We start from the raw sequence: 133,236 nt of genomic DNA on the forward strand, positions 1-133,236 counted from the left end.
GCGAGGTAGATATATTATTTTTTTATCATTATTAAAGTTATTAATTTATGTAATTTGGAATCCGACATTTTAGTTTATTTTTTATTTCATGCTAAGCACAATGTATCTTAAGTTATACATAATCTTCATGAAATATATTTACATATCTTAGATAACAACCACATAAATGCAAAAAAAGAAATTAATCAAAATTTTAATATATAGAATAAAATATTACGGTTGAATTCTTATATGCAATATAATTTACCCAGATGATAACTAAATCGACTGAAAAACAACAAAACCGATTAGATATAACATATATAAAATCATATGTATAATTAAAGTAATATAATATTATTAATATAAATGATGCATATAAATTATAAATTAATTTAAAATTAAAAGTAAGTAGCAATCAATTTTTATAATATATTTACTTTATAAATATTTATACCCGTGCATGAGCACGGGAAAACCACCTAGTAGGGAGAAATAAGTGATGCATCTGTATTTAAATGACCAAATATACATAATAATAATAATATCACCGGTCCATTTGATAAAAAAAAATGTATATATATCACATGGGCTTTTTTAAAGGTTAAAATACGAAGTTAATTCTATTTTCCAAATTATAACCATATGGGCTTATTTTGTGAGATTCCTCAATTACTTTATTAGCTCTATATGGGCTAATGACATAGTCAACAAAGCCAATACATAAGATTAACAATGGGACCGTTGACCAAAACAACGATTAACAAGGCCCTTCCATATGGGGAATCTTTTCACTATTTTGGATTCATTCACCATTTGTGACAATACAAGCTTGACTCGTTTCTCTCGAATGTGACAATACAAGTTTGACCCGTTTCTCTCTAGAATCATTGGATTCTTCAAAACCCAACATCAAATATTTAACTTCTTGAATGTTGTAGACTTTCAGTCTTGTATAAGCAAGGAAGACACCTAGAAAAGAGAGAGTTAAAAGAAATGGCTAAGTTCTTCATAAATCAAGCCAAGCAATACGCTGCAGCCCGGCCTAATTACCCGATCCAACTCTTCGAGTTCATCGCATCAAAAACACCGTGCCACGACCTTGCATGGGACGTTGGTACAGGAAGCGGCCAGGCCTCACGATCGGTAACAATGTTTACTAATTTATATAGGCAATTTCCTGTTTTATTGTTATCCTTCAATTTTGATTTAAAACCAATAGCTGGATTTGTTAATATATATCTAATGATATTATATTTTATTTGTTGAAAACGTAACATCCTAATTAGTTTTGATTTTTGTAGCTAGCCGGAATCTACAAGAATGTGATTGCTACCGACACAAGCTCCAAGCAACTTGAGTTTGCTGCAAAGCTTTCCAACGTACGTTACGAGCTCACTCCACCGGTGATGTCTTTGTCGGAGATCGAACAGCTAGTAGCGCCTGAATCATCGGTGGACTTAGTAACCGTCGCTCAAGCCCTACACTGGTTTGACCTACCAACCTTTTACAGCAACGTGAAACACGTGCTCAAGAAACCAGACGGAGTATTCGCCGCCTGGTGTTACACCAACCCTGAGGTCAACGCCGCCGTGGACGAGGTTTTCCGGCAGTTTTACAAGGAAAAACTTGGCCCGTACTGGGATAAAGCTAGGCGGCTTGTGGAGGATGGGTACAAGGGAATAGAGTTTCCGTTTGAGAAGATCATGGATGAGTCAACGGAAAGTCAAACTTTTCCGGTTAGGTTTGTGACGGAGAGAGAGATGGGGATTGAAGAGTTTTTGACGTATCTGCGGTCCTCTTCGGCGTATCAGACGGCTAAAGATAAGGGGGTTGAGCTTTTGACGGCCGAAATGGAAGGAGAGTTTGTTGGTTCGTGGAAAGAAGATGGGGAAGAGAAGAAAGTTGTTAGGTTTCCTATCTATTTGTTGATTGGTAGGGTGGGAGGAGATCGTGTCTGAATATTTTGTCTTCTTGATTTGAATTGTCAAAAGAGTCCCAAATAATTGAAAAACTTGTGTGGTTACATCCAAAATACATTTATTTCGAAAAACAACACATGGGTTTGTAGATGAGATATGGGGGCCATGAGTGATAATGACAGAGTAACATAAGTCGAACATGTTGTGTAGTTCCAGCTTCCTCGGGGATCGAATCTTTCGCTAAGCAGCCACAAGCTATACTTGTCCTCTTTCTCTCTATAACACGTGCGACTACACGACACTTTGTGGTTACTACTAGTATCGACTCTTGCTAGTTTAGTCTTCTCAGGATTAAAAATTACTAGTTTAGTTCCCAACTTATAAAAACTACCAACAAAATGGTTTGGATTCCGTGGTTGCAGCTGAGCTGAGATAGAAGATTTACTCTGGTAACGTTGTGAGAGATGCATATTCCTTCTACGTGTCGAGACTAACTGCTCAAACTACTATCTGATCAACTAGCCGGTCTTCACTTAAGAAATAGTTAAATTTCCTTTTTTACTAGATAATTTTGAGAGTTCAAACTTAACTCATATTTTCAGGAACCGAGATGTATGTGCAGATTTACTAGCAAAAGATGCCAGAACCATATGCATAACTTTTCCCATCTAAAATTAGACATAACCGGATATAGTTGTTCACCAGATATAATTTTTCTACCAGCCAATTTATGATCCGTTGACAAAAAAGCCTACCAAAAAATTAGTAAATGGCCGAAGTTTTTTGGCTCATCAACTTTAGGGTCTAGTTGATTACACATTCATTGTGGTTTGTAGAATTACCACAACATCGTTTCGAACCCTAATTTTGACTAACAAACCAATAAATCACGCTATACTATATTCATCTTGGTTTGACTAAAACATTGATACGATGATTGTGTTAGGTTCGTATGATTTTGGCGTTTTAGTTAGGATTTCCAAATATGTTTTTTATTTGGATGTTAATCTTTAATGTCAGTGATGGACAACATGGATAATTTTGAGTTTAATTTTTAATGTTAGTTTGATGATAAAATTCGAGTTTAATTTTGAGTTTAATTTTTAATGCTGATAGAATTTTCGTTTTAATGTTAGTTTGATGATAAAATTCGAGTTTGATGATAAAATTCGAGTTTAATTTTTAATGTCAGTGATGGACAACATGGACAACATGGATAATTTTGAGTTTAATTTTTAATGCTGATAGAATTTTCGTTACTCTAATTTTTGTTGCTGTAACTTTTATCGTTCTTTGGATATTTCTTTGATACCAATAACAAACGTATCTATCAGCATCTTGATGGTGTTGGGATGGATGTCTTTTCTATCCAACTAAATGTTAAAAACATTTACAATTTGCAGAATTTTGGAGGATATTACTAGTGGACAGATATACAACTGTGTGTATTTAGGCGTGTGAGGACGAATAAACATCCTAAGAACTTTCAAACTTGTAGCCATATGCAAAGTCATACCCAATGTCGCCATATCGATATGTCCAAAACATCGTTGTGATTGAGTCATTGCAAGGTGCAAAATGTTAACTAAAATACGATCTCATCTTGTTTGAAACTTTTACAACTGATTTTTTGTTCTTTTGTGAAAATTAAAATTTAAAACATTTAAGTTGATTTTAGATACAAGATTAGGTATTGTAGTTTATATAAGACTCAAGGCCATATCAAACTTCAAAATTATTACCAAACTATCAGCACTTTAATATGTTTGTGCATTTCTCTGCGGTCTAGAGTACACTTCTCTCTATATTCTCAACAAAGTATGTCTGCGTCCTATTGTCCTAAAAAGACATTAAAATAACCTTGGAAATAATTTATTCTTCCGGTAGGGGGTTTTTATTCTTTAGGAGTTTCACAATCATTCTTCTACGCGTTACTTGTCATAAAATTAATGCATTTAATAAAATTCATTTCCTAACCACCTAATAAACAAATCTTGTGCTGGTCCGAATATTCCACGCCTCAGTGTGTGGTTAGGACTTGAGAAGCGGCGCAAATGCATTTATCTATCTCACGTAAATTCAACTGAAACTAGGCTTTTGTTGTGGACCTTATGGTGCATGTATCTTTCGTTTACTTCCAACTTAGAGTTCGGCGGAATCTATTAAAAATTTAGAGTAAAACTCGTATAAAGTAAAGAGATTCACATTGTATAGAAAAGGAAAAGAAGAAGAAACATTAGAGATTGGGAGGGTCCATGAACCATGATCCATATTCACAGGCCACGAGTCGAGTGGAGGACAGTTGGTCTGCACTCTTGCTTGGACAATGCTTGTGGACATAGTGCCTCCAATTTGATTCTTCTAAATCTGAACTTTACCAAAATATAATTGGGTGTGACTGAAAGTGTTGTAGAGTCTTTTACAACCATAACTTTTTTTACAATATTAAATATTGTCCAATCATATTTACACAACTTTTTAAAAAATTATAACTTGTATTTCCTTTTTATCATAAAAACAAAATACATAAAGAGTAATATTTTTTGTATTTTTAGAAGATTTATAAAGTAGTTATTAATAAAATCAAACTTATAGCCCAAAATTTGCAGTATTAAAATCTATAACTTCAATTAAAAACTTATAGCCTGAATTCTACGGTCAACATATACAATCACCATCTTAACAATCAGATCCAGATTAATCCAAAGATCGCTAGCACATGTAATTTTTGGATGGTTAAATACATGTAGTTAGATTAGTTGACAAAGGAGAAAAAATTATGTAACTCGAACATTGACCAACATGTACGACGCATGTATACTAGTCTAACAAACATATCTCATGGCATAAAAAGACTCCATTCAGATTAAAAGTCTTCATTACTTACACGGTTTAGAATTTGGCAAAAAGCAAGAAAAGATAACGCATGCTTAATACATGGAGATAAAAGAGGTAGTCGGCAGATTTTGAGTGGTAAGGAAATTTTCATGTGGGTTTAGCATGAACAAGTCTTCAGCGCTTTTTTCTAAACCACCGTAAATGCGTTAATTAAAACTGTTACAAAATCCACATAAAACATTAACACAAGTTTTGACTAGATGTACAAGATAAACTAGTGCTCTAGAATTGGTATAAATGGCGTCTGTCATACCGTTTTAAAAAAATCAGTTTATACGGAGCATAAACATCAGTCTAAATACTAATTTCTTATGTAACGTCTAGTTACTGTCTAGCGATTTTTAATTATTAAAATACACTCAAGTTAAAAACACGGTAACTCGAATCAAGTCATATTCGGATCATTAAGATGTCAAATGTTCTTTCGATTATAGCTACTAGGGGCGGTCCCGGGCTACGCCCGGGTTATGGTGTATGAAAATATTTGCAACACATTTTTTTTAAATAAACAGTGTATGTTATATTGTAGACAAAAATTAATTAACACATCAGTTTGTTTGAGTAATATAATGTTTTGAAAGTTGTGCAAAATGAAAAATAACCTTAATATCTTTATAATTTAATTCTGTTATAAATTTCGTGTAGAAGCAAAATTGTCCTTATCATTATAAAGAGCAGATTTTAATGTCTTAGAACATAGAAGAAAAAACATAAATAAGACGGTGGACTTTTGATGAAGGGGGTGGTGGTAGGGACGGAGTTTCCATGATGGGGAGCCTGAAATTTATTTTTAAATATATCAGTGCACATAGATTAGTATTAGTTATCAATTAATTAGAGAGTAGAGTAGGAAGACGTACTTGTAAGTAGTGAGGTAACCTTCATCACGAAAAGAGTTTTAGTTCTGATTCATTTTTGGTGGTACCTCGAGTGCTGCATAGTAGATAGATATGAATTATTAGATAAATAACCACTTCGATATCTTTCATTAGATTCTGAGTTTTGAGTTTGACTTACTCTCATGTGGGTGAAGGCGGTTGAAGATTTCTTTGTAGACTATGTTCTTCACTTTTTGTTTGTGTGAGTCTTCGCCTTTGATGATTTGTAGTCCTGCTTTGCTTGTTACACGTGATAGGGCCACGTACAGTTGACCATGTGAGAAGACAGGTCTAGGAAGGTATAGGATAACCTCTTTTAAGCTTTGGCCCTGGCTTTTGTTGATTGTCATTGCATAACACAATCTGATAGGGAACTGGCGTCGACGTAAAGTGAACGGTAGCTGTGTTTCCCCATGCAAGAGGACTACTCTTGGGATCAGAACTTCATTTCCAATGTGGGAACCAGTAATTATATCTGCCTTAAGCACCCTTTCGCCTATGTGGGTTAGGATCATACGGGTACCATTACATAATCCTTTTGTTTGGTTTATGTTTCGCAGAAGCATAATCGGGGCCCCAACTTTGAGAGTGAGTTTATGGGAAGGCAATCCTGGAAACTCCATCGAGTTGAGATACTCAATGGCGTATAGTGTATCATTTTGGTTAGATTGAGTTTCCGAAACCTCAAAGCTATCATAACTGTAGTAGTCTTTTGACTCTCCCTCGGTTTTCGAGATTGTATACGCATTGATCTCATCGACTGTATCATTTCGGGGTGTTAGGATAGCTTTGTCGGTGTAGGTACTTTGGGAGGCCTCTATTTGGTTGGTATCACCATACGCTGCATCGACAACCTGCTTTAGTGACTCATCTTTAGTCTCTTGGAGGAATGTTGGATCGATATTTACCATTTGGTCATGGTAGCCATCGTTCTCATCTTCTTGTTCTGATTGCAGACGACCCTCGCCTACTTTGAGAAGCCAATCAGAGAACTCTTTTTCGTCCTGGTTGACTCGCATATTTGTCTTCAAAGGGAACTTGTGGCAGACATTCCATAGATATGAATGACTTATCGAAGCTAAGACAGTATCAGCTCTACTCCCTTGTGGAACAACCGGAAGGGTTTGTCTAAAATCACCACCTAACAAAACTGTTTTTCCGCCAAAAGTTTGATCCTTTGCGTGTGGGTTTTTCATAGACATTATGTCCTTCAATGTTTTGTCAAGTGCTTCGAAGGCATGTTTGTGCGTCATAGGTGCCTCATCCCAGATGATAAGGTCCGTTTTCTCGATGAGTTCAGCGAGCATAGTACCTGGTTTGATGTTGCAGAGCTTATCTTCGTCGAGCTTCAAAGGAATATTAAAGCGTGAATGAGCTGTTCTTCCGTTTGGTAGTAGCAATGCGGCTATTCCTGAAGAAGCAACCGGGAGAACGATTTGTTTCCTCGAGCGAAGTCTGGATATGATGGTTTGATAGAGGAATGTTTTTCCTGTGCCTCCTGCGCCATGTACAAAGAATAGTTTTCCATCCTTTTTATCAACAGAGTCTAAGACTGATTCGTAAATCGCACGCTGCTCGGCGTTAAGCAAGTTGTACTGATTGTCATGCTTGAGCGTTTCTTCGGCAACATCGTAATCCATTTCTTGGTTCCACAAACTGTTCCCCAATTCTTTTAGCAAAACAGGTTTGATCTTAGGCATCTCTTTAATATCGTTTAAAGAACGATCTTGCATGCGCATCAACTTTTCCACTTCGATTAACGTGTACTGCTCAAGTGTCTCATCGTCCAGCTCCAGATTTGTGTGGCCTAAGATCCTTTGCCTCTTGTGAAGTATGTCCTCGCTCATTGATTTCCATGAGTGCTCCCATAGTCCTTTGGGGCTTGCAACGAAGCAAGTGGTTAGAAAGGTGACAAACATATCGCGGAGTTGGTATGGGGTGGCTGTTCTAGCACCTTCTGACATACTCTCGAGCCATTCAACATCATCGTCCAAATAGCCTCGTGCGTGGCAAACCGATTTGAAGTCAGGGTATTTCACGTCGTTGAAAGTTTTCAGCTCGTCATAACTTCTAGGACCTTTAATCTTATTGATGAGGATCCTCAGATAGTATCGATCACCTGCTGATGGATGGACAGCCACAATTCGCCCAATGGTTTTTCCTTTCTTACGCTCAGACCAGACTTTGGAAGTGTTGTTCCAGACGAAATATTCTGGAATTTGCACATAAGTTAATGTCCGTGCAAATGCTGACCTTCTGCATAATACCATCCATTCAGTAAACATTGTCTTCTCAATACCTGGTTTGCGGATTACGCGGCCGAGGTTATCAGTTTCTTTAATGGTGATGTTATGCTCGCCTTCTAAGTGAATGATAAGTTTCTCAACGGAAGGCTTTCTTTTATGTATGTGAAATGCGAAAGTTCGCCACATGGATTCACAAGCTGACAAATACCGGGCTTCGATGTATTCTTGGATCTCATTCCGCTGCTTAATCACTTTTTCCTTTGGTTCTGCAGAAGCAACTGTGTCAGATGTAGTTGCCGTATTTCCTTTTTCAATAACTGCGGATGCTCTGTCAACACCCTTGGTTATGTACTTGAATAAGTACTTCACTGCGCTTGTACGGTTACACCATTCCACATTGATATGAGCCTCGTACTTCTTTAAGAGATTAACGTTATGAGGTACAACAAACGTGTTGTTCAGGGTTGCCCCACTTTTAACCACAGACTCATTTTCATTTCGGCGGCGACGATATAACACGTACCCTGATTTGTCAATCGAAGTACTATCATTATAAGGCCGAGGATACTTCTTTGTGCACACATTGTTTTCCATACACGGTGACTTCGGATTAATGACACCACATGGACCATGGATCATGTGTTTTGTCACTAAATTATAAGCTTCGGGGTCTTCTTCTTTGTTTGGGAGCTCGGCTGAAATAATCTCATCTACCTCTTCCGAACTTGGTGTTCTGGATGAGTTTCCAAACCACAATAATATATGTGCATGAGGGAGGCCTCTTTTTTGAAACTCTATTCTGTGGAGAGCTGCAGTGTATGGCTTGAAGAAAGTTCCTTTTTTGAAATCCTTCAGCAGCTGATCTAACTTCATCTTAAAGACCCGACATTCAATGTCTGGTCTTCATTGGGGGAGTCTCCACCGTATATTTCAAGATGTTCTTTAATCTCTCTCCAGTTAGGATTGGCCGTCATTGTGATAAACAAATCCGGGTTCCCATATTCTCTGCAGATAGCCATCGCATCATGATATTTTTCAACTAAGTATCGAGGCCCGCCGGTGAAACTGGGCGGCAATATGAACCTTTGTCCAATAATTTTAGCATCAGTGTCACCCTTGCTAACAGCATCGAGTACATTACTGTAGAGCTCGGCTCGCAAAACATCTTGATTATTTCTGGCCCACCTTAGCCGATCTTCTTCGATTGCCATATAAACGTCCACAACATATTGATGGAGGAGACGACCCCCTTTAACCAATGTCATCCCCTGGTTAAGACGTGTCTGTATCTGAGCAGCGTAGTACTGGCGTATTGTCAAGAATTGCCTTGTTCTCGAGGTGCCTGTCTCAAGATGCAATGAGATTTCGGGGTGAAATCCATACTCACCATGTGGAAAGAGAAGAGGATATTGGAGGCTCATGTACAGAGGGTGGTCGTCACGTATCTGCTGCAAAGTGTCAGATTGGAATTGAACCACTATATCTCGTACTCCAATTGTTGATGACATATCCCCTACGATAAGGCCTGCGACCTCACTCGTACTCGGGAGATCGTATTCTTTACCTTTCCCTTTATCTGAGAGCAACCTTATATTAAACTCTTGCCCGCTGTCTTCGTAGTAGTCACGTGCCCGTCGGAAAAGCTTGGCTAAACAATTATTCTCATCAAGCATCTCGATGAGGCGCGCCAAGGTTGTCTCATCAAGATTACCTTCTGTTGAGGTTTGGCCCATCGCGTTTAGACGGTTTCTGACTTCGTTGCCCGTATCAAATATATAAAGCTGGAGATATTCGGGGGGGGCGGCCTTGTCTCGGTAGTAGCGAACCTATTCTATGGTGGGTTTGACCTTGGATCCGTATAGTGTAGGGTCCGGGAGCATTCACCACTGTATAATCCATCTTCATTCCAATCGAGGTGAAAGCCAGTACCGAATTATAGACTCGAATGGTATCTCGAAACCACCTTTGCTGAAGAAGTTCTTCTAACATGGGTGGGGGTTGATTGATCGGTGGAAGCTTTATTTGGCCATGGTTACAGCAAATAGTGAAGGTTAGTTCACCTGTTATGAAGTCTTTACCAGTGCTCTCTGAAGTCCACATTAATGCACCACATTTTGTGCATTCTACGATGGGGTTATCTTCGGCTTTAGATGTGGAGCCTTTATCTGTGGATAAAGGTGTTTTAAATTGTTAAAACATTGCGGTTAGTATTTTTATAGTTAAGAGCGTTTAATTTATTATAAAGAGATATAATATTTTATGTACCTAACATTTACCGATATTAGCTTTTAATTTATCGTGCTCATTCTCGACATTTATTTAAAATATGAGTTGAAAATATGCACCTTTTTCGCAGTTCTTGTTGGACGTAAGTCATGAGATCCTTGTGGAGCATGTAGACCTATACGTATAACATATGCAGATGAGACGTATAAGTTTCTGTTATAGTTTCTACATTGTTTTAAAGTTGACAGGGATTGTTACCTTGTGGCAGGGATGACGTTCGTTTGGATAGCAAGATGGCTTTTCTCATCCCTCGTGCGTTTTTCTGTCTCACTGGATAAATTAAAAGTGATCCATTTAAGACAATATAAGCATTAGATATTGTGGGATAATAATGTTTTTAGACTGGATTGGTTTTATACCATAAGTGTCACATTTATCACAGCCACCTGTACGATTAAATTAGATAAATAATTTAGTTTATCAATAGATACTGGTGTAAAATATATTATAGTTATCTATTTAAACTTACAATCATAGTATTTTGGTTTGAAAGTCGGTGGATTGCATATCTGATTGACTACAAAATACATTCATAATTTAAATTATTATTCTCGTAGAGTATAAAGTAATATATCTTCAGAGTAATGACACACCTTTGGGCTTGTTGCGTGATCCGGGTGGGCGTCCTCTTTTTCTTTTATGTGTGATCCCGGTTGAAGTTCCTGGATGGGAAAAAAATTAGAAAGATGTTTATAACATATCTATATACTATTTTTTAAAAAGTTATGGGAGAACACTTATCGTTCATACAAATAAGGAGAAGTCCATATTATGTTACAGTTAAAATACCTACAAAATTTCTGATTGTATCGATGTTCAAGTTTTTTAAGTATAAACTTTATAAAATTGGACCTTTTTAAACAGTTAGAAATTATACAATACGCAAAAGAAGTAGTGTATTAAATGTAGTTATTAAACTAAATTGAGTTTATTTTATTTGTATTTAAATATTATATAAATAGATAAACCCAAAAAGAGATGTTTAAATTAGATAAAGGGACTTTTAGGATAAATAATAGATAAGTCCACAGCGTTAGAAATTGGCTATATGAGCCCAAATAAGATACAACCTAATATTAATTCGAAGTTCTAACCAGGTTTATTCGCCAAGCGTAAGATTCTCTGTTCTATTGTAACTTTGTTTTAAATTGTGTATTTGACAGGATCTTTTTGAAAATAGTCATTAACCCCAAGCTTAAATAAACTTTTAACTTTTATTAGTCTTCATATTAAATAGATAGAAAATTTGAGACATAAAACTAAATTCATAACCGTGATAGAGTTATGTGCGTTCCCGACAGAAGATATCCGATGGCCAGTTATGTGCACTCGCCTGGCTGGGGAAATCGTGGTCACGTGAGGGTGAGTGAATTCTATTTGTGAACTAAGAAAAGTTTTTAGTATAATATCTTTACCAAATAATTATATAATGCTTTTGTAACTGCTTAATATGGGACGAAGGTGATTTTTGTAAAAAGTAGAGTCTGGAATCAAAAATAGTATAGTTATATTTTCTCTCTTTGAATCTTTCAATCCTCTTATAAATTTTTTAGAACATAAAGTTATCAAAAAAAATCTCTTCCAGTTGCATTATCCGAGTATAAGTTTAATCTAATATAGACTTTTAATCCAATATCCCAATTAAAATAAACACTGTTAAGTTTATAGTATTTACCTAATTTGATATTTTAATGGTAATATCATACACGTCTTTTTTTATTCATATTAATAAGGAAAGTAGAGATTGGAAACAAAAAATAATATAGTTATCTCTTCTCTCTTTAAAGCTTTCCTACCAGAAAAAAAAAAGCTTTCCCATATTCGTATATGTTATGAAATTCGATTTTTTTTAAATTTGTAATTAAAGTAGCTTCAATTTGTAAATATAATGAATTGTAGTAATTTTTTCAATTCATAAATCTATACAATTTTATCTCCAAACAACCATATATTTATAGTGGACTTCTTATCCACTCTGATCATGCCTTACTGCTCACTAATGTTTTTTCATATTTTAAAAATTAATTTTAATATTTTCTATCACGAATATAGAAACAATTTATTTTAATGATTTTCGAATTGACTATGTATGTGTATAATATTGTTTTGTAAAATGATAATGTCCATGAATGCTAGCAAAACAATACCATTCATTTAATAGTATATTTATTCAACTTTTCTAATATGAATTTTAATACAATGAATATACAGATAAACGTTACTACTTTTTTTTACCATTTTCTTATTAAAAGAGTTTTTCCCAAAAATATTAGCCTAACTTTAAAAATAGAAATTTAGATGTTTGCTCGGTAATAGAAATAGTTTGTCATATAACCGAGAATAAAGTTATAAATATTAGTATATTTAGCTTAGTATATTGATAGCCATGTGAGGTTCCTGCGATGTTACAGAGTTACTACCCTACCTTTTATAAATGAAGATTGAAATGTTTATTATATGATCGTGATGGTGAATTTAAATTATTGATTTTCTCGACTTCTTGTAATATTTTGTTAAATTATCTATAATAATTTATATTTACTGTGGATTTGTAAGAGAGTATATTATGTTCTTCATCTAAAACTATTTTTTGAAAATTTTGTTCAGGATTCTTATGTTTTTAGGTTCAGTCATCCTTAAACGAACTATTAGCTTGGATTTATGGCTTTGCTAAAATTTTGGAAAACATAATAATGAGATGTTATTCTTTTTTTATATACTATAATCAGGGTTAATGCACTGATCTCGCCAAAACAAAATAGTTACAGAACTAAAAATCATGAATCTTGGAAATACATGTGACTTCTCCTTGCCTAGTACTATGCTTTGTATAAGTTTAACTGTGTTTTGGCTTTATAGTAAAACATCGGATTCATCTTTATTATAAAACGTTGATTAATATATCTACCTTAGTATATTGGGAGACATACTAAACCAAGAGTTGTATTTTGTCTAATACGTGTTGTGTTCTAAAGCTATATGAACTATTCTCAATTCTGTTTGATAAAAACAATACTGTATGCAAAAGTATGTATTTTTGTACCTGCAGTTTCCAAAGGGGATGATCGAGGTGTGTCCTCCATTCCTGTGTAATTTTACCTAGAGAAGCAAACAGATTTTTGGCTATAGGGGTGGATGAATATTCATATATCGTTTGTTTGTTAAAAATTCGTTACACTTACAGTGTCGTTTGGCGACCTTTGTAGACAATTGTAAAAGGACCAAAGGAGGAACCAGGAAGGAGAATAAAAATGTTACAGAGTGTTTTGATAATCGAATATTGAGATGGGAGTAGAAAGCGTTTTGTTTAACTTTGTAGGAGTAAGTTTTAGGAAAGTATTAAACTGATTGAGATACGGGAATATTTTTTACGTTAGTGAAGGAAAACACATTTAATAAATGTGTTTGAAATTTACGTTTTTTTTTTATTTTAGTAAGTGAATCCTAATATATTTATGGACCAGTTGGTCTGTCATAAGCCTTATAAAATCGCAATATGGGAATATATTCATAATATTCGTTGACTTTTATGTTATCTACATGCAAATAAGTAGAAATTAACTTGTTGACCCAATTTAGTAAAATACTCTGATATTTGATAACAAATGATTCTTAAAAAAAACTCTGATAATTCAACATGAGAGAAAACCATAGTCAAGGTAAAAAACTCTCATAATTCAAAGACAAAATGAAAAAAACCATGCATGCAATTGTAAATAAGCAAACACGTAAACTGCAAACTTTGAGAAGTCAAAATGAAAAACCATGCATGCAACTGTAAATAAGACAAACACGTAAACTGCAAACTTTGAGAAGTGACATGAGAACTCTAGTTCCCACACTTAGGGCGTTTAGCTCTCTCCACCTCAGAACTGTAACAGGTTCTCTTACTCCCATCTGCTGAATCCACACGGTTTTCAGATGTCTCCTCAGAAGTCGCAGTAGTTTGGTTACCTTCCGAAGACACTGTGGCTGGTGGAGTGTCTAGAGGGAGGATCTTGGTCACGGTGAGAGATCGGGTCTTGCCTGAAAAGTTATGATCTGTTACTTTGACACAAAACTTATGCTTCTGACCGATAGTGCTGATTAGAGCTTCAGGAACAGGCGCCTCATGGCCAACTTCTTCGTTCCCATTAGCCTGTCATTCAATCAAAACTGGGTCAGGCTTATATGTTTCAGAGCTTAACCTCATGAAAACCAAACAGCATCTACTCAAAACGTTACAAAACTTATATACTTAATTAAATTTACCTCAAAATAGCTTCTGACTAACTCTGATGCTGGCTTCCCAGTCAGCTCACGACCGGCATCACCAAGTAACACAAAAACAGCTTGGTCACTGTTGTCATAAACAGATATCTTTGACAGGTACCTGTTATGAAAGAATGAGAACCTAATCACAATAAAAACGTAATTGAAGATCAGGTTAGAGTTCTTACTGTGGAACACCAGATACGTTAACCTTTCCACACTTCTTGTTTGAACAGAGCAACGAAGTTGGACCTTTGTTAACCTTACTATGGCACCCACTGCAGGCAATGTAGTACCACGAAGAACCATGCACGACGTCATCGATCGTGGCCGTGCACTCAAAGAAGGCGTCCTGCGAATTTGCATAAGATTATAAATTTCTCTTAGTGATTTAAGTTATATAGATTGACTTTACCTTTGGAAATTCCTGCCCGATGTATGAGAATATTTCCCCTATAGTCATTGCCTCACGCTTGGTTACAACCTCTGCATTAACCTGCTCAGCAATATCTGGATTAGAGCCCAACCTGAGACAGAGTAAAAATCATTGATTTAGTCAGTCAACACAGTGAGTTAACCGCAAGCACTTCATTGAGTAAAAGAGTAAAAACAAAACACATAAATGCTTACCAACTGAAGTAATCTATGGTAGGTTGGACATCGTAGTCCATAAACACACGCGAAGAGGACATTGAGGTCAAAGCAAGAGTACCTGTGGTCACATGGAAAACCTATTAAAGAACACGGAATGCTGATATATAAGTGTAAGATACCTATAGTATAGATAGAAATCAAAACCTCCGAGAGTCTTCGTGTTAACGGTCGTGACCAGTAACACAGTGGGTGTGCCCTCGCACGACTTGAACTTTCTGCAGAAATCTCTTGCAGCCTGATCCCAAAGATATAACTTCATGACCGGTCCACTGCAAAAAAACGATACTAAGAGATTAATAGGAGTAAAGAGAAGTAGTGTCTAAAAAATAGTGTAAACCTACTCATGTGATTGGACATGAATCAGAACACGCCTCGCCTTTGCTATCTCCACTTCGTCAAGAACTGGGCCCTCAACGATACTCTGACCATTAACCAACTTCATGTGGCCAACAACATCTAGTACATTGTTCATCAATTGTGTTAGCAATCAGTGTTGGTAATAATGCTCAAGTACTCAATAATTATTTTTAGTAACATTGTTCATCAATAATATCTAGTGAAAACCTCAAATCGCAAACAGACGCAGTTTTAACGTACACGATAATTAACTCAACCAATTCCAAATCTATGTTTCCAAGTTCAGGCAGAGAATATTGAACAAACCCAAAACATTAACTCAGCTAATTTCAATTCTATGTATCTAACCAATAAAGAATTGGAAAATCATACTTCTAATTATCAAGCAACTCAATTGAGAAATAAAATGGGGAATCACAGAGCTTACCGTAGAGGTCTCCTTTGAGGTCGCAGTTAGCTTGAAACTCTTCACATGAATGGAACCGAAAACGGTCCTCATCAAAATGAGTGGGACAGTCTAGAAGAACCGCTAACTCCGAGTTCCATGAGAACGACACTGTAACGGCATGATCAGCAACCCGAAACACAGATTTGTTCCTCGATCCGTAGAAGTTGTTGAGTTTGTAAACAGATCCTCGTTTCATATCAGGCAGATATTTTTGGATACGCCCCGGGGAAACGAATCCTTGAATAACAGTGCCCTGCGAATCACAACATAAAAGGAAAAAATAAATAAGTGAAGAACGATAACGATATTATGACAAACGATTGATTACTTAACCTTCTCGTCGATGAGTAGCATCTCCATGCCGATGAGCGTCTTCTTCAGTGGGTTCCAAGCCTCCCAGAAATGGATGAGCCGAAACCGCAACTGCGCTTCGTGGTGACCCAGGGAGAGATCTTTGAAGAACACAACTTTCTCATCGCAGTCGGAGACAATGGACTTCCCATGTGGTTTCATCGCCATCGATCGAGTTTCTAAAGTTTTGATCCGCAATCGGGAGAAAAACCATTATATAAAGAAAGAGGAGAGGGGGTAGATGGAACGAAACCATAAAGTTTGAATTGAAAGCGAAATTGATGGATGAAACGGATTGTGAAGAAAATACACAGTCGCTACAGATTCAGAAGAGAAGAGAAGAGGAAGAGAAATGGGGAAGAGAAGAGAGTATCGCGACTTGGCTTCGTAGAGCTAGGGTTAGGTAGATGATACGGCTTAAGGCGACTCGCGACGAAGCCACTCTCGAACTGAAACCCAATTTCAAGCCCGTAGCCAAAAACAGAATGAAGCCCATACGAAGCCCATTCACGAAATGAAATGTTTCTATTGGTCGAATATTTAATCTGACGTGGCAGCATAGATATTGAGGGAATGTCCCTTTTAGTATTGTGATTTTATCAGGATAAAGTAGCATACCGTTCAATTCTTTTGAGAATTTTAATTCAATACTATCTGAGGAGAAAATGTATATTTTGATGTAATTCCAACGTGAAAGTGAAACTAGAACACGTGAACACACTGGTATAGTGATTGATTGATTCTTGACGGTAAAAATTTGAAGTGCTTTGCCGTGACAAAATTATACCCAAATTACAGTAATAGTAAAAAATAATGTGTAAACAAAGGAGAGCATAACGATGTCATTATCATCAATCATACAAACATGACTCAATGATGATCACTCATCGCTGGAGCCTGAAGCTTCCATCATGCGGCAAAAGTCATCAAAGCAAACAAAACCGTCACCGTTCCCATCAACCGTCGCTATCATACGCACACACTCCTCTAACGTGCACCGCTCGTCTCCGATAACTCCAAAAACTCTATGCAGCTCCTCCGCCGATATCCTCCCGTCGTGATCCACGTCAAAAAACTCAAACACCTCTCTCATCTCGACCGAGCTTTCATCAGAGTCAGAGGAGGATCCCGCCACGCGGCTAGCAAGCTCCTCGAGGCTGATACAACCGTCTCCTCCTCCATCGACTTCTTGAAGCATCAGAGTAACCTCTTCTTGACTCGGCGGTTCAGGGCTCAGCCTGCTAAGGAGGGCAGCTAGTTCTTTTCTTGAAACCACGCCGTCGTCGTCGCGGTCTATGAGCTTAAAGGCCTGTATCAGCTCGGAGTAAAAATCTTGATCTCCTCCGGGGAGGACACTGACGGGAGTGGCGGCGGGACCTGGCTTGAGGTCGCTGTAGGAGCCGTCGGAAGAAGCACCGGAGCTGAAGGAAGAAGGTTCGGATCTGGAAACGGAGGAGGACTTGGACTTGGAGCGGAAGATACGTTTAGGGCTGAGGCGGAGGAACTTGGAGCTGAGGCTAGTGGCGAGCTTCATAGCGGAGAAGATAAGAGAAGAGAGAGGAGATGATGTGTATGTTAGTGTGTTGTTTGGTGTGAGGAGGAAAGAGCGAGGAAGGATGGTATTAAATGGGGGAGAGGAAGAGGGGAAGCCATGGCAGCTTCCGCGAAGCTTCGTGGAGAGAATGGTTCTTGCTTGATACTTACTATATACCTATACTTATCATATTCATTCATTCGTTCATCATTTTCTCTATCCTTTTTTTTTTCTATGATTAGTTAGTTTTACATTTATTACTATGACTATTCAATTTAAAATTTTATTTCTCTTTTTATGATTTACTTTTTAGGACATACTCTTACTTGCACATAAGACCACCTCCATCGGAGGCTTTAATGAAAGGTTCTAAAAAAAAAACCAAAAAAAATAAATGGAAAATGAGTTAAAATGACAGAACCGGTGCTAAATATAACACTTTTAGAACTGATAAGGACCCTATACGTGCTCATTTGTTATTGGCTAATGCCTTCTCTTTCTTCCTTTTCTTTTTGTCGATGTTTTTTTTTTTGTTTGAGAAAGAGATCTTCGTCGATTTTGATCCATGGTTTTGAGAAATCATCTCTTCACTTCACCATGGCTGCTTCAGATTCGTCTCTCCACCTTCAACCCCAAATCCCTTCCTTTCTCCTTCTCCAGACCCGCCTCAGCTTCCCTCTTACCTCCTTCCATCTCCTTCAAACTCCACTCTGAATCCCCTTCCCTCTCCATCTGCGCCGGAAACGTTGAGATGGTTGAGGTAAAAATGTCTCAGCTTTGTGAAAGGAAGAAGCAGAGGTTTTTTGTTTCTTAATTTTCTTGGATTTGGTGGTGGGAGTCTAAAAATGTCTCAGCTTTGTGAAAGTTAACACTTTTGAACTCCGTAGAAGGTATACGCTGATGATAGTTTGTACTGGAAATGATCATTCCATAGAATGGGAATGCCCCTTGTCAAATTCAGTTACTTAAGCCTTCTTTTGTTTCTTAATTTCCATACGTTTGGTGAAAGTTTAAACAATGTCTTACGTTTGGTAAAAGTTACCACCTTTGAACTCTGTAGATGGTATAGACTAATGATAGTTTGTTTGTAAATGGTCATTGCTTAGAATGGGAATGACCCTTGTTGAGTTCAGATGATCTTTACTGAATTACAGATCTTAATTCCATGTCTATTTTCCTTTGCTCTAAATATTTTTGTATTTGTCTCAGGCGATGTGCAGAGACAGCCGTCTCGTTCCTGGGGCTGCAGCTACTGAAATAGAACTGGTTCAGAGATTGAAGGAATATGTCAACGCAGAAACAGGGTACTCTCTTCTACTCAGCTTTTTCCGATGATATCATTTTGAGTCGTATGTGAAATATTCATCACTGTAAGGGTAAGGCTAGCTTATAATACAAAACTGCTTATGGTTTGGTGGCTAAACTTGTTTTATGCTTTGATCTTTTAGGTTGGACAAATATGCCATCTCCAAATACGCAGAGAGCTTCAAGTTTCTTATATCGATTAGTTTTAGGATTTTGGTGTGTAAATTGATTACGATCGGGAATGACTCGTATGTACAATTGGTTGTCTAAGCTTATGATTGTTGTGCCATTGAAAAGATCTTGAGATTGTTGTGATAAAAACTATTTTCATGTATGGTTCTTCTAGACGATGTATGCTTATCGTATATGGTTCTTTTTGAGAAGTTGGGTTTAGTTTGTTTGAGTATAATGCAATGTCTTCTGTGTAGTTGGAACAAATCAAGATTTCGAGTAATCGGTTTTTTCTCATTTACGATTTGTATTTGTATTTTTCATATGTTTTATGTAATTTTTATTAAAAATTTTATGTATGCTTTTATTTTAAATCATTCTAATTAAAAAAAATTTTAAAAAATATTTAAGAACCCCTATAGGGTTCTCCCATTGGAGGAACAAAAAGTTATTTTCATTAACCAAGGTTCTTAACTTCTCATATCACCTTTAAACCTATTAATTTAATTATTAGAGCCCATTAGGGGTTCTAATGGATGGAGTTGCTCTAAACAATACGAAGTAAACCATTAATTTAAGACCGCTAAAATTATGAAGTAATTTATTAAATTTCATTCATCATTTTCTCTGCCATTTTTTTATGATTAGTTAGTTTTACATTTATTGCTATGACTATTCAGTTTAAAATTTTATTTCTCCTTTTATGTTTTACTTTTTTACAACATACACTTATTTGCACATAGACAAATAAAGAGTAAACTATTAATTTAAGACCGCTAAAATTATGAAGGAATTTATTAAATTTCATTCATCATTTTCTCTATCATTTTATTTATTTTTATTTATTTCTATGATTAGTTAGTTTTACATGACTATTCAATTTTAAATTTTATTTCCTCTTTTATACTTTACTTTTTTCGACATACTCATACTTGCACATAGACAAATACGGTTAAGACCTCTAAAATTATGAAGTAATTTATTAAATATTGTTTTCCAGATTGTTTTGAAAAAGATTATTATAGTTTTTATTGAATTGTTTATAGATATTAAAATCTTAATATAGACCATGCTGAGTAAAAAAGCAAGCCAGCGTATCTACCGGCACTAATTACCAGGGGATAAAAAGTTGAGTAAAGAAACAAAAAATGTACTTGTCGCGAGTTATATTTGTGTTTTAGATTCGATTCCTAGTTATGGTCTGACATCGTCACAGGCACATGCAGGTGCAGCGTGGTGGTTGCCTAGTCATGAGTCATCTTACCTAATTTTGTTCTTAAAACAAAAATCTTACCTGATTTTCCTTTACTATTTATTGATTGGTTGGGAATAATTTTTTTTTCTTGACATCTGTGGGGAATTCCAAACGGTAAGTCCTAATCTCTACGAGACTTTCAATTCGGGCACACACGGTTATAGGCGGAAAGGTGGCCAAGACGACTCGAACCCAGAACAAACACTTTAGCTGGAGTTCCATTACCACTAAACTAAGAATTCTTGGTTTTGGTTGGGAATAATTGCGAGAATGTTTTCTTAGAGATCTATTATTTATTTTTGTTATTATTATGAGTTTTATTTAATTAGCGAGTTAATAACTTAAAGTTGATTCAGACTCGTGTGTTTTCCATGACACGAGAAAGAAGATCATCAGTAAGAAAATTAAAGGTTTTCTGAATTTTCTTTGTCGACTTTTTTACTTTACAAGTGTTTCTCTAAGAAATTTCTCAACATTTGCACGAGAGAGACTTCAAAACAATAACAAACTCATGGGATTGACTATAGGTAACTTTTTTTCTAGTGCTAAAGTTAACACTGGCGCGGCCAAACACGTTGTGCGTGTGTGTGTTTCTTTTGAACCAAATTGTTAAATAGCATTATCAAGATTCGGCTGCATAAAAACAATTGACAAATATCTACAGAAGGTAAGACGCACTACTTGGTACGGCCGACTTTGGTATTTAAAATATAATTTGCGGTAGAACTGATAACAAAGTTGATAAAACCTAATAATTTAACTTTATCTCTTGACATTCGAAGATGTTATCAAATTGCGGTGAACGTTCCTAGAATGATACAAAGCAATATCAATAGTGTTTGTTGTTGCCTTCTAAGTACCTGAAGAAGCTTTCACAAAGCTAAATGTAACTACTTGGAACTAAACATTTTTTCAGAAGATGAGTTCTTATTAAACAACCCTCTAGTTACTTGGAAATATAACAGATTGATTTTTTTGATCAAATATAACAGATTGATTCAATGAATGTTGCAGTTTTGAAATCATCTCCATCTGTGAGAATTTTCTCCAGAGTATGGGCTTTAAATGGACTTCCTTTAAACAATAATTACTTAATTAGCGTATAAAACATTTGTGTCATAGCCCAATGGGCGAGTACAAGTATCAGATCCATGACTGGAAACCAAGTCTAGTATAAGAGTTGACAAGGCGGCCCAGCCTTGTGTTCAGTGTGTGTGTCTGTCATGGATTTAAGAAAGAGAGAGCGATTATTTGTCAGAAAACAACAAAACGGCGTGGGTCGTCGCCTGATGCTTCCTACGTTTCTTGTGACTTCTTCCAATAGTTGTGATCCTGAGTGACTCCACCAGTTAAAGCCTTTTCTTTTTAGGTATGGCTGATTTGGATGTTGTGTTAGTTGGATTTCTTAGAATATCTATTTTGATTTTTAATTCATCGTGACGGAATGAAAAGCTGCATGATAACCATACTTCTAATGAAATCTATGACTGTTTTTTTTGTTCAAACGTGTTTTTGGCATTAATTTATGTTTTCAAGTTTATTACGTAATGTTTCATGCCTTTGCTAATTGCTACAAGTTAACCTCAACCGAGTATACCTTCTTTTACGTAAACACTTTTGTAAAATAAGTTAACAGTAAAACTATATATAATAACATCATCTAATTTGGTTGTTTCTGTGTACTGGTTGCACCTGAATCTCCCAGATTACGAAAATTACCTAACAACAACATTAATGAAAGAACCAACCCATGTGGCCATGTGGATTGGTTTGCAACATTGGAAAATGAATCTACTTTCCAGTTAAACTAATATCAACATGTGCAAACAAGCAGTTATAGTAAGCAGAATCATTCAGATATGAATTATGAATTTAGAAAGTAATAGACTGAGGCAAAGGAGTAACGTCTCCCCCACAAATTTACATTCCCATTCAAGTCTCAAATCCAAACCAAGCCAGAGAATAATAGTTTTTTATGAATCTAAGAACATATAACCGAAAGAGAATAGACAAGAGAATGTATCCAGCAATTCATCATAAATGCCCCATTACTTAATTAAGTTGCCAAAACACTCTCTTGCAATCAAATCAGCAGCTCTGAATCAGAAGCAAGCATCCAAGAGACAGCAACAGCAGAGAGCTGCAAGACTGCAAAAAAAAAAAAAAAATTCAGAAACATTAGTCCACTTTCTCCAATCAGTTCTCGTCTAATAATAATAGAGTAACTAAAACTTGTGCAAAAATAGCAAACTAGTAGTAGACCAGCTCAATGTTTGATGCAAATATGCAAAAAAGATGAATAATCACATTCTTGACTCTTAGAGTAAGGACAACAAATCATTCAGAATGTCAAAATCAATCTGACCATCAACAAACTAGCTGTAGCACAAGAATCTGTGGTTGAATATTCAAACACTGAAAAAGAGTCAAACACTTGAAAGACTAAACAGATCACAAGAACAAGAACCAATCACAATCAGTCGGATTATCAACAAAGTCAAGATCTAGTTGACTATTCAAAGACTGTATAATAGTCAAACACTTGAAAGACTAAACAGATCCATACAAAAAAAAATAATAATAAAAATCTATTTTTGTGACTTTACCATCCTTCTAGAAACCCAGGGCTGCCCTGTTGCTGCTGCTGATGCTGCGGCGGCGGAGGATACTGCGGCGCGTAAGGAGGAGGATAACCTTGCTGAGGATACCCCTGCGGAGGATAGCCCTGAGGAGGATAGCCCTGCGGTGGATACGCATCCTTCGGGTATCCCTCCGGTGGATAACCTGTTTAAACACGCAAAAGAAGTTCAGATCCATAACACGAGATGATGAAACAGATCTGAGAAATCGAGATACCTTGAGGAGGAGGAACGCCGACGGGAGGTTGATTGTACTGACTCATTGTTAGGAGACGTAGAGGAGAGTGCGAAGCTTAGATCGGGAGAGAAGCGATAGAGATGGGTTGAGAGATGATGTTAAAGGAGGGGAAGATAGTGTGTGTGTGTGTTTTTAAGTAAAACGCGTCTTTGCAGTTACTTTTTTTTCTTTCCTTTTTCTGGTTTTGTGATTATCGTAATCGTTAAATACGATGTAACAACCCAATTAAAAAAAGATACTTTTTATATTAAAAACAAGATTTACGCGGTTTCTTCCCTTTACACTTTTACAGATACATACGTACTTCTGTTTTATTATTTTAAAAATTTTAAAATCATATGGTTGTCAGATGCGTTACTTAATGAGAATTTAATTGATTTCTTCTTTTTTTTTTTTAAAGTTTTTATATATTACACTATATTATAGTGTTATTCCCATAAATATTTACATATACTCCGTTTTTTTAAAAGTAGTGTTATTCAGTTACGTTGTATGTGTGATTAAAGATATTTTAAACCGACAAAAAGACAGATTAATTTGATTTTTGAAGAAAAAATTATGTTGTTTAAGAATCGATTTGATTTTTTTTTTCAAATTTCAGTCATTCAATAATAACACCTTAATTTCTTTCAAAATTTATCTTCATGTTTTCTAGTAGTGTTCGAGGTGCTGTTTGGTACACCTTATTAACTTGTTGACACTAAAGAAAACACTATCAAAAGATGTTTTTGTGGCGTGCAAGTTTATTAAATGTAAAACATAAATAATATAATTTAATGCTCTAAATCATTACATAACGATGGTTGAAATGAAATACATTCCCTAGTTACAACATCACATCGAAGTTTTTTTTTATAAAAAAAAAAGAGAGAAGAAGACATCATGCCGTTTATTTTTCAATAAACGTTCTTGACATTCACATTTTCAACCAAATATATACTTTATCGTTTTAGTGTTCATATTATATTCCAAACTATATAATCAAGCAAAAAATGATGTCAAAAAAAAACTTAAGAAATGACCCTCATATTTAATCAAATATTCAAATCTAGCTAATAGAACCCCAGATCAAAAGCAAAACCAGAACATATTTAGTCTCCTTGCAGCTGAACTACGTTGTGAAATTAACTAGCATTGCCTTTGGAGTTCAGACTCCAGTATATATCGTCGCCTCCCTTCCCGTCAAGGCGTCAACTACTTATTCTTATTCTTGAGCTACTTCATATACTAGGCTTGCCACTAATAATTAAAAACTGACCATATATAAGCGGTTGATGAAGATAGTTCTTCGTTCGTGTTGATACAAAACAATGAAGAAGAAACCAACAACTTCAATTTAATTCTACTATACCAACAAAGACCTACGATCAATTTTGATATCATGGTTGTTCTAGCCTACTAGCAAATTGAGAACTGAGATGATAATGGGAATTAAGATGTATTTAGTAAGAAGATGGAAACATTGACAAATGACAATCAAACTGAATCCTACTATAATACTACACGGGGTAAAGTTTGCTGTCTTTGATTTATTTATGCAACTAGCAGGTGCTTGAAAACCCTCCAATGTAAGCTCAACCTTGAAACAATGATTAAAAGCGAAGAATATTCTCCAACTCATATCATAAAAAAAAAGTTCCCCTAAAATAAGATACAAGTTGAAAGATTAAAAAATACACATCTCCACTCACTAGACAGATAAAACTACAGCACTATAATATTATTGAATGTTACTGTTATCTTATCTAATCTCCTCTTTTACATATTTTCTTTTGGGATAAATCATCACAGCTCCACTCATAAACGCACACTTACAAAACATGGGAACCCTCCACTAATTAGATCAAACAACAGCACACGATAACATAATTCTTGAACGTTACTAGTGATCCTAAGACATCATATACTACTGTTCTCAATATCTAACCTCAGATTCTGTCTACAGACAAGTTACAAACAATGCATGCATGTTATCTATAAGACTATAACCAACAAAAACCATGGGTGGGCTAGGCCCATTGTATCCTTAACGTCAACGAGCCTATATTGGATTAGTTTCCTACCTTATCCTCTTCGACCGAATTTCAAAAGATATTTTTATAGTATTTTTCTAGAAAGAGAATAATAATTCACTTTGTACGAGTCGCCAACGGATTGGACACGAAACAAAGTCAAATAAAGCCAACAGTAACGCGTCAACACGTGGACGGCGGATTACTCAAAACCACGTCAGGTACGGGTCCAAACCTACCCACTTGTCCCTTCACAAAATAAACCAACGAACCTTAGCTTCGGCTCCGAGCCTCGCTTTATATAAATAAAACTCTCCTCCCCTCATCTTCGTCACATCGTGTTTTGATCCTTATCAACTTGAGCGAGTTGCAGATATTTTCACAGGCCAAGGTAAACGATCTCGTCCTCTTCTGCTCGATCAGTTTCTCAAAACCGATAATCTCATCTTCATTGATGATAATATGTGGTTTCCGGGAAAGTTTTTTGAAAAATTCGAAGAAATGAAGTGATCGATCGATCGATCTTCTAGCTTTCGATCTGTGTGGTGATCGTCGATCTAGCTAATAGCTGTTCGATTCTTCAAACAACCGTCACGTTTCTATATTTACGATCGATCGGAAGTTTATAGCTATGATCGGTTTGATTGATAGCTTCGCTTCCAGATCTGGAATCTCTCTACTTATGATTATGGAGTCAGATCTAACATCGGCGATTGATCGGAGTTTGTAGTTAACTGAATAGCTTTGATCGTAGTATTGATCTGTTTGATTGATTGATTCATTTCCAGATCCGATGATGAATAGATCTATTCGTTTTAGCTGTTTTTGAATCGTCGATAGTTAACTGAATAGCTATGATCGTAGTATTGATCTGTTTGATTGATTTGTTTTCAGATCTGATGATGCATAGATCTATTCGTTTTGTGAATCGTCGAATCATTGATATCGATTCTTTTGGCTGTTGTTTGTGTGTGTGCACAGATCTAAGATCCGAGTTACAAAGCAAAATGGCGATGGTTTCAGGAAGACGTTCTACGCTAAACCCCAACGCGCCTCTCTTTGTCCCAGCAGCCGTTAGACAAGTGGAAGATTTCTCTCCGGAGTGGTGGCAGTTGGTGACGACCTCGACTTGGTACCATGACTACTGGATCAGCCAGCACCAAGGAGCTGACGGATTCTACGACAACGGAGAGAGTCAAGAAGTCGATGTAGCTGATCTTCTTCCGGAGTCGTTTGATTTCGATGACATTGAAGATGTCTTCGAATCCGAGTTTGATCATCAAGGTTACGGTGGATATGTTGGACAACAGATGTATCATGCACCTTCTGACTTTGGTTAGTTACTTTAAATCAGCTCTCTATCCCGATGAACAGAGTTGGAGACTGATTGTTGTTGTGTGATCGTCAGGTTTAGGGAAGAATGGTGAGATGGTGAGGAAATCGAGTGGGAACAGGAGTCCTAGGTCGATTGTTGAACCGGCGAAGTATGCAGAGAAGCCAGCCAAATGGGGGAACCAGAAGGTTGCTCCACGAAACATTCACCAGCCTCGTTGAAGTGCAAAGTTAACTAGGCAGAGTATGTTGTATCTTTAGCCACTTGTACCTTTGTAATTTTTAGTATTTTCTGCTTTCCACAAGAGAGAGAACCTGTAACTTCTTTGTACCTTTATGATGTTCAGTCTCAAACTTGTTATCTCAAAAAAAAAATGTAAAAACATAAAAAAATTGTAAAATTTGAAGAGAAATGAGTACTAGAGTTTCACACATGACCTCTTTGTAGATTCATTTGACAAAATGAAGTAAAGTACATTTCTAGACAGGCTTGTTCAAGCTCATTGGAACGGTTTTGGTTTGGTTTATTATATGCAATAGGCGATAGCTACAAGCACTAGTAGCCAAACTCAAAGGTAGATGCTTATTAGTTTCCCAGATCAGAGCTTGATTCTCATGAGTCATCAACAACCATAAGAAGGTAAAACTATCTTATCGAGGTTAGGCACAGATGCAAAAGGTCAGGATCCAGGAGAGTCAAATGTGTCATCGTCATCACCCAATCCATACAGTCATATTACAACAAACTCATCTTACAGGTCGGTTATGAATTATGAGACGAACCAGACCCGGAGAACATAATGTTCTCCGCAATTAGTAAATTACCCAATAAAAACGGGCCTTGAAGCTTAGAGTTTTTACTCGAGTCTTGGAGGCCGTAATATTTAGGATTAATATAATTCCCAAACCCAAGTGTGTGTTATGCACTTGAGCTTCGAGTTTCTCAGTTTGTTACCTCACTTTTTTAACCTGTAGAATTTCACTTTCTTATTTTTTTTTGTCTTTGGGTTCTATGGAAAATGTAGACACATTGTCGAACCTGATATCATCAGTAGATTATTATGCTAAAAACAATAGAAAATTGAATAATTTTATATAGAAAAAGAAAAAATATTAATCTGCTTTTTAGAGGGTAATTTTTTCTTACAATTTTATGTATGTAAGCCACATGGCTTTCACTGATTAACCTAAGGATGATAAGTCTTAACATAAAACATTAGAAATTAGTTACCATATATAATTGGCGTTACCAAAGTTGACTGATTTTCTTCTTCAGTTTTGGACTCAACATAAATGTTATTTTTCTTATTACTCATTTCTTTTGCAAATGTATTTAGTATAAATTGTTATTCAAAGTCAAAGTTCAAAAATTAGTTTATTACCAAACTTTGCATTTAGTGGAGTATATATTATATATTTGCTCTTATTTTATTGATGTTCCTGAAGATTAAAAAAATTACAAGAAAGGCTAACTGACAAAACGGCTCCTTCTTTCAGTTTCAAGTATCATCTCTCTCTCACAACGTATACATTCATCCCTTGCGTTTCTTGCTGCATTCTCAGTTTCTCACATGGCGTCTGGTCTCTACTCCTCCTCAAAACCATCTCTGTCTTCTTCTTCATCATCTTTTTCGTGGCTGTTCTTGCTATTGACCCTTCTTCCTCTCTCCTTAGCCTGCTTTGCCTTCCTCCTCCAGTGGCCAGGAGGAATCAACGATTGGTTTACTGATAACTATCCATTCCCAGGAATGTCCCCAATCTCCAAGAAAAGTTCTGACTCAGGCTGCGTTTCTCTTCTTGGTCAGAGCCATGCTACATCGTTTCCTTATCTCAAAGACTTGAATCTTGACCACAAGATTGATCTGAAACCTAAGGTTAGATCTCTTAAAACCATTCTTGTATTTTACTTAAGATAAAATATGATAATCAAAGATGGTATGTTTTGTGTTGTGTTGTGTTGTGTTAGATATGTATAACTACCAGCACTTCAGCTGGATTAGAACAAACATTGCCATGGATATTCTATCACAAGGTCATTGGAGTTTCAACCTTTTATCTATTTGTTGAAGGCACTGCTGCTTCCCCAAATGTCTCTCGTGTTTTGGAGACTATTCCAGTGAGCTTTTCCAGAGTTCTTGATTAGTCATTATGTATCTTATGTTCCTTCTTTCTCACAATGAAATTTTTTTTTATTTTAAGGGTGTAAACGTTATATACAGGACAAGAGAACTCGAAGAAGAGCAGGCTAAAAGGTATTCTTGTGTCTTGTGTTTTTTCATTATGCTATTGATATATATCATGGGTTTTTTTTTTTTACTTTTGACTATGATATAAGTCCTGTCATTATGTTATGAAATTTATTGGTTATTGATTGGTGTAATCTTGTGTGTTTACATCTTTGAATCTTGATCCATCAAGACTGCTCACCTCTAAAATGGTTCTCTTGTAGAGATGTAATCATAGATCAAATAATCTGAGAGGCTTTTATTTGCGTAATCTTTGTACTGGTCTAAAATGGTTCTTGCAAAAGATCAAATAACTTGAGAGGCTTCATCATATGTCTTTTTTTACAGCCGGATTTGGAATGAGACTTGGTTACATAAATTTTTCTACAAACCATGTAACTACGAGTTATTCGTCAAACAAAACTTGAATATGGAAATGGCTATCACCATGGCTAGGGTACTATGTTATACTTCATAGTAGTTTTGGACACATACATTTATAGTCATAGTCAACAGTTTTATCAGATTCTCTACTTTTTATAGGATGATGGTATTGACTGGATACTGCATCTGGACACTGACGAGCTTGTGCATCCTTCTGGAGCCAGTGAATACTCGTTAAGAAGTCTCTTCAGAGAGGTTCCTGCAGATGTGGACGCGGTTATCTTTGTAAATTACGTGAGTTAGAAATATTTTTTTAAAAATTTCTCTAAAATAGAAGAACTCTATTATACATATGGTTTACTCCAATGAATTTATAATAGAGCTTTTTATATTTTTAGGAGAAATCTTTGAAAATTAAGTGAGTTAGTGGATACTTTGAGTTGGTTTTTAGTCTTTCTTCGGTTTGTTGATGTGAAGAAATTCACTTGTTTCAGGAGAGCAGTGTTGAGAGAGATGATATCAAGGAACCTTTCACTGAGGTACATAACATTGTATCATCATCTATAAGACTATAAACTAGCTGTCTTGAGTATTTTTTTTATAACTTTTAGGTGTCAATGTTCAAGAAGAACTATGAACATGTTCCAAGAGATGTCTACTTTGAAAACTTTAAAGAAGCAACTCATGGCAATAAAAACTATTTTCTCACATATGGAAATGGAAAATCTGCTGCTAGGATTCAAGATCATCTACGTCCTAATGGTGCTCATCGATGGTATAACTACAAGAAGATCCCCAAGTATGTTCTCTTTGTCCTCCTCATTGACTTGGCTTATACTCTTATGGTTTCGTAATATGACATTGATCTCTCTCTCTATTCTTTGTTGCGATTAGTTTCATTTACCTAGATGAAGCAGCAGTTCTGCACTACACTTACTCAAGATTTTCAGATCTTACTTCAAGACGCGACCGATGTGGATGCAAACCAACTAGAGAGGATGTCAAGAGATGTTTCATGCTAGAGTTTGACAGAGCAGTGAGTTTGGTTTTGATTTGTGTTTTTTTGTAATAGCTCTTGGTCATTAATTTTTTTTTGTTTCATGCAAGGCATTCATCATTGCTTCATCATCAACTTCAGAGGAAATGCTTCAATGGTACAGAGAACATGTTGTATGGACTGATGAAAAACTCAAACTCAAACTTCTCAAGGAGGGTATCCTGACTCGCATCTATGCACCAATGGTTATAATCCAAGAGCTAAGAGAAGCAGGTGTTTTCACCTCAGTGGTGACCTCAGCTCACATGTCTTTCTCAAACAAATCAAGCATTTCTAGAGAATCATCATCATCTCAAGCAACTGTTAGGAAAGTGTTGGAGTTTGATGACACTAATGATCTTGTTTGTGAATCTAAAGTAGATTCAGCCGTACCACCTCAATCTCCTCCAAGTGTTTAAACTGAGTCTGATGTAATTTTTTTTTTTTGCTTGGATTTTTATATACAAAGAGGAGGAATATTAGAGCAGGCTTTTGTGGATGGATCTCATTGGTCCATTCATATAAAAACTCTTATGTAGAATGCTTCTATTACAGGATCCAACAGTTTTATCATTCTTTATTTTTGGTCTTTGACATGAACATGTGTCTATAAACGGCGCGTGCGTGTACGCGCGTATTTGAGCGAGTGAAACTTCTACAAAGACACTCCTTTTTTGGCGGTTCTTTCTTACAGTGACCTTTTATCGATGAACAAGGTTCTTCAGTTAGGTCTCCAGAGCTCCGTCGTCCAAGCCGCCAAGTACGTGTTCTTCTTCTTCTTCCTCCTCCTGTTCAATGTTTAAGCCTTTTCTGTGTTGTTACCTTCTGATTCCTTTCTTACATTGGAACAAACCAAACCATTGATGTCGGATCTCTTCTGGGTTCTGTCTGAATTGCAAAAAGTTATAACCTTTTTCCAACTTTTGATGATTCTACTGAGTGAAAGTTTGTTACTTTTTCGATGATTATAGGTTTCTGGTGGTGGTGCCCTTTAGGAGCTTAAGATTTGGTTCATCAATCGTTAGTGTTAGAGTAGGAACAAGCAGTTTCAACAAGAGGCTTATGTCAAATGCTACATCAAAGTCTGTACCTTTATCCATCAACAACAGCAAGGGAAAGCCAATGAAGGTAGTGCTTCATCATTTCGCTTGTTCTGGTTACCTACTCATGTTTAATTGTTGGTTTTGATGTGTATAGCGAAGTGATAATGACATTGAGGCAATGACGGTTCAAGAACTTAGAGCCACATTGAGGCAAGCTTATGAGCCTTTCTTTATTTATTTTTGTTATTCTTTATGTGTACATTCAAATTCTTGTGACATTTGGAACGGTTGTGTATTCATTCATATTACAATGGGTTTTTTTATTGCATTATAGGAAACTTGGACTACCTGTGAAGGGACTCAAAAAGGAACTTATCTCAACTTTAAAACTTCATATGGACAACAGTTCACAAGGTATGTCCTTGCACACCAAGAACACACACTTTATCTCTATCTCATGTATGGAATGTAATAAGAAGGAATGTGGACTTGTTTGCATTTTAGTTTCAAAATTGCTATAGCTTCTGATGTCATGTGAAGGCAGAACATACTTTTTGGTTCTGAGCTTGTTTATGTGTTACAGATGAAAGTTCTGGTGCAGAGAAAATGGAGACCACTTCATCCACCCTTTCAGAGAGTGTCACTATCAAAAGAAAAACCAGAAACCAGGAAGAGGCTGATGATGATTATTATGGCAATGACAATGGAGAGAAGAAAGTTAAACAGTCCACTGAGAAAAACTTGAAAGTGAAAGTTTCTTCAAAAGAGGAAGAAGCATCACTGACCATTGTCGTCTCATCCTCCAATCAAAGTGAACCGTGGACGGTACTTGCTCATAAGAAGCCTGAGAAAGACTGGAAAGCTTATAACCCAAAGACAATGAGACCTCCTTCTCTACCAGAAGGCACCAAGTCTGTGAAGATTATGACTTGGAATGTTAATGGACTGAGAGCATTGTTGAAGTTAGAGAGCTTCTCTGCTCTTCAGCTTGCACAAAGAGAAGATTTCGATGTGTTGTGCTTGCAGGAGACTAAAATCCAGGTCGCTACATAACATCTTAAGTAGTTTCTTCTCTAGATTTAATAACATCTATTGCAATCATAGCAGGTGAAGGATGTTGAGGAGATCAAGAAAGCACTTATTGAAGGCTATGATCATAGTTACTGGTCCTGCAGCGTCTCAAAACTTGGTTACTCTGGAACTGCTATTATCTCACGGGTAACATATCCATTTTATCTTATATGCCAAAAAAATAAATGTAAATGTGTTCTCTAATCAAAGTTGGTCTATTGAAACAGATAAAACCACTCTCGGTTAGATATGGTACTGGTCTATCTGGATCAGACCATGACACGGAAGGACGCATTGTGACTGCAGAGTTTGAATCATTCTACTTGATAAACACTTATGTTCCTAACTCTGGAGATGGCTTGAAAAGACTGGTACTTCCTCAAATTTTAAGGCGTTTAAGTTTCTAACAGTTTTCTTTAATTTTAACAAAATGTTTTTGGGGTTTTGAAGTCATACAGGGTTGAAGAATGGGATCGAACCCTCAGCAATTACATCAAAGTATGAAACTTTTCTTCAGGTTTCTTCATTTATTGTATTCTATCCGTTTCAAAATGATCTATGTTTTAGAGTTTCACATATATTAAGAAAAATAGTAATTTTTGATTATAAATGTATTGTTTTTTGTGATCAACTATTTTCCCAATAGAAATTCATTAATCACAATTAATTTTATAATTTGCAAATATTTACTTAATCAAAAATGCATTGAAAATATTAAAAAATATATATCTTTTTAAAACAATTTTTTTCTCTAAAACATGATGTTTTTTTGGAACAGAAGAAGTATATTCTTGCTTACATAGACCTCAATGGCCTTTTTGCATGTGCAGGAGCTGGAGAAGACTAAACCTGTAGTCTTGACTGGTGATCTAAACTGTGCTCATGAAGAAATCGACATCTACAATCCTGCGGTAACTACAACTCAGATTCTTGTTTTTGGTGTCATTGAATAACATTTGAAAGTTATAATCACCTCTCTTTATGATTAGGGGAACAAAAGAAGTGCTGGTTTCACAATAGAAGAAAGACAATCATTTGGAGAAAACTTCTTGGAGAAGGGCTTTGTGGATACTTTTAGAAAGCAGCATCCTGGTGTTGTTGGTTATACTTATTGGGGTTATCGCAGTGGTGCACGCAAAACCAATAGAGGTAACTAAGTCTGCGTTAAAAAAAACTGTTGATAGTTATTTGGTTTAATATTTGGATTGTTGAAACTAGTGAATTGGTGTGTGGAAACAGGATGGAGACTGGACTACTTCTTGGTGTCTGAATCGATTGCAGGCAATGTCCATGATTCTTACATTCTCCCTGATATCAGTGGCAGTGATCATTGCCCCATTGGCATTATTCTCAAGCTCTGATCTATTTCAGAGCTTCACTCTTCCATGCTTTTTGTTTTGGTGTTTTGGATTTGTTCTAAATGGTTATCAGCGACAGAGTTTTTTTCCTTTTCTTTCAGTAAAGATATTACCTCAAACAGAACAATTAGTTCCTAGTATTGGCCAATATATGCTTATGATTTACTTTCATTGCGCTTCTTGTTTACTAGTTCATTGTAAATAAATGCCAAAAATAAATAGAAATCAATCTATCAAATTGAGTTGAGAATACAGAAACAACATGTAAGAAATCTTCTTTAATTAAAAAAAATAAGAACAAGAGTTGGGATATACTCCATTATTCCAAAATAAGATACATGCAAACTAGCTGCAACCTCTCTCAACATATCATCATACAATATCGAATGATGTGAGAGCCTCAAGATCTTGCTCCAGGGTTTGATCGGACCGTTGTCTTCATTTTCATGTTCTGCGCAGTGTGCGCATATCATTACAGTAAACTCCTTTCTCGCTCCCCATGCACATAGTCTTTCTCTTAATGTCTTTAAAACTCTGTACGCTACTTTTCCACGTTCTATACTTGAGCACCAACACTTGTGCTTTAGAGAAATTTGTGAAGGGTTTTACTTATGTCAGCAAAGGGAGAACTACAAGAAACTGAGTTACACAAAGCTGTCTATGCCATTAGTTAGATCCTATGCGCATGCATGCAGATGCATGCATTTGCCTGGCGAAAGGGCCTCAACAGTCAACATGACTTGGGGTTATACGGACGGCTAAAAATAGCTTATACGATCATTTCAACCATTATTTGTTGGTTTATCTGTACGTTTGTATAATGATTTTATTCTTAATAACAGACAATATATTTGTTAAATAGAAAAGAAAACGTTGCACTAACTTTATTATGCTTTTCTTCCCTATTTTTATTTATTTCATATAAAAAGGACTTGTCCACTTGCTATGCCTCAAACTTGCAAGAGATCAAATCAAGGCATTATATAACTTTTTTTTTGAAACACACATTTTCTCTTTTCACTTTAAGCCACAAAAGTAGCAAACCCACAGATAGTCAACCTTTTGTTCTTTATTTATTTATTAATCTTACATAGCAGCAACGGAGGCAATAATGGGTTGAGAAGACTTGTCACTGGCACTGGACTGAGAAGACTTGCCATTAGCAAGGCCGTTGCAGACGTCAAAGCCGTACCAAACACCGTTTGGCAAGAAGAGGTTAAAGTAGAAAGTGACTGATCTGATGGATGAGCCGTAGATCTTAACGTTCTCTGGTTTCCAGCCGTCGGATCCTTGCCTGAGTAGGTGGAGATAACATACGTCACGCATACACGGTCCCGTTATCTTGTATGTGTCCGAAGAACACCTTTCAAATGCCCTAGACTTTGGATCGTCTAGTCTCTTCACGAATACCTGATCACCCAAGAAATGATGTTTATTTACTTTTGAAAGGGTTAAAGATATATTCACTTCTTTCCCCTAATCTATCACACAAAAACAAAGACCATGTGACGAAATTTCTAGATTAACACCTTTTTAATGTTTTGAATATGCATTATCGTATATTTAGTTTTAAAAGTCATATATACTCTATTTTTAATATTTTAAGAAGCTAAGCCAAATACTCATAAATTCACATTCTAAAGCAAAAGTCCTTACCAATCAAATCATAATCAAAACTTTTGACAAAAAAAATCGAAATTTTAGATCTAAATTTTCTCAAATTTGATGAGAATCTTGAAGACCAATCATATACAGAGAATTATGTGATTAAAATTTTGATTGATTACAGATTTATTTTCCATAGAATTAAATCTGATTTATGGGTATATTGTAGATCCAAAACTCATAAAGTCAATGAACTAAAAGAACTCACCTCGTTGCCGTACACATCACCAAACGCGACACTGATCTTATCTCTGGTGTAAGAGACCGAGGAACAGCTTGTCTTAATGATTACTGTGTAAGAACACACTTTCGCACCCTGAAATTTAGATACAAAACAAATTAGTCAACCAATAAGTTGTTTCTTTAATTCATGGATCAATGGATCGAAATTGGTTACTACCTCTAGCTTTGGTTTAGGGAGAAATGAATCAACCGGTCCAGGTCTTGTGGTGACGAAAGATCTTGCAGATGTAACAGAGAACAATACAAAGAGGAACAAAGAAATCGCTAGTCGGATCATTTTTGTAATCGACCTCTACTTTGAGTTGAAATGGTTTGGAGATGAACAAAAAGGTCAATCTCTTTTGTTTGTTTGGACAAAGCAATGATTCTAGATAGAGATACCGACACGAGGATCACGTTCATTTTATACTCCAAACTATTTTATGTTCTGTTTGTTTGGAGGAATTTAATTGGTTGTGGATTTGCCAGCTAGAATTAAACTGTCTTTTTCAATGGTATATTATGCATAGTTATCCCCAACCACTATGGAAACAAATAAACAATCATTCATAAAAAAGGGGAGTTAGTAAAATTAGATTTGTACAGTATTTACCACTTATATATTACCTTGAATATCAGTAAGAATTTGGGAAGTACTCTTTTCTACATTTGCTCTTTCCTAATTTGGTAACCTTGTTTATGAAGTAAGAACTGGAAGCAAAGTTCATTTTGGATTCTGGTTTATTTATCCTGGTTTTCAAACTACGTTCTTATCTGAGTGTGTACTGGATTACTTAAACACTGGGCCTTGTGCTATAATCCTCAACTAAATTTCATTATGTATTATTTTACCAACTACTTTTTGTACTATATTATTTCTTGTTGAAAATTTAAAATTTAGTCTTTTTTTCTCTTAAATGGAAAACCTTTTATTAATACTTGACATAAGCTTACAGATTACTACTACATTAACAGTAGTCATTATTTTGAAGGAAGAATTAGATAAAATTAAAACTTATAAATACCATAGTCATCGTTTTATACATCATTTTGAATTGTCCATGATAAAACGTTAAATGCTAGAAAATTTAACACCAGTAATTTGTTTGCCATTCAATTTGATTGATATTTGTATGCTTTGTAGATAAATAATACAAGGATTAAAAGACAATTACAGAAAATACTCTATAACGACAAAGATTAACTAACCCACAATGTTTTTTTCAAACATGACAATGGTATTATTTATATATATTTTTCTTACGTTTAACTCAAACTAGTTCACTTGAGAACAAATTTTCCTAACCTCACCATCGACATCTGTTTTTACATCGATGGAACTCATCTTAATCATAGCTTTACCAAACTCATTATCAAACCTAAACCCTAACAAGCCTCTAATAGTACTCGCATACTTCTTCACCATGTCATTTGTCTCAGAGTCCGACCAAAGCCGTTGGTCCGACTCCAAAATACCGTTACCGTCTCGTAGGTTCTTGAAGAAGCTTACATCAAAATTTGATGGACTGCCAATGTCAAGAGCAACACGTTTCGAACCGTCTCCATTGGGAGGACAAAGAGTCTTCAGCTGCGTTAGAAACGATGGGCTTATGGTTGGGTCGGAGTTTCCAGTCACCGTAAAGTTGTACAAACGATAGCGGAAAAATTGACAGTCCGTTTGTCCTATTGTATGTGCACCTGCATGCATGAGGATAAAACGGGTTAATAATTTGGAGAAAAAAAAAACGGTAAATGTTCATTATATAACAGCTATGAACAAATCATGAAGCAGATTTTTCAAAGTAGTGGTTCAACTAATGAGTAATGAATAACCGCGTTATGCATCCGGATTAAAGTCCAATGATCCTCAACTAATGGATAAAATAAACAGACCGGTCCTAAAATTTTGAAGGCCATAAATTTTTTAGAATAAATTTTAGTAATAATCTGGTGACTCAAGACTCCATATATTAATTCTTTAAAATTTGGGGTTAAAATGATTGTGTCATTAGATTTTTATAAAACCAATTCTTATATTAAAAATGAAAAAATAAATAGACGCAGCAAAAAAATGTAACTAATAATTTTTATAAAAAAAAAGTAAACACTTATTTTCGTGCGGGTATTAACTAGCATATAATGAGTGAACAAATAAACATACCAAGTAGAGTGACGAGATCATGAGTATCCAATCCTTTAGCTTGAAACTTTTGCTTTTGAACAGCAACAGAGTCAAGTGGAGAAGGTAGATTCGATGCTTCCGATGCTAATGAGATTCTACCGTCTTTACGACCCGTTGGAACTGTCCAGCTTGGTCCAGAACTCTATTTCAACGCGTAATCAATTAAAATAACCAAAGAATTTAAGTAAAATCCTAATTAGGTTTAGTAAACTTGCGTACCAAGTCAACAGCGTCACGAGCAGCAAGTGCAAGTATATCTGCACATGACACAACTTCAGGACACACAGACTCAAGCCGAGCTTTCGCATCGTCTATCACTTCAAATCCTCTTAGACCACTACTCGCTAGAGCTGCTTGCTCAGCAGACTTCCCTTTAATCAAAACCGATCCATCACAACCCTAATATATAATAGGTCAAAATTCAACAATCAAATAACTTGTAAATAGAATTGGTTTACTAAAGGAGATTGAGATGAAAGAAGAGTTGAAACCTGAACAAAACAGTCATGAAAGTGAAGCCTAAGCAAGCCTGGGGAAATGGTGGGATCAGAATCGAAATGGGATTCAACGGTGGACCGTACTATGGACTCAGCTTTTGGACATGAAGTTGAATAATAACCATTTTTTAACGACTGACTTCTCACTTCTGCTCCCAATACCAACACTATTATCATTACATAACAATAGTTACCAAAGTAAACTCCCATTATTTTTTCCTAACTCTTTTAAATCTTTGTGATCGATTAACGTACACTGATGTTCAAGCACCAACACAAATTAGTATATATATACACAAACGCCCACACATATCTACACTTTCATATGCCAGCCTTTGTCTCAATGGAACCGTGTGGGGACTCATAGTGCCTTCTTTTCCTATTGTTTATTTATTTGTATTGGTAAATACACTTGGTTGCCACTATGATGACTGATTGGGTTTTATTTCTATATTATTTTTATTTAGTTTCCGCTAAATATTACATATAATTATCTGTAAATATGTAAAACATGTGTTATTCGGAAGATACAACAACATTACAAGATTGTGGGTAACAAAATATGTAATATTAAATTTGTGTGAGAGTGACGAAGAAGCAACAATTATTTTCATAAAGATTTATTTTCAAAATATAATGTCTACAAGTTTTGGCTAACGTCCTTTTCAAGATCAATTTAAAAAGAATAAAAATTTACGTCCTTACAAAATATCGGTGATTCGTTTGCTTTACGTAAAAGCTTATTTGATCTCTCCTCAAAACTTTTATCAATCCATGAAGTAAGCAAACGTGTTCACAACTTAGATCGATAGAAGCCGTCACTGGTGTTTCCCGTTCACATCAGCATCTCTTGTAGTTTCAACTCTCAATTCTAATCTTTCTTTTGTTTCCTACAAAAAGAAGAAACCAATAATAGAGATGATATCAATATAGAAGAAAAGCAATAAGGATAAAAACCCATTAACCATCTCTTGTTTGGTAGTATTACACACACACCTTCATGGTTCCAACCTATAATGCATGGTGGGCAGTATTAGTTTATTACATTGTACACAAGTATTTGTATTATATTGACAAAGAATTCATATGATAGTGCTGATGTTTGTTATATATTGTAATTATGTGTAGATATGTAAAACATGCGTTATTTGGATGTAGTATTTAATTTGTGAGATTACGAAAAAGAAACATTCCAATTCATTCCTCACTATCTATATATATAAAAATTGTACAAATTATCTCATGTATGGGAGAGTAATGTGATATCAAACTTTGGTATCAAATACAATCGATTAAGAATTTGTATCTTTTACTGATCACGTATCATGTGATAATTTTCAGTTTACACATCACAATGAAGACAATATAGAGAGAATTAGGTGATGAAAAACTCATTTAATAGCTAATATAGCTCGCAAGTCAACTCATTGACCAACATTTCAATTCTAAACATATCTCAACTCTTATAAGAAACAGAACATTGCTTGAGTTCCTTGTACAATCTATATAGCAACGTAACTTTTTTTTTTGTTAACATGGTGTAAAGTAGAGTTTCAGGGAAACAAAGTTCAGTCATCTGCTTTTTTGTTCAACGCAGTGGCAAAAATCTCAAAGACAATGTATCATCATCCTGACTACAAACAACACCAATTTAAAGATTCTCTCTGGCAGGCTAATCTCTAAACCTCTCAACTCCAAGTTTTTTCTCTCTCTCTCTCGGAAGTATGATGAATAAAGAAGCTAGAGATCTACGTCCATTGTTTCTCCGCCTTGGTCTTCTTCTTCTTCTTCGTTGCTACTGCTTGTCCAAAGCTTGATGGTACGGTCATGTGACACAGTTGCGATACACGAGCTATCTGCAGTGATATCCAGAGAAGCGACTTTTGACTCGTGTCCTGCTAAGCTTTTCACAAGCGAGAAGTCTCTGCCTGACCATATCTGTTATACACAAAAATGCACAAAAAGAAGTAGAAATCAAACTATAAGCAAATGAAACAGAAGCTTGATAGGAAAGGGACTAGAGAAGAGAAATTACATTGACTTTCATGTCGTATGATGCAGTGGCCAGGAAGTAGCCTTCTTGTGGTTCATACTTAACTTGAGACACAAGGTTAGCATGAGCTGGTATGATATACAACGACTTTCTCATTCTCAAATCCCAAATACGGCACTGGTTATCCTCACCACCAGATGCTAAGTGATAGCCATTTGGAGAGAAAGTCACTGAGAGAACCTGGAGAAGCATAAAGAAACAGAGGAACATTAGTATATGATCTCGTTTTTGGCTGAGAAAGAGGATCAAAACTTGGTTCTTACCGGTTTGATATGTCCTTGGAAGACGAGAATACTCCTACCAGTGCGGAGATCCCAAACCCGTGCAAGTGAATCAAGCCCAGAGGAAGCTGCTAATGCACCATCTTGCTGAAACGCAATTCCGTAGACGCTGCGACTGTGACCTTCTTGCAAAAGCAGCTCTGCTCCTGTGTTTATGTCCCACAGTCTCCATGTTTTGTCGAAGCTTGTTGTCCCTAGGTACTTCCCTGATGGGTGGAAGGCAACACGTGCAAGACGGTCCAAATGACCTTCAAAAGTTTGTAGGAGTGTGCCATCGGTTTTCCACAGCTTTGCGGTTCGATCAGCGGAAGCAGTTGCTAGACAGTCATCCACAGGGGAGAAGACTACATCGGTTGCACGTTCTTTGTGGTCCTTCAAGACAGCAATCTTGTTTGTAACTTGAGGCATCTCCCATAGTTTAGTAACTCCACTCAGAGAACTAGCCAAAGAAAAAAAACCACAAATTACTAAAACAGAAGAGGAATCATGTAAGGGACAAATGCATTTAGACATACCATGTGGCAAGTATCTTTCCATCTCTTGAGAAGGAGCAGCCAGTTAGAGGACGATCATCCCCAAAGTTACTGCAATCAAGAGCCAAGCCTTTAGCCTGCTTCAAAGCCCATTTAGTCTCTGCCTCCACATCTTCATCTGGATCATCCCTCCTCCGCTTAGCACGCTGAATCCTCACAGCAGCTCTCTTAATCGAAAACTTAGCAATCTCTATCCTAGCCTCTCTCAGCTCCTTCGGACCCTCAGTGAAAAACGGGTACTGAAGCTCTTCCTCGTCCACTTCTTCTTTTGGAGCCGCGTCATCTTCGTAAGCTTGTAGCAGTTTATCCAACTGTCCGCCGATGTCAAGCCTAGCCATAAGCTGAGCCAGCCTAGCTCTTCTCTCCATCTCCTGTTCTCCAAACAGAGTAATGGGCTCACCAAGTCGTCTAAGCCGGTCTCTAACGGATTTGTCGTTTGTTGGCACTGCGATAGCAGCAGCACGGCGCTTTATCAGCAGCTCTTGCATTGCCTTCTCTTGTCTTTCCCTGACCTGCTTACTCTCTTCAGATATTACATAATGTTCATCATCTGATTCAGAATCTGAGTCACTAGCTTTCGCTCCACCGTTTTGTGGTGGCCTAAAAGTAGGTGGGCGGGCCACTGGTATTGGAGCCATTGGTGGAGGAAAAGAAGGAGGTGGTATGGGAGAGACGCCTGCAGTTATAGTAAAGAGAGAGTTAGGGATTGAACCGTGCATAGTAATCTATTATCTTTTTCTTTTCCAACAAAGGCTATACTATTATACTATCCTATGAGGATTCCAAACCCGAAAGTCAACTAGGTGGAACTGTATCAACATAAACCATAGCAGAAGGTTGATTCCAAACACTACATGCTAGTAATCTACCATTTCTTTTTCCAACAAAGGCTATACTATCTTATGAGGATTCAGAACCCCAAAGCCAACTCGGTGGAACTGTATCAACATAAACCGAAGCAGAAGACTGATTCCGAGCACCAAGTTGCTAGTAATCTATAATCTTAGATGTAAACAATCACTCGAAAACTAAATAACTCACCTGGAACTGGAGCTGCTGTGATTTGAGTAATAGGAACTGCAGGCGAAGCTGATGGTATGAATGAAACATTATCTTCATTGTTGGGTTCCATGTTGAAACAGCAATCTAGACAAAAAAAAACACAAATCAGTTCTCATGGGCATTGCCAACACTAGAGAAAGGTTGCTACTTGCTAAAAATCAAACTCAGTTATAACTAAAAATACTCTCTTGGGAATTTAAACGAACACTTAACAGGCGTATCATCAAAGCTACATTGTTCAGCTTCTAACGCTAATAAAGGGAGAAGCTAACATGAGATTAATCGAAGAAGAACGGATCGTAGCGTACCAGGAAGCTCCGAATCACGACGCAAAGAACGAAGTAGGCTTCGCAGCTGATCTGTGAGCTTTATGTGTTCCTGATAACCTAATCAACAAACCCAATTGTTAAAAAAAAATAAGACTTGCTGAGAAGCAAACAGAAGCGAAAAGAGAGAGACTTTCGAATCGAAGAAGCTTCTTTCTCTCCAAAGGCAGTCGCGCAACGGAGAAGAAGAAGCGGAGGAAGTCGAAATTATAGAAATTGGCTTCTCTGTAGGCGGTAGATCCGGTTTTAGACCCGAATTTTCATTTAATTGGGCTTTAAATGGGCCTTCTTTCTATTATTTTTGAGCAATATATATGGGTTTTCTATTATTATTGGGTAATAAATGGGCTTCATATATAGAAACCCCATTTTAAAAAGAAGCAAAGATAGACTTGTAATTCCTTAAACATTTTACCTTCCTAGTTTCACATGTTGTAATTTTTTTGCTTTTTTTTTTGTTAATGTTCCCATGTAACTTTGTTACGGAGTATGAATGCTACAAGAGTATTATATACACACTTTAATTAGTCCTAGCTACTCCTTTTTTTTTTTTTTTTTTTTTTTAACTTTTATTCATCTTAACTTTATACAATAGTGCAGGGAAGGCCCTGTGAAATAAAGCAAACTAACAGGCCCGACCAAATCTAAAGCCACTACTCTTATCTTAACTCCTAACTCCACCAAGAGCTTCTGCTTCAAAAATCAAAGGACAAGAACCATGTTGCCAGCAATGAGTTCTGTCCCGGAGGAATAATCTGTCTACGGGTCAGAGGATCCAATCTGAGTCTCACTATCTGCTGAACTTCTCTAATAAGAGTACCTGGCGGCTTCTCCAATGCTGAATGAATTCTCTGGTTCCTTTCTTTCCACACCAAATACACTACTGCCTGAAAAATGAGTCTAATCATCAAGGTTACGTTGCTGTCTCTTGACGGAGCAACTAACCACCTCAATACATCCTCAAAACCACTCGGGGGGTTAAGCTGTAATCGTGATACAAAATAGCTCCAGACCTGGTTACTAAACGCACACACGAAAAATAGATGCTGACGATTTTCTTGATTTCCAACGCAAAGCACACAGTTAGAGGGCACATTCAAACCCCATCTCAACAGCCTATCCCTCGTAACCATCCTGTCTCTTGCGGCAACCCAAGAAATAAAGGCATGCTTCGGAATTCTACCTGAAAACCAAACTGCCTTATGCCAGAACACTTCTACTGGGTAAGGATGCAGAACTCTCCACGTTTCACTTGTTGAGAAATGTCCTGTACCCCTCCCAGGCTCCGGGAACCATACGTACTTATCCTCCACTTCAGAACTAATGATCTCCTGTGCATTAGGCAGACACGCCTTCAGTAAGGAAATCAGTGGGCTCCTACTTCTGCTTCGATCCAACCACCAACCATCAGTCGTAAGGGCATCCGCCACCACTGCCTCTATATTAAGTCCCGACACCTGCGGCCCTCTTTCTCCTACCAAGTCGATCAGAGGACCCACAGAGGTCCAGTTATCATACCAAAAACTAGCAATAGTCCCAGAGCCAACTTCACATAAAACCATAGGTCTCGCCAGCGGCCTTAGCTTACAAATGGAACGCCAAATCCAACTTCCTCTCCTCACCGGATCCAAAACCCAGAAGTTCTGACCTCCAATCAAATTCCTCCGCACCCAGGAGACCCATAATGAACCTCCTGCAGTAAATATCAACCATATCAGCTTCAGTCCCAACACTTTGTTCCAGTCTGCTAGTCGCCGCAAACCCAAACCACCAGCTTCTCTAGGAGTACATACTGAGTCCCACGCAATCTTTGCACCTCTAGCTGAATTGGGAGCACCACTCCATAGAAATGCCCCACACATACGCTCCAAAATACCTACACACTCCATCGGTATGATGAACATAGAAGCCCAAAAAGATATGGTCGAGTAGATTACTGCTTGGATTAACTGGAACCTCCCCGCAAACGATAGATGCTTAACCGTCCAAGAGTTAACTCTAGCTGCTATCTTGTCTAGAAGTGGTTGAAAATCCGAGCGAGTCATCTTCTTAGGGGATAGCGGCACACCCAGATACCTTAAAGGCAATGCTCCTTGGGCAATACCCAACTCAATTGCCATCTCCCTGCATCTACTAGAACTACCCACATCCAACAGTAGCTCTGACTTTTGCCTATTGATCTTCAACCCCGAGATCATTCGAAACTCCTCCAGAATTTGCAAAATGCCTCTGAGGGATTCTACAGATCCATCAAAGAAAATCAACACATCATCTGCAAAGCTGAGGTGAGTAATCAACGGATCCTCGCATTCTGGATGTAATCCAAATCTTCCTTCAGTGGCTCCTCTGTCCAACATCTTCGAGAGCACATCCATCGCTATCACAAACAGGAGAGACGAAATGGGATCTCCTTGACGGAGTCCTTTCTTTCCTGGAAAGAAACCATGTAACTCTCCATTGACGGCAATGCTATAAGAGGGAGTAGAGATACATTCTTTTATCCAGTCTATGAACCTTTCAGGCAGCTCAAGTGCAGTTAAGACTTTAAGAAGAAATTCCCAGTTGAGGTTATCATAAGCCTTTGAGATATCAATCTTAAGACAGCCTTTACTCGTAGGTCCCTGGTCATTAAAATCCTTAACTAGCTCTGTCGCTAGTAGGACGTTCTCGCACAACAACCTCTCTTGAACAAAACCAACCTGATTCCTCTGTACTATCTCTGAAACACACAACTTCAGCTTCTTCTTTAACAGCCTAGCCATTACTTTATAGATAGTTGAGCATAACGAAATCGGTCGAAACTGAGACAAATTATCCGCTCCCACCACCTTAGGAATAAGCGAAATAGCAGTGGTATTGAATTGTCTCAGTAGTCTACCCGCTGTAAAGAACTCTCTTATTGCCTCGACCGCATCTACTCCAACAATCTCCCACGTCTCCCAAAAGAATTCCGCTGAGTATCCATCCGGGCCTGGAGCTTTATTCTTAGGCATAGCAAAAAGGGTTGACTTGATATCTGCCTCAGTTGGAATTGAAATAAGCTGAACTGCGACCTCTTGAGGGCATCTGTATGTGAGTAGCCCTCTCAACTCTTCTACTGTAATGTCCTGCATCACCCCTTCTTCAGATCCAAGTAAATTCTGGAAGTAAGCCACCACCATTTCTTTGATTTGCAGTTGATTAAAAACCCTGTGACCTCCTGCATCCATTAGATAACAAATGCAGTTCCTCATCTGATGCGCTACCACAGCTTTATAGAAGAACTTAGTATTCGCATCTCCACAGTCCAACCACCTCACTCTTGCCTTCCTACTATAGAAGATCTCCTGCGCTGTTTCAAGAAGCTTCCATTTCTGTCGAGCCACAAACTCTTGACGGAATAAAGCGTCCGTGGGCAAATTTAACAACTGTAATTGAATCTCTTTCAAAGAGTTAAGAGCGTCCTTAGCTTTCTGTTGTATATTCCCAAATCCCTCTTTATTCAGCTTTCTACAAGTAGATTTCACCCTCTTAAGTCTCTGCCCCAAGGAAAACAGTTTCGAACCCACCGGTATTGGCTCTTCCCAAGTCTTTAATACCTCAGCCAAATACCTTGGATGCGACGAGATGAAGGAAAAATACTTGAAGCTACATTTCCTTATCTGATTGACTGAGGAGAATTCTACCACTGCTGGCGAATGATCCGAATCTCCCGGAGCTTCAAATATACTGACCGACTCCGGATATCTGTCCCTCCACTTCTCATTACACAATACTCTATCCAACTTCCTGAGAATTGGGTCTTCTGGTCGTTTGTTGGACCAAGAGAAGAATGTTCCCCTGATATCCAAGTCTGAAAGATTACTCTGCTGCAAACACTCCTGAAACTCCTCCATCCCTCTCACCGGTAAATCATAGGGAAGCAAAGAATAATGCTCCGCTGCCGACACTATTTGATTGAAGTCCCCCATTACTAAAAACGGCGACTCAACCACCAAATGATTGCTAGATAAAATGACTAGATCTCTCCACAAATTACGCCGTTCAGCCTCTGTATTGTGAGCATACACAAAGGCCACTGTAAACTCCATTCCTGTCGCCGGATCGATCACCCCACACAAGATAAACTGATCAGATTTCAAATATACCACCACTGATAACGCCGGTCTCCACAGAAGCCAAATCCTTCCTCCTGCGGCTTCTGAATAATTACTCTCGAATCTCCACCCTGGAGCCACCTCCCCCAAAACACTAAGAAAATTTTCTTCCTGTACATGCGTTTCAAGAAGGGCTCCAACTGAAGAGCCCAAACTCTGCAACCAACTACTAACCACCCTCTGACGACCACTTCCGTTAATGCCTCTAATATTCCAGCTAAAAATCTTCATATATACAAAATTGGAGAAACCAGGTATTATTATCTTAGCTTCCTACCCGAGGATGAACCCCGCGTAAGAAACTTTGATGACTTCGGTGGAGTGCCAACTGCTCCAGAAGCTTTCCAAAGCTCCTGCTGTCTCATAGCACGCCGAAAGTTCTTCGAGTGTTTAGTAAACCACACAGAATCATCCTCTTCTGTCTCCAAGGAACCCTCTTGTCTCCACTTCGAACTCTTATCCTCAATCTCTTCTGGAACTTCCAGAATTTCACCTTCCTCCAAAATAACCTCTTCCTTCAATCCTGAGATTCCTTCCATTACTGTCTCCTCCTCCATATTCATAGTCAGAACCTTAACCTCCGAAGACTTACTCACTTCCTCTAACCCTTCCAACGCTACCACTGGCTCCTCACCTAGCTGAGTCCCAGTTGTACCGACTTCAGTGCCCCCCGGAGGAGAGCTCAGAGCCCTTGCTCTAGCTCTAGCTCTTGACTGAGATCTTCTGCGAGACCTCGACCGAGCACGATTACTCACTCCCTTACTATCCACTCCCTGAACTTCTGTCACCTCTCCCTGCTTCAATGCTGATAAGGGGAGCTCATCACCAGACTTCACAATACTGACCACCTTCTCTTTCTTCTGGACCTGAGGTCTCTTCGTCAAAGGTTTATGACACCTATTGATCAAATGACCATACTTCCCACAGTTTATACACTTCGGGGGGAGGCTTGGATACTCAATATTAATCCTAACAGAATTTCCTTGAGTATCCCTAACCTCTACCACCTCTGGAGGAGCTTTGGATAAGTCAATCTCCACCTTGACTTTCGTATCTCCAAAGTGGTAAGGATCTAGCCGAGACTTCTCAGTGTGTAGTGGATCTCCTATGCCGCTAGCAACAACACTGATACCATCCAAAGAATACAACTGAGGTGGCACATTCTTCAAAACTACCCACGTCGGAGCAAAGAGCAGTTCCTGCGCCGCTAAGTTCCCATCAGCCGTCCAAGGATACACCGAGAAGGCACATCTATCAGCCTGCCAATACCCAACCTGCAACACCCACTCTCTCGTCTGAACTGATGGAATGTAGATCAAAACACATGTTTCGGACACCGTACAGACCGTGATGCTCCCGAACTTCCCCCACACTGGGTTGAGGTCCGTGATAATCTTTGATGCCGAGGGTCGACGACCATGGAAATGAGCCACCACATGATCTTTCCACAACTCCGACGTTTGAAGAAGTACCGAATCCGGTGCTTGTACCACCAGAGTACCGTCTTCCAGAAAGGACGGGGCTTGAATCTTGCGAAGGTTACGCAACGAAGACTTGAACCGCGCCGCATAAGAGGGAACCTTAGCAGCTGGTATCGCCGTTGGGACCGACGGAGATTGGAGCTTCATCTCCAGATCGCGGTTAAGGAGACGACTTTCGCGATCTGAGATTTTCGATGGGCTGGCCCCACCCGGGTCAATAGGGGAGCTCGAGGAAGGGGAAGTAACTGGAATCATCATACGGGAGAAAAAAAAAACGCCTAGGAATGACTTCTCGCTAGCCGGCGTAAGGCCAACTAACGGCGGAAAAGCTCCGGAAACCTAAATCGCCTTTATCGCCCTTTTTTCGCCTTTAGGAGAGAAAAAAAGGTCTCGACATAAAGGTCTCGCCTTTTAGAATCATTCTCTGTCCTAGCTAGTCCTAGCTACTCCTTCATATTGAAGAAGTTCACATAGAGCATGGAGATCTGCTATCTTTTATGGTTCTGGAATGTTGTATACGTTTACGAAGCCATGAATCTTGTGTATGTTAGCTAATCATACACGACTGGAAATAATGACTTGCTGATGTCATAATCCAAGTTTTTTAATAATATGTCCACTTGTTATATGCTTGTCTGTTGATTCTTTATCAATCAACCACGAGTGACCCCTCTTCAATATTACTGCGGATAGATCTCTTCTAGATGTCACAGGAAATGGGATTAGGTACCTTGATACCAAATATTACAAATAAGACTGAGTTTGGTTCATTCCGGTCCTTGACCTATCGATTAGAGTCACATGTTAGATTACAACATGATGGTCTAATTATATTTCGCATAGCTACTTTTCTACAAGTTCGCAGTTCTTATTGTTTTCCAAAATAGACTTATGATTCTCTTACACGCATAGCTTGAACAACACATTTTTAGCCTGTCTACCATGTTTCAATAATATCTAATTCGGGCAAATGCTCCAACATAATTCTGAAACGTGACATACAAAAAGTTACTTTCAGTCACACTTTTTTCTTTCTTTTCCATTGTGTTAGTTTCTTCTGATGTCTCAAAAGTTGGCCAACCCCACAATCTTTTTTTCTCAAAACAATTATAGTTAGTAATTGGTGATTGGGTGAATGGTATCTATCAGTCAAATGCGTGTCAGTCTAATATTCAAGATATTGATCCTACCAGATCATATTAGTATCCACGTGGCGCAAGCCGAGATATGGCTTAGAGGAGGGGCCTTTCCCTTTACTGCATATGGCTCGTGACTTTGTTTTCTCCTTAAGTGATTAATCCACTTTGTGTTGAGACTTTCAAGCTCAGCCATTACGATAGACTTGATGGTTCCTCTCTTCTTTTGCAGTTCTGGTTCCCAGACTTTGTCTGCTCAATTTCTAAGTCTTTTTGGATGTCTTTTCGCGTTATCTCAAGTCTTTTTCTTACTCATGTTACATACTTACTTTCTATCTAGTGCAGTTGGTGAGGAATTGGCTCCACTTACCAGTTACCACGTGAATATAGTTTGATAAGATCGTCCCTTTTAGACTTGATGTTTGATCAGTCATTTTTTTGAAAGATTTACCTTTCACTAATATAAAATTTCAACGATTTACTAGTTCATTGAACTTATTAGCACATATGCTTTATACTTTGAATCTTGTTAATCAAGTTTCCTCATTTATTTCTCTTTAGTTTCAGAAAATCACTCAAAACATATCTTCTAAAGTGACCCTACTCTTTCAGAAATTGTTCTACGAGGTAATTATTAATCCCTTTTTATATTATTTCCTCATTTTTCTGTTATAGTTTGTGCCCACTAATACACAAGCTTATATCTAAATTACTCGTTCACATATGATCATTGATATTAATTATTCTATTTTTTTGTCTAACGTAATAGTTTTCCTTGACCTTAATTATAGAAAAACACTAGAGTTATATGGGGTGTAACATTATGCCTTTGAAATGATTGTGTTAATAACTTTATGCAAATGCCTATCTTTCTCCATATTACTCAATGGGCTTCAGAGAAGACTGATTTGTCACAAACTGATTTACTCTCTATATATTGTGTGACGGTATGCTGATCTATTTCTCTGTAGAAATGTAGCTTTCTTAGTGATGTAAGAGTTCTGATCAAATCTTGAAGCTGCGCGTGCCGAAAATGGTCATTGTCATGAACCTAAGGGATCATTTAGCCTTACACTTCATTTCCTTTTGAAACCTTTTTTTTTAATCTTTGCATTCAGAATTATAACTTGTGATTTTATGAAACGTAAAGTCTCTTCCACATGTGTGTATATAAAAGAAATCAACTGTTGTTTTCATATACCCCCCTCCCCCTCATGACTAGTTGCAGCACATAAATGTCACAGTTCTCTCTTTACATTAAAATAATCTAAAAATTTTAGGTTAAAATCTAAAGTAGTTTTGAAACTTATTAGGACGGTTAAGTAGTAAAAAAAAGTGGTGTATCTAGTGAGCTTGACTAGTGTGTTAAACCAATAGACTACAACAGTTTGTCTTTGATATGAAGTTGTAACATTAAGATGTTATACATAAAAAGTTTTGTAAGACTTTGTTTCCCCACAAAGTGAAATTTCAAGATGCAGCCCATAGATTTGCAATCCCGGACATATAATATGATTTAAGCAGGAATTATGCCAACTTTACATTGGAATTTAACCTGTTCGGATCCAAATACAATTTTTAAAGGGAGAAAATAATAATAATAATAATAATTAGATGAAAAATGGGGTTTGTTTGTCTCATCATGCGTTTGACAAGCCAGCGACCTTATAGTTTTAGCTCTCTTCCATGTTTAGTTAGAAAAAAAAAACATACGGTACAGTAAGCTATAACTGTAAAATTTTATATGAACTTTAGATTTTAAAACAAACTTTGGAGATTTTATGCAAAGTCTCTTCTTTTAAAGTAATACACGAAAGCGTTTAGTACACTAGTGTTAAATGATCGAACATGCATTTTTATTATAAGTTGAACCATCTATCGTTTTTCTCTATGTAGATTTGATCATGCATTTAACCATATATATATTACGCCTAAAAATTGTGCACTTATGAATAGTTAGCTAGGCCAATTGTGCAGTCTTTTAGTATATGATGAATGAAGATGTATCAGACAAAAAGGAATCACGCAAGTAGAAAACCAAAAAAAAAAGGGAATAGTAAATTATGTAAAAAACAGAAAATAATAAAGATTCTAAGTAGCCTTACAAATTCACTAAAGTTAAGAGCATCAGCAACGCTGATACTGATGGTTGGATAACCAAGGCAAATTTTTTTAGTTATTTTATAAGTTTTTTCAGTTTAAAAAAAAAAAAAAAAAAAAAAAAAACAGTAGCCAATCGCGGGCTCCCAGGTGGTGATGGGGCCCGCGCACAGTAACATATCTGTGAGTAAAAGGATCCTTAGCTAAGGATTAAAAGAGATAAAGTTGGCACAAATTCTTAAAATGTTTGGGTCCCATTAATTATTATAATAATTTAATTTTAAGGATTTTTGGTTAAGAATCAGCATTGCACATGCTCTAAGAGGAAGTTAAAAACTCTCCCAGACGAGCTTCCCGAGAAAGGCTTTTTCCTTTTTGCGTAACGCTTTACCCCTTTACCCGCCAGTCTCTTTACCGCTTATGGCTTAATCCCTCTGTTTTTTCTGCTGGCTTTTCAAATTTTTACCACTTTTAGAATTATTCATCGGTCCATCCAAAGCCTTGGCCTTTAACCCCCGGGTTCTTCCCCCGACCCGATGTCGGAGGGACCGCTGCCGCTCGCCCTCGCCAGCCTGCTTACCGGAGTTAGTCCTTACGCAGCTTGTCGGTCTCCTACCGCCCTTTGAAGACAAATCCAGTTGCAACTGAAGATTATGATACAGGGGTTCCTGTCCTTTTTGCTGCCTGCGACTTTAGTATCAGTAGGTTGAGATTTTGTTTGAAGTTCACGGCTGGAGCCAAGAAGCAATCACCCAGCCGATTGAAAACTTAACCAATAAGTTATTCCCGTACTCAGCAGCGAATATGCAGAGAAGGATATCTGTAGCTGATAAAGGAAAACAGATCTGTACAGAAGACTATCAGGCGCCTCGTACGGCTCGGGTTCGAGCTGAACTCCCGGAGAACACTGAGCTTATTAACAAGTGCTCCCTAACGCTAATAGGGAGAGTCACTAATCGCTCGGTCCAGAAGATCTGGCCCCTCCTTTCTTTCTTCTCAGACCTATGGAAGTCTGATGTGAAACCTGTGGGGGCAGACCTGGGTAATGGTCTCTTTCAATTCCAATTTGAAAGGGAGGAAGATCTACTCCAAGTGTTGGAGAAAAGACCATACCACTTTGCTAGATGGATGGTTATAGTCCAAAGATGGGAGCCAACACTGTCGAAAGCATTTCCGTCCTTAATCCCCTTCTGGATAAAGATCCAAGGAATCCCCATACACCTCTGGTCTGAGGGAATAGCGACGAGTATTGGAAATGATATTGGGATCTTTGAGAAAGCTGAAATCACTCCTCTGGCCATGCGCATGCGGGCCCATGTCAACGGCCTCCTTCCACTAATCACCTCCACAGTAATAGAGTATCCCAATGGAGAGGAAGTGACGGCAAGTTTAGTCTATGAGAGACTGGAGAGGCACTGTACAACTTGCTTGAGGCTAGATCATGATGTAAATGATTGTTTGGAAGAAAAGGCAAAGAAACGTTTACTCAGGGCGTCTCAGGAGGCGGACCGTAGTAAGCAAGCCTCCCAATCCTCGGTCAGAGAAGGTCGCGATGCTAGGGAGCAGTCACCACGAGATAATACAATCTACCAGTTCTCGGCCTCGAAGAGAGCAAACTACCGTGAGCGACGGTCCCACAATGATCAAGAACTGCAGGACCACCGGCAGTATAAACTGCAACCGAAGACATGGAAGGAGAAAGAGGAGTATAGGAGAGCCAGTCAGGCTAGGGAACGCTCTCGCCACCCGGAGGAGCGCTACAATGCACGAAGGAGCACCTCTATTCTACAAAAAAGACAAGAGTCATCTCAAAGTAGAAGCTATTACAGAGCAGTAGTAAGAAACCCAGGGGCTGATATTGACAATGGGTTGAGCTCTGTGAGATCCCAATCTAGAAATTTTGAAAAGGGGATTCCCTTACCTGAACCAGTGCCCCCTCTTCCGGCTGAAGCCCTCCTGCAGGCACGAAAAGAGGTTCATGATGCTATGCTACAGTATACTAGAGTGGCTGACCCATCTGAAAGGGAAGCTCGGGAGGAAAGAATGAGACTTGCGGAGGATCTAGGTGAAATGGAGGAAACGGCGACCAATATGGTTCAAGCAGCCATGCAGCTGAGTGCAGAAAAGTATGGTCGGATACAAATAACTGATACTCCTGAAAGAATTCCGGCAGTTCAACGGCTTTCACTACCAGAATCTCATGAGCGCATCCCCACATCTGCAAGACTGGGACCGTGCCCCCTAGGCCAGGAATCAGGCCAGAGGACCATTTCTCCTATTGGAGATACAGCTGACGCGGAGCGTGTTCCAGCCTCGTTAAGGCTAGATTACCCCCCTGAGACTGTCCTACCCCCCACCACGGGGTCGACAGTCAAAAGGAAGCCGGGGAGACCCCCAGGACCAAGAAAAGGAAGCGAGTCATCAGGGGTTAAGCCCCCATTAGCGGCAGCGGCTAGCAGTAAAATAAGAAGGGTGCCTGCTGGTAAACCATCCCCAATAAGGCGGCCTACTAAAGCTGCGAGAGCTAAATCTGGGGCGGGTCCGTCTAAAGGAAAGAAGCAACCAGGAGTCTCAACGACAAGCTCAGAAAATAGGCCACTCTGTAACATGATCCCAAGCACTTCGAGAAAGAGGATGGATTTTCGGATCCCATCCGCTCCCGGTCCTTAAAAATGATGAGCTGGAACTGTCAAGGGTTAGGGAATCCCAAGACAGTTCGTCGTCTCAAGGAAATAACGAAGACCTACCGACCTGACATCTGTTTCCTTATTGAGACTAAAAATCCCGATAACTTCGTTCTTCAAAAATGTGATCAGCTTGGGTATGCTGAGCATTTCTTGGTAACTCCCACAGGCCACGGGGCGGGGGGTCTTGCGTTGCTTTGGAAGCAAGAAATAAAGTTACAAGTGCTCTATCATAATGCTGATGTAATCGATACGAGTATTGAATACGAAGGAAAATTATTCTATGCAAGTTTTGTATATGGTAGTACGGACAGAGGCCAAAGAAACCTGCTGTGGAACCACCTGTTGGCATCAGCGGAATCACGTGATGCACCGTGGTTCCTTACGGGGGATTTTAATGACTTGCTGCGTAGTGAAGAGAAGGTAGGGGGCCCGGACAGGCCAGAGGGCTCCTTTTCAGACTTGCGAACTTTTTTTTCTGAAGGCGACCTGTATGATCTCCATCATTCAGGCGACCCATTGTCTTGGCGAGGCCAAAGAGGTACTCATTTGGTGCGATGTAGACTGGATAGAGCGGTGGCCAACAGCTCTTGGGCGGAGAACTACCCATCGGCTCGCTGCCATTACCTGGAGTATGAAGGCTCGGATCACAAGCCACTCGTCTCCTGCCTTGACCCAACTTTGATGAAACGGAAAGGTCTCTTTCGGTATGACAGAAGGCTCAACACGAATGAAGAGGCAATAAAAGTGGTTCTGGAGTCATGGGCTAGCTTAGACCGGCCAAAAGTATCTGAGAGACTAGCGGCTACAAGAAGAGCATTATCAGAGTGGAACAAGCTCCAACAACAGAACAGCAAGGTCCTTATAGAACAAAGAAAGCAAGAACTGGAGGCAGCCCTGACTAGCCCACTAAATGACACGGTCCTTATCAAGGAAATTGGTGATAAACTTAATGAGGCCTATCTGGCGGAGGAGGCCTTCTGGAAGCAAAGAAGCCGGCTATTGTGGCTCAGTTTAGGAGATAGAAATTCTGGATTCTTTCATGCCACAACAAAGAATCGGAAAAGGGCTAATGCTCTAACAGTGCTGGAAGATAGCGCAGGGGTGATGGTATACAAAGAGGCTGAGATAGCGAAGACAGTGGAGGAGTACTTCAATGAGCTGTTCACCTCGGACCAGGGGGAGCGAACTAGTGTGGTCACAGACGCCCTCCAACCCCTAATCTCGGAGGCAGATAATGCGGGCCTGATAGCAATACCGTCGGCCCTGGAGGTGAAAGAAGCGATGTTTGCTATTAATGGAGAAAAAGCACCAGGACCTGACGGGTTTTCGGCGAGTTTTTACCACACCCATTGGAGTGTGATCGGGCCAGACCTAGTAGAAGAGGTTCAAGCGGTGTTCAGATCAGGAACCCTTCCCCGCGGAGTTAATGACACTCACGTGTGCATGATCCCGAAGATCAAAGGCCCGCAACGAGTATCTGATTATCGGCCTATCGCGCTATGTAATGTGTATTACAAGGTCTATTCCAAGATACTCCAAAGACGGCTACAGCCGCTGTTGGGGAAGATTATATCGGAGAACCAATCAGCTTTCGTCCCTGGGAGACTGATAGGAGACAACGTCCTAATTACTCATGAGGTTTTACACACCTTAAAGACGTCTAAAGCAGAGAAAAGAGTGGCGATGGCAGTAAAAACGGACATGAGTAAAGCGTACGATCGGCTAGAATGGGACTTCATAGCAGCGGTGCTAGAGAGACTCGGATTTCACCACCAGTGGATTGGTCTAATCATGCAGTGTATCTCAACAGTTACATACTCCTTCCTCATTAACGGTTCGCCTAGAGGAAGGGTTAAACCGAGCCGAGGGATTCGCCAAGGCGACCCCCTCTCTCCCTACATATTCATTCTTTGTAGTGAGGTACTCTCGGGGCTTTGTAACAAGGCACAAGAGGAAGGCCGTATTGAGGGCATTAAGGTGGCAAGGGGGAGTCCCCGGATTAACCACCTATTATTTGCGGATGACACTATGTTCTTCCTCAAGGCAAACAAAGAATCGACGCTGGCACTAAAAGAGATCTTGCATCGCTACGGGAAAGCATCGGGCCAGTCGATTAACCTGGCAAAGTCTTCGGTCACGTTCTCACGCAAAGCCCCAGCTTCATTGAAAAGAATGGTGCACAATGAACTGCAAATCCAAAAAGAAGGCGGAGTTGGGAAGTATCTTGGTCTACCGGAGCACTTCGGCAGAAAGAAAAAAGACTTGTTCTCGTCTATTGTGGAACGGATTAAACAAAAAGCAAGTAGTTGGTCGAACAGATATCTGTCCGCAGCAGGAAAGATGGTGATGCTTCAAAGTGTCCTTTCCCCTATTCCATCCTTCTCCATGACCTGTTTTAAACTCCCAGTTTCCTTATGTAACCGTATCCAATCAGCGCTCACCCGGTTTTGGTGGGACGATAAGTCAGGGAAGAAGAAGATGGCTTGGTTGGCCTGGAATAAAATGACTCTTCCAAAGAGCTATGGCGGTTTGGGCATCAGGGATATACAGGCATTTAACGATGCTTACCTGGCCAAGATAAGCTGGCGGCTGATGGAAAACCCTGCCTGCCTCCTTGGGAGAATACTCCTAAGCAAGTACTGTCCCGATGGGAACCTCCTCACATGTTCCGCGCCGAGTGCAGCATCTCATGGTTGGCAAAGCATACTCGTGGGGAGGGACTTATTGGCAAAAAATCTGGGATGGATAGTAGGGAATGGGGACTCAATCAAGGTCTGGGATGATGCATGGTTAAAGCTTGATGCTCCGTGCCGACCAATGGGCCCAGCATCTAGAGAATCAGCTGAGTTAAAAGTCAAAGATCTCATCCTAGAGGAGACTGGCGAGTGGAACAGAGGTCTGATCCAGACTATCCTACCGTTTGAAGAAGACAGAATTCTCAATCTACAACCTAGTACTAAAGGAGCACCTGATGCGTTAAAATGGTTAGGAACAAGAACAGGGGAGTACTCGGTCAAGTCAGGATATTTTACCGCCATGGCAGAAGTAACAGATGAGATCTTAGCAGGAGAGCCTACCCCGGAGTTTGATTGGAAGAAGACGGTGTGGAATTTGGCAGTGGCCCCGAAGGTAAAGATGTTTATGTGGAAGTGTCTGAGGGGAATCCTCCCGGTAGGAGAGAATCTGCTGGCCCGACATATAAACATCAACCCCGCGTGTAAGCGGTGCGGTAACTCAGAATCTATCAATCATCTTATTTTCCATTGTCCGTTTGCTCGGGAAGTGTGGAATCTCGCTCCTCTCGACGAACGGTTTGGTATTAGCGGATTGACAGATTTGAGAGCTGACTGGACGGAGCTCCAGGCGCAGTTGTGCCTCCCCCCAACAGGTTTATCTTCCTCCCCGATTGTTCCTTGGATTATATGGGGCTTGTGGAAAGCACGGAACAGGTATGTCTTTGAGAATTTCGCTGGGACTCCGGCAGACATACTATCGCAGGCAATAGTTGCAGCAAAAGAGTGGGCCGCCGCGCAGGAGAAGAAAGCTATTTGTAGCCAAAAGTGCCCGGTGCAGTTGTCTCGTGTGCTTGGTACGATAGCCCGGGCGGACGCTGCGTGGTCAGCGACCACAAAAAATGCAGGTTTAGGATGGACGGTCACTTCGCGAGAACAGAGGACTATGCTAAAGAAAGGGATTGGTTATACTCCCTCAGCCCTAGTTGCAGAAGGCTTAGCACTGAAGGCAGCGGTAGGTACTTGCAGCCTCCAGAGTGTGAAGGAAGTCTTTTTTGAATCGGATTCGAGCCAACTGATTTCGGCTGTCAATGGTGGTAACCCCCCCTTGGAGCTGTATGGAATTGTGGAAGATATCCACATTATTGCTAGTGTTTTTGATGATGTTGTATTTGGTTGGATCTCGAGAGAGAGGAATGTGGAGGCTGATTTACTGGCCAAAAGTGCCTTAAGTTTGTATGAACAAGAGGTGGTTGTGGCTTTAATGCCCCCACCAAACTAGATTTATGAATGAATGTTAGTTGGTGACAAAAAAAAAAAAATAAAGATTCTAAGTAAAATACAACGTTGAGTAGATGGTTGATTTTTTTGTGGGGGAAAACATAGTAGATATTTAATTTAACTAATAATAATTAAAAGAACTATTTTGGTATATTAGACCTTTTTTAAAAGTGACCCTATATTATGTTTATATATATAGTTGAAGCGTACGTCCCTTGTGTTTAGACATGATTGGCAACTAGCAACAAGAATTTATAAATATATACACTAGGTTGAATTATGAGTTTCTTAGCTAATAAATTAGGCGTGGCGTTAATTCATGATATTTCAAGATCTATTTTTTGCTAATTATAAAAGTAAAATCTATTTGATTATGTTTTCGCATATAATATTTGAATAGAAAACATCAACAATAGTCCGTCAATAGCTTCTTTAATACATAGTTTTTACTTTGGATTCATAGCCAAATACGAAGATATGTACTTTCATATAAACATAAATACAAGAGGTAAGCTAATCATTCCCACAAGACAAGAGAAAAAGGTGATTAGATGTATATAATATGGTGCGTTGAATATAAACCACATAATTTATTATTAATATATGAAAGTTTGTTTTGTTCACTGAATTGGTCTTCTTTTGGTTTCCTGATCCTCCAACAATAGGATTTTTTTTGCCTTGGATATAGTATTAAGAAGACAAGGACAAGTGCCACGTTTCTATAATAGTGTAAATAAATGATCGTTAACAAATCTTAATGTATGGTTCTGGCGCTCAGAAAAGGTTATGTGCAGTATACTTGTTGTTCATTACTCCTACGGGGCTGAGGTTCTGCAGTTCTAACAGCACTAAAAAAATATACATATCACTTATGTTTAAAATTTAAGTACACACCTACTCTTGCTCACAATTTGTGGATCAACAAAATTAGTTGGTTTAAACAAAATTAAAGAATTACATGATAATACGATTAACAAACTATAGGTTGAATTATTCGATACAAATATTTGTCTTTACATTTAAAATAATATTTTGTGTTTGTGTTATGCAATTTTTTTTGGCATCTTGTGTTATGCAATTATAGTTAAATGTTTGCAAAATCATTAGAATATAGTTCTATTATGGTCAATACAATAATTTTGTATATAAACGTAAAATCAAGTACTTTGACATAACACACAAGAAAAAATGTTAGCGCCTAGAATGTAAAGATAAGTATGATTTTTCATCAAAAAAAAAATAAAAAGATAAGTATGATTTTAAACTTTGTATAGTAACTTGTGAGACTAAGACTGATGTTTGTATGCATTTACGTTTACATTTTAGTGTGTGTAAAGAATTATTAGCAAGTTTCGTCTTGTTCTTTTCTTTTAAATCTTTCCCACTCGTTTGTAAATCCTCATTGTTTCCAATAATTTAACATTACCAAAAAGATCCTTATACGTTTAGACGAATCTAAGCATAGAACAACAAAACACAATCTTATAGATACGTCCTAGGGATAACGCAAGGTGTGGCCAATGAGACTCATTCCTAAAATTATATATTTTTAATATTAAATAGAAAGCAAATTATTCTGAAGTTTTTTTCCTTTAACGAATTGTGGTCCACATTTGGATACACTAGTACACAACTTGGAAAAGAAAGCTATAAAAAAATTATATATAGTGTATGTTATTAACATTTCGAACTAAATTCTAATCGGCCAAAACACATTCATTAACAGGGCAAACTAAGTTGTTTTCTTCACCTAAATAGACACCTAATTTGTTTCCTTACTCTAAATAGTAAATATGCTGAATTCTAATCGGCTAAAACACATTCTTTAACAGACAAACTAAGTTGTTTTCTTCCCCTAAATAGACATCTAAATTGTTTTCTTACCATAAATAGTAAATAAGCTAAAGTCTAATCGGCTAAAACACAATCATTAACAGACAAACTAAGTTGTTTTCTTCCCCTAAATAGGCACCTGATTTGTTTTCTTACCTTAAATAGTAAATAGAGAACTTTAAACAAGTAAAAAGGATATAGTGTTGAAGATTTGCTTCGAAGATCTCTTTGCATTAATTAACTCAAAAATAAAATGATATTAGAAATAGAATTCTACTATGATATTTCTTTGGTGATAGTGGAACTTAGGCATATGCATTCCGGTGTCCAATCGGGTTCGGGTTCGCTACAGATTCTATTTGGTTTCAGTTTTTTGAGGGCATAAAATTTAGTTTCATTCAGATAGTTTAAAAGTGTGGTTTGGATTCGGTTTAATTTCTTTTGAATTTAGTTCATGTATAGTAAAACATTGTAAATCCGGTTGAACTCGTTTTAAATTCGGGATTGGTTCTAATTTGGGTTTCGGTTATCAAAATACTTTCTATGACTCGAAATTACACGCTTTACTTCTAAAACTTGGGAAAATTGAACAAATTACACTAACAAAAGTTTGACGCCATGATTCAGAAGTGGTTGTTAAGAATATATAAACATAACCAAGTTAAAACTAACAACAAATAACTTTAAAGTGTAAGAAATATTATTTAAACTTCAAAAAGAAACATTTTGTAAACTTCGGAAGCAAAACTTTTCATAATCAAACTTTATATGAAACTACCAAAACACTATAAACTCAGTATTTACCAAACATATATAGTAAACTTAGTATTTAATTAATTATTCATGTAATAGATAATTATTGTAGGTATTCAATAGGTTCTCTGACTATTTTAGATATTTATTTGAGATTAGATTTGAGTTTGATAGATTTTTTTTTGCTTTTGAAATTTTAGGATTTTTGCATGTATATGTTTGAGTTTCAGTACGGTACGTGTAAAACTCAAAATCAGAAATAGCATAGAATAAGAAGCATTCAGATATATCTCAGATTCAGTTTGGTTCGGCTTTATTTTTTGCTCAGTTTGGTTCGGATTTTTGGGTTTGTTTTTTGTCCATCGTTAGTGGAAGTCATATGGTTTACAACTCTCTTTTTTTTTGGTAAAATAAAGGTTTACAACTTATAATACGAGATATATAGGAAATTGGAAAGTAAACTAAAAGCCAAAAATAAATAAAATAAAACTTAAAAAATGAAAACTGAAGGAGCAAGAAAGAAGGCATATATAGTTTTCTGAAACAAAAGAAAGAAAACAACACATCACTGCAGAAAAAGGTTTCTCTATAATAATAGAAGACAAGAGAAACCTAATGTCAATGAAGTAGCCAATGAGCCCAACTCCACAATCACCACCTCTACATTCTATCTTGGGACCATCTCCTCTCTCTAATATCAAATAACTTGAAATTGAGATATCTAATTATATCCGGTTTATACCATAATGTTTGCTTCTTGAATTGAAAAAAAAAACATAGAGATTCATATATCACATAAGAGTAATGATTAAATACGTTTGTGGAGGTTAACCTTATGTTTTTTTTGCGGTAATGGTGGTGGTTTAATATCATATTCTGCGCATCATGATGCCACTTAAACAGTCTTAATGCCCAACTAGCTTCTTATTGCAATCTTTTGAGTGGAAAGTGACACTACATTGAGACCTGAAAGAAAAAACTCGACAAGGCTGACATAAACAACTAAAAAGAATTCAACCACATAACAATAAACCTTTACAAAGAAAGCAAACAACAGCTTAGTGCCACTAAATTGATAGAATGTCAATAATGTTTCTGTACGGAAATGGACTCATTTGGGTCTACTGAGATTCATGGTGTTCTTTGACAACGTCATTGATCCTCTACAACAAGAAACATGAGAGATATACACAGAACTCATGTTAACCGGAAAAGGTCAGTTTTTTCACGATTATGACCGGTTAAGTGTAACATAAAGAAAGGGAATCTGTCTATTGTGCCACTAGACTAAAATGCTCTGTTATGTTTATGTCTAGATAGAGAAGAAAGAGTATCTTCTTCTGTGTACCTGTTCACTACATCAACAAAGCTATTGTGAGCTACGATTACAAAAACAAAGGTGATTTTAGCCAATGCGTCTAATAATTGGGACAGTACAATCATGAAAATATAAAAACAATAAAGCAAATAGAATGTAACACTACACCATGAAAAAAAAAGAAGCAAAAAAGGAGCAATGATGCTTAGACCACTGGTTTAGATTGCACACAAAGTCACTATACAAAGGGTAGTTATTCACTGCAAATCTATTGATATAATTGGTCACTATAAACTTTTTGCTTCATAGCCTCGTTAAGATATGAACCTTTCAGTGTACAACACTCCTGCTCAAATGAGCAACATAATCAACTTATATATTTATTGGCGGTGCCTCCTTTGTTCAAACTGTCACTCGACTGCCCACATAACAATCTTCTTCAGCTTTGCTTCCAACTGTGTATGCAACGCCCCCTACATCTTTCAATCACACAACAAAAAGAACATGACGTATATGATTAGAAGACACAACATACACATATCTTTATTGCAAGTACCACAGTGGCATTGATTTTTCAATTTTTCTCTCTTTGAGCTGTCCTATTATATGCCCACTTCAATATGTCATGTTGGCACTTATGGCAAGAGAAGATACGCATGAATAGCACCGCTCAAAGCCATGATGAAAACAAGAATATGCAACAAGATTATTATTTTCTCCAAAGAATCTGGAATAAGTAAATATTTGGTTACATTATATGTTACAGACAGCTCTGCATCCATCCTGCAAGGACTAGTAGCCAATGGTTGATGTTTTGGTCCTAAGGGGTAACTTAGTTCCAAGCTTAATAGTCAAACTCAAATACTGCAAGAACTGACAAGATAAACTGATGCAAAATGGTACAATTCAATAAGCATGATCCAATGAAGTCACTAGACTGAGTGTAGAGAGTGGTCGGCAAGATTCTCTTCCCAGGGCCGGTTCAATGGTGTCATGGACCCTGGCAAAAAAAAATTAATTTTTAAACTATTATTTTTTAAAAAAAATCTGATAAATATATGTTTTTGTTCAAAATACCAGAAATATTTTTAAAAATAAATCTATAGAAATAAAAAAAAAACTTTCGTATAAAAAAATTAGACCCCTTTTCTTATTTTTAATATAAAAATACATATATTTTTTTTTTTAAAATCAGGTCCTTATATATTAAAAAATAGTGAGACAACGGATTGGGACCAGGACGGTTGCACCCACTCGCCCCCTGTCTAAGCCGGCCCTGTCTCTTCCCTCAGACTTAGCTCAAGTACCATAAGACCCAAGTAGGGGCCCTACTGTACCATGAGACCCAAGAAGAAAAACACATGCAGTTAAACAAATGTTTTAACCTTTTATGCAGGAAACCTTGGCAGGGTGAGACTGGTGATGTGAATTATTGACCTAACATATATAAAAAGGTTATGAAATAGGAGTTAGAAAACCTTTATAATAACTATCATCCAATAAAATATTCAAAGCAAAGTATTAAAAAATGCCATAAATATTTTCAACTAAACTAATCATTTATTTTTATTATATATTTTAATAACTATTAACCAATAATATTTAATCTATTTAAATATTCTCAGTTAATGTATTTAATATTATACAAGTTATTAATTTCAACCACTAAAAATTCTTTAACAATCTAGAAAATCAACTTTGTGGAACAAAAAAAACAAACTTTATGTGATGCAGTATTAATTAAAAGCAAGACAAAAGTAATGTCAGTACAGCTATGTAGTGAACACAAGTATATGACTGTACCGCCCAAAACCTTTCCTTTAAATTCTCTTCTCTACCTCTGTTTTCTTTCTTCCTGAGAGTGCTCTAAACCTTTTACCTCTACTTCTCCCTTATCATCCCTCAGTTTCGCTCAAGAGAGAAAAAAATGGGATCAACTTTCCTCAGAATCTTTATGATCTTGGTTCTGAGTTGCATACCAGGTAGAACCAATCTTTGTTCCAATCCTTCTGTTAGTACCCCAAAAGATTTACCTCCTTCAGTTATTCGTTCCTCATTAGATTCTCTCGACTTGGAAGGTTACATCACCTTCCATGACGTCCACAATGCGTCCAAGGACTTTGGCAACAGATACCACTTACCACCTCTGGCGATTCTCCATCCGAGATCAGCTTCTGATATTTCAACAGTGATGAGGCATATAGTACGCTCCACATCAAATCTTACAGTAGCAGCCAGAGGCCATGGTCACTCGCTTCAAGGACAAGCTCTAGCTCATCAAGGTGTTGTCATCAACATGGAGTCACTTCTTCCAAGTCATGATATCAAGATTTACAAAGGGAAACAACCTTATGTAGATGTCTCAGGTGGTGAGTTATGGATTGATATTCTACGTGAGACTCTAAGATACGGTCTTTCACCAAAGTCTTGGACAGACTATCTTCATTTAACTGTTGGAGGTACTCTATCAAACGCTGGAATCAGTGGTCAAGCGTTTAAGCATGGACCTCAAATCAACAACGTTTATCAGCTAGAGATTGTCACAGGTAAAACACTAGATAAAGAATATGCAAACATGCAACGCATACTTGTAACTTGTAACAATGAAAAAAATTATACTAAACAGAACAATAGATAAACAATATATTTTTTGTGTTACAACAATATTTTTTCACATATTGTATCAGGGAAAGGAGAAGTAGTGACCTGTTCTGAGAAGCGAAACTCTGAACTTTTCCAGAGTGTTCTTGGTGGGCTTGGACAGTTTGGGATAATCACCCGGGCAAGGATCTCTCTTGGACCAGCACCGCTTATGGTAAAGTTCCATCTTCAGCATTAGGCCGGCAGGTTCGGGTCGGTTAATTTGGTTTGGCTAAAATCTTCAGTTTTTGGTTAGTTCGGTTTCAAAAATTTCTACCAAACTTAAATGAAGTTTTCGAATTCAGTTAAACTGGTTAAGTTTTGGTTTAAGTTTGTTAAAAAATTCAAAAAAAAAAATCTGTGAAATTTGGTTAGTTAGGTTCTGATTTTGTTTGATTCTGTTAGTTTAGTTCAGAATCTTGATATGATTGTTTTAAAAAAAAAATATTAATTAAAAGAAAACTGAACAGAAAACCAAAATTTTCTTCTTAAATTGCCTAACTGAACCGAACTGAACCAAACCTCCTAACCGAACTGAACCAAAAGACAAACATTTTGGTTCGGTTGGGCAGGTCAGTTAATAACGGCAGGCCTATTGAGCATGGTCAAAGGAATATGTAATACACAATATGATTTTAAAAAGCACCAGTTTTCTGACAACAGTCAAATGATTCCTAAACAGGTTAAATGGATCAGAACACTCTACTCAGACTTCTCTGCATTTTCAAGAGACCAAGAACATTTGATTTCAAAAAAGAATGCTTTCGACTACGTGGAAGGATTTGTGATAATCAACAGAACAGACATCCTCAACAACTGGAGATCTTCATTCACTCCCAACGACTCCACAGAGGCAAGCCAATTCAAGTCAGATGGAAAAACTCTGTATTGCCTAGAAGTGGTGAAATATTTCAACTCAGAAGAAGCTCACTCTATGAATCAGGAAATGGAGAAGTTACTTTCAGAGTTGAGTTATATTCAATCCACTTTGTTCTCATCTGAAGTGCCATATATCGAGTTTTTAGACCGCGTGCACATTGCTGAGATCAAACTGAGAGAAAAGGGTTTATGGGAGGTTCCACATCCCTGGCTGAATCTCCTAATTCCCAAAAGCCGCATTTTCGAATTTGCTACAAAAGTATTCAACAACATTGTGACTAGCAACCACAATGGACCTACCCTTATTTATCCAGTCAATCAATCTAAGTAAGTGAGCAAAACTACTTGCAGTGATTCTGAAAAAAAAAAAAACAAAGCTACTAACACTTTTGTGTGTGTGTTGCAGATGGAACAAACATACGTCTTTGATCACTCCTAATGAAGATATCTTCTACCTCGTGGCCTTTCTCCCATCTGCAATCCCAAAACCCTCAGGGGAAAGTGATTTAGAGTACCTTTTAAGACAAAACCAAAGAGTGCTTAGCTTCTGTGCAGAAGCTAACTTGGATGTGAAGCAGTATTTGCCTCACTACGAAACTCAAAAAGAGTGGAGATCACACTTTGGAAACAGATGGGAAACGTTTGCAAAGAGGAAACACAAGTACGATCCTCTGGCGGTTCTAGCACCTGGTCAGAGAATTTTCCAAAGGGTGTCGTCACAAGTATCTTCCATCCAACTTCTCTAAAGACAAAAAACGCAAAACAGTAGTTGTGTAAAGAGGCAAGTGTTCCTTGTAACGGCTTCAGCTAGGCAGCTAAGAGAGTGAAATTCTTTTTTTTTTTTTCCTTCCATTTCCTTTTCATTTTAAATGTTATTGTAGATTTGTGCACATATATTAAAACAATATATTTAATTTTGTATATTTTCTAAATAATAACATCATTATTTATATATCTAATCATATTTCAAACAATAGAAAAATAAATTAGAGAATAAAATTAATATATATTTTTATTGAAATTCTAAAACATTTATTTTGAAACAAAAAAATTATTATACAATGACACTTGATATGAAATGGAAAATGGAGGGGGTAGTCTATGTGATCCATGAAACCTATAAATTGTCATTGCATTTGTCACCATAGCAGGAAGTAGATTGTTGAATCATGTCCTAATTTTGAAGACACTCTACAAGATACTCATCACAAGATGCTAAAAGATTATACTAAGAAAATATAAACTTCATATATATATATATATCTCAATAAGCATTTCTACTTTAGACTAAGCAAGCTCCATGTGATTTATACAAGCTGATGGTTATACCATTGAATCCAAGAAACACAAAGAGAAGGATTCTTCTGTAAGCTCTAATGTTAACTATACTTGAGAGATGGTTATGGCTCTACTCTCTGCTCATTGCAATCGGTTAGGCTTCAGTTTTAGCTGCATGATACAGTGTTGAAGCAGATCTTCTTTATTCATCTTATAGTAACGTGTTACTTTCAGCTCCTTCGCTATGCTTCTTAGCTCCTTCCCTGTCTTGTCGTGCAACTCGCTTATTAAGATCACTGGTTCTTCTTCTCCACCCATGATGGTTTTCTTCCCACCTCCTCTTTGTCTGATTCTGTCTATCAAATCAAGCGTTGAAGCTGAAAGCGGTAGAGGAACACTTGGACCTTTCTGCTTAGTGTATCTGATCAAGCTTGTGTTAGAATGTCTCTTCCTCTTCTTGATTAGGACTACTGACCCAGGAGGAGGATTCAAGCTCTCCTCTGCCTTCTTGATCCTTGCCTCAGTAAGCATGTTTATGATCGGCTCTTCCTTAACAACAACGGTCTTCATCACAGCTTCAGGGATTATTGATCTTTTGCTTTTCTCCGGTTCTTCACACATTTCTAAGAGAGACTCTGTGGTAAAAGGTTCAGAAGCAGTTTCTATGTCTTGCAAGCTCTCATTTTGCTTCTGCTTCTGCTGCTGATCCTTCAGTATATGTCCATCTTCAGCATTTGCCTTCTCTCTGCTCTCAACCAATGGCTTCAAAGTGGAACTTTCATTGTTCTCTTGGCTTATAGCAGATGGAGATTTGTTCTCCAGGGCTTGGTGAGTAACAAAGGAAGAACAAGAATGTTCCTCAGCTTCCTCAATCGTGCTTGCCAAAGCCAACACAGGGCTACAAGGAGGAGTATCTCCATCTTCTGCAACCTGTCCATCATTGAAGAAAACAACACAGCACTTCACTACAAACAATCCCATCCCATGAATACGGATTCAGAAAAGGAAAAAAAAAGCTTTAAACTGACCTCAACTGTTATTGCGTCATTAGCTGCTGTCTCCTGAGGCTTTAACCTTGCTTCCAGGTCAGCTTCTTCAGTGTCATTAGTGGAATCTTTGGTCTCACTAGTCTTAGCATCGCTGATACTAGATGTGTTCTCATCTTCGTCTAGAGAAGATTTAGCAGAGCTTGTGTCAGCATCAGGAAGAGTAGCAGCACTTAAGGTCTTGTCCTGTAACACACACACAACAAACGTGAATATAAAATTACAAAAGACCAGAGACATTTTTTCAGACAAAAATCAAAATCAGATTAAAGCCTCTTACCGAATCAGAAGAGCCTACTAGCTCAGCAACTTGCTTCTTCTCGTTCAGTATCGCCCACACTATCTCACAATATCTCTCAATCTGGAAACTTTCTTCAAGCACATCTACCAAAACCACCCAAAAAGGAAAAACTCTCAGCGATTGATACAGAATCTTAAACAAAGACACAACAATTCAAGCTCAAACCTGTTCTGAAATCAAACCAAAACTCACAACCACGCAGAGGAGGAGGCTTACGAAAGGCATCGTCTTTCACCACTAACAAGTAAAAAAACAAGTCACAAGCCAACAAAGAAACAAACAGTATAAAAATTAAAAACAGTACCAAGTGGCGGACCCCAGAGATCATCAACATCATCATCATCCATGTTTTAGCTACAACCGTAAAGCCCCAAACTTCATCCTGTAAAGTCTCCACATTTCTCACTAAAGGAACATAAAGAACCAAACTTTACAGCCAAAGAGTGAAGAATGGTCCAAACCCATACCGGAGAAAACACTCCCGACGTCAATTCTTGAAAAATTCCGCCGTTGGATCTTCCAAAGTTTGTGTCTTTTTTTCTCTCTAGGGTTCTCGAGAAGGTCGGTGAGAGAAGAGAGAGAGAGAGAGAGTGAAAGTGACGAACACACTCTACTACTATATAGAGAGAGAGAGAGAGAGAGAGAGAGAGAGAGAGAGAGTAAAACGGTGAACGGGGTGACTTACAAATGGCTAACCAACGGAGGCGCGTGGAGGGAAAAGCGTTTCCCCGTTTTTGCCGTTTTAGATTCTCTTGGGGACCACTTAAGCTTTGATCTCAGCCGTTGGATTTGTTGACTTTCGTTTGACCGTAGTCTCCGTCTGTACAAGGAATAAATGTTCCTCTGTGGTCGTTGTGGGCTCGCGTTGTGTATTTAAGATGATGGGCTTTTATGATCCAACGGCTGGAGAGTAGGGGTAAAAGCGTAATAATGTGCGGGTCCCGCGGATTATTGGACTGACATCTGACGTCGTACATTTGTTTTCTTTTCCCAAAGATTTTTTCATCATCCGCGTGACAAAGATTACATTAATGTTTTTAAAATTAATGCTAAAGTATTTATATTTCCGAAAATAGAAAGTATGTTTTCAATGCAATGCTGATAAATAGTAAGAGTTTTTTTTTATTATGACGTAAGCACTTTTCAAAAAGTATTATGGAATAGTTATGACTTTTTAGAAAGGTAATTAGGCAAAGTTTAATATTCTTTCCACCTTTACTCGACGTGTTTTCTTTTACATGTATACGTAGAAGACAATGAGAGCCGAATACTTTTTTACATTTTGATTTGAGGAACTGAGATGGAATGATTACTATTTATGTTATGTGACTTTTATTTCACATCTATTGAGCTAAAAATGATAAAATGCCATCATCCTAACTACATTTAATTCAACGACTACGCGTCAACTATAGACACAGCTGCTAAAATGAGAAAGAAAATGGATTTAATTACGTATATGACATACCTAGCTGATTGATCGGTGTCAAGCATTTTTCTCAGAAAAAACATAGAGTTTGTTAATGCAATGTTTTATTTTTAATTAATACCTGCACTGTTCTTCAATAATAAATGTCATCCTAACTTTATAGAATTCAACGAATACGCGTTAACTTTGCGTAAAACTATAGATGTACAACTCCAATAGTGAAACGATGATATACATACAAATGACATATCTAATTAGATGTTCTAACTTCTAACTATACACGAAAATTTAAAGTAGATGTTATCAATGTTTGTGGTTGGTGGATCTACGTACTAATCAATCAAGCAATCTCTCTTAGATATTATTTAATTTGATTGAACTTGATGATAAATAACGTTCCACTTAAATCGATCTTTTACGTAGATCCACAAATATTCATACTTCATAGAAAATCGACTGTATTTTAGCTGAAAGATAACATTCAAACATTGTATTTTTTATTTAGTGTCATTCTAATTGCTCATTGTCAAACATGTTCCTCAGAAAACATAGAATTGTCATGCAAATGCCATTATATATACAGTATAAAGCCACATGCAATGTTTATTTTGTTAATGAATAACCTGAATTGTTCTCCATCAATTTCATATTGCAATATTCTATAATCTTGCTAATTAATAACATATATTTACATTGAAGTTAGCCATATTGCTATAGAATTCTAGTATTTTATGTTAGATCACATCCATTGTACATGTTTTTCTAATAGGCAAAAATGATAGGTTATCTCCTCACGTCACTTACCTTGGACCTGAAGCTATCTAAGATCGCAATGAATCTCAATTATTGCCTAAGAAGAGCAACGATAAGAACACAGAGAGAGAACCACAAGTTGGAGTAGAGGATTTGGTAAACACACAAAACTGGATCCGTGGTAAAAAAAAAAACAAGAATCTGCAGTATCTTACATATTTGGAATCACTGTCCTGATAACAAGCAAAAAACATTGAAATGGTATCATGCGGAATTGGAAGAGGAAGGACCAGAAGGAAGCAAATCGTAGCCATCATGATGTTGATGAGAAGACTCAACGGGTATGCATTTGAGGATAACAGCTACAATCATGCTCAACGATCCTATCAAGATTGATAGTAACCAATGCTGCCAGCTCAGAGGAACGGTGCTAGCAAACGCACCAAGAAACTCCACTATGATCACTTGAAAGACAACTGTCACAACCATTACGCCAGTGAACACCCAGCTATCGAACATTCCCGTGAACACATTTATCTTCTCAATCTCACGGCTGTTCACCTCGTTGAACACCTGTTTTGATATTATACACCATTAAGACTTTCTCATATATCATTGCTTGGGTTAGTTTTTTTTTTTGTTGTTGGAGTGTGTACGTACCTGGCAAAAGACAAAGGAGTTGAAGATGACTGTGTTCAGAACAGCTGTTGAGTCCGGACCATTGAGATCGAGAAGAGATTTGCCTGCGAAGTTGAGAATTCCCAAGACGATCAACTGGTACACGCTTTGACCGGCGATGTTTCTCCACATGGTTTTGGTGATGAAGCTTGCGGTTCTAGCGATTGGTGGACGTTTCATTAAACCTTCGTTAGGAGGCTCTGTGGCTAAAGCTAGCGCACCGAGTGTGTCCATGATCATGTTGACCCAAAGCAATTGTACAGCAGTGAGTGGAGCAGACCCTGTGATGCAAGCAGAGACGAAGTTGATGATGAGAGCAACGACGTTAACAGTTAGCTGGAACTGAACAAACTTCTGAATGTTTATATACACAGCACGTCCCCATCTAGCCACGTTCACTATAGTTTTGAAGTTATCGTCCATTATGATCACATCAGCGTTCTCTTTAGCAACCTCTGTTCCAGCTATCCCCATTGCAAGTCCAATGTCTGCTTCATGCAACGCAGGTGCATCGTTTGTTCCGTCTCCAGTCACTGCAACCACCTCTCCAATTTTCCTCAAGTTGCTGACTAGAGTATGCTTGTCCAATGGCAGAGACCGAGCCATTACCTGAATCTTCGGTATAATGGCTCTCATCTCGTGAGGAGGCAAGTCCCTGAACTGCGAACCTTCTATAGCTAAACCTCCTTCAGTGAATATACCACACTCCTTTGCAATCGCTTTAGCTGTGCTTATGTTATCTCCAGTGACCATACGAACGGTGATTCCAGCAGCTTGACAAGTCTGCACAGCTTCCCTAACACCAGGGCGTACTGGATCCTTGATTCCAACAACTGCTACCATCGTATAGCCTCCATCAGGAAGATCTCCACTCGGAGCTTCATCAAGATCTTTGTACACCAAGCAGAGAGTTCTCAAAGCCTCCGAGGCAAAACCTTCAATGACGTCAGAGATATTCTCAATAAGCTCCTCGGTTAATGGAACGGTTTCTCCATTCGAATCCACAACGTTCTCGCACATCTTCAACACTATCTCAGATGCACCTTTGCAGAAAGCACGTGCACCACCTCCGGGGAGAGCTATAAGAACAGACATCTTCTTCTTGTCGGAATTGAACGGCTCGATCTTGAGTATCTTATGCTCTTTACGCTGCTCTCCAAAGTCCCCACCTAGAAGCAAACCGAACTCGAGTATTGCTCTTTCTGTTGGTGATCCCAGGATCTGAGTGTCTCCGTCTTTATCCTTAACAACTTCAGAGCCAGTGTTCTGAAAGATGCCTTGTAAGAGAATGCTCTGCACTTCTTCTGGTAGCTCCAGCTGAAAGCTTTCTTTACTCCCCTCTTGCTTCTCGTGAACCTTATCACAGATATACACTTTGTTGACCACCATGTGGTTGGTAGTTAAGGTCCCTGTCTTATCAGTGCAGATGCAAGTCGCAGAACCCATAGTCTCACAAGCAGCCAGATGCCTCACAAGTGCTCTGTCACTCATCAGCTTCTTCATAGCAAACGCCAAGCTTAAAGTCACCGCCAACGGCAAACCTTCAGGTACAGCAACGACGATGATGGTTACAGAGATTGCAAAGTAGTCGAGCAGCGTCAGCGCATCTTCGGAGGACCAGTTGGTGAAGCTACCAGCCGTTGCTTTCTCCAAGACAAACCTTACGCACAACACCAAAAACGTAAGCACAGCGAAGCTTAAACCAATCTTGCCGATGATCGTTGCAACCCCGTTTAGCTTCACCTGGAGAGGAGTCTCGTCTTCTCCACCATCAACCAGCGTTTCCATCAGCTTCCCCCACTCGGTCCTCATGCCAACAGTCGTCACCAGCATCTTTGCTGAACCGTTTTGAACTTTGGTTCCCGCGAGAAGAAAAGGCTTCTGTTTATTCACATGAGAGGGCTCGCTCTCTCCTGATAAGCTTGACTCGTCTATCTCCAAGTTGTATCCGGATATGAAAACCCCATCAGCTGGAACTTGATCACCAATAGAGAGATGAACCACGTCTCCCACAACCAAGTCATGGATGGAGATCTCTTGTCTAGTCCCATCCCTAGTGACCTGAACAATGATCTTCTTCTTCTCTCGGTCCAAGTCTATGAACTGCAGAGACTGCTTGTAGTCGCTGATGGCAGTAACCATGACGACCAAGAGTATACTCAACAAAATCCCTGTCCCATCGTACATTCCCTTTGGAAACCCTTCGGTGGCAACACCAACGCCTATTGATACTACAGCGCAGACCATAAGGATGATGAGGGTTATGTCTTGGAGAGCCTCCCAGACAAACATCAAGAACGACCTCGGTGGTTTCTCTGCGTAACGATTTTCTCCAAAGATCTTTTCCCTGATGGAGAGTTCACTCGATTTAACGCCTTCATTGAGATCAGATACAGATACTTTCTTTGCAAGCGCTACAACTCCACCATTGTTTGCCAGGCCCCTAGTGTCATGATTCCGAACCATAGATGCAAGCTCATCTGGTTCCACAGAGAATCCAGCTTCCTTAACCTCATCTGTGAGCTTGTATTCCGGCCGACCAGCAGCTACAGAAAAAAAGACATAACTAAGTCGTCTCCAATTGGTAAATCATGCTTCTGTGGTAAATTTCAGGAGTGGATATCTTACCACCAATGAATTGAAGAGCTGCCTTTTGTACATAGAAAGCAACTCGGAGCTTTTCCTGCTCATGAACAAAACAAAGTGAGTTACTTGACAGATAGACTAACTACCACAACATGGGATTCTTTGGTCATACATGTAACTGAAGAAAGATCAAACAGTTTCCGTGATGCAATCAACATACGCCGGATAAATAGCCAAAAAGATCCATTTATTTACTCAATTTTCATTTTGCATCATCATATAACAGAGTCAAGCTCTCTGCAACACCCTCTAATTATTTTTGGACGTCCATTATATCACTGAATTAACAAAACAAAGCTACCAAATAATGTAGCTAAAAGGTCTTTGAAAATTGAAGCTCAAACCAGGATTAATGTAGCTAAAAGGTCTGACTGTTTATCACTCCCCACTAAATAATGATTGTAGCTGTAATATATTTTACTCAATCATTGATTATAAAACATTTTTCCTAAGAACTGAAATGAGATTAGATTTCAATACGAAATGAAAAATGACCAAAAGGAAAAAGAAAAAAGAACATGAGCTCATATCCAAAAGACCCTACAAAAATGCCACTTCATTTGGTTTATACAAGTGGAAAGATAAAATTGATATCTTTGTCAGAACCTTATGAAACAAACCTGCGAAGTTTCCTAGCAACTTCCTTCCTTAAATGATTGCACACAAGAAGTCAAAGACACTGTCCTACTCATACCAAACACACACAAAACAAAACTCTAAAAATAAAATTGATTTAAAAGAAAATAAACAGTGGGGATTTCATAACAAAAATCACATGTACTGATACTAGAATGCGTCCTTTGGTGTTTGGATTCAGTCGCTAAAGATGGCCAAGAATAGTAAGACCTTAAAAGGGGCAGACTTTTGCTGGCCTTTCAAAAACTGGCTCATCTTTCTTAAGGTAGGGACAAGAAATTATCCATTTTGTAAACATAGTCGAAGACATTAAAGCATGTCATCATCATGTGTGTTGGCAAATTGTGTTTTCTTCAGAGAATTTTATAGCGCCCGAAAATAATAATTCAAACGTTAGGATATTTTTTTAATCATTATCCCTAATTCATATATCTTCATGAGTCTTGTTTAAAGTCTCCATTTCTTGGTCATCCAAGTATATAAAGCTAGCAGTTTTTTTTTATATTACTACCTTAAACGACCGATGTATGATGCGTATTGACTGACTACATAAAGAACTGTAAAGAGATATTTTCATGACTATCATTAGAGAAAAGTAAAAACTCCTTTTGTTTACCTGATAAAAAGAAAAAAAAAGACAAAAAAGTTTGGCAGATAAAAAGTGTTGAAAGATCAAAGTAAGAAAAAGATTTGATTTGATTAGACTTTGAAAAATAACAAGGAAATGTATGTTGTAGTCCTTTCTTTCTGTTCATCAATGGCCAAGCAACAAAGAAAAGAGCCAACAATGGTGATTATAGAGTTTGATTAATTAGTTCTTTTTGTTGATTAATTAGTTTTTTAAAAGGAGTTTTAACTTTTGAACAAGGCCGACCCCGAGATTTTGGAGGTTATAAACGGTTTAAAAAGAATTTTTATAGTTTGGTAATTTAAAATATATTTTTTTTTACAAATTTACGGGTTTGAATCGAAAATAAGCTTGAAATGTTTCATCCGGCTTGGCCAGGACCGGCCCTGCTTTTAAGTGTCACCATGAGTGATGAGAATAATTAATTATTCAAGAACATTTTCTTAAATAGTTTCCGCCATAAGAGCAAAAACATAAGAGTCACAAATAACAGTATTATTATTCCATCACGAAGAAAAAAAACAGAATCGTGAAAGAAAATAAATAAATTAAAAAAGTGGATGAGGAGGAAGGGATTCGAAACCTGGATCTGGTGCCTCTTGGTCTCGTTCTGAGCTCGCTTATCGAGGTCGGGGATGTTACGGAAACGACGAGCAGGGTTCTTCACGACGGAGACTGCTGACCTCCATCTCCGCCTCGCTTCCAGCGACGGATTCTTCGCCTCCACCTCAAAATCCCTTAGCAAATTCGACATGTTCTTCACTCTTAGCAGCTGCTGAGAGTGAGTGAGAGAGAGAGAGGGAGAGGACTGTGTCTTGTTACGATTGAGAAGTTGCTTTTTATAGCTGACCCAAACCCGACCCGGATTAATCGGATCGTGTACTCGGGTAAGGCCCATGTGGCTTAGCTTCATTCGTTTTTATTCGGATAATAAAAAAGGATCTTTATTATCAAATTTGATCCGACCCGGACGAATATTATTATCTTTTTTACTTTCCGTCCTCCACATACGTTTGATATTTATTTGTTTGCAACGACCTCAAGATCTATGCTTTTGATTAATTTTTTTTACTTATCTATGATGTTATGTCACGTGAGTAAGCTAATAACGATATCAATATTTATGTTTCCGAGAGTGATTAAACTAATACACTCCATAAACGACAATTATTATACGTCTATTATGTAGTAACATAAGTTTTTTTTTTGTTTTAGCCAAAAAAAAATGTGATTCATGCAACATTATCAAGACTTTGTCTGGTTTTAAAATTTTAAGTGATTCTCTTCAGTTAGCAGCATTAAGTTTAACTCTTCTTCTTAAAAAAAAAAGAAGTTTTAACTGTAAATTCATTTGTTTTCACCAGTCTGAAATAAGAAGACAACATTTTTTAAGTTTTTTTCTATGAAAAAGATCAGAAAAGAAGGTTGATTAAAAGTTCAAAAGACAGAAATTAAAATATCTACAAAGCAAATGAGTAAAACTGTAAAAGAGAGGAGAATATATTCCTATATACATCATTTTCTCTTCCTCTTGTGTTTTTCTTCTGATTCTGCTTGTACTATAGAAGAGTACTACTTTAAATAGGAACTGTTGGTTTAAAAATTATATGATGCTTTAACTATACGTTTACACATACTCAATATTCGTCCAAGATTCGGCAGTTTTAATAGTATTAACATTGAAAAATGTAACAATTGACTGGAAAAAAAAACATGTCGTTTTTAGTTCTCTATCAATAAATAATCGACTTTATAAAAAAAATACTGCCCCAACTTGTGGACTGTGGATGAATCAGAGCACTTGGCGCTGCTGCCATTGTCTGAATTTTCTGTTCTTATTATTAGACTTTTTTTCTTGGTGAAGATTTGTTTTTATTCATTTCGTTTTTAACTTTTACTGCTATGGTAAAGAAAAAACAAAGACATTTTCGGTTCAGTAGTTTTTATACTTCAAATTGTCACCAAAACCTTTGGTCAGGAGATTATATTTCTTGTATGTGAAAAGAACAACCAGAAAAGTAACCCCACAAATTGAGAAACTTTAGAGGCTTAGAGATCATTCTTATAAGAAGTCATACTTTTAGTGTTTATATTTGTATTGCAATGAACTATTAATTCACACATAAATCGAAGAGCAAACCTCAAAAGCATAAGATTTTCTTGTCCCATTTTGTTTGGAATTCACCAGTTAACATATATTTTGTCAATAAACTCTCCCTAAAACAAAAACCATGGCAAAGCTGATTATGCTAATCTCAAGATCATTGCCATTGCAAAAAAAACTCCAAGAAGAATAAGAAGGTAAAAAAAAAAACAAATGAACAAATGGAGTTGAACACCTCACGGCTTCAGAGAGTGTGACACTGTCGATTCAAGCTTGTGTAACCAGTTAACGTACTGCTCCTGCTCCTTCTTGTTCAGATGACACAAGATGTAATTCGTTAGTCCTTCACGGATTCCCTTGGATGTTAGGTACTGCTTCAAAGCATCCTGTAGTCTCGGATCTAATGTACTACACAACCAAAACAAGAAGCTCTGATATCTTTTTACAATTTCATATTAAAAAAAAAACAATTATGGATCTAAAAAAAAAGAAATAGATTCAACAACAAGACTCTAAATTCACTATAACTGTCTTCTTCTTTGCCAATATATACAAAACACAAGCTTATCACCTAAGGATTCTTCTATCTAGTTAAGAAACAATAGTCCTAAACATACACATCATAAGAACCAAACCGCCACTTAATGAATTTGCCATTAAAAGAGGAACTTAGAACACTAAAGAGCAGTAACAAAGATTGATATTATCATCTTTTTACCTGAAAAACTCCCCTCCGTTAGGTGAAGAACCACACAAAGAGCGGATATAAAAAGCTCTCTCAATCTCAAAATCAGAACTTCCACGACCCGTTTCTAAAACCCGGCAATCAAACTGCAAGACAGAGCTGAGACTAGGCTTACTGATACAAACTTTAGCCACAGCTCCCCTTGGAAACGCTATATCATCAGCATCATCAATGGGCTCCTGTTGTAGTAAAGCAGAGACCACAACCTCTTCCCCTGAATCAAACCGTCTCCTCAGGACAATGTCTCTGTTTCCCGGAGAATCCCAATCCAGCTTGAAACCCCCTAGCTTACCTGTCTCAACGCCCTGGTGGGTGGTTTCAGACACAACAAAAGAAGTGAAAATCAAAACACGTGGTTGATCAAAATTTGAACTTTTGGGGTTTAAGCGATCAGACAACAAATTAGATACATTAAAAATTGAAACTTTACAGATGAGATTAGATCACTGAGAGAGAGAGAGGAAGATGCAATTTTACCAGGAAACGAGGGTTGGAGATTTCGTGACGGAGTTCAGATTGGATTATGTTGAGCAACATGCCATCGCCAACTACTTTGAGCCCTCGTTTCAGAAGCGAGTTCACCTTATTCCTCATCTCTCTCTCTCTCTCGACTACTCTCTTTCTTCCTCCCAGATGACTCGACGAAACAGAAGAAAAAGAAGAAGAAAAAAAGAGTAAACCGAACGTTTGGTTCGGTTTTGGTGTCTGATAATTATCAGTTTATTTGGGGGCTTATATTAAAATTAAAGCTTAATCCGTAAAGAGTGGGTATTTGGTTTGATCTCAAATCATCTTCTTAGGGACAGAGATCTCCACTGGAACAAAGCTCAGGCTGCTGTGGAAAAAAAAACAGAGCTTGGAAGATACCGGTTAACATCAATTCTTATGAGAAACACTTTCAGGCGCTTTTGATGATGTGTCGGAAAGACCGAACTCAAGAGGGATTGCATGATGGTTTGTCTTGCAAAATTGTGTCAATAAGCCTTCATAGTCAGTGTGTGTCTCAACATGAATTGAATATGACTACAGAATAGTACTAACGGCGCATGTTTAATACACTCGACCAAAGTATGATTTCAACTGAATAAAAACATACTAAAGACAACATAGGCTGTCCAACAAACAAATGTTCAAAAGCTTCGAGCCACCTTCTCGTACAAGTCACGAGGCCAGTTCCTGTGCGTGTTGCTTGCAAGAAACCCAGCGATCTGCCCAATGGCAATCTTTGTTATTGCAATACACAACCAAAAAAAAAAGATAATATGTTGATTATTTTATGTACCTTGGATCTCATAGCACGGATTGATCCATCAGGATCAGGTACATTGTCCAGACAAGTCAGCGCAACTTTGAGCAGGTCCGGGACACAAGTCTGGAAGTAAGGAGACGCACTCTGGAACACGTCAGCTGTTGCATCAGGCACTCTAGGATCAAGATTTAGGAACGGAAGTTTCGCAATTTCCCTCAGAGCATCCATATGGTTGCCTTGTCTAGCCAACTTGTGGATCGATAGTATTGCCTCCAGCTCTCTTAGTATCGTTTCTTGTTCCATCACTCGCTCTCCTTCCTGAAGACTGTGAGAGGAAAATGAAAAACAAACCCCTTGAAGCAAAGTTTTAGATCAATAATAATATATACCTGACTTCAGGGTAATATTTGTAAGTCTGGAGAATATCGTTTCCTGCTAGAATAAGACCTGATGTTCTGCTTTCACCATCTAATCTTCCACGTGCCAGGGAGCAGATGGCTTCAGATAGACACTTGTTTATAGTCTCCAAGGCAGATGCAAAAGCACCCACTCTCTTCTGTATCTCTATGGACTGAAAAAATAAAAAAAACACAGTGAAAAGCTTTCTTACAAGACTTAAAGCTCCAAACAATGTTTACTTACTTTGTCGTACAATCCAGCTTCCTGACATTGATGTGCAGCTTCGATCAAGAACTGCTGTCTTAACCTAGAATCAGGGAAAAATCTTCCGAGCTGACCTTCTTCGCCAGAGCCTCTTCCGCCAAGCAAAAAGTAGATACCACCCTCTCGCAGGAGAATCTCAGTCAATAGCTGCTTCAGCATTAAGTTTCTCTGCCTCTGTTGATCTGTGTTACTTCTCCCAGACCAAGCTAGGTGCCCCCCACCTACAGTAACAGCAGCTTGTGCGTAATACTCGACTGTCATCTGGAGATCCCCGTGATGCAGAAACATAGACCCGTATTGCCTAACCATACTAGATGCCTCAGCATTGGCGTCCATCACGCTGAGTTTGTGTCCTGTCCCAGAGCCTTCAGACAAAACAGAATGGTCCACTAGAGAGATAGCTATATGAACAGCATCGATGTTATACCCTCCCTCTCCTGCTTCTTTGGATAAGTGCATGATAGCAGGAAGCAACTGAACGCTGAGAAGTAAAACATATGGATACACCAAGGGGTCTTTTCCGTTCTTTGTGTAGTATGAAGGCTCGAATTTATTGAGATAGGTCTGGAGATCATCTAAACTGTACGGCGCCAGGCCATCGTTCAAGACCACAGATGAAGAAGATGCACCAGCAACGTCTTTGATGCATGCTAATTTGAACCATAAGAAGTCTTCAATTGTGTTGAAGAGTGTAGACAGATCCCTCAGAATGCGCTCGATTTGCCTGCGGGAACCAGAGATGATGGTGTAGAGTAGGAGTTTCTTCTTGTCATATGCGGTTCTGCCCAACCGATCACCCATTCTTAGCATTTTCTCGCATTCTTCTGATGCAATAGCTGCAGTCTCTGCAGCCACCATACCATCTTTTGTAATCCACTCTGTAAGCTGCAAAAAGGAAAGGCAACCGAAGTGATGATTTCAAACTTATTGAAAATATGTTAAGATAAGAACACCTACCAGTGGTGCAAATTGTTGAGATGACCGAGTTGATCGAGAAATTTCTTTAGCCTCCTCATAATACCCAGTACGCAAGCAAAAATATATCTGAGATTCAAGAGATAGATATCAGTTATTCCATATAAACAAGCCTGCAAGTTAGCAATGTAAATCTCAATATCTCAGTTAAATGTTGAGGACAAGGAAAATAATCCAAAACCTGTTGCCAAGTCGTATCAACAGGAGGCTGCCTACGGGCATCAGGTGAATCAAAATCTAAAATTCCATATTCTCTCAAACGAATCTGCAGAGTAAAGTAAAAAAAACAAGAAATGATAAAGCTAAAAAGCTGTTTGAACATATGATTCGTGTTAAGCTCTACGAAGTCTGTGACACTAACCCGAAGGAAAGCACGAATTCTTTGCAAATTTCCAACAGATCCACCAAGAGCAGCCTAGAACACAATTAGGAAAGCAAGACACATGTCAGAATGATTACCAACACTCTTGGAATAGGATTGAAAAATAAAGGAATCATTTCAGACATCAGCTGTTATTATCAAGAACAAAGAAAGATAAAAAACTTGACAGAAATGAATACTTGTGTAGGGTGACTTTGAATTGTGTCCATTATATGTTTCTCATGCCCACGTTCTAAATGACGTCTTGCACCTATCGCGAGGGACATCCTCTTGGAAACACCCTGTCGAACTGCTGAGTCTTCACCTGTTATTGCCTGGACAACGTTTGTCAACAATCAGAAGTAATTTGAACAAAACTGAGAAAGGCAAAAAGATAGAACGATTTTAGAGAGTGTTCTCACTGAACGAAATAGCTTCCGTTCAAAATATTACCTGAACAAGCTGCCATATTTTCTGGATGTTGACTGATTTTCCATGAGTTCCCTCAGCACCAAGAGATTCATAAGCTTCCTTAAAAGACATTGCGGGCTATAAAAAAAATATGAATTGGGATCAGTATAAAGCTCACCAGGAAATTTATAGGAGGGTAGCCAGTTTTATGGATGCTACATCAAAGGAAATCATCATTGTAAAGTATAGTTCTACAGAATGAAAAATTCTAAGAATTCTACTTCAATTCTAAAAGTAGCTAAGGAAAATGAATATTAGTCAGCTATACTTATCAAACATGAACTTAAGCAAATTGAACCAGTACTAAGTTTCTAGACAGGGTATAAGAAATCCGTACTTTAAATGGCAAGCCTCGTTCTCTTGACATGTTAAGTTTCTTCACAACCTCTCCATAGACGTATGCTTTTTTCTCATGAATGGGTATATTAGCCAGAGCCACAAGCTCTTTCCCTAGTGTGGACGATGATACTCGAGAACTCGAAGCCACCGGCACTAGTTGACCAGCATTAGCCTCTCTGCTTGCATCAACCATATTCGTTTTAGGTAACATTGATATTCTGCTAAGGCTTTGAAGGAAGTCACGCTTTTCTTTTCTCCAATCCTCCTGTCATTTCAGATTCAACATCCAATATTTGGAAATTAGTATGCACATCCTTCTTATATATCAATAAGTAAAAAATCCAGACAACAAAAACGCCTTCAAAAGGTAGTTGCATACTGCAATTCGTATAGAAAACCAATAAGTAGGAAAGAACAAAATAAGCGCCTCTATTTCATACAACTACTAACTTATCAATCATTGTGTACAAAAGAAAACTAAGAAGAAACAAATGACTAGGAGGAAAAAGAAGGAAAGCATAAAATATAAAATGAAAATATGGAGAGCCTTACCTCCAGCACTTTCATCATGTAGTCATTAAAGCTTCGAACGTTATCCTTCTGAGCTTCCTGTATAGCTGAAACCATAGCCATTTCATGAACCTATAAAAAAACATCCCCCATCATAACAGTCCGTCATCGCCAATCAATAAAAGTAGTAAACTTTGGTAACCAATCGACAATTAAGATTACCTGTTGCAGGTATTCTTCAACGCTCGTAGCCTCGGCAGGGAACACATCCTCAAACGTCGTCTTTTAAAGAGTATCAAAGAAAGAAAACATTACAACCACATTTGAAAAGCAAGCGACAAGCTACGAGTTGTGTAAGCCTACTACGACTACAACACCTTAAGATACCAATAAACAGACCAAGACACCATCATAATTCACACAGAAGCAACTACGAAGGAAGGAGATTTGTTTGACAAAATATTAAGCTATGTATAACCTCAAGTATAAACAAAACTAGTTATGTGTATTCTACTTGAGATCATCATAATACACAAAGTAATATTCACCTTCAACTCAAAAGACTTGAGATCACGAGCTAGCTGCTCTGCATTGATTCCCTCCCGAGCGAGTAGTCTGCAAAATAACAAAAGACAACAGAGTCATTTCTTACTCCTTAGGGATTAAAAAAAGAGAGAGAGAGAGTGAGATTAAAACCTAGTGGCGGCAATAGACTGAGAAGGAGCTTCGTTCCTTAGCGTTTTAGCCTTTAGCTTCTTCGATAACGCTTCCAATTGATCCAAGTTCCTCTGATAGGCGATAACAAAAATCAAAATCAAATCGTGTACTAATCTCAAATCAGCAGAGAGGGAGAAAGCGGAAGAAGAACCTGAAGAGGAGGAAACTGAGAGCAAGGAGCGGCTTGCTCCAGAAGCTTCGAAGAGGAGTGGAGAAGATCGGTCCAGCCACTCATCTCTTGGTCGTTCGCCATCGCTCTTGGTGGTGGATTCGAGCGTGAGCAGTCTAGTCTCGGAGAAAGCAGAAGAAAGGGTTTTGGGGGATTTCACTTTTCTTTTTTTTTTTTGGCTTTTAAATCATTTAATGTGTTTGTACACTAAAAAGGAGTAAATCATTTAAATGTTTTTACTTTTTTTTTTTTTTTACTCTTTCATTTCAACGAGCTTCGCGCTGTAATAATGCTGTAAATACCCCCACAGGTAAATTTTACTAGCCCATTCACATAACTATGTGTGTATGTGTGTTTGTCAACTGTCAGTTGTGTGTAATATAAATTGTTACAAACATATATATGTGTGTGTAGGTGTAATGTATTGTTACAAACATTTAATGTGTGCATGAGTGTAATGTATAGTTACAAAAATATATAATTCTAAAATTTATCATGTTTCTTTTCTTTAGTTAGAATTCAAATTCCCATATCTAAGATATACCAAAACTAAGAACAAGCCAAGGGAGGTTTTTCAACATGAGTTTCCAAAAATATCAGATATTATCGGTTGGTTTACTTATAAAAGAACATGCTAATGGAAGTTTTTAGATACTCACAAAATACTAAGGACAATTGTCAATAATAGCACATTTTGAAGTTTATGTCTCAAAAATAGCACTAGAAATAGAAAATCACAAAAATGACATTCATTAAAGGGTAAAATATCCCTAATACCCTTGGTTTAAAATTAAATAAATAAATAAATAAAAAATAAAATAAAAAATGAAAAAAATAATTTTTTTTTATAGTTTCAGATTATATGTTGGAAACAAAAACTTGGTTTGGTGCTATCCTAGTCTTTTTCTCAAATACTAATGCTAATATGTATTTTTATAAACTTATGTTGAGAAATCCCCATTGGATTACTCTAATCATTCTTTTGAGTATACAATAATTAGTGTATGAACCGATAGTTAATTAGGTATCTACGTGTACAAGGCTCTAATATCCATCCTGGTCCATCGTTGACCCACCTCAATGGACAGTTTAGGGTTAAAGGATGGACGCCAGACTTTGATGATGGTGAAATTAAATCTTAGTATAGCAAACTACAAAGTCGTAGTATCTCATAGCCAGGCAAAAAAAAAACTATATAGTTGTGTATAAATACACGCCTTAATAGAGTGTAATCATATCAATCATAATATTTGAATTTGGTTGAGATGATGAAAAAGAATATACACCAAAAACCTCATTTCCCATGCCAATATCAGCTTTAAACAAGCAGTATAGCAAGAGCATCTCCAATAAATAACTTAATTCTGAATGTAAAGAATCTTCAAAATTAGTGTTGGAGATATCTAATAGTGTGATCTTGATATTGTTAAACTAGCTCTATGTTTTCTAATACCTTCAAGAACCCAACAAAAGTACAAAACCTACGAGTAACATTATTTTATTGAGGGGGGGAACTCTCACATCACATGATAGGCAGTAAATAACATTATCACTCATATATGCTTCTAAAATATTCATGTAAAATGTCTATAAATAGACACTCAAATCGACCATACCTCCTCGCCACACTCATAATCACATTGGTCGGCCGCTTTCTTTCTGTCGCCTTCCACAAATATATAAAACACATCATAAAAAGATGCAGTATCAAGAACTCGCTCTTCAAAGAAGCTTCAGCTTCAACTCAAGCAAGATCAATCCGGCCAACTCTCCGGCTCGTGGCCTACACGCCCGTTCACCTTCCTCGACCACTTTGATCCCAACCATCCCTCACCACGAACTCTTCCTCGTACCCTGCCGTAATTGCTCCTCCTCATCCTCCTCCCACCGACCAGTCCCCTCCTCTTCTTCCACTAACAAAACCGTGAAAGTCACCGTGAAGCTTCCATCCTTCTTACGTTCTCTCATGAACCTCATTAACCTCCCCACATGCAACGTTCTCTCGCTTCCTTCTCCTCCATCTTCTACCTCCAGCGTCTCTAACCAGCTGATCTCACTCGTCAGGGGTGGATCCTCTTCCCTCGGGAGAAGAGTCACCGGAACGTTGTACGGACACAGGTGTAATGAGTATAAAGCGTGTGTTGTATTCATGTACGATGTGGAGTTTATATACAAGTAATGAGATCCCATAACTAAGGGGATTGAGTATATCTAGATAACTCTAACATGAGTTTATCTCTATCTATAATATAACATCCTTATCTCTATATCCCCCCTCAAGCTGGAGGAGAGATGTCTTGGATCCCCAGCTTGAACAGAAGATAAGTAAATGTAGTTGATGGCAAGGCCTTTGTAAGTAGATCTGCCGGTTGCTCCTTTGTTGAAATATGTTCCGTTGTGATGAGTTTTTCTTCGAGTGCATCACGCACTTGGTGACAATCATTTTCTATGTGCTTCGTGCGCTCGTGGAAGACCGGGTTCTGGGCAATGTATATGGCAGATTGACTATCACAAAACAAGCGCATTGGTCTAGGATGAGAAATGCCGAAGGAGAGGAGCATGCGCTTTAGCCATTTGAGTTCACGTAACGTGTACGCCATGCACCGATACTCTGCTTCTGCAGAGGAAGCCGAGACGGTATTCTGTTTCTTGGTTTTCCAAGACACAGGAGAAGTACCAAGGAGGACAATGTACGAGCTCAAGGACCTGCGAGTGAGAGGGCAGGCGCTCCAGTCGGAATCGCAGTACGCAGTAACCTGTAAATCAGAGACCGAGCTAAGGAGAATGCCTTGAGAGGGGCACCCTTTTAAGTAACGTACGACCCGTAGAGCAGCGTCCCAGTGTTCTTGAAGAGGAAGCTTCATGAACTGAGATAAGATGTGGACGGAGTAGGATAGTTCTGGGCGAGTAAATGTGAGATAGATGAGGCGGCCGACGAGTCTGCGGTATGGTGCAGGGTCAGCAAGTGGTGTGCCTTTAGCGAGAGCGAGCTTGTGATTGAGTTCAATGGGAGTTGCGACTGGTTTACACCCAAGTAACCCTGCATCAGCAATGATATCCAGTGCGTACTTACGTTGAGACACGAAGAACCCTTCTCTATTTCGAGCAACTTCTATGCCGAGAAAATACTTGAGCTTGCCCAAATCTTTCATGTGAAAGCATTCGCACAGATAGTTCTTAAATTTCTGTAGAGTTGACATGTCATTGCAGGCGATGAGGAAGTCGTCAACATAGATGAGTATGTGAAGATGAACTTTGCCGCGTATGTAGGAAAAGTGAGAGTAGTCTGGTCTGCTTTGAGTGAAGCCGTACGCTTTTAGAGCAGTACTGAGTTTAGAGAACCAGCATCGGGGAGACTGCTTTAGGCCGTAGATAGATTTCTTGAGTCGAGCAACCTTGGTAGGATCAGAGCCTTGAAAGCCCTGTGGAAGTTTCATATAAACTTCTTCTTCTAAATCTCCATGTAAGAAGGCATTGTGGACGTCCATCTGGTGGACTTCCCACTGTTTAGCTGCTGCAACTGCTAAGAGGACACGAACTGTAGTTGGTTTCGCGACTGGAGCAAAAGTATCAGTATAGTCGAGGCCTTTGCGCTGACGGTTCCCACAAGCGACAAGTCTGGATTTGTTGCGTGCAGGTTTGCCATTGGCGTGATATTTGATTTTGTAGAGCCACATACTCTGAATCACCTTCTTTCCCGGGGGTAAGTCAGTAACTTCCCACGTGCCATTTTGAACATGGGCTGTGTGTTCGTCAACCATCGAGTCACGCCATTCTTCAAGTTCAACAGCCTCAGCATAGTTCTTCGGTTCAACAGCTGAAGTGATTGCTGCAACGAAAGCCTTATGGCTAGAAGAGAACTTGACGTCAGATACATAATTGGCAATGGGGTATAGACTGTTACCTGAGACCGTAGAGGAACCTGAAGAAGAATCGGTAGGAACGGGAGTGTGTGTATTACTTTCGACAGTGTTGACCACGTAGTTCTTGAGAAGAACTGACGGTGTGCGCTGGCGATGACCACGACCTAGTACTTCAGTGAGTCCAGGGGAAGGTGGTTCTGCAGGAGGTTGACTATCAGAAGAAGGGCGGGAAGATCCAATAGGAGATGGAGGTGCAGATAATGAAGTTGTGGTAGAAGGAACCGTAGTGTTAGTCGCGTCGTCAATTTGGGACGGTGAGGACTGTATCATGGGTTCCGGTTGTATTGGTTCAGTGCCTGACGACGTAGGAATAGTAGTAGAAGGGGTGGTAATGGTAGTATTAGGAGACGTGGGTAACACGTTATCTTGAGTACTGGAAGGTAGGGATAGGTAATCATCCGTTATAGGTTCGGGTTGGGGCATAGTAGGAGAAGCTTGCGGTGCAGGTAAGCCGGGAAACTGGTCTTCAAAGAACACGACATCACGTCTTGTAAAGAAAACATTATCTTCAAGATCGTATACATTCCATGCCTTCTTGCCGTACGGATAACCAACAAAGAGGCACTTACGACTTCGAGCAGCGAACTTATCTGAGCTGCGAGGTCGACGCTGTGCATAACACAAGCACCCAAACACTCGGAGAGTATCGTGCTTAGGAGGAGAACCGTGAAGGAGTTCATAGGGAGTGAGGCCGTTCAGGAGCTTAGTGGGTGTTCGGTTTATGAGATGGGCGGCTGTGAGAATAGATTGGCCCCAAAACGTGACCGGTAAGTTGGCTTGGAAGAGACAGGCACGGGCAACATTCAGAATGTGGCGATGTTTCCGCTCAACCCTACCATTTTGCTGTGGAGTATCAACTGATGAGGTTTGGTGGAGAATTCCTTCTTGACGAAAGTATGATTTTAAAACCAAGAATTCTGTACCATTGTCTGAACGGAAAGTTTTAACTGGTCGACCAAATTGTCGAACACTCATGGCACAGAAATTTTTGAGTATTGTAGCAACTTCAGATTTCTCGAGCATAAGGTGAATCCATACTGCTCTAGAGTAATCGTCGACAATAGTTAGAAAGTAGACAGCACCACACGAGGCTGGTGTGCGATACGGACCCCAAACATCACAATGAACAAGATCAAAAGGTGCAACTGCTTTATTAGAACTGTCGGGAAAAACCTCACGAGTTTGTTTAGAACGCAAACAAGTATCACAAGAATCCGTAGGAGAGAAATCAAAATCTAAATTATCTAAAACCGGTAGAGAAGACAATGCATTGTAGGAAGGATGTCCAAGACGCCGATGCCAAAGTGCTGAAGAAGAAGATTTGTCCTTTCCAGTTCGATGAGATCGCGCCACTGTGACCCCCGTAAAGTAATACACACCCTCTCGTTCTTCACCTGCTCCAATCAGGGTCCTCGAGAAACGGTCCTGCAAAAAGCATAAGGTATCAGTAAATATGGCAATACATCCTGTCTGTTTGAGTAGTTTGGAGACAGAGATTAAAGTGCAATCAAAATCCGGAACGTATAAGACTTCAAGCAAAGAACAGTGAGAGTTCAATGAGAGAGTGCCGGATAGTGTAGATTTTGATGTACGTCCGTCTGGAAATTTCACCATCGATGGAAGAGTCTCATGTACGTCACGAAGGAGTGAAATGTCTCCGGTCATATGATGGGAAGCACCTGTATCAATGATAACATCAGTGAGAGACGGATTACCAGACATACGTTCCGTAGAGAGCTGAGATTGTTGGTTCTGAAGAAGATTGATCAAGGCTGAGATTTGATCTGATGAAGCCACTGTATTGCCAGAGAAGGTGTTTAAAGCATTACGAGTTGCGTTGGAACGTCCACGACCGCGACCAGCAGAAGTGTTGTTGCGACCGCCACGTCCACGCTGTGATTGAGTAGAATTTCGACCTTGTTCCACGAACCATTCAGGGTAACCATGAAGTAAAAAGCATTCCGAAGCCTCATGACCTTTCCGGTTGCAATGAGTGCAGTACCTGTTAGGATCACGGCTGCGAGTTGCTGTAGGAGAAGTGGTAGATGAAATTGAGTTTGCACTCGGAGAATCAGCTTTGACGGAGAACCCAACTACATCCTGTTTTTGTTCTGTTGCACGCATGGTGAGGAGATGTTGTTCTGCCCTGATCACGCGTGAGTAGACGACGTTGAGATCTGGAAGTGGGTCTTCATCAATAATTTGAGATCGTATGGAGCTGAAGCGAGATTCATCAAGCCCAAAAAGGAACTTATGAACCTTAGCATCCTCTCGTTCTTTTTCAATGTGAGAGGAAGCTTCGCAAGTGCAGTTGTGAGAAGATTTAAAACTTTGAATTTCTTCCCACAGTTTGGACAAGCGACCATAGTAGGTGAGGACTGAATCACCGTTCTGTTTGCAATTTGTGATTTCGTCCTCAAGTAGATGCTTTCTCACGCTATTCTTGACCGAGAAGCGACTTTTGAGAGATTCCCATAGTAGAAAAGCGTCAGGTACGTGACTGACTGTAGAACGTACTGGTGGATCGATGGATGTGCGTATCCAACCCACGATCATGGAGTTAGCAGCGGTCCAGCGAGCTAGTTCGGGATTCGTTAACGGTTTAATAGTTGAGCCATCTAAGAATCCGATCTTCTGCTTAGCTTGAACAGAGTTCCAGAATTCTGTAGCCCATTCGGAGTAGTTATCTCCCTTGAGAATCACCGGAGTAATTAGTGCTCCAGGGTTGTCGGAGGGATGTAGAAAATAAGGATTAGTAACCGAAGCATTGCTTTCGGCGGTAGTAGTAGATAACGAAGAGGAGGTAGTGGCCATGATTGTTGATGATCAATGGCGATTGAAGAGAGTAGAGATTAGGATGCGGAAGCGTAATAGGTCAGAGAACGTTGGGCTCTGATACCATGTAATGAGTATAAAGCGTGTGTTGTATTCATGTACGATGTGGAGTTTATATACAAGTAATGAGATCCCATAACTAAGGGGATTGAGTATATCTAGATAACTCTAACATGAGTTTATCTCTATCTATAATATAACATCCTTATCTCTATAACAGGAGAGGCCACGTCACGTTCTCTGTCCAGTACGGTCCGAGATCCGACCCGGCTTTGCTCTTGGACTTAGCCATGTCAACGGCAACTCTCGTCAAAGAGATGGCGTCAGGGCTCGTCAGGATCGCGTTGGAGTGCGAGAAACGTCACCGTTCCGGGACAAAGCTTTTCCAGGAGCCTAAGTGGACAATGTATTGCAACGGGAGGAAGTGCGGTGCCGCCCTGTCCCGTGGCGGCGCGTGTACCGAGTCGGACTGGCGCGTGTTGAACACGGTGTCTAGGGTTACGGTTGGAGCTGGAGTAATTCCGACGGCTAAGAGTATTGATGACGTGTCCGATGATGGTGGTTTCGGTGGTGGAACGGAGCTTGGGGAGTTGTTGTATATGAGAGGTAGGTTCGAACGAGTCGTGGGGAGTCGTGACTCGGAGGCTTTCTACATGATGAATCCTGACAAAAACGGAGGTCCAGAACTCAGTATTTTTCTTCTTAGAATATGAATATGTCTTTATTGACGTATTATTTTATATTTTGGATCAATTATTGTTGTGTCGTGAAATATATGTAAACGATAGTGAGAAGGCCTAGGAGGTACGTACGCTAGGTTTTTTCTAATTGTTTATTATGTGGTGTTTGGGGTTGTTTTGGCAGTAAGTTTTGTATTTTTGTTACGTGTAATAATAAGTACGTGGTTGATTAAGTGCAAGGCATGAAGATCTCCACATGGTCCGTCATGATTAATACCAAGATTAAGACTTTTGTTGTCTTTTACGTAAAACACAGCGAGCAATTTCGGTTTAAATTATATATAAGAAGTGGGGTTGCTTCTCAGTTGTAACGTGTAACAACAGTCAATTCGTAACCAAACACCTTTTATGTTTTGATTGAAGATCACATGTTTTTTAAAAAAAATTGAAGCACGGATATATAGCATATTAGACCATCAAATTAATTAACGAGTTACACTTGCGGGCTGTATAAAAAACTATACATAAGTTTTCACTTTTATACGGATGAATAAATTTAAAAAAAAATGTCAATTAAAAAGATAATTTTATAAACATACGAGAGCTTTAGTTTGCTAACATGAGCGCATGTAAATGAACATTAAATCAGTTGATTACATAAGAAATTATAACTATATATACAATTTTTGCAACATTTTCGGATTCCATTTCCAGATTGAATTTTTTGTACACGGATGTCACATAGAAATATACATACGAAATATAAAACAACCGGAAAATAGAGGAGTGGATTACGAAAAAGTTGGTGGTAAAGTTTCCTTCACTGGCTTTATTGGTCATCAAAATGTCTGAAAACTCTTCAACGTCAGCAAAGCCAAAAAATAGCTTTTAGGGAAGTTTCCTTCATTCAGTTTTAGGACCACATCTTTTTGTCTTTGGTACACATATATATGATATTGTATATCATTTTATGGGGCCACATTTTGCCAAAATCCCTTTTAGGAAAGTTTCCAGACCAGTTGATGATATTTGTGTTGGATCCACAAGTACAATCATCATTCCCCAAGTGTAGCATCTATGATTCAAACTGATTCGGTAATACTATAACAACACTCTTTTAACCGGTTGATAGCAAACCATACTTGACTATATACAAAAGAATACATCACTAGTACTTCTGGTTTGTTTTTTTGGGTCTCAACAGATGATCAACTCCTAGTAGATGTATTTCTTACTAGTTAATAGTTACATGATGATTTGCTAAACAAGCTAGTTTTTTCTGTTTCAAATCAGTAAAAAAATAAGTATTCTAAATATTAAGAACATAGCAAGAATTAGTGGGCTACGTACTAATAATGCATATACCCTATATATATGAAATATTAAAATGGATAAGTTATTAACTGATTTACAGATACATATGGTCCAATACGTATACGCGTCATAGCTAGATTAGATAAAGCAGATCACGTAGAGACAGAAATGTAGAGGTTGCAGTAATGAGTTTCCCATAAAAAAGGAAGCAATGGTCCAAAAAAATTGTGAAGGAGATGCATGTGATAGGCTGTTAGCTTTCTGAGTTACCTGCAAAAAGTTCAACACCATCCCGAAAATGCATGTGTTAACAAAACTATTTCAGTATGCATGTGCTAACTTTTTATATTAATAGCAGCTCAATTTCCAAAAAATACATTTAACATTAATATATACAGTTCCAAAGTAATAAAGCTTCTCCACAGACCGATTCGAAAGATCTTTGCCATAATCAGGTTTGTCGTTCACTTTCTACGTACTTAATTTAACAACTACGCATGCATATATAACTTTTGTGGACCGAAACAAAATAAATTAAAATGCTCAAACAAATGAGAAACTATAGTCTAGTAGATAATTAGTAGTAATACCTACCCATCATTTACTCGTACTTAAATTTGGTAACTGACGGCAAAATTATCGTACGGTATGTGGCTAGCAGCTAGCTATAGCTAGTGCTATCCATCCCTAACTGATGTAATTAAACGATACCTTATCCGTACATATAATACGAGTTGTTTAATTATTGAATATAGCTTGCATAACCTGATTACAGATACAACACATCATGAACATGAACAGTGAACACATGCTTCACCTCAACGATTTTAAAATTGACGCTTTTTCTTCGGGCAGATCTAATCTGTGTCGTGTACACTTCTGTCTTCGTATGAACCTCATCTCTCTCTATATTCTTGAGAACGGATCTCTTCGCGACATTTCTAAAAATATATTGTGTAGTGAAAAATTAAAGTAATTAGCATACAAAAGAATTAAAACTAAAATTTATATATGTAATAATTTGTGAAAAGAAAATTACAGTAATGGTTTCCAATAGTGTTTCATTTTATTGTTAAAGGAATTAAACAAAAAAAAATGAATGATTTAAAACAAGGCGATGGAATTTTACATCTGTCAAAATACTACTTTTGATAAATAATTTCGTAAAAAGAAAATCATAATAGTTTTTAATCAGTTATATAAATAGTAATAACGTTAGTCTAAATTAGAAAAATAATAATGATACGATATCAAAGAATTGGATGATTTCATCCTGTGACATGTTATATTTTATATGAAAGTATAATTTATTAAAGTAGACAAAAAGTATTTTATTAAATAAAATAAATATTATATAGACAAACATCGACGTATAAAAACTGCGCTTCGTGATAAAAAAATTGACATCATTTCTTGATATATAGTTAAATGATTATAAATAGAATATTTAAATATTCATATAAAAATAACATGCCACATAAAGGTATTATGAGTGCTATAACAGTTAAGGAAAAGTAAATTACTAAAATAACAGTTTGCTGTGTGCACACCATTGTTATTTGCCTATGTTATGTTAGTTCTGTTTGGCCTAATTGGTAAATACATTTTATGAAAACTGTTCTTTTTTTTTCTTTTTGACGTCGGTGAAAACTATTCCTATAAATATTTTTATTTTCTATCTTGTATCGTGAAGAATGAATATGTTACTATGCAGTACGATATCTGACAAAAGGCAGGCATTATAATATTGTGGAGCAATGCGCTTTTTTGGCTGGCAAATCTGAGTTCTACATTGTCTATGATGTTGATTATACAATGTTTATATAATTAATGAGTGTTAATACTAAATATAAAAAACAGAAAATACAACAAAAAAAACAGAAAGTTTTACATTAATTTATTTTGAGTTTGGATATTTTAACATGGATTACTTCTTGATAAAATAGTGAAACTACTGTAACATGTATATCTAGAGGTTATATATAGTGGATCCAATATAAATGAGAAATCACTTCGGACACGCTTAGCTCAAACAAAAGATGGTAAATCATGATTTGCAGGTAATCATATGTATATCGTACTCAAACTAATCTCTTGAGTCTAATTTTTTGTCGTTTATGTTTAACTAATGTTGTTATATCCTAAACCGAGATAGAAATGCTAAATTATACATTAAATCAATAAATTCAGAAATAATTAGTATGGCCTCATATGGTGCCTCAAGATTCAAGAGTGAAGCCCAACCACGTACAAAAGTAGCTGGTCGCTGAATCTTAGTGGTAACATGCCTATGGTCACATAGATCAATTATCACTCAACACCCGCCTGATCTGTATTATTATTATCTAATAATGAATTTTATAACATATAAATTTCTGATACGGTTCATATTTTCCGAGGTCTAAAGATTGTATAGTAATGAGCCTTGATTTTTTTGTGTGTGTGCAGTTGGCTCCTACTCGAGATCGATAAAGTGGAATTTAAATATAACTCGTTCATTATAGCAACGTTCAGTTGGTCACATTTTATGACGAGAAACATTTTAACTTCTTGACATTTTCATGACGACTTCTTCGACTTATACCATCATTGATAATTATCCGCTTTCATACTATAATCTACAGCCCAAGACAAAATTTGTTTCATGCAATATATAGTGAGCATTTTCGTGCAATCAGAACATCTATTTAGTTTAATGAGAGTTATAAAGTTCATGAAATATAATTTTACGTATTAGTTTTCTTTATTAAAATCTAAAACATCAACTACATCGAGTCGAGTTCTAGTTCAATGGTTCATTAAACACGAGATAAGATCTTCCAGTCGAGAAGGTCGTGGATACACAATTTAATTAATATGTATAAATCCAGAGTAAATAAAGTGCAACTAAGCATTTATCGAATTCACTGTATTGTATATGTCTAGTGGTCTGATTGTATATCTTTACAGGTTAGAATGAATCAAACACAGAGATCTGAAATATCCTAGCTTTACCGGACAAAATAATACTTTCCCTTTTCATAATCCGCTAACACCCTCTATCATTGGTGTTATATAACTTGTATATTCGTATAAACACACGTCCACGTATTTGTGTACACTTAACTATGCTATTATAAGAAAGAAACATTATCCTTGATTAGGGTCAGAGTCAAACAGATATAAACGTAAAAGATATTTCCAAGCACGAGATATTTTTATGAGATATTTTTATGCATGAGATATCCAGCTCGGGAATAAAATTTATGTTGGATCTTGAACCGACAAAAACGTATTGATTTCTTAACTTAATAATGCAATACCTGATTAACAAATCATAATGCCCATAACTAAGTTATTCATATATAAGAGAGAGAGAGAGAGAGAGAGAGAGAGAGAGAGAGAGAGAGAGAGAGAGAGAGAGAGAGAGAGAGAGAGAGAGAGAGAGAGAGATTTGATCTTCTTTCCATCAACTATGCTATAAAAATAATCAGGGTGTTCCTAAAAGTATACTCATCAAAACAAGATGCAGTGTGATGATAATTATGTTAATCAAAATTATACACGTGTAGTAACTGTTAAGCTGACCAACATAAATATCTTCTAAAATGTCGCACAGATGTTTGGTTGTTTCTCAATTACATAAACTAAGTATGGTAATATCATATTATTCCCATATGTATAGCTGCCATGCCATGTTCTAAACTGCTAAGTGAAGGTACCTTGATAAGTTGCAGTCAAAAGCATATGAATTAACCCATTTAATTATCTTAGTTCGTAGGTGTGCTCATGTGATGTGTATGTAGGGATGTCATATGACTTCATTCATCAGAACTTACAATAATTTAGGAGATCATAAAGTCAGTTAATAATTCTTAGTTATAACTTATATCATTTAAGTTGGAAGTGAAGCAAATTAGCTTTTGAGTTAAAATAAATAATAGCTAATTAATTGGGGGGGGGGGGGGGGTAATTTACGTCCTAAGTATAGTATACTAGTGATTTCGAATAGTTTTTAAAGTTCATAGAAAATCGATATTAAACCATTAGCAAATTAAGCATAATTGTATAATTTGAGGATTGTAAAAAATCTGAATGAAAAATAATGGTTGAATTCTAAATAAACCCAACATTTAACAGTAGAAAAAGATTGAGCTAAACAAGATCATGAAATAAATAACAGAAATGGTAGTTCTCTATATGAGACTTATGGAGATGATACAAGAATAATATGTGTACCTTTGTCATCTGTAAATACTAAGGTATAGGCTCAAACATAAACTAAGTAAAACCCATTAAGCCCAACTCTTAATAAATTACGGCTCAAGTTCTATAACCACCACAATTGCTTCATTGTGTTTGCTACCTTGCACTGATTAATCAAGGTTCAATGAAAAATTTCATTTTCATTATCTTTTATCTAGCTCATTAAGCAATTAGAACTCTTTGAGCATGATAAAACATTTCCTTGGATTTAATTACGAGCACACAAATTATAGTGAACAACTTTGAATAGAATAACCAAAGTTCATTTTACATTCACCCAATAAAAGATTTTGACCATTCTGAGAATAAGGGCAAAAACAATGGGGAAATTATACATTTACACTTTGTTGAGTACCCCTTTTCAAATTTACACTCAGGAGGAGGACATTTTCACAAATACCTAATTGTTTAGTAGCCGAAAGACAATAATAACCCTCGCAATTTTAACCTTTTCTCTCGAATCTCTCTAGCTCGCCATCGAAGGCGACGAGATTACAGAGCTACGACGGTGATTCTAGCAACGGCGACGACAAAAGGTCTTCTCTCTCACTAGTCACGCCGTCTCTCTGGAAAGAGCATCCGGTGACGACGAATAACAATCAGACTATACGATTCAAAATTTCATCTCAAAAAATGTCGTCTACTCCTCACGATTCTCCTCTACACGATTCTCCTATACACGATTCTCCTCTTCACGATTCTCCTATTCATGATTCTTATCTTCACGATTCTCTACAAGTAAGTACCTAAATTATTGTTTGTTTCAAGTCATTTTTTGAATTTGTTATTTCTGTTATAAGAAAATAGAAGAACATTGGTTGAGGATTGTCATGTTTCTAGTTAGATCTAAGAGAAATAGTATCGATAGTGAACATTGAGTTTTTTTGAAAAATTATAAGCCTTTATAAATGTGGGTTTCAAGTAATTATAAAATGCGTGAACTCAAGAAGTGTTGTCTTGTATTGCAGTTGGATAGCAACGAGTTTTGCACAACCTTGAAATTGCCTGGGAGGGTTTATGAAGCTGTAGAAACACCAGATAATCCCAAAGCGATAATCCATCACTCAAAGATTGATTATATCGAGAAGGTGGAAGATATATTAGGAAAAGAAGAGTTTTCTTTCATAGAGAACTCTCACATTGGGAGCATTTTGAAGTTGGTTAAAAGGAATAGGGTTCAATTTTCAGAAGAGTTGTTCCATTTTCTAATGCAGCGAAGAGTATTGACGCAAGGAGAGGATCTCTGGTTTACTTTCTCGGACCAGCCTATGAGGTTTTCACTAAGGGAATTTCATCTGACAACAGGCTTACGTTGTGAGGAAGATCAGACAATAACAGAGCCGCTGTTCAAAATAATGAAGAAGCCATACATTTGGATGCTGGGCAAGATTGATAAGTTTACGGTGAGAACGTTATATGAAATGTTTAAAAAGAAAGCACGAAGCATGCCAACACTAGAAAGATTATCCCTTGGAACAGCAATACTCACAGAAGCGGTAATTATGGCAGAAAATCCGAGTTCTAAAATCCCGAGAGACAGGTTGCAGCGTTATATGAACTATCGCTCACACAAGATTGCTTGGGGTAAAACTGCTTATAGAATCTTGATGAGAAGTGTAAAAAGTTTGAGTGCAAGTTCCTGGACAGGAGATAGTTATGAAGTGAGTGGTTTTGCGCTAGCCATAAATCTGTGGGCAATGTCATCAGTGAATGTGCTTGGTAAATCTTTGGGAAAGCCATGCGAGACATCCTCTTCTTCTGATCCGTTGTGTCTACATTGGGACTCAACAAGAACTCCGACAATAGCTGAAGTGTTAGAGCTGGAGAAGATAAACAATGTGAGTTTTTATAAGCGTATATAAATATATTCGTATTGTATTGTTTGAAAAGTGGATTTCTAGGGACTCCTTGAAAAGGTCCACAAATCGGTGTCTTGTAGGATTGTAAATTTGACATGTGTTTATACAAGATTATAAATGTACTTTTATAAGGACTATATAAATTAATATATAAGAGGTTTACATAGATATGTTTTATTTATTCTACAGGTTGAGGTTAGCACAGTGATTGGATTGGCTGAGGAATACAAACATTTGGTGGGGGCAACACATAGTGACGATGCTGACTTTCACAGTGTTGTGAAACTAGTTCAACAAGGATACAAAATGAGGAGAAGCGATTGGGAGAAAGGTTTTGTGGATATGTTTGTTGCAACAGAAGATATAGGTCAACAACGCAAGACAAAAGACGAAGATGCAGAGCATGGTGAAGATCTGAACCATAATGAAGATGAAGAGGAAAAGAAAGATGAAGAGGAAAAGACAGATGAAGAGGAAAATAAAGATGAAGAGTATCAAAAGGATAAGGAGCAAAGAAAAGATAAAAATCATTCCATGTCTAACAGCGAGAAACTTGATAAGCTAATCCAAATGGTTCGTGATTTGGATAAGCGAGTAGTAATGATCCAGAATGTTTTAGGAGTTAAGGTAACCAATTCAATTTTACCAATTACTTATCAAATTTCGCGTGTTATTCCTCTCTAATGATTTCACTTGTTTTTTTGAAGTTTAACGACAGTTCACCAAACAAAGAAGATTGTGAAAATGGAGCTAGTTCTGGTGATAGAAGAAGTGCACAAGATTATGAAAATGAAGAAGATACAATTAATGAAGAAGCAAACTCTGATGATAAAAAAAATGCACCAGATGATGAAAATGAAGAAGATACAATTGCTGAAGCAGCAAACTCTGAAGATACAATTGCTGAAGAAGCAAACTCTGGCGATGGAAGAAGTGCACTGGATGATGAAAATGAAAAAGAGATATGTGATGAAGAAGCAAAATCTGGTACAGAGCATCAAAGGGAAGAAGAGAATATTCTTGGGGAAATTGAGACTACACAAAAAATCACTCAAGACGAAGACACAGAAAAACTTGAATCAGAAAGTTGCTTGAAACAAACGTCGCAGGTATGAATCTAAAACAGGATATAAAGGTTTATAAATTTTTTAATTTAGTGATAGGCAAATTGAATTTCTTATTTCTTTTGTAGGTTACGTCGCCTACTCCAACATTCAATACTCCAAACTTTGATACAAGGGTACAAAATTAATATATTTTATAAGGCCTTGTAAAAGTTTAATGTATATAGCATAAACATCTAATTTTCAAATATTTTGTCTGAAGGTTTCATCGCCTAATCCAACATTTACGTCTCCTAAGTTTGATCTCCTTTCCCAAGAAAGTCATAGTGGAAAGGGTACAAATGAGGTATTTTATAAAGCTTTATAAACTATTTCATGATCGTTAAGGTCTCTTAAACAATTATATAAAAACGATTTGCATGAATCAGGTTCTTATGAGAGATGTTTATGAGATTCCTGTTTTCCAACCTCTAATGAAAATAAAAAAGAGATTGGTACAACAACACAGCCAGGTTTGTTTTCCAAACTTTATGAGTATTGATTTATTTTATAGACTTAATAATCCTTTGTAAAAAGGGGACTATTTTTTTTGTTCTGTAGGTAAACGAAGATGTTGAGCCTCCACTTCAAAAGAAGTTTAAAGCTGATACAGATAATGTTCCGCTAAGAAGAAGTGAAAGAGGTCAAATACCATCCATTCATACACAACCACCGTTTACAGGAGCAAGGAAGAAACATCCGATTCTTCATCCCTTTGAGCCAGTTGATAAAACAAGAAAAGAAAAAATGAGAGAATGGAAAATGTCAAACAAAAGAAAGTAAGTTTTATTTTATAAGAAGCTATATATTTCATGAAACTAGATATCTACATAAAAAAGTATGAGTGTCCAATGTAGGAAGCTGAGAATCAATCAAGAGATAGTAAACGCAAAGTGGTTTTCGGATATTGAAACTCCGGGAAAAAAACTTTCAAAAACGGTTAGACTATATGTGAACAAAAATTCTTTATAATCCCTTATAAATTTATATTAATCTTCTTTATAAAACTATATGATCGCTATTCTGAGTATTTGTTTTTTTTTGTTTCAGCATATTGAAGCAGGTTTTGAGTTGCTGAAACTGAGACAGATAAACAATCCAGATTTGTTTCTGAACAAAACTGCCTTAGTTGTTGGAGTGAAGTTTCTTGAAGAAATAGATGAGTTTTATGATGAGTTTTTAGATGACAAGAAAGGTTTCCAATTTGGAGCAGGCTTTGACAAGTACAACATAGAGAAGAATATCAACTTCCTCTATTCGGCCATTGCAGTAGCAGAGAAGTATTGGCTTGGAGTTGTAATCAACTTGGAGAAGAGAAATATCACAGCATTCAATTGTGCAGCAATGAAGTTCACAGATGCGAGTTTGGTCCCTTACGTTAATGCATATGCGATGGCTCTCCCATTCATGATTCGCTACTTCTTCAAAGATGTCAGCATGGATACAAGCAAGTTCTCGATAAAAATTGTATCTGAAGGTTTCCCACAGGTAACATCTTTATAACCGCTTATAAATCTTTATGGTAGATTTGTATCCAGGTTCTTCAGATCAAATAACTTATATTATAATTTATCTGCTAATATATTACTAAAACATATTTGTTTAAGGTTCTTAAAATAGAAGACAGTGGAGTTTATGCATTGAAGCTGATAGAGTGCCATGCAATGCGTATAGTGGATTTGACAAAGCTGAGTGAAGAAAAAATTGCAATCATCCGAGAAAAGTTGGCGGTTGATATCTTCTCGGAATTACAATGAATACTAATGTGGGAATGAACAAAAACTTTATAGCTTGCTTATAGTTATGTGTGAACAACTATCTGTTTTATGCGTGTTTGGTAAACTTTGTTTGTAGAATTCTGAGTATTATGAGTTTATGACTTGGATTTATGGTTTTCCTTAAATTTAGAAAGTTCAATGGTAAATTTGTATTTCAGTAGCTTTATAACACATTATTACAAATAGTTTATAACCTCTTATAAAATCAAAACAAAATGGTTTATTACAAATGAATTTACGATATATAAAGGAGTATATAAAAGTTATAAAGATTTATAAATCGTTTTTCAAGAGCTCATCAGTTCATAAAACAAAAAAGAATTAAGGTTTATAAAGTTGTATAAACAACCAAAATGATTTATAAATCTGTATAAAATAATGTATAAGGGCATATAAATTTATATAAGATAAAAAACAAAACTTGTTTTTTTACCTCTTGTAAAATCAATCGAGTTTAGGATATATAAAGGGAAATTTAAAAGTTATAAAGACTTATAAATCTATAAAAAAAGTAATTTATAAAGGCTTCTAAATCAGTTTACAAATATTATATACAAAAATAATGATATGTAAACACCAATACGAGGATATATAAAGGGAAATTTAAAAGTTATAAAGACTTATAAATCTATAAAAAAAGTAATTTATAAAGGCTTCTAAATCAGTTTACAAATATTATATACAAAAATAATGATATGTAAACACCAATACGAGGATATATAAAGGAGAATTTAAAAGTTATAATGACTTATAAATCTATAAAAAAAGTAATTTATAAAGGCTTCTAAATCAGTTTACAAATATTATATACAAAAATAATGATATGTAAACACCAATACGAGGATATATAAAGGGGAATTTAAAAGTTATAAAGACTTATAAATCTATAAAAAAAGTAATTTATAAAGGCTTCTAAATCAGTTTACAAATATTATATACAAAAATAATGATATGTAAACACCAATACGAGGATATATAAAGGGGAATTTAAAAGTTATAAAGACTTATAAATCTATAAAAAAAGTAATTTATAAAGGCTTCTAAATCAGTTTACAAATATTATATACAAAAATAATGATATGTAAACACCAATACGAGGATATATAAAGGAGAATTTAAAAGTTATAATGACTTATAAATCTATAAAAAAAGTAATTTATAAAGGCTTCTAAATCAGTTTACAAATATTATATACAAAAATAATGATATGTAAACACCAATACGAGGATATATAAAGGGGAATTTAAAAGTTATAAAGACTTATAAATCTATAAAAAAAGTAATTTATAAAGGCTTCTAAATCAGTTTACAAATATTATATACAAAAATAATGATATGTAAACACCAATACGAGGATATATAAAGGGGAATTTAAAAGTTATAAAGACTTATAAATCTATAAAAAAAGTAATTTATAAAGGCTTCTAAATCAGTTTACAAATATTATATACAAAAATAATGATATGTAAACACCAATACGAGGATATATAAAGGAGAATTTAAAAGTTATAATGACTTATAAATCTATAAAAAAAGTAATTTATAAAGGCTTCTAAATCAGTTTACAAATATTATATACAAAAATAATGATATGTAAACACCAATACGAGGATATATAAAGGGGAATTTAAAAGTTATAAAGACTTATAAATCTATAAAAAAAGTAATTTATAAAGGCTTCTAAATCAGTTTACAAATATTATATACAAAAATAATGATATGTAAACACCAATACGAGGATATATAAAGGGGAATTTAAAAGTTATAAAGACTTATAAATCTATAAAAAAAGTAATTTATAAAGGCTTCTAAATCAGTTTACAAATATTATATACAAAAATAATGATATGTAAACACCAATACGAGGATATATAAAGGAGAATTTAAAAGTTATAATGACTTATAAATCTATAAAAAAAGTAATTTATAAAGGCTTCTAAATCAGTTTACAAATATTATATACAAAAATAATGATATGTAAACACCAATACGAGGATATATAAAGGGGAATTTAAAAGTTATAAAGACTTATAAATCTATAAAAAAAGTAATTTATAAAGGCTTCTAAATCAGTTTACAAATATTATATACAAAAATAATGATATGTAAACACCAATACGAGGATATATAAAGGGGAATTTAAAAGTTATAAAGACTTATAAATCTATAAAAAAAAGTAATTTATAAAGGCTTCTAAATCAGTTTATATACAAAAATGATGATATGTAAGCAACATTATGAGTATACGTGCTAATCATAACGAGTAAGTAATATGGTCTAGTGGTAAGTTGAGGTTGCTTAAAATTTCAATTTAGACAGAAACCCGTGTTCGACCCATGACCTCAACGATTTATCTGTTTTTTTATCATTTACCAAAAGGGATGGCAAAACAGTAAATTTAACTCTTCTCACGCGACACGTCTTCATCTTCTTCACTATGACACGTTTTTTTTTTTGCTTTCTTGTTTTCTATCATTTCTTCATCGTTTCTCTATGTCCGTAAATTTCAAGAAGAAGAATCAACACAACAATCTTCCCCATTTTGAATCATTATCGTGGCAAAAGGTAATTGAGTTTCATCTTCATTTTTGAATCAACAATCTAAATTGAATTGAATTTTTGTTTGAAACCTAATTGATTGACTTAAAATCTCAATCTGTTTCAGTTTCAGTTCCAATTCAACTTGAATCGAATTTAGCAAAAGTTAATTCAAGAACATTCACTGTATTCTCTTTTGATTTTTTATATTCAATTTAGATCAAATTGAAATTCCTATCTGCTTTTGTATATACACTCCAAAATCGAATTGAATTTTTGTATGGAACCTAATTGATTTATCTAAAATCTCAATTTGTTTCAGTTTCTTGGATGCATGTCGTTCATTTGATCTTAATTCACCTAGTTTCTTTCTTTTCTTGATTTTTTTTTTTGTGATCTGCATTTCCGATTCCTCCTCAGGAAGATGAAAAATAATTTGAAGAAAAAAGGAAAACTTTTGTCTATTGCCAAAGATTGTGAAGTAGAAGTATCTATTCAAGAAGATGGGTTCAGAGGTTCTTGGTATAGAGCTATCCTCGAGCAAAATCCGACGAGAGTAACAGGAAAAAAGCTTCGGGTTAGTTACAAAACTATGTTCAACGAAGATGGTGTAAGTCCTTTGAAGGAAACTATTGAAAGAAGTTTTATTCGGCCAGTCCCGCCAGAGTGTCTGAATGAGGGTGTCGTATTCAAGGAAGGGTCGGTGGTGGATGCTTATTTTAATAATGGTTGGTGGACTGGTGTTATCGTAGTTGAAAGGCCAGATGGTAGTTTTTTGGTTTACTTTGATGATCCACCAGACATAATGAGATTCATCAGAAGCCAACTGAGACCTCATGCTGATTGGATCGGCTCCAAATGGGTCAAAAGCAAAAACAAGGTATTGTTTTTTTTTGTATGTTTTAAGTTATAAAATTTTGAATGTTTGAGGGCTTTAGCTTATATATGATTGTTTTGGAATTGAAGGTATTGAGTCAACACATGTTTACGAGAGGGAAGTTGGTGGAAATGACCCGTGAAATTAGTGAAAGTGAAAAGGAAAAAATTTGGGTCCGAGCATTGGTAATTACAGAAGTTCGGAAACAAGGAGATGATAGAAGAAAATTTCTGATCAAAAGATGTACAATCTCACAAAATTCGAGTGATGAAGCGGAAGGAAAACATTTAATAGTTGATATTTGCAAAATAAGGCCATCTCCTCCTCGAGATCTTTGTGCAGAGTACAGTCTGAACGACTATGTTGAAGTGGTTGTTACCCATGGGTGGCGCAAAGGTCGAGTGACGGAAATTCTCCTTGAAAACAAATACAAAGTGTATTTCGCTGCCACAAAAGAGGATGCGGTTTTTAATTATACTGAGATTAGGCTGTCAATGGAGTGGCTAGGTGGTGGTAGTTGGATTCGCGCACATGAGGTATTTTCTCACACATAATTTGTATTCATTTTTGGTGCAATTTAAAATCTTCCTACACCATTTTTGCAGAGAGAATTTGAAAATAATGCTGGCACACCAATCAGACCCGGTCAAGATAGTCCTAGTAACACACTTGCCACCGATGAAGATGATACGTTGAATGATGATGCCACCAAAATCAGATCCGATCAAGAGAGCCCTAGTATCACACTTGTTTTAGAATCCAATGAAGAGGATAAGGTGAATGATGATGCCACAGAAATCACATCCTCTCTCGAGAGACACAGAAACACTTCTGTTTTAGAAGCCACTGAGGCTGAAACACAAAACCATGAAACCATATATGTAAGTTTTAGACTATCACCTATATATGTGTTCTCATAGGCTTCTTTTTCTTATCTTTAAACTATATATTTTTACTAATGATGTGTAGGGAAAGGAGTTACCATTACCTCATGAATCAGAAGATATGATGGATGATGTAGCCACTCCAATCATAGACCCTCAAGAGATTCCACGAGGTAAAATGTAGATTATGATTTATAAAAGCCTATAAATAATTTATAAAGACTTACAAATATGTGTAGTTTATAAGAGCAATAAATAGTTTACAAGGGCTTCTAAATCTATATAAAATTTTGACAATTATTTTGAAGGGCTTATAAGGTTTTATGAAGATTTATAAAATAAGGTAATATATAAAGACCTATAAACAATTTTAAAAGATTTATAAATCTGTATAAAATGATTTACAAATTTTGACAATAATTAATAAAGACTTATGAATCTCTATATAATAATTTATAAGGGTTAATAAAATTTTTTAAAAAGCATATAAATATTTTGCAGAAGCTTGTTAATCTATAATAGTTTATAAAACCGTTTTCTAAGCATTAAACCATAAATAAACTTGGGCCTTAAACATTGATAATCGAAATTGGGCCTTAGTGTAAAAAAAATAAAACCGTCACGAATTAGGGTAAAAAGTCGGGACTTTTCATCGCCTTCCTCCGTTCGCGTCTCTTCTGATACAGAGCTGAAGCGCATCTTTTGATCTCTATTTATACTCCGCCGTTCTACATTTCTTTGGTTACAAAAACTTACTTTTCACCATCGATTTCTCTTAACTCCGGTAATGTTATTGGTTCTTCTTAGCGATTCTTCTTCTCACTCTGTCATTTGCGATATATTTCATTGCTAGTTCTTTCGTTTTTGATGTGGTTAATCGATTTTAGAATGATCTATTATGATTTACAAGTGTTGATAAACAAAACCTTTATAAGTCATTATAAAACATATCTTTGACATTGCCATTTTGAATTGTTTCAGGTGAAACGATGAGTGAGTCTAATGACAAGATTGCTTTGCCAAAAAGAATCTCCGAAACTGGTACAAAAGGAGTCGTATTGCAAAGAATTAACAAGCGCTCCAATCTGAAGTTGGTTGGTAAAGTTGAAACCCTTTTGGGCAAAGAATTCAAGAAGCTTGAAGATTCATTCTTGGCTCCGGTAATTAAGATGGGAAGGAAGCAGAAGCTTATGGTGTTTTCAAGGCATTTGATTCATCACTTACTCTTAAGGAGAATTGATATAGGCGAGAAGGGTTTGTGGTTTACTTTTGGAGAACAACTAATGAGGTTTTCTCTAAGAGAATTCCACTTGACAACGGGTCTGCCTTGTGTTGTTGATAAAGATGAAGATGAAGCCGAGACTTCAGCAACAAAAAAGAAGAAGAAAGATCCATGGATGAACAAGAATCAAACTCTAAACACCTTGCTTAAGCTTCTTGTCGAAAAGAGTAAAGAGCTTACTGCTGATCAGAGATTAAGATTGGGAGCTACAATCCTTGTGGAAGGGATATTGATGGCAAGCAATCCGGTGACAAGTATTCCAGAAGAGCGTCTGCTTAGAGCTAGAAATTTCAAAGAGTTTTGCAAGTATCCCTGGGGGAATTTGGCCTTTGATTATTTACTGAAAGAAGTGAAGAGCTTTACCTATGCAAAGCTGACGGAGAATAATCAATACGCGATTTGTGGCTTTATATATGCGCTTCAGCTCTGGGCGTTATCTTCTGTGAATCAACTAGGCACATTCTTTGGTATTAGCGATGATGGAATTCAGTTTCCCTTGTGCTTGCATTGGAAAGAAACCAAAGCGCTTACTATTGAGGAGGTTAACAGATTCGACCAAATGGAGAAGGTAACCGTTTATAATGTTTTATAAAACTGTTTTAGTCTTTGCATTCTTCTTTTACCGATTGTTTGATCATATGCAAACACTTGTCAGGTTGATGTCAAATGTATCCTTGGAGATCCCGGATTGCATAGCGACTTGGTTGAAGATGTTGACTGTGAATTTGGAAGAGTTGTTGATCTTGTCAAAAGAGGATATCGTTTGAAGAGACAAGATTGGCTCAATAGAAGTGTCGACATTGCCGTTGCTGAAGCTGAAGTGGACGAAAATAATTCTGTTCCTGGGATTGATGCAACTGATCAAGAAAAGATTGAATTCCTCAATAATAAGGTAGTGTCTCTTGAAGAAAGAGTGAAGTACCTTGAAGGTCTTTTGAACATTCGTGGAGAAACTGTGAAGGTAAACTACTTTCTATATTTGTTTCGTGTTGTAAATGACAAAAAGATTCATATGCTTCTAACTTGTAACAGGAAACTGAGAAGTCAAAAGAAACTGAAGCCGCCACAAAAACCAAGGTTTGCTATCTATAACGTCTTCATATTCTTAATACAATGTGTGTGAGCTCACATATAATATTTCAGGTAAATGGACAGAATGCCGATTATGAACTTGACGAAAATGAAGTTTTAGGAGTTTATATAGATGCCAAAAGAAAGGAAATCGCTAAGGTTATTTTATTTTTGATATTTTATAATGTTGTTATTAAATTCGAAATTGCTAAGCTAGTTTTTTTTCTTGTAATATTAGAGAAAGAAGAATGGTGTAAGACCTCCACGTGAAGTAGGACATCAAGATGAAGATGATGTAGAAGTCGAAGTCAATGAAGTAAGCTTATTTATAACACTTTATAAATTGAAAACCGTTATAGAATTATAAATCATTAAAAATATGTAATTTTTTTTTTAAAATAGGAACAACCACAAGAAGAAGAGGAACAACAACAAGAAGATGATACAGAAGACGATGTGGACGATGGTGATAAAGAGAGTGAAAATCCGGAAACCAATGAAGTAAGCTGATTTATAAATCTTTAAAAACTGAACAATCGTTTTAAATTTATAAATCATTATAAATATGTAATCCTTTTATTGAAATAGGGACAGACACAAGAGGAAGAGGAACAACACCAAGAGGATGACGCAGAAGTCAATGAAGTAAGCTTATTTATAACCCTTTATAAATTGAAAACCGTTATAGAATTATAAATCATTAAGAATATGTAATCTTTTTTTTTTTAAATAGGAACAGCCACAAGAAGAAGAGGAACAACAAGAAGAAGAGGATACAGAAGACGATGTGGACGACGGTGATAAAGAGAGTGAAAATCCGGAAACCAATGAAGTAAGCTGATTTATAAATCTTTATAAACTGAACAATCGTTTTAAATTTATAAATCATTATAAATATGTAATCCTTTAATTGAAATAGGAACAGAAACAAGAGGAAGAGGAGCAACAACAAGAGGATGACACAGAAGTCAATACAGATGTTGACGTCGGTGCTAAGGAAAATGGATCTGAAAACCCCGTGAAAGGTTCAAAGAAACGTGGAAGAAAGGTAAATATCTCTCAGTGTATAAGGGTTTATAAAATGTTGTTTAGTATAATCTATGTAACTTTTTTTATTGTGTCATCAAAATTGAAGGATGGAGAAGAAAATGAGGATGCATATGAAAAGCCCGTGAAGGTTACAAGGAAAAGTGAAAGAGTAACTAAGGTAAATATCTCTCTGTGTATAATGCTTTATAAAATGCTGTTTAGTATAATCAATGTAACTTTTTTTATTGTGTCATCAAAATTGAAGGGTGGAGAAGTAAATGAGGATGCATCTGAAAAGCCCATGAAGGGTACAAGGAAAAGTAAAAGAGGAACTAAGGTGAATATCTCTCAGTGTATAAGGGTTTATAAAATGCTGTTTAGTATAATCAATGTAACTTTTTTTATTGTGTCATCAAAATTGAAGGGTGGAGAAGTAAATGAGGATGCATCTGAAAAGCCCATGAAGGGTACAAGGAAAAGTAAAAGAGGAACTAAGGTGAATATCTCTCTGTGTATAATGCTTTATAAAATGTTGTTTAGTATACTCTATGTAACTTTTTTTATTGTGTCATCAAAATTGAAGGATGGAGAAGAAAATGAGTATGCATATGAAAAGCCCGTGAAGGTTACAAGGAAAAGTGAAAGAGTAACTAAGGTAAATATCTCTCTGTGTATAATAGTTTATAAAATGTTCTTTCTGATTATCAGCTGTTATTAAAATCGAAATTGCTAAGTTATTTATTTGTCTTGTAATATAAGGGAAAGAAGAAAGGTGTAACACCCCCACGTGAAGTACAACAACAAGTAGAAGATCATGCAGAAACCAATGAAGTAAGCTGATTTATAAGTCTTTATAAACTGATTGACTTTTTAAATGTTTAATATGCTCTATGTAACTTTACTTATTGTGTCATTAAAATTGAAGGATGGAGAAGGGAATGAGGATGCATCTAAAAAGCACGTGAAGTTTACAAAGAAGAATGGAAGAGGAAATAAGGTAAATATCTCTCTATGTATAATGGTTTATAAAATATTCTTTCAAATTTCATTGACTACATCCAATTATCATTTCTGATTTTCTTAATTGTTATGCTTATAAAGGAACACAATGTTGGCACCCCCAAATCGAAAAAACAAAAGAAACAATTTGAGAAAGATTCAGCTGATGATGTGATAGGAAGTGTTTTGGAAGATCTTAAAAATGCCGATTAGAAGCATCGCGAATTTGAAGAAATGAAGCTCTTTCAGTTTTTTAGTACTTTTAACAAATATCTATGGAACTTTTTCAGTTTTAGTGTGTTATCTTTTGATGATGTCTTCAATGAGGAACATCTTTTGGCTTGTCCCTTAATCCTTCATGATGAGGAAAATATATTTTGGTTTGTACCTTAAACCTTTGCTAAGGAAACATATTTTATTTATGTTCATGCAAGTAAGCTAAGATATCAAACGAACATATAATTTCTACAATTAATCTGAATCCTAATGATTTATAAAGGGTAGTTTATGTAACCACACATTTCGTATAATAAATAACATAACTTCTATTAGACACCTGCAAAATTTATAAAGCATTATAAAATGATAGATGTAAAAATAAAAGGAACATAACTTCTATTAGACACCTGTAAACTTTATAAATCATTATAAAACGATAAAATGTAATAGTAAAAGGTTCCCCAAAATCTATTCGATTCCAATTCTCTCTTATAACATCATATAAAATAATCAATTGCACACAAGTTTTTATACTACTCTGTTATCAAATAGGCCTTACACAACTACCTTTGTTGTGTCCTTTCTGTCCACATCTGCTGCATTTGTAAGCCTTGGGTGATGGTTTAGATATGGGCCGATATTTTCCATACTCCCACGAACTTGGTATCCTCTTTTTTTTCCTCCTCCCACTAGGAAAGCGTGTAGATGGAGGGCGACAAACAAACGAAGCTACATGGGGAGGAATATCCCAATATGTTTTATCACCAACAGGATATACACTCTCTGAATATGCTAGTGTAAACCTAATAAGAAAATTAAGAGAATTAAATAAAGGTACAATAAAGACAGAAAAATGAAAAAGAAGTGTTGTAGAACAATATTTATAAAACCTTATAAATTTGATCAATTTTGTAAACATATATAAACGTGCTGATGTATTACCACAATGGCTGAGAGAACGGACCTTTCATTGGAGAAAAACTCATCGACATAATCATTTTCGTGCTTATTCCCAGATTTTGCAGCGGCAATTGCATGAGCACAAGGAAACTTCTCAATATCAAACACAAAACATGAACAATGCCTTGTTTGAAAATTCACCACTTGATCTCTTGTATCTCCCTTAACCTCAAACTCTGAATCATTGATTTTGGAAACTTCAAGGAAGCGAGACGTAAAATCATATAGCTCCTTCATCTTGTTCCCCACTTCGACAGTGACAGGGTGCATGTGACGAACTCCTTCCTCACGTCGTTCAGTGAACCACTTAGTCATTATCATCCTAATAGTGTCAAAAAGACAGACAATTGGATACTCACGACTCACTTTCAGCAAAGAATTTATAGATTCGGCCAAGTTTGACGTCATGATGTTGAAGCGATTAGCAGGAGAATAAGCTCGGGTCCACTTCCTGAAGTCTGCTTTACGAAGATAATCTGCTAATACAATGTCGGACTCCTCAATCTCTTGAAAATAGCAATCGAAATCAGCTTTGGTGTAGGCATAACCAGCTTCAACAACCAAAGGGACAAGTGTTGAACTTTTGAAATTGTCCTGGACATTCTTTTGAAAGTGAAAGATGCAGATTCCATGGTGAGCAACAGGATAATGTTGTAAAAGAGCTTTTTCAATAGAGGCCGCACGATCAGAGACAAAAACCAAATCCTCTTCATCAGGAATGATGGTTTTCAGACATTTCATAAACCAACTCCATGAGGCTTCATTCTCAGAATCAACTATAGCAAAAGCTATAGGATACAAGTGAAAATTACCATCTTGTGCTGTGGCAGCAAGTAGAGTCCCTTTATACTTTGATTTCAGATGGGCACCATCAACAGAAAGTACCTTCCTCATCAACTTAAACCCTCTGATAGATGGACCAAGCGACAAAAATGCGTATTTGAATTTCCCAACAGCATCAACTTCGATAAAAGTCACAGAACCTGGATTCTTTTCTTTTATCATGTGAAACCAACTGGGCAAAGCTTCATAACTGTCATCAGGAGTACCCCTAGCTATATCTTGGCCGTGCTCTTGAGACCTCCAAGCCTTTGAATATGTAATCACAACACCATGATCATTTCTAGCTTTTTCCATGATCTGTTTAGGTTTCAGCCCAATCTTTCCTCCTTCATAATGATTGCTGACCATAGTTCCCAACAATTTTGCAGTAGCTTGCCGATGACTAACAGTTCTCAGAGAAGTGTCACAAGTATGTTTAGATACATAATGACGAACAAAAAAACTCTGAGATCCTTTAACTGATTTTGCACGAAAACTCCAACTGCATCTTTCATCCACACAACTAAGAACATAACGTGTTTTGTCTGAATATTCTGTGTGGAACTCAAAGCTTTTACTAACTGCATGCAACCTCAACTTTGTGCTCATTTCCTTTTTATCCTTGAAAAACTTCCCGCAGAACAAATCATCATCATCACCACAACTGGGAGACAAGATATCTTCTCCCATGCTTTCTCTACCACGTCTACTGGAGAAAGATGGCAATTTTGACTTTCCAGACCCATATACAGCAAGTCCAATCGAGTCCAATCCTCTCTAAGATAAAAACATGAAACATATACATTAAAAATAGAATTTATAACCCATTATAAGACATTGATTAAACTCTCATATATTTATATTTGACAGAGGAAAAAGTTATATGTACCTTATTGCTAACAAGACCACTTGAAGGAGAAATAAGACTGTCGCTAATACAAGTATGTTGTATACCAGAGACTTCGTCAACTCTCTGAATGCTGTTCCATTCAGTCTCCGCGTGTGTTTTTGTTCCTCTCTAGAAAATTAAACATGTATTTATTACCTTTATAAGACATTATAATTATGAATGTTAAGGTAAGAGTTTTGAAAAGTACCTCAAATACATTACTACTTCCAGCAATAGGCGAATCATGAGTACTAGAAATTTCATCTTGTGTCTGAATCATGTTTGACATAATCAATGGTGATTTTTGTGTTCCTGTCTGAAACATAAAAACATAAAGCTAGTAATGAATCTTGTAATGAAACATAAAAAGATAAAGCTAAATATATAATCATTTACAAGGCCTTATAAAAATGAGAGTTGTAATAAATACCTCACGCGGATTACTAGTTCCAGCAATAGGCAAATCATGATTACTATTTCCACCCCGTGGCTGGATCATATTTGACATAATCATTGGTGATAATTGAGTTCTTCTCTGAAACATTAAAAAAAAAACATAAAAGCTAATAGTTAAAATATATTTGGTAATGATCCTGCAAAATGCACAACTATTATTATAAGGTCTTATAAATGTAAAAGTTGTAATAGATACTGCTATGGCAAACTTCTTCAAGCAATGAGCAAATCACTACTACTACATACTACCTTATAAAATAAATGATAACTCTAATAAACAAACAAGTTAGCAAAAGAGTTTCATGCAGTTACCTTAATGGTTACACATAGATGAAGGTCTCCATTCTCCTTAAGTTTGCTCAGATAAGATGTTACTTGACGATCATTCCTAATAAATGCTGGAGGAAGCTCTTTTGTACCAAAGTTTAATTTTGAAGGTGAGGCATAGCTAAGATTTACACTGTTTCTGTTGCCATCAATTCCAAAATCTTCTAAAACAGCCACAATCAAATCATTGTAGCTGATATCTTCATGAATCATACTAAGAGAGGATCCTCGTTGATCATCCACTATGAAATCCCAGTGAATTCCATTTATTAGTTTCCATTCTCCACATATAGAACAAATTTCGAACACCATAACCTGATTATAAAGAACATGGGTATTAGAGAAGGAATGATCAACAAGATATATCAATAAGAAAAATACATAAAACTATATTCCTCATAGCTAAAAATTTATAAGGTTTTATAAATCTGAGATTCGAAAACTTCATGAGAAAAATTCGTCTCCTTCCCAGAAACCGATCGATTTTGAGAAACCAAGCAAAAATTACAGAAAAGAGACGAAAATCACTTTGTTACGTTCGTGAAGAGAGATTGATTCGATTGAGCTTGTAGTCTTCGCCAAATCTCGTCGGACGTCAATGTCGCCTGAATAATCAAATCTCGCCGGTGAAAATGGCTGAAGTCGTCGAAACTCTCTCGACGGATCGAATCTCTCTCGCCGGAATCGATCTCTCTCGCCGGAATCGATCTCTCTCGAAGGAATCGATCTCTCTCGCCGGAATCGATCTCTCGTTGGAATCTCTCGATCGCCGGAATCAATCTCTCGATTAGGGGTTTTTGAATTTTCAATTTCTTGTGGGAGAAGACTTATGTTTATGTTTGATTAAATAAGGGTATAATGGTACTTTACCCACTAAAATTTTAAAGGTAAATTTGAAAAGTGTAAAGTTGAAAAGTGGTATTAGGAAAGTGGTATTAGTGGCAATTCCCCAAAAACAATCAACAAATACATTTGTAAATCTGTTATTATGGTCAATTATAGTGCAGACATAGATCATCATCGATTATTTTATTTTTTTCTAAACAAACACTGTATATTCTTCAATTTTTTGAAGTGAACATTGTATGTTTTTGAAAGTTGATAGATCATACAAACATAAAATACATTAACATCTAATCTATTAAAATTGAAATATAAGATATAATAAACCTTTACTTCACTTTTAATTTTACAAGTATATGCATTGGTCCAAACCGTGATTAACAAGATTACCAAACCATCTCAATTCAATAGATTTATTTAACCAATCATCACCTTTTATCTTAACCAATTGTAACTATTTAAAATTTGGAAACATACCACAAATCCAATATATCCTTATTGATGTAGATAAATTCAATGTATGGCAACCTAAACCATAAAATAACTATATTTCAATCAACTAAAATTAAACACAAATCGAGAAAATTCAGTTGATCACCAAAAGATAACGGCCCAGAACGGAAATGATCGGGTTCGGCGCTGCATAGTTCTTGGCAAAGCTCTCAACCGCATTGCCAAAGACTTGTACAACATGACAAGGGCGAATGTAGCCGTGTTTTCACGCTCTGATCAGGGAAGAGAGTACCAATACTCCTCTCCTGTAGCTGGGTAAGCATATGTTTTGTTAGATTCTGATTGGGGAAAAAACCCATGCTTTTTTGATCAAAAGGTTCTTGCGGTTGCAGTGGTTTAGACGCCGTCATGGATCGAGTAGGGTACACTCCCACCATGGAGTTTGACCTCGTCAGGAAGCTTCGTCGGGATAGCGATGCTTTAGCTTTGGATCTTGGGGAAGAAGCATGGATGAGCTTGCTGGTCTGGAAAATCAGCTGATGTTAGCTATGGAGAGTATTCAGGCTGCAGAGGCTAACCTGGGATAGAGAGAAAGAAAGATCTCAAGGTATCTAACACTCTATGTGAATAAATGATGAACAAAAATCGTTCCTTTTAGGTTGAAACTGCAAGATTATCTTTTTTTGGTTATGTTTGTATGTCTTTCTGAGCATCAAACATGTTTTGATCTGCAACTTTTTATGATAACAAGTATATTTATCATCTAATCTATTAAAATTGAAGTATAAAATATAATAAATTTTTATTTCACTTTTAATATTACAAGTATATCCATTGTTCCAAACCGTGATTAACAAGATTACCAAACCATCTCAATTCAATTAACTTATTTAACCAATCATCACCTTTTACCTTAACCAATCGTAACTATTTAAAATTTGGAAACATACCACAAATCCAATATATCCTCATTGTTGTAGATAAATTTAATGTATGACAATCTAAACCAAAACATTATCATATTTCAGTCAACTAAAATTAAACACAAATAGAGAAAATCTAATTGACCACCAAAAAATAACGGTCCAATTAAAAATTGGCTCTGTGATTCGTTGAATATAGTATCTGAATATCATGCACTTGCCTCTTATATTAGTCAACAAATACGACTATCGATGTTTAAACTATTTTATTCTATTTATTTAATTCATGTTTATGCTATTTTTATTCATGCCGGAATGCAAAACTAATATGAACTAAACTAGTGCATAACATATCATTATAAATGGACGAAATAAATAACATGTAACAGAACAAATCCAGTTCACACCACCAAAGAGAAGACACAAAAAGAGATAACATTTTCTAACCGTCACTAGCGACCAATAGAGCTACAAGCTGGTTGTTTCTTTCCTTGATTCATTTTCTAGTTTCTACCACAAGCCTCATGTAAAAGCATCATTCCATACAATTAAAGTCATAATGTATCGTTTTTATTACTAAAACATAGGTAAAATGTTAAATAACAAAAAAATAAAATCTTCCACATGGTGTCATTTGAAACGCAAGTGTGGTTATTGACCGTTAGTGGGATAAACAAATAAGACCATGCGCATCGGGGTATTTAGTGAGGTTCACGGGCTCGAGTTCTAAGGCCCGGGTGATTAAAATGAAATATAAAATGGGTTTGTTTCGATGAAGCGGGCCTTGCGCTTGATCCGGTATCAAGCGGTTTTAGCCACGTGTCAGTTGTTTACTTGATGAAAGATTTCGCGTAGAGGGGGAGGAAAGAAGGGTTTCCCCGTGTCTCTCCTCATTTTCTCTTCTCGGAAAAAAAACTAGGGTTTGTGTGTGAGAGGCGATTTTACGAGCGACGCCGAGTCTCTGAGTTGTTTGTGTGTGAATCGACGACAGACTGTCTTCTCGACGACCTGAGGTTAGTATCGAGTAGATTGACGGTTTAATTTGGTCGATTTTGCTCGAAATCGTTTTCGCACATTTCAAATCAATTTTGGGGTTTTCGTTTTTGGGATGAAAATCGATAGAGGGTTTTCTATTAATTGATGTAAATCGGCATGCTCGTTTCATTTAGGGTTAGTTTCTATGAGATTTCAAATCGATAGAGGGGTTTGGAGTTAGGGTTCAAAATTGATTCGGTTTTGCGTTTGATAGTTCTAAATTTATTATATTGTTTGGATTTTAATGTTCAAATTCATTCGATTTGTTTTATAGATGGATCCCGCAGCAGAGAGAAGTCATTCAAAGAAGCAAAAGGACTACGTCAACATGCTATCATACACTTGCGATTCTGAATATGGCATTCCGAGAAGGTGTGCCTGTGGTGGGAGAATCATAGACGAGGTTCGAGTGAAGCAGGAGTACGATACTCAACCCGGGAAGCGGTTCTTCACCTGTGCCAACTACGAGGTAAGACACTGATGACCATTTCGATTCATTTATGTTTTTAGAAAATGGTTTTCTGATATTTTTTTGTTTATAAACAAGGCTGATGGGTTTCACTACCGTCAGCCTTGGGTGATTGGTGTCCAGGAGCAGATCGAAAGCTTGACTAAGCGTCTGGAGGAGGCTGAGCAGCTGTTGAATTTGATTCCGAGTCTCAAAAACCAGATTGAGACACTGGAGGTTAGTCACAAAGTTGTCAACTATTTTATTTATTTTTCTGTACGTTTATCTCTACATTTTGCTCTACTGTTATTAATTTTAATAACTTATAATTGTTGTTTCCATGTATAGGCACAGGCTAGCGGGCTCACTCGGCAGGTTGATCGCCTAACTGCGGAGGTTTATAACTTGACGGTGCAAGTAGCTGACCTGGAGAAGCTCTGCTTCGAGTAACAAGCGAAGGTAAACACTCAATCTCAACTGAAATAGAAGTGAATGAACTGAACTAGCTAGACAACAACTCGTATTGAACTGAACTGAACTAGCTAGACTACAACTCGTATTGAACTGAACTGAACTAGCTAGACTACAACTCGTATTGAACTGAACTGAACTAGCTATACTACAACTCGTATTGAACTGAACTGAACTAGCTAGACTACAATTCATTAATAAGTGTACGTTTGTTGGTTGAAGTTTTAAATATTGTGTAGTTTTGAAGTGATTTGATGTGTAATGAATGCAAAGTAGTTCTGTAAATAAGTTGTTGTGTTAATTAAGTTTTGTTGTTGTCTAATTAACTGCAGTGGTTGTTGTGTAATAAACCAATGCGAAAGTAGTTTAAAACATAGGAATTCCACTTCTAAAAACACAAACAATCAAAGCTTAAAAATCACACAAACCTCTAAACACCAAACCAAAATCACACAAACCTCTAAACACAATGGACCCTTCTTCCCGTAACTCTCACGGGTTTGTTAACTTGTTAGCTTCGCAGAGCAGTCCACCAATAGACATAGACTCTGCTGAAGCACATGTTACCTCTCCCGGGTTAGTTAAACCAGCGGAAAGGAAAAGGTGGTCAACCAAAGAGGACATTGTGCTGATCAGTGCTTGGTTGAACACCAGCAAGGATCCCATAGTGAGCAATGAACAGAAGCTAGGATCGTTTTGGAAGAGGATAGAAGAGTATTTCAATTCAAGTCCTCACCTCGTTGGCTCCCTTCCAAGAGAGTGGAGTCAATGTAAGCAGAGGTGGGGAAGGGTGAATGCGGAGGTCTGCAAGTTTGTGGGATGCCATGAAAGCGCGTTGAAGGAGCAGGCGAGTGGGCAAACAGAGAATGATGTCATGAAGCTTGCTCATGACATCTTCTTCAATGACTATAATGTCAAGTTCTGTCTTGAACATTGCTGGAGGGAACTTAGGTTCGATCAGAAATGGAGATCACACTGTCAGCCGAAGGAGAAAAGGAAGGAAAGTGGTCCGGAGGTGGTGAGTGCTGAGGAAGAGGTTAGGCCTCCGGGTGTCAAGGCCAGCAAAGCTGCCAAACGCAAGAAGCCGAACGAGGCAGCTTATGACCAGATACAGATCATTCTAGCTCAGAAAAACACCCTTTCCAATAAAAAAATCCTAGATCGTCTCTTAGCCAAAAACATTGAAACACTATCTGATCATGAAGTGGCGCTTAAGAATAAGCTTATCTCTGAAATGCTTTGATTTGGTTAGTGTAATAGCTGCTTAAGAATAAGCCTATCTCTTGTTTTGCTTACTCATTGTGTTCTATTTTGTTTTGCAGGTCACGGGTTGGAAGGGCAGGGTGTTGCAGGTCACGGGTCTGAAGGTTGCAGGTGAGGGTCAAGGATGTAGGACTTTATGTCAGTTTTTAATCACGGATGTAAAATAGGATGTACTATGTGTAGGACTTGTCTTTTGCTGTTGATTCGCTGATGTAAAATATGTTGATTCACGGATGTTTTAAACTCTGCCTTCTCTATATAAACTATGTCTTTCAGTTTGGTTTAAAAATGTGTCTCATTTCTCTTCTCCATGTGTGTCTTTTATTCTTACAACTGAGCAAAGCACACAAAGAATCTGTCTCATTTCTCTTCTCCAGTCTCTTCTCTACTCTAGTCACTTCTCTTCTCTTGTCTCTCACTTCTCTTCTCCAGTCTCTTCTCTACTCTAGTCTCTTCTCTTCTCTTGTCTCTCTATTCTCTTCTCATCGCAACAAACTGTGAGGTAAAGGGAAGTGAACGTGGTGATCGTGGTGCTCAACCACTACTAGAGTAAGAGAATTCAACAACAAACAACAGCTCCAAATCAAGGTAAGTGTGATAATGCAACAAGAATGTAGATTATAAAAAAAATCTAATATAATGTGAAAAAGAATGTAGATTATGAAAATGATGATATAATAATGAAAAAAATATAGCTTATGCAAAATATGATAGAGTAATGAAATAAAAATAGAATTTAAAAAAAAATCTAATATAATGTGAAAAAGAATGTAGATTATGAAAATGATGATAGTTACAAATCCCCTTTTGCCATTTTTGTCATTTTAGGATAAAAAACAAAAATGTCTTCCTCATCAAGTGATGAAGTTGATGAAGCTTTAGAAGAAATGGTTGACCAAGTAGTTGATAATTTCATCGACTCAGTGATTCATGCTCACCCCAACAAGCACAAAAGACGGGCTTATATCGAAAGAGATCGGGAACAAGGACACAATCGGCTATGGAACGATTATTTCAAGGAAAATCCTACATATCCACCGGAAATGTTTAGGAGGCGTTTTCGAATGAACAAGCCTTTGTTCCTCCACATTGTCGAACGTGTAAGTAATGAAGTTCCATACTTTCAGCAAAGACGGGATGCTTGCGGAAGGAATGGGCTATCTGCACTTCAAAAGTGTACCGCAGCTATACGTATGCTGGCATATGGTCAATCGGGAGATACATATGACGAATATCTCCGACTTGGTGACAGTACATCACGTTTGTGTTTGGCAAATTTCACTGATGCAATAATAGAATTGTTTGGAAATGAGTATCTACGAAAACCTACAGCCGAGGATCTTCAACGCTTACTCGATGTTGGAGAGGTACGGGGGTTTCCGGGGATGATAGGCAGCATCGACTGCATGCATTGGGAGTGGAAAAACTGTCCAACGGCTTGGAAAGGTCAGTTCACACGGGGTTCAGGAAAGCCGACAATTGTCTTAGAAGCCGTGGCATCACAAGATCTTTGGATATGGCACGCATTTTTCGGCTTACCAGGTACACTCAACGATATCAATGTTCTCGATCGGTCACCGGTTTTTGATGACATCTTACATGGTCGAGCACCTAAAGTTAAGTTCAAGGTCAACAACCACACTTATCGTATGGCCTACTATCTTACTGACGGAATTTATCCAAACTGGTCAACATTTATCCAATCCATCCCACTTCCTCAAGGTCCTAAAGCCGAGAAATTTGCACAAAAGCAAGAATCCGCCAGAAAAGATGTCGAACGGGCTTTTGGAGTATTGCAGTCGAGGTTTGCAATTGTTAAAAACCCAGCTCTACAATGGGACAAGGAAAAGATAGGAAAGATAATGAGAACTTGTGTCATATTGCACAATATGATTGTAGAGAACGAACGACACGGATACGCTCAAATAAATACTTCTGAGTTCGAATCAGGAGAGTCAAGCAGAAGTTCAAAGGTGACAACCAGAGAAAGTATTCATGCCGGTGATATGTTAGCCATGCGCAGAGAAGTCCGAGATCAAGAGAAGCATGCTCGTTTGAAAGCTGATTTAATGGAAAATATTTGGCAAAAGTTTGGTGATGAAGATGAATAAACTTTGTTTGTTTTTCTATTTCTCAATTTATGTAATCTAATCTTTTAATGTATTGAATAAATAGTTTTCAAAAATTTAATAATATTTTAAATATTTTATTCTTGTTTTCTGGATAATTTGAATATTAAAAAAATATATATATATTATTATTTTATTGTTATGAACTCATACTTCAGGTTCATCAATGCAGAAAAAAACAATTACAGGTTCATAACTATTCATGGACCCACAAAAAAATATTAAAATAAACTTGTGAACCCCAAAGAGGGGTTCACCAATGCTCATGCTCTAAGATTCTACTAGTTTTTCAAGGTTTACTATAATTTTGTTATAGTAAAAAAAAAAACTATAATTTTAGAAAACGTAGTAGTCAACCATTCTGAATTTACGTGTAAATCAATAGTTTGAAAATCATGTACTTTTTTAGCAGACCAAGAAAAACAAGTATTTTTAAAAAATTAAAATAACTATTTTGATAAATGTATCACCATCATATCAAAAAAATAAATCAACCACACATATTAAAAGGGGAATATTAAAAGCTTTTTGGGATGATGTATGTTTAAACAAAAGAATGTGTGGACTGGACTTTATTGCATTAATATGAACAAACAAATTGATCTAAACGCAGCGTTTCAATCATACTTGGGTTGTTTTGTTCGTTATCTTCTTCAAACAAAACAAAACAAAACAGAGAGACTCACAGGTCGGATCTGATTCCTCCGCCAGGGATCAGATTCTTGAACTCGACGATCTCAGCTGCTGAATTTATCTCTCAATAGGATCTCAATCTATATCAAAAGTATTAATTATTATTATTTAAATCTTCTCGCTTTTTTCACTATTCTTAATTTGTTTAATCAATAAAGCAAAGTAGTAATCTTTTATGTTTCTTAGGGGATTGAAGTTAGGTTTTAGATTTTGTCTTTTTGGAGTTTGTCCTGATAGTGGATGACATATCTCTAAACTGTTCTTGAGCCAATAAAGTTTCCTGCTTTACGTATAAATTAATCATAAAACTTTGCCAACAAATCTCTCTTCAATAGTTCTTGTTTCGCTAATGAGCCACTCTTTTTGACCTGTAATGTCTCTCTTTTGAACTTTCTTTTTATGTGTGGCTAATGGCCTAACGTGTGTATGTGCAGGTTCATAACCTTTATCATCTGGTTCGTATAAGTATCAAGAGATTCTAGGAACTTGAGTACAAAGGTTATGGACCATCAAGAACCATATCGAACCAGGTCTTTTAGCCGGGAGAGTAGTCTAGCCTCTTCTTTGAGCTTATCACGTAGCTTGCCTCTTTTTGTAAACAATGATGTGGATGATAGTGAGAGTGTCTCAGAGGCTGGGGATATTGGGGACCGTTCACTTCGGAGAAGGCATAGTAGTGGTAGAAGTAACCGTTTGTTTTCTTCTGAGGATTTAATAGAACAAGGAGGTGATGATACTTCTCGTCAAGAACATGACCTTTCTGTAATCAAACCTTTGCCTGAGCACATGACAACATCTCCTTTACCAACTAAGTCACTCTTGTCACCTGAGACAAACAACCCGGTAAAAAACCGTCTCTTACTTCTTGATATTCCGGAAGCTATAGACGATTTAGTAAAAATTTCAATAATTATTTTTTAAAAATAAATTTGGGAGCTTATGTTTATATAATTTTCTTCGGAAATTTTGAGGGATATAAGCTATGCCCAGGACCGGCTCTACTTCTTTCTTACTTCTTTATATTCTGGAGGCTGTAGACGATTTAGTAAAAATTTCAATAATTGTTTTTTTTTTTTAAATTAATTTGGGTGCTTATGTTTATGTAATTATCTTCGTTGGCTATAGCCTATAGGCTAATGTTTCACTTTTCTATGCTTAGGACCGGCCCTGCTTCTTAATAGTCATGTTACACTGTTAGTATTGGTTTCTCTGTTCAGTGTTTTTTTTATTTATGATAGCTATTTGGTTTTGAATAGGGTAAGAAGGAAGAGCCTGTGTTACCAAAGTCCTTGGAATACATATCATGCCTGATTCATTTGGCTGTTTTTGGGATTCTTGGAGCTATTACGAGATACTTGCTGCAGAAACTGTTTGGACCAAGTGTTGCTCGAGTAACCAGTGATGGGAGCATCTTGTACCTTGATCTTCCCTCCAACATGGTAGGATCATTCTTGATGGGTTGGTTCGGCGTCGTGTTCAAAGCAGATATAACCAGAGTTTCTGAGTTTTTAGCGATAGGATTGTCGACTGGTTACTTGGGAAGCCTCACAACGTTCAGTGGTTGGAACCAGAAGATGCTGGATCTTAGTGCTGATGGCAAATGGCTATACGCTGTTCTTGGCTTCCTATTAGGTAAAAGTAGAACACTCACCACTTAATTTAGATGAACAAACGTGCTAACAGCATAATCTTTTGGTTGCAGGATTGTTTCTTGCGTCATACTCCATCATTCTTGGGGTAGAAACAGCCAAAGGTTTCAGATGGCTTCTTGACAGAAGAGCTTCTTCTTCTTCTAAGGAGAGAACCTCTTGTCTTCTTGAAGTTAACACGTTTAAGATGCATCTTGTGTCTATGACCTTAATGGTTGTGTTGCTTGTGGCTTTACTCGCTGTGAGTGCCACTCAGCTTGTGAAAGAGTTTGACAAAGGAACAAGCGAGGCTCAGTTATGGTTAGGTTGCTTAGTTGCAGCGCCTGGTGTGTGGCTCAGATGGTTTCTTGCTCGGCTCAATGGACGTGGACTGGGAAAAGATGGACAGTACTTGAGGTGGGTCCCGTTTGGAACTGTTATTGCAAATGCAGCTGCGGCTTCCGCCATGGCAGCTTTGGCCACGTTAAAGAAATCGGTATGAACTCTCTCTCTCTCTCTCTCTCTATAACAGACAGATCACAGAAGATAACATTCTTTGCATCTCTCTTTTGGGGAACAGGTGGACACGACAACATGTAACACGGTTGCTTCTAGCATTCAGTTTGGTCTGTTGGGATGTCTAAGCACAGTTTCAACCTTTATGGCTGAGTTCAATGCCATGAGAGAGAGTGATTATCCATGGAGAGCCTATGCGTATGCATCTTTCACCATTGCAGTTTCTTTTGCCATTGGAACTGTTATATACTCTGTCCCTGTTTGGGTTGTAGGATTCAGTTAGTTAATATTCAAACTAGCTAGATGAGTCTTGTAAACAAAGAGTTTGGTGACAATCAAGTTACCCTTGTGCAGAAGAAGTTTTAAGATCAAACTTGTATACTATAATGATAACTTTTGCATGTTTTACATGAAATAAAATGATTCTATATTCCATACTTAGAAAAAAAAAAGAACACAAACACCACTGACATACTAAACTCGTGGTTCAGACGATTGTCACACACTTGTTTCAACTTTTTCTCCATAAAACATGAAAAAAAGAGATGTCAAGTGAGCAGCATATGTGAAACAACTTGTCTCTAGCTATGCAAGATATGAAGAGAGACAATATTATGAATTGAGGATATGTGGTAGTAAACCAGATACAGAGCCGGTCCTAGACTTTGATTTGATTATTTGTAGAACATGTCCTGAATAAGCCTGTTCTGTTCTGTGTCTACGCACGCATGTCCGAACGACTTACCTTCCCTCCTCTTAATTGTTGGCTGTTTTGCTTATCATAATTATGCTTCCCTAATGATATTTTTGGCTGAGTGATATTTTTTTTATGTAACCTATGTTTGTTGAATCTCTCTCGGTTCAGCAAACAAAATAACTTTTTGTTGTGTCCATTTATAAATAAATAAATAGCTGGATTATCCAAAAGAGATTTGTGATTGGTGGAGGAAGGATAATGATTCCCTGATCATAGTAATAAAATTTTGGCTGACGAATTTCATAGTACTGTATGTTTTTTGGAATTCAGCAAACGAAATCATCTTCTTCTTTTTTTTTGTGTTGTTGTGTCAATAAATAAATAAATAAATAACTCGTTTTTTAATTAAAAAAAAAGGAATTTTCCTGTTTTTTTTAAAAAAAAAGGAAGAAGAGAAAATAAATGTTAATAAAATTATGGGAAACAAGGGTTGGTTCTGTCTGTAAAAGGGGGGGAAACAATTGGTAGTCGCTCTGTTTGTATCTCAAAAGCAAAGAGATTAAACCTTTGGTTTGGTTGGATCCGATAATGAGGAGAGAGATGAAGGTGAAGAGAAGAGAATTGAAGAAGAAGAAGAAGAAGAAGAAGGAGAAGACGAGGGTGAGGATGCTCTGCGATTTCTGCGGATCATCATCCAGCAAGAGGTATATAACATTCTAATTTTATGGGTTGGTTAGTTATAAGAAGATATGGTCTTCTTCTTGGTGGTTTTAGTAATTGATTCTTGGGTCTTGCCAGATATGAACACACAAAACAAGAAGAAGCTCTGGTATTGTTCAAGTCCCTCTCTCTCTCTCTCTCAATGTCTTTTGTTCTCACTCACCATATGTGTTTTTATTTGTGTCTAAGTTGATTGAGAGCGAACTCAAGCGACTACGGCTTTTGACCAGGAGAATGACTGGCAAAGATCTAGACGGCCTGACTTTCGCTGAGCTTCTACTACTTGAATCCCTCCTTAAACAAGTCTTGCTCATTGTCAAGAAGCTCAAGGTGAGAGAGAGAATACAACAACCATAGAAGAGAAGCTATATCTAAAATCCTGTCTTGTTTTCTTTCCTTTAACAGAAGAAGACAGAGCTGGAAGAAGAGCAAAGGCTGCAGAAGAAAGAAGCAGATGATGAGTGTGAAGGTAGTACGAGGAGAGAGCTGGTGGTTTTGGTTGAATACGAAAGACGTAGCTCTGAATCCATGCAGAGCGAGTTTGAGAGACTGTGGCTCTTGAAGGAGTAAGTTAGTTCACTTTCCCACTTATTATTTGGCTGACTAAAATTTTATTCGATTGGCACAATTTACATTTAAATTTTTGTGTATGATATATTTTAGTGAATCTTTTATTATGTTAAATTTTTGAGGTTTTGAAGAGAATTTTGATCCGAACCATACAAATTTATATCTAACAGATTTAAATGACACAAGTAAAAATAACTGCAATTTTAAAAAACCGACTCGAATTGATTTTAACACAAAAAGAGCTGGTCTGAATAAATTTGACAGACTAAATTAGCACGTTTTCAATAGAGAAACATTACACAAGTTTAGAAACATTAATTAATAGATAGAGATTCATAAAACCCTCTCGACTCAAGGGGACAAGACAGAGTAGATTAACTTCCATAGAGAATGGGCAACAAGGCAGATGATCACATTGCCTCCGGTTTGAATTCACGGCATGGTCCTCCTGTGACGGTTTTGGAATCTTCTGAGCTTCCTGGAAACGGTAACAAGCGCCGGTTTTGATCTTTTCCGCGAGGTAATGTCACCACGATGGCTCTCATCCTTGACAATGTCCAATGAACACCGCCCATCTTGCTCCTTTCAAAACACACAGACAAAGAATATGTGAGAGTAAGACAAAAGCGGTTTAGGGGGATCTACTTACAGAAAACGATAGCAATCTGATCATTGTTTTACCTCTTTCTGCTCCCTTGCAATCTGTTGCCTTCTTGGTCCCAGCTGTTGGTCCCTCAAACCCACCAATGCATGCAGTATCTTAGTGTCAAGTAGGAGCAGGTCAGAGGAAGTCATGCCCTCCAGCTCTCTGCCATTCATTCTCCTGTGAAGAAGATTAAAGAAACACCACAAAAAAAAAATAATACCAAAATTAATACTAAAAAAAAAGGAAGAGACTTCTGCAGAGCAAAACAGTCCATTACTCGTTCAAAACCCACAATCTCTCCAACTCCTTGTGCACGGGTTCAGAGCTACGTCTCTCAAATTCTCTCTTCATCTTAAGCTGCAAGAACACACAAACGTGAGAGGCAAGAAAAGAGAGATAGGGACCAGAGGCTGACAACAATATACAAGCACGCACCAGTGGTGCTTCATGATCTTGTTTCTCCTCTCTTTCTTCTTTAGAGCTGGTATATATTAATTAAACAATTGGTTCAATGAGCAAAAAAAAATAAAAGTGATACATAATCAATAAACCAATAAAAAATATTTATTTTTGTGTCTCATTATTAAAAACTCATGTTTCTTACCTGGAGGTAGATAATTTTTGCAGCCTTTCATCTTCTTCGAGCTTAATCTTCTTCTGCAATAGATTAAAACAAAGATTACAAAACATGATCAATGACTAAAAAGAGACAACAAGGTTACCTTTTGGTCAATCACAATGAGCCGGACCTCCTTTAAGTGACTTAGAAGGGATAGCAGCTCGGAGAAACTCACACTGTCGTCTTTACCATTCATCCTCCTGATCAAAAGCTGTAACCTCTGGACCTCTCGCTGCAGAGACAAGAAGAGATTCAAATGCATGATCGTTGAAAAAGAAGAAGTGCTTATATAATATATACATACCACAGCTTCATTGTCTTGTTCCTCTAGACTTTGCTCAGAGCTGCATCCGTATCTGTACAAAAGATACGTAATTGAACAGAGAAACTCTAGAAAACAGAACCGTTTCCGGTTTACCTGCTGCTGCAGCAGAAATTGCACAACACACTCGCCTTCTCCTCCGTCATCTCTGAAACTTAAATCGATCCAAAAAGGTTTGATCTTCCTTGTGTCTTAAGAGAGAGGGAGAGAGGGTTATATACCCGGTTAAGTTGGGTTAGTTCGAATTAAACGGATTGAAACATTTCGTTATATACCCGGTTAAGATCGGTTCGAGTTTACCGGATTATATTAGCAAAATAGATATTTACTCTTAAATAAAGGAAAATTCCTATATTTTTTGGATACTAATTTTATTAACATTTATTTTCTTCCCTTTTTTTAAACAAAGGAAAATTCCTATATATATATATATATTTTTATTTTTTTTTTAATAAATCGAGTTATTTATTTGTTAATCGACACAAGAAAAGTTATTTCGTTTGCTGAATTCTACAAACATATGTAGATCATATATATATATAGTATATATTAAAGTTTTATCACTCAGCAAAAATCTGTTACTTCTATATGATTAGGGAAGCATTATCTTCCTCCACAAATCACAAATCTATCTGGAGTAATAATTTATAAGGAAATTAACCATGATTCCTTCTTTTAAGTTCTTGTGCTTTTTAAGCTTCATGTGATTGCTCTTGAGGAAGAGTAACCCATATCAGTTTATAATTCTTGTTAAGAATCATATTGAAAGATAGATTGCTTGAGATATTCAGATATCTAACTAAATGGTTCACCCACCGCACCTTCAACTCCTCATCGCTCATCTCACGAAGTTTACTCTCAAAACTTCTTTGGTAAAAACTCCACTCCCGTATCCATATGTCCAGGAAAATCGTGAGTATTCTCATAAAATATCAATCTCATCAATTCTCTTTGAAATTGACTACGTTATTCATCTTCAATGGGCAGGATTAATTATTCTCACCGAAGATAAACGATTTTCTCATTGGTCAGATTATAGTTAATTTCTTTTATAGTTATTTACCAACGAAATGGACACTAACAGAAATGTAACTTTTCAGGTTTCAAAGTACCTATATAGTTAGAAGTGACTAAACGTGTAAGGGAGAAGTATAAAAGTGCATGTGACTCAATAAAAAACGGTTTTTTTATTGTAACATTCAGTATGAATATAATCAAGAAGGACCCTTCAAATTATTAATGAGCCGGAAGTACAATAACACTATCAAGAACAGGTCCACAAAGATGGCCGAAGTCATGAAGCTTAGTATGATAAAACGCACTGTAAAAAGTCAACCTAGTACGGTTTGAATCGGCAACAAACTTAAAATGTCCTGTTTTGTAAGCTCCTTTACCTTCTGACACGAAAGGAAGCTTGAACGGTTGTTTTCCCGCAAACGCCTCCACCATCATCGACCCGTGGCAGCCGTTTTGAGCGTCTCCCACCGTGAAAGAGAGCATATATGCCTTTCCGGCGACGGTACGTATGATCTGAGCGATTGCACTTTCTCTTCCGGCAACGAGCTCGACGGCTGCAAGTCCAAACGGAACCTTGTAATGACGTTCATCGATGTACTTCACCGGCTTGAGGGACTCGATGATCCATCCCGGAAGTGGAGAGATGATGTCTTGGATCTTTGCCGGAATCAAGATTCCGGTAGAGTAGTTAGTGAATATGTGTGGACCAATCTCGAACCCTCCGTTTTTCACCAAGTTTCCTATGATTATTTACGTGAGGATAAAGAAACAAAGTTACAGGGTGAAGTTGAAACATCAAGCCGAAATAAGGACCAAAAGAGAAAGTAACAAAACTTCATACTGTTCAAAACTAATGATTAATAAGTAATAACTCTCTCTCTGTATTATATTATAGCATGCTTCGGTTAAAAATACATGAATTAAAAAAATTACTCTTAAAATTAATAATACAAATTTAATGTGAATTAACCAATCATATAACTAATATAGTAAAATATTATTGGTGAATCAATTTTTAATAAATTTAAAATTATCGTAAACTATAAAAATATTTTATATTTTAAGACCAATTTTTCTATAAAACATCTCACATTGAAGTATTAATATATTATTTTTACCTCGGTTATACTGGAGAGGAAGAATCTCTTTGATAGCGACAACATCTACCAGGGGTCCACACGTACGGTCTTCTTGAACACCAGGGTTATGGAAAGTGACTCTAACCACATCGGACATTGCCCTAAAAGCCCAAGCATAAGTGTCGCCACCGTCGGAGCTAAAGACCGTCTGGATGGGAAGCTCATTGGCCTGACCAGGCACAGAGACTTTGATGTTCTCATCCTGAGCACAACTCCTCGTGGCTCCGAACGTTAGAGAGTAGACCAAACCTCGCTTTACTCTCACATCTTGAGAGATGGATGCTAAGCTTCCTAGTCTAACCGCGTGGACCCCACGTGGGACCGGAAAATAGAATCCTCCGGGCTGTGGTCCGCCGGAGACTAACTCTACATGGCCGGAGATTTGCCAGTGAGGGAGAGAGTTTGTGCCGATTATTTGTCGGCCCTTCATGTTTGATTTGAGAGGGATGTGCTCAAAGTTGCCATTTGGGAGAAGCCCTATATAAGTAGAAACCATTGACATATTTACAAACTAATGTTTTGATTTATCGTAATAGCTAGTGAATATGAAAAATGTGATTTTCTTACCATCTAGATGAGGAGTTCGACGTGGTCGGACACCCCGGTTGTGACTGTGAGAGCCATGGCATAGAGAGAGGAGGAGGAGAAAGCAAAGAGAGTGATAAAGAGACATTTTTAAGTTAAGATCACCACTCTTATTGATTAGCTCACTTATATCAAGAAGGACCGTGTAGCCTATATATAGGGTTAGGTAACACTAACACATAATAAATTAGTAAATAGGAGAAAGATGATGAAGCTTCATGTACATTTTAGGAAGTATAGAATAAAATTGTTTATTTTAAAAATAGAATAATAATTTTCATCTTTTAACCAGACGTATAATATAAGAGATGCGAACACAAACTAGGGCCACGTTGAAGACCGCACCTTACGAGCCGCATTGTGTGACTCATTGTCTGTCATGTTATCTCGATCGGGTTTCCAACATCGAATATTGCTAACTTAAAAAAAAAAAAAAAGAGTATTGCTAACTTTTCAAATGTGAATTATATCATCATGATCTGAAATATGACGCTGAAAAATATGCGACGAACCTTCCAAACAAGAATTTATTACACATCGGATATATATATTTAAGCTGAATATTAGTGATGTGATCAAAGAAAAAACATCTACACAAGGTTCAATCGTTTAACATGTTAGATGAATTGTGCGCTTTCTTGTTCTCTTTAATAATGAAACATTGTGAAGTAACAAAAGTGGAAGAAAACAAGAAAAAAAAACACTTAATTACTTCAACTACTTGGACAAACCTGAATGATCTTACCTTTTTATATTCACGAACTATTAATTAACCATTTTCTCAAAGAAAAAATATTACTTAATCCAACCGACACAAAATACTTTCATGCAACATAAACCATAAGCCATAAATACAATGTATCAGTGAGTCCTGCATCCAATTGATGGAGCTAAAATATTGTATATTTTAATAAGAAAAAATGTTACGATCAAATGACGCTGAAGTCGGTTTAGCTATTAGATCTGTAAATGCACCATGAACTGTTAATCCATTGAATCATACGTTAGCATAGTCAACTTTTTGGTTCCTTTTTCTGCAATCGACGTAGTAAATTTGTTTTGTTTAATTAAGATTTCACGTTAAAATTCTATAAGGAATGTTAACGTTTAAACAAAGAAAACAGTGGACGAGATTTACAATTAATTGTGCCATGTGTGTGTTCATATGAAAGGGAACTCCACAAGTCCACATCTGGTCTCCGCTGATTAATCATCGCCATGATTTGCTCGCTAAGTCAAACTAATTTACGCCCAAACATTAAAGCAAATACCAAACCGATCCACCTTTGAAAAATATTCAACGTTCAAAAATCTAAACTAAATTAACCAATACCAAAAGTCAAAACTGAACATCGCGAATTTAAACGATGTTCGGCGTATCTACTGACCTTATAATTATGTAGGTGAAAATTTAATGAGTTACATCTTGGATTGGAATTGGAGGGAAAAACAACATAAGATTTATTGATCAATAAGCTTCAAAAACGTCTCCCTTCTGCATGACTGCATCCAGCGACTCAATCATCATCGTGGAGGAAATGATCAACTAAGAGGAAAAAAAAGGTTTGCTGTTTTTAGTTAGTCTAATCATATAATTTATCTACAAACAACCTTGTATTTTAGGGACTGCTCTTGTAACCACAAAAGCCCATTTGAACTGGAAATAGTTCCATAGCAGGCCCATATGATATATAGTCCAGCTCAGTTAGGCCCAAACCAGGAGCCATGATTCTAGTTTGGAAATAGAATTTGTTTTTTTTTTTGTATTATTATGCTGAAAACTGAAAATTGATATAAGAAAAGCAAAAGAAATGTCGATGAATGCTTAAAATAATAGGGACAGACCATGATCCAAAGGTCATGATATGTGTCCGATAAAGCGAGAGCTAAAGTCCCAATCAACATTACTGCCAAAGATATATTTGTGTGACATTTTTCTAATCACTTTCTTTATGAAAAAAGGAATAGAAAAAGTTGTATAAAAAGATAGAAAATAAACAACAAAAAGTGGGGATAGCTTTGCTTCAACCTTCCACATGTCCCATTTGGTACACTACACGATGGACAGCCGAGTTATGTCCTTTCACATTTCCTTTCATTTTTGTATTTCTTATATACGTTTTTGAGAAAAGAGTATATTTCTTACATATTTATACTGTTGCTCAAAAAAATTTATACTGTACATGAGTACATCATTTTAACTGATATATAATCCTGTAAACCTTCACAAATATGAACGTTAACATTATATGGAAAAACATTATAAAGTTACACTAACTATATGTGAACAAAGAAAATAAGGGTAAAGAAAGAGTTGTATTGTGTGGCCCGGTTTGTTTTTGGTCTTTGTAATTTGTAATGGGCTCTGCCCTTTTTATAATATATAAAAAAACTTTGACGGGAAAAAAAAAAGAAGTGATCACCACAGTTTCGCAAAATATTAATTAAATCGTACAGTTTGTTAGCTAAAGTTGGTGATTAATAATTATAATATAAAGTTTTTGGTACGACATACCACAAATCCGTAATGATGAGAGCATAAATCTCGCCTTAATCTTCGTTTTAAGAATCCGAAAGCAAAGTTATAAATTGCAGTTTGAAAAATGATTACGCAGAAAGTTAGTTTGATAGGTAAAGCATTCATATGGTAATGACTTAGTTCTCACTGTAATCATTGGTTAACATTTTATTTTGTTGTTAACTGATGAAACTTTGAAACAACTAATTTGACTTTTAAGAATAGCTTATCTTCACGAGTTTAAAGCAACGAGGTGTTTGCATCATTATGTCTTCTCTTTTTCTTCCTGCTCTTCTTATGATTTGCCTGATACCTATTAATACTAATCAGATAATAAAATGTACGGGAAATTCAGTGAAATATGAAGGAAGATTTAATCCCAATTACACTGACAAAAAACATCAAAAGGCAAACCAAATGTTAAATAAGAAACTGAGTTTACATTGTAAAACAATATTGAAAAAGAAGGAAATAAAAAAAGTCCAAACAAAAACTTGAATATACAAAATAGTGACATAATTTATTCAAAACTATTTTATACCA

The 133,236-nt window shown here is 37.0% G+C and overlaps 27 protein-coding genes across 52 annotated transcripts; 13 read left to right on the forward strand and 14 right to left on the reverse strand.

The window, feature by feature from the left end:
- Positions 1–791: 791 nt before the first annotated feature.
- On the forward strand, positions 792–2,014 carry LOC106431081 (putative methyltransferase DDB_G0268948). Its single transcript, XM_013871889.3, has 2 exons — positions 792–1,125; positions 1,284–2,014. The coding sequence occupies exons 1-2, from the start codon at positions 976–978 to the stop codon at positions 1,938–1,940; spliced, it is 807 nt and encodes a 268-aa protein (XP_013727343.1). The 5' UTR covers positions 792–975; the 3' UTR covers positions 1,941–2,014.
- A 3,773-nt stretch (positions 2,015–5,787) lies between these two features.
- Positions 5,788–8,796, reverse strand: LOC106448964. Its single transcript, XM_013890776.1, has one exon. It carries the CDS (start codon positions 8,794–8,796, stop codon positions 5,788–5,790), a length of 3,009 nt encoding a protein of 1,002 aa, XP_013746230.1.
- A 6,040-nt stretch (positions 8,797–14,836) lies between these two features.
- Positions 14,837–16,777, reverse strand: LOC111215281. The gene is made up of 5 exons (XM_022718724.2): positions 15,899–16,777; positions 15,456–15,570; positions 15,259–15,383; positions 15,091–15,172; positions 14,837–14,987 (listed from the first exon to the last, which is right to left on the reverse strand). The coding sequence occupies exons 1-5, from the start codon at positions 16,113–16,115 to the stop codon at positions 14,852–14,854; spliced, it is 675 nt and encodes a 224-aa protein (XP_022574445.2). The 5' UTR covers positions 16,116–16,777; the 3' UTR covers positions 14,837–14,851.
- Positions 16,778–16,996: 219 nt separating this feature from the next.
- LOC106431125 (probable calcium-binding protein CML35) lies at positions 16,997–18,088 on the reverse strand. Its single transcript, XM_013871940.2, has one exon. It carries the CDS (start codon positions 17,802–17,804, stop codon positions 17,151–17,153), a length of 654 nt encoding a protein of 217 aa, XP_013727394.1. The 5' UTR covers positions 17,805–18,088; the 3' UTR covers positions 16,997–17,150.
- Positions 18,089–18,130: 42 nt separating this feature from the next.
- LOC106431128 lies at positions 18,131–19,492 on the forward strand. Its single transcript, XM_013871941.3, has 3 exons — positions 18,131–18,564; positions 19,014–19,108; positions 19,253–19,492. The coding sequence occupies exons 1-3, from the start codon at positions 18,370–18,372 to the stop codon at positions 19,377–19,379; spliced, it is 417 nt and encodes a 138-aa protein (XP_013727395.1). The 5' UTR covers positions 18,131–18,369; the 3' UTR covers positions 19,380–19,492.
- A 2,931-nt stretch (positions 19,493–22,423) lies between these two features.
- LOC106447546 (cysteine-rich and transmembrane domain-containing protein WIH2) lies at positions 22,424–23,633 on the reverse strand. The gene is made up of 3 exons (XM_013889493.3): positions 23,392–23,633; positions 23,142–23,319; positions 22,424–22,683 (listed from the first exon to the last, which is right to left on the reverse strand). The coding sequence occupies exons 1-3, from the start codon at positions 23,435–23,437 to the stop codon at positions 22,638–22,640; spliced, it is 270 nt and encodes an 89-aa protein (XP_013744947.1). The 5' UTR covers positions 23,438–23,633; the 3' UTR covers positions 22,424–22,637.
- A 2,028-nt stretch (positions 23,634–25,661) lies between these two features.
- LOC106447547 (protein EARLY RESPONSIVE TO DEHYDRATION 15-like) lies at positions 25,662–27,188 on the forward strand. 2 transcript variants are annotated; one of them, XM_013889494.3, is made up of 3 exons: positions 25,662–25,815; positions 26,406–26,759; positions 26,833–27,188. In XM_013889494.3, exons 2-3 carry the CDS (start codon positions 26,432–26,434, stop codon positions 26,976–26,978), a joined length of 474 nt encoding a protein of 157 aa, XP_013744948.2. In that variant the 5' UTR covers positions 25,662–25,815; positions 26,406–26,431; the 3' UTR covers positions 26,979–27,188. The 2 variants fall into 2 exon arrangements, with proteins under 2 accessions (XP_013744948.2, XP_022574142.2); XM_022718421.2 differs by having other exon boundaries at positions 25,768–25,812; positions 26,401–26,759.
- A 237-nt stretch (positions 27,189–27,425) lies between these two features.
- On the forward strand, positions 27,426–30,820 carry LOC106447549 (glycosyltransferase-like At2g41451). The gene is made up of 9 exons (XM_013889498.3): positions 27,426–28,630; positions 28,723–28,872; positions 28,956–29,008; positions 29,330–29,438; positions 29,525–29,659; positions 29,860–29,904; positions 29,977–30,164; positions 30,260–30,401; positions 30,473–30,820. Exons 1-9 carry the CDS (start codon positions 28,328–28,330, stop codon positions 30,818–30,820), a joined length of 1,473 nt encoding a protein of 490 aa, XP_013744952.2. The 5' UTR covers positions 27,426–28,327.
- A 142-nt stretch (positions 30,821–30,962) lies between these two features.
- LOC106447548 (DNA-(apurinic or apyrimidinic site) endonuclease, chloroplastic) lies at positions 30,963–34,044 on the forward strand. Its single transcript, XM_013889496.3, has 11 exons — positions 30,963–31,161; positions 31,373–31,529; positions 31,599–31,654; positions 31,779–31,858; positions 32,028–32,485; positions 32,552–32,662; positions 32,743–32,886; positions 32,966–33,013; positions 33,346–33,426; positions 33,505–33,664; positions 33,755–34,044. The coding sequence occupies exons 1-11, from the start codon at positions 31,109–31,111 to the stop codon at positions 33,874–33,876; spliced, it is 1,470 nt and encodes a 489-aa protein (XP_013744950.2). The 5' UTR covers positions 30,963–31,108; the 3' UTR covers positions 33,877–34,044.
- Positions 34,045–34,836: 792 nt separating this feature from the next.
- BNAA04G23950D (embryo-specific protein ATS3A) lies at positions 34,837–36,196 on the reverse strand. The gene is made up of 3 exons (XM_013889499.3): positions 35,939–36,196; positions 35,747–35,854; positions 34,837–35,283 (listed from the first exon to the last, which is right to left on the reverse strand). Exons 1-3 carry the CDS (start codon positions 36,056–36,058, stop codon positions 34,960–34,962), a joined length of 552 nt encoding a protein of 183 aa, XP_013744953.2. The 5' UTR covers positions 36,059–36,196; the 3' UTR covers positions 34,837–34,959.
- A 764-nt stretch (positions 36,197–36,960) lies between these two features.
- On the reverse strand, positions 36,961–38,709 carry LOC106450296 (peroxidase 25). The gene is made up of 4 exons (XM_013891942.3): positions 38,434–38,709; positions 38,162–38,341; positions 37,922–38,084; positions 36,961–37,458 (listed from the first exon to the last, which is right to left on the reverse strand). The coding sequence occupies exons 1-4, from the start codon at positions 38,647–38,649 to the stop codon at positions 37,037–37,039; spliced, it is 981 nt and encodes a 326-aa protein (XP_013747396.2). The 5' UTR covers positions 38,650–38,709; the 3' UTR covers positions 36,961–37,036.
- Positions 38,710–39,946: 1,237 nt separating this feature from the next.
- LOC106447552 (U4/U6 small nuclear ribonucleoprotein PRP4-like protein) lies at positions 39,947–42,932 on the reverse strand. 2 transcript variants are annotated; one of them, XM_048778682.1, is made up of 7 exons: positions 42,828–42,932; positions 42,677–42,754; positions 42,348–42,452; positions 41,289–41,982; positions 40,756–41,212; positions 40,475–40,672; positions 39,947–40,377 (listed from the first exon to the last, which is right to left on the reverse strand). In XM_048778682.1, exons 3-7 carry the CDS (start codon positions 42,436–42,438, stop codon positions 40,180–40,182), a joined length of 1,638 nt encoding a protein of 545 aa, XP_048634639.1. In that variant the 5' UTR covers positions 42,439–42,452; positions 42,677–42,754; positions 42,828–42,932; the 3' UTR covers positions 39,947–40,179. The 2 variants fall into 2 exon arrangements, with proteins under 2 accessions (XP_048634639.1, XP_013744954.2); XM_013889500.3 differs by having other exon boundaries at positions 42,677–42,746; positions 42,828–42,921.
- A 16,898-nt stretch (positions 42,933–59,830) lies between these two features.
- Positions 59,831–66,515, forward strand: LOC106450297 (cytokinin dehydrogenase 1). Its single transcript, XM_048778684.1, is given in 5 exon segments — positions 59,831–64,062; positions 64,065–64,697; positions 64,839–64,966; positions 65,474–65,997; positions 66,077–66,515. Coding segments are annotated over 5 exon segments (1,776 nt in total). The 5' UTR covers positions 59,831–63,911; the 3' UTR covers positions 66,417–66,515.
- A 378-nt stretch (positions 66,516–66,893) lies between these two features.
- LOC106447553 lies at positions 66,894–69,109 on the reverse strand. Its single transcript, XM_013889501.3, has 6 exons — positions 68,763–69,109; positions 68,600–68,677; positions 68,461–68,532; positions 68,275–68,378; positions 67,977–68,180; positions 66,894–67,878 (listed from the first exon to the last, which is right to left on the reverse strand). Exons 2-6 carry the CDS (start codon positions 68,640–68,642, stop codon positions 67,090–67,092), a joined length of 1,212 nt encoding a protein of 403 aa, XP_013744955.2. The 5' UTR covers positions 68,643–68,677; positions 68,763–69,109; the 3' UTR covers positions 66,894–67,089.
- A 1,493-nt stretch (positions 69,110–70,602) lies between these two features.
- LOC106447554 (calcium-transporting ATPase 4, plasma membrane-type) lies at positions 70,603–75,908 on the reverse strand. Its single transcript, XM_048778686.1, has 4 exons — positions 75,649–75,908; positions 73,784–73,838; positions 71,138–73,701; positions 70,603–71,050 (listed from the first exon to the last, which is right to left on the reverse strand). Exons 1-4 carry the CDS (start codon positions 75,817–75,819, stop codon positions 70,742–70,744), a joined length of 3,099 nt encoding a protein of 1,032 aa, XP_048634643.1. The 5' UTR covers positions 75,820–75,908; the 3' UTR covers positions 70,603–70,741.
- A 1,303-nt stretch (positions 75,909–77,211) lies between these two features.
- On the reverse strand, positions 77,212–78,681 carry LOC106450298. The gene is made up of 3 exons (XM_013891944.3): positions 78,392–78,681; positions 77,888–78,219; positions 77,212–77,577 (listed from the first exon to the last, which is right to left on the reverse strand). The coding sequence occupies exons 1-3, from the start codon at positions 78,506–78,508 to the stop codon at positions 77,406–77,408; spliced, it is 621 nt and encodes a 206-aa protein (XP_013747398.2). The 5' UTR covers positions 78,509–78,681; the 3' UTR covers positions 77,212–77,405.
- Positions 78,682–78,869: 188 nt separating this feature from the next.
- Positions 78,870–83,562, reverse strand: LOC106447555 (nuclear pore complex protein NUP93A-like). The gene is made up of 15 exons (XM_013889504.3): positions 83,351–83,562; positions 83,179–83,270; positions 83,031–83,097; positions 82,705–82,764; positions 82,525–82,614; positions 81,971–82,237; positions 81,616–81,711; positions 81,363–81,497; positions 81,163–81,216; positions 80,983–81,066; positions 80,784–80,870; positions 79,806–80,711; positions 79,553–79,734; positions 79,197–79,488; positions 78,870–79,122 (listed from the first exon to the last, which is right to left on the reverse strand). The coding sequence occupies exons 1-15, from the start codon at positions 83,450–83,452 to the stop codon at positions 79,045–79,047; spliced, it is 2,592 nt and encodes an 863-aa protein (XP_013744958.2). The 5' UTR covers positions 83,453–83,562; the 3' UTR covers positions 78,870–79,044.
- A 910-nt stretch (positions 83,563–84,472) lies between these two features.
- LOC106450299 (protein MIZU-KUSSEI 1-like) lies at positions 84,473–91,093 on the forward strand. The gene is made up of 2 exons (XM_048778687.1): positions 84,473–85,486; positions 90,347–91,093. The coding sequence occupies exons 1-2, from the start codon at positions 85,068–85,070 to the stop codon at positions 90,837–90,839; spliced, it is 912 nt and encodes a 303-aa protein (XP_048634644.1). The 5' UTR covers positions 84,473–85,067; the 3' UTR covers positions 90,840–91,093.
- Positions 91,094–96,886: 5,793 nt separating this feature from the next.
- On the forward strand, positions 96,887–101,214 carry LOC106429328. Its single transcript, XM_048778712.1, has 11 exons — positions 96,887–97,103; positions 97,334–98,203; positions 98,414–98,851; positions 98,932–99,333; positions 99,417–99,464; positions 99,551–99,634; positions 99,717–99,800; positions 99,889–100,106; positions 100,185–100,266; positions 100,378–100,815; positions 100,935–101,214. The coding sequence occupies exons 1-11, from the start codon at positions 96,999–97,001 to the stop codon at positions 101,082–101,084; spliced, it is 2,919 nt and encodes a 972-aa protein (XP_048634669.1). The 5' UTR covers positions 96,887–96,998; the 3' UTR covers positions 101,085–101,214.
- Positions 101,215–104,054: 2,840 nt separating this feature from the next.
- LOC125575324 lies at positions 104,055–110,213 on the forward strand. 21 transcript variants are annotated; one of them, XM_048778705.1, is made up of 19 exons: positions 104,055–104,523; positions 104,610–105,056; positions 105,126–105,401; positions 105,490–105,577; positions 106,386–107,254; positions 107,342–107,647; positions 107,719–107,763; positions 107,830–107,916; positions 107,996–108,073; positions 108,160–108,258; positions 108,346–108,402; positions 108,491–108,589; positions 108,677–108,964; positions 109,052–109,123; positions 109,211–109,282; positions 109,370–109,441; positions 109,546–109,617; positions 109,712–109,783; positions 109,888–110,213. In XM_048778705.1, exons 1-19 carry the CDS (start codon positions 104,068–104,070, stop codon positions 109,996–109,998), a joined length of 3,666 nt encoding a protein of 1,221 aa, XP_048634662.1. In that variant the 5' UTR covers positions 104,055–104,067; the 3' UTR covers positions 109,999–110,213. The 21 variants fall into 21 exon arrangements, with proteins under 21 accessions (XP_048634662.1, XP_048634663.1, XP_048634667.1 ...); XM_048778706.1 differs by having other exon boundaries at positions 108,677–108,805; positions 108,893–108,964; positions 109,211–109,441; XM_048778710.1 differs by lacking the exon at positions 109,211–109,282 and having other exon boundaries at positions 108,677–108,805; positions 108,893–108,964.
- A 201-nt stretch (positions 110,214–110,414) lies between these two features.
- On the reverse strand, positions 110,415–114,412 carry LOC125608359. Its single transcript, XM_048778713.1, has 6 exons — positions 113,444–114,412; positions 113,106–113,210; positions 112,884–112,991; positions 112,676–112,804; positions 110,969–112,563; positions 110,415–110,807 (listed from the first exon to the last, which is right to left on the reverse strand). The coding sequence occupies exons 1-6, from the start codon at positions 113,768–113,770 to the stop codon at positions 110,549–110,551; spliced, it is 2,523 nt and encodes an 840-aa protein (XP_048634670.1). The 5' UTR covers positions 113,771–114,412; the 3' UTR covers positions 110,415–110,548.
- An 81-nt stretch (positions 114,413–114,493) lies between these two features.
- Positions 114,494–121,387, forward strand: LOC106449300 (putative nuclease HARBI1). 2 transcript variants are annotated; one of them, XM_048778716.1, is made up of 5 exons: positions 114,494–116,690; positions 116,987–117,181; positions 117,260–117,397; positions 117,509–117,619; positions 118,954–121,387. In XM_048778716.1, exon 5 carries the CDS (start codon positions 119,737–119,739, stop codon positions 121,003–121,005), a length of 1,269 nt encoding a protein of 422 aa, XP_048634673.1. In that variant the 5' UTR covers positions 114,494–116,690; positions 116,987–117,181; positions 117,260–117,397; positions 117,509–117,619; positions 118,954–119,736; the 3' UTR covers positions 121,006–121,387. The 2 variants fall into 2 exon arrangements, with proteins under 2 accessions (XP_048634673.1, XP_048634674.1); XM_048778717.1 differs by having other exon boundaries at positions 116,341–116,690; positions 118,954–119,183.
- LOC125608243 (glutathione S-transferase T3-like) lies at positions 118,101–118,874 on the forward strand. Its single transcript, XM_048778240.1, has one exon. It carries the CDS (start codon positions 118,101–118,103, stop codon positions 118,872–118,874), a length of 774 nt encoding a protein of 257 aa, XP_048634197.1.
- Positions 121,388–121,583: 196 nt separating the features above from the next.
- On the forward strand, positions 121,584–124,290 carry LOC106447556 (fluoride export protein 1). 2 transcript variants are annotated; one of them, XM_048778715.1, is made up of 6 exons: positions 121,584–121,763; positions 121,984–121,988; positions 122,149–122,559; positions 122,973–123,348; positions 123,419–123,840; positions 123,925–124,290. In XM_048778715.1, the coding sequence occupies exons 3-6, from the start codon at positions 122,218–122,220 to the stop codon at positions 124,141–124,143; spliced, it is 1,359 nt and encodes a 452-aa protein (XP_048634672.1). In that variant the 5' UTR covers positions 121,584–121,763; positions 121,984–121,988; positions 122,149–122,217; the 3' UTR covers positions 124,144–124,290. The 2 variants fall into 2 exon arrangements, with proteins under 2 accessions (XP_048634672.1, XP_048634671.1); XM_048778714.1 differs by lacking the exon at positions 121,984–121,988 and having other exon boundaries at positions 121,591–121,807; positions 122,151–122,559.
- A 782-nt stretch (positions 124,291–125,072) lies between these two features.
- Positions 125,073–125,950, forward strand: LOC106450301. Of its 2 annotated transcripts, XM_048778719.1 has the most exons (5): positions 125,082–125,163; positions 125,194–125,261; positions 125,356–125,386; positions 125,467–125,607; positions 125,683–125,950. In XM_048778719.1, exons 1-5 carry the CDS (start codon positions 125,146–125,148, stop codon positions 125,845–125,847), a joined length of 423 nt encoding a protein of 140 aa, XP_048634676.1. In that variant the 5' UTR covers positions 125,082–125,145; the 3' UTR covers positions 125,848–125,950. The 2 variants fall into 2 exon arrangements, with proteins under 2 accessions (XP_048634675.1, XP_048634676.1); XM_048778718.1 differs by having other exon boundaries at positions 125,073–125,261.
- A 714-nt stretch (positions 125,951–126,664) lies between these two features.
- Positions 126,665–128,530, reverse strand: LOC106450302. The gene is made up of 6 exons (XM_013891948.3): positions 127,531–128,530; positions 127,417–127,468; positions 127,216–127,344; positions 127,098–127,150; positions 126,929–126,974; positions 126,665–126,850 (listed from the first exon to the last, which is right to left on the reverse strand). Exons 1-6 carry the CDS (start codon positions 127,578–127,580, stop codon positions 126,767–126,769), a joined length of 414 nt encoding a protein of 137 aa, XP_013747402.2. The 5' UTR covers positions 127,581–128,530; the 3' UTR covers positions 126,665–126,766.
- Positions 128,531–128,639: 109 nt separating this feature from the next.
- LOC106450304 lies at positions 128,640–130,318 on the reverse strand. Its single transcript, XM_013891949.3, has 3 exons — positions 130,158–130,318; positions 129,570–130,067; positions 128,640–129,191 (listed from the first exon to the last, which is right to left on the reverse strand). The coding sequence occupies exons 1-3, from the start codon at positions 130,261–130,263 to the stop codon at positions 128,671–128,673; spliced, it is 1,125 nt and encodes a 374-aa protein (XP_013747403.2). The 5' UTR covers positions 130,264–130,318; the 3' UTR covers positions 128,640–128,670.
- Between the last annotated feature and the right edge of the window lie 2,918 nt (positions 130,319–133,236).

This window comes from Brassica napus, chromosome A4 (genome assembly GCF_020379485.1).
Source record: "Brassica napus cultivar Da-Ae chromosome A4, Da-Ae, whole genome shotgun sequence".
NCBI classification, from domain to species: Eukaryota; Viridiplantae; Streptophyta; class Magnoliopsida; order Brassicales; family Brassicaceae; genus Brassica; species Brassica napus.

What these genes read in the sequence shown, in the direction of transcription:
- LOC106447552 (XM_048778682.1), bottom strand. Translation starts at nt 42,438, where the DNA reads ATGGAACCCAACAATGAAGATAATGTTTCATTCATACCATCAGCTTCG. An exon ending in TCCAAGGACATATCAAACCG is followed by an intron (nt 40,673 to 40,755) that starts GTAAGAACCAAG and finishes ATGCTTCTCCAG; the next exon opens with GTTCTCTCAGTGACTTTCTC. An exon ending in CATACGACATGAAAGTCAAT is followed by an intron (nt 40,378 to 40,474) that starts GTAATTTCTCTT and finishes TGTGTATAACAG; the next exon opens with ATATGGTCAGGCAGAGACTT.
- LOC125608243 (XM_048778240.1), top strand. Translation starts at nt 118,101, where the DNA reads ATGGACCCTTCTTCCCGTAACTCTCACGGGTTTGTTAACTTGTTAGCT.
- LOC106447546 (XM_013889493.3), bottom strand. Translation starts at nt 23,437, where the DNA reads ATGAGTCAGTACAATCAACCTCCCGTCGGCGTTCCTCCTCCTCAAG. An exon ending in CGGCGTTCCTCCTCCTCAAG is followed by an intron (nt 23,320 to 23,391) that starts GTATCTCGATTT and finishes GTGTTTAAACAG; the next exon opens with GTTATCCACCGGAGGGATAC. An exon ending in CCTGGGTTTCTAGAAGGATG is followed by an intron (nt 22,684 to 23,141) that starts GTAAAGTCACAA and finishes TTTTTTTTGCAG; the next exon opens with TCTTGCAGCTCTCTGCTGTT.
- LOC106447556 (XM_048778715.1), top strand. Translation starts at nt 122,218, where the DNA reads ATGGACCATCAAGAACCATATCGAACCAGGTCTTTTAGCCGGGAGAGT. An exon ending in CACCTGAGACAAACAACCCG is followed by an intron (nt 122,560 to 122,972) that starts GTAAAAAACCGT and finishes GGTTTTGAATAG; the next exon opens with GGTAAGAAGGAAGAGCCTGT. An exon ending in TGTTCTTGGCTTCCTATTAG is followed by an intron (nt 123,349 to 123,418) that starts GTAAAAGTAGAA and finishes TTTTGGTTGCAG; the next exon opens with GATTGTTTCTTGCGTCATAC.
- LOC106447554 (XM_048778686.1), bottom strand. Translation starts at nt 75,819, where the DNA reads ATGTCGAATTTGCTAAGGGATTTTGAGGTGGAGGCGAAGAATCCGTCG. An exon ending in CCAAGAGGCACCAGATCCAG is followed by an intron (nt 73,839 to 75,648) that starts GTTTCGAATCCC and finishes GTTCATGAGCAG; the next exon opens with GAAAAGCTCCGAGTTGCTTT. An exon ending in AGCTCTTCAATTCATTGGTG is followed by an intron (nt 73,702 to 73,783) that starts GTAAGATATCCA and finishes TTTTTTCTGTAG; the next exon opens with CTGCTGGTCGGCCGGAATAC.
- LOC111215281 (XM_022718724.2), bottom strand. Translation starts at nt 16,115, where the DNA reads ATGAAACGAGGATCTGTTTACAAACTCAACAACTTCTACGGATCGAGG. An exon ending in CCTCAAAGGAGACCTCTACG is followed by an intron (nt 15,571 to 15,898) that starts GTAAGCTCTGTG and finishes ACAATGTACTAG; the next exon opens with ATGTTGTTGGCCACATGAAG. An exon ending in TAACACGAAGACTCTCGGAG is followed by an intron (nt 15,173 to 15,258) that starts GTTTTGATTTCT and finishes ATGTGACCACAG; the next exon opens with GTACTCTTGCTTTGACCTCA.
- LOC106450304 (XM_013891949.3), bottom strand. Translation starts at nt 130,263, where the DNA reads ATGTCTCTTTATCACTCTCTTTGCTTTCTCCTCCTCCTCTCTCTATGC. An exon ending in TCGAACTCCTCATCTAGATG is followed by an intron (nt 130,068 to 130,157) that starts GTAAGAAAATCA and finishes CTACTTATATAG; the next exon opens with GGCTTCTCCCAAATGGCAAC. An exon ending in TCCTCTCCAGTATAACCGAG is followed by an intron (nt 129,192 to 129,569) that starts GTAAAAATAATA and finishes AAATAATCATAG; the next exon opens with GAAACTTGGTGAAAAACGGA.
- LOC125575324 (XM_048778688.1), top strand. Translation starts at nt 104,068, where the DNA reads ATGAAAAATAATTTGAAGAAAAAAGGAAAACTTTTGTCTATTGCCAAA. An exon ending in GGGTCAAAAGCAAAAACAAG is followed by an intron (nt 104,524 to 104,609) that starts GTATTGTTTTTT and finishes TTGGAATTGAAG; the next exon opens with GTATTGAGTCAACACATGTT. An exon ending in ATCATGCAGAAACCAATGAA is followed by an intron (nt 109,618 to 109,711) that starts GTAAGCTGATTT and finishes TTAAAATTGAAG; the next exon opens with GATGGAGAAGGGAATGAGGA.
- LOC106450296 (XM_013891942.3), bottom strand. Translation starts at nt 38,649, where the DNA reads ATGGGAGTTTACTTTGGTAACTATTGTTATGTAATGATAATAGTGTTG. An exon ending in TTCATGACTGTTTTGTTCAG is followed by an intron (nt 38,342 to 38,433) that starts GTTTCAACTCTT and finishes ATTATATATTAG; the next exon opens with GGTTGTGATGGATCGGTTTT. An exon ending in CTCGTGACGCTGTTGACTTG is followed by an intron (nt 38,085 to 38,161) that starts GTACGCAAGTTT and finishes GCGTTGAAATAG; the next exon opens with AGTTCTGGACCAAGCTGGAC.
- LOC125608359 (XM_048778713.1), bottom strand. Translation starts at nt 113,770, where the DNA reads ATGGTGTTCGAAATTTGTTCTATATGTGGAGAATGGAAACTAATAAAT. An exon ending in GAACTAGTAATCCGCGTGAG is followed by an intron (nt 112,992 to 113,105) that starts GTATTTATTACA and finishes TTTATGTTTCAG; the next exon opens with ACAGGAACACAAAAATCACC. An exon ending in GTGGTCTTGTTAGCAATAAG is followed by an intron (nt 112,564 to 112,675) that starts GTACATATAACT and finishes TTTTTATCTTAG; the next exon opens with AGAGGATTGGACTCGATTGG.
- LOC106447547 (XM_013889494.3), top strand. Translation starts at nt 26,432, where the DNA reads ATGGCGATGGTTTCAGGAAGACGTTCTACGCTAAACCCCAACGCGCCT. An exon ending in TCATGCACCTTCTGACTTTG is followed by an intron (nt 26,760 to 26,832) that starts GTTAGTTACTTT and finishes TGTGATCGTCAG; the next exon opens with GTTTAGGGAAGAATGGTGAG.
- LOC106450302 (XM_013891948.3), bottom strand. Translation starts at nt 127,580, where the DNA reads ATGACGGAGGAGAAGGCGAGTGTGTTGTGCAATTTCTGCTGCAGCAGC. An exon ending in TCATTGTGATTGACCAAAAG is followed by an intron (nt 127,151 to 127,215) that starts GTAACCTTGTTG and finishes AATCTATTGCAG; the next exon opens with AAGAAGATTAAGCTCGAAGA. An exon ending in AAGATCATGAAGCACCACTG is followed by an intron (nt 126,851 to 126,928) that starts GTGCGTGCTTGT and finishes GTGTTCTTGCAG; the next exon opens with CTTAAGATGAAGAGAGAATT.
- LOC106447549 (XM_013889498.3), top strand. Translation starts at nt 28,328, where the DNA reads ATGGCGTCTGGTCTCTACTCCTCCTCAAAACCATCTCTGTCTTCTTCT. An exon ending in GTGTTTTGGAGACTATTCCA is followed by an intron (nt 28,873 to 28,955) that starts GTGAGCTTTTCC and finishes TTTTATTTTAAG; the next exon opens with GGTGTAAACGTTATATACAG. An exon ending in TGCTAGAGTTTGACAGAGCA is followed by an intron (nt 30,402 to 30,472) that starts GTGAGTTTGGTT and finishes GTTTCATGCAAG; the next exon opens with GCATTCATCATTGCTTCATC.
- LOC106450299 (XM_048778687.1), top strand. Translation starts at nt 85,068, where the DNA reads ATGCAGTATCAAGAACTCGCTCTTCAAAGAAGCTTCAGCTTCAACTCA. An exon ending in GGAACGTTGTACGGACACAG is followed by an intron (nt 85,487 to 90,346) that starts GTGTAATGAGTA and finishes TCTCTATAACAG; the next exon opens with GAGAGGCCACGTCACGTTCT.
- BNAA04G23950D (XM_013889499.3), bottom strand. Translation starts at nt 36,058, where the DNA reads ATGATCCGACTAGCGATTTCTTTGTTCCTCTTTGTATTGTTCTCTGTT. An exon ending in TCCCTAAACCAAAGCTAGAG is followed by an intron (nt 35,855 to 35,938) that starts GTAGTAACCAAT and finishes TCTAAATTTCAG; the next exon opens with GGTGCGAAAGTGTGTTCTTA. An exon ending in GTGATGTGTACGGCAACGAG is followed by an intron (nt 35,284 to 35,746) that starts GTGAGTTCTTTT and finishes TTGGGTGATCAG; the next exon opens with GTATTCGTGAAGAGACTAGA.
- LOC106447555 (XM_013889504.3), bottom strand. Translation starts at nt 83,452, where the DNA reads ATGGCGAACGACCAAGAGATGAGTGGCTGGACCGATCTTCTCCACTCC. An exon ending in TCAAGTCTTTTGAGTTGAAG is followed by an intron (nt 82,765 to 83,030) that starts GTGAATATTACT and finishes ACTCTTTAAAAG; the next exon opens with ACGACGTTTGAGGATGTGTT. An exon ending in AAGCTGGATTGTACGACAAA is followed by an intron (nt 79,735 to 79,805) that starts GTAAGTAAACAT and finishes TTATTTTTTCAG; the next exon opens with TCCATAGAGATACAGAAGAG.
- LOC106431125 (XM_013871940.2), bottom strand. Translation starts at nt 17,804, where the DNA reads ATGAAGCTCGCCACTAGCCTCAGCTCCAAGTTCCTCCGCCTCAGCCCT.
- LOC106448964 (XM_013890776.1), bottom strand. Translation starts at nt 8,796, where the DNA reads ATGAAGTTAGATCAGCTGCTGAAGGATTTCAAAAAAGGAACTTTCTTC.
- LOC106431081 (XM_013871889.3), top strand. Translation starts at nt 976, where the DNA reads ATGGCTAAGTTCTTCATAAATCAAGCCAAGCAATACGCTGCAGCCCGG. An exon ending in GCGGCCAGGCCTCACGATCG is followed by an intron (nt 1,126 to 1,283) that starts GTAACAATGTTT and finishes TGATTTTTGTAG; the next exon opens with CTAGCCGGAATCTACAAGAA.
- LOC106449300 (XM_048778716.1), top strand. Translation starts at nt 119,737, where the DNA reads ATGTCTTCCTCATCAAGTGATGAAGTTGATGAAGCTTTAGAAGAAATG.
- LOC106431128 (XM_013871941.3), top strand. Translation starts at nt 18,370, where the DNA reads ATGGTTTTGAGAAATCATCTCTTCACTTCACCATGGCTGCTTCAGATT. An exon ending in GAAACGTTGAGATGGTTGAG is followed by an intron (nt 18,565 to 19,013) that starts GTAAAAATGTCT and finishes TATTTGTCTCAG; the next exon opens with GCGATGTGCAGAGACAGCCG. An exon ending in TATGTCAACGCAGAAACAGG is followed by an intron (nt 19,109 to 19,252) that starts GTACTCTCTTCT and finishes TTGATCTTTTAG; the next exon opens with GTTGGACAAATATGCCATCT.
- LOC106450301 (XM_048778718.1), top strand. Translation starts at nt 125,146, where the DNA reads ATGAGGAGAGAGATGAAGGTGAAGAGAAGAGAATTGAAGAAGAAGAAG. An exon ending in CAAAACAAGAAGAAGCTCTG is followed by an intron (nt 125,387 to 125,466) that starts GTATTGTTCAAG and finishes TTTGTGTCTAAG; the next exon opens with TTGATTGAGAGCGAACTCAA. An exon ending in TCATTGTCAAGAAGCTCAAG is followed by an intron (nt 125,608 to 125,682) that starts GTGAGAGAGAGA and finishes TTCCTTTAACAG; the next exon opens with AAGAAGACAGAGCTGGAAGA.
- LOC106450298 (XM_013891944.3), bottom strand. Translation starts at nt 78,508, where the DNA reads ATGAGGAATAAGGTGAACTCGCTTCTGAAACGAGGGCTCAAAGTAGTT. An exon ending in TCTCCAACCCTCGTTTCCTG is followed by an intron (nt 78,220 to 78,391) that starts GTAAAATTGCAT and finishes ACCACCCACCAG; the next exon opens with GGCGTTGAGACAGGTAAGCT. An exon ending in AACGGAGGGGAGTTTTTCAG is followed by an intron (nt 77,578 to 77,887) that starts GTAAAAAGATGA and finishes TTGGTTGTGTAG; the next exon opens with TACATTAGATCCGAGACTAC.
- LOC106447548 (XM_013889496.3), top strand. Translation starts at nt 31,109, where the DNA reads ATGAACAAGGTTCTTCAGTTAGGTCTCCAGAGCTCCGTCGTCCAAGCC. An exon ending in GCAAGGGAAAGCCAATGAAG is followed by an intron (nt 31,530 to 31,598) that starts GTAGTGCTTCAT and finishes TGATGTGTATAG; the next exon opens with CGAAGTGATAATGACATTGA. An exon ending in GAACTTAGAGCCACATTGAG is followed by an intron (nt 31,655 to 31,778) that starts GCAAGCTTATGA and finishes ATTGCATTATAG; the next exon opens with GAAACTTGGACTACCTGTGA.
- LOC106429328 (XM_048778712.1), top strand. Translation starts at nt 96,999, where the DNA reads ATGTCGTCTACTCCTCACGATTCTCCTCTACACGATTCTCCTATACAC. An exon ending in AGAATGTTTTAGGAGTTAAG is followed by an intron (nt 98,852 to 98,931) that starts GTAACCAATTCA and finishes GTTTTTTTGAAG; the next exon opens with TTTAACGACAGTTCACCAAA. An exon ending in CTCCAAACTTTGATACAAGG is followed by an intron (nt 99,465 to 99,550) that starts GTACAAAATTAA and finishes TTTTGTCTGAAG; the next exon opens with GTTTCATCGCCTAATCCAAC.
- LOC106447553 (XM_013889501.3), bottom strand. Translation starts at nt 68,642, where the DNA reads ATGGATGATGATGATGTTGATGATCTCTGGGGTCCGCCACTTG. An exon ending in TCTCTGGGGTCCGCCACTTG is followed by an intron (nt 68,533 to 68,599) that starts GTACTGTTTTTA and finishes TTTACTTGTTAG; the next exon opens with TGGTGAAAGACGATGCCTTT. An exon ending in TTGGTTTGATTTCAGAACAG is followed by an intron (nt 68,379 to 68,460) that starts GTTTGAGCTTGA and finishes TGGTTTTGGTAG; the next exon opens with ATGTGCTTGAAGAAAGTTTC.